Below are 144,179 nucleotides of genomic sequence, written 5' to 3' on the forward strand. Positions count from 1 at the left end.
AGCATCTCGCTTGTGAAGGACACCCAGTCTCACAGTGTTGTCACACCTGCTGGCTCAGCCGAGAGCTGACGCTGCCACCCACAGCCTGATAGGACTAACACATGGGAGACGAACGAGCCAGCTGTCTCAGGCTCTGCTCAGGCAGGGCCAGACCGGTGTTAGCTGAGTGGGTGACCTGGTCAAGGAGATTTCCTCTGCCCCTTGATCTTGGGTGTTGCTGTCTACTTGCCAAACTCCTCATCCAGTTGGGTACCAGCTGGGCTTGTAGTGCTGCCAAGGTACCACCTAACCCCAAAGTCTAGGTGAGAGCTCCGCAGGCGTGAGAAGCTTTCTAGAGCCATGAAGAAGGTGAAGGCCCCGCAGCCTTGGGCCCACATGGGCCAGTACTTTTTCATCTGCCAGGGACTGCTGAGCCAGCCAGAGGCTGCCAGCTGAGGCTGGCACACTAATATGTGTTGCAGGAGCATGTGTGGTGTCCAGGTGCAGTGCCCAGTACCCAGTGGTCACATTGAGGGTATGAGAATGTGCTGCCATTCCCTCAGCAGCTCTGTGAGACAAAGCAAGGCCTGTGGGTGCCCTCTGCACAGATGATGTCAAAGTCCTGATGCTGTCGGGATGATCTCCTAGGAAAATGCACCTAGCCTTTACAATGTTCGTCCAGACACAGAGCTGGGGGACTCACCCGCAGTGATGACTGTGATGGGGAGCTGCGCGTGTTGGCCCAGGTCGGCTGGCTCCCCAAGCGCAGGGAAAGGGGAGGTGCTTGAGCGCTTTGCTGTGGTTACGGAGGGGCTCGCCTCACATCCCCAGCTTCCCGCGGCAGCCCGCGCCCAGGGGTAAGGGCACACCCGGACCGGACCGGACCGGACCGGATCCCCCCGACCCGGAAAGGCGCTGCGCAGCCCCGGGGGCTCGGATTCCGCCTCAGGGGGGCAGCGCGGAGCCCCCGAGCCCCGCCGGCACTTCCCGGCTGCGGGGCGCGGCTCGGGGGACGGGCCGGGGCGGGGCCGGCAGGCGGACCGGGCACAGCGCGGCACGCCCACGCACTGCCGTTCCCACGCGCACGCCCTTCGAGCTGCCGGACCCCGCCGCCAGCGGAAAGGTACGAGACCGAGGGGGCTGCCGGGGGCGCTGGGTGTAGTGGGGCCGGGCCGCGCGTGGGCAGGGCCGGCCGGGGCACCTGCCACACCCCGGCCCCCGCGGAGCCCGGCGGCACTGGGGAGCGGAGCGGGGGTCGCCTTCCTCAGCCCCGCGCCGTGGGGTGCCGCAGACCCCCGCCCCACCCCGCCTTGTGCGGAGCCGCCGCGGGGGCACCGGCGGCCGGGGATGCGGTGCTGGCCGCGCCCTCCGCGGGCATGGTTCCCGCTCCCCAGCACCGCCCTGCCCTTGGGCCGCTCCCGCAGGTAACTGCGGTGGGGGGGCGGATTTTCTGTGCGGAGCGCGGCGGACCGAGAGCCGGCCCCCGGTCGGAGACCCCGGCCCCGGGGCGGAGGGGTCTGTGGCCGGGCGGGCTCTGCTACGAGGTGCAACAGGGCTTCTTGCCGGTTTGAGGCAGGTGGGAGTCAGCATCGTGCCGCCAGCCCCGGGAAGCTGCTCCGCTTCCTGCCGACCATGCACACCGCTGCAGGGGTGCCACGGTGTGGCATCTGTGCAACTTTGCTTACGATGTAATACCATAACCTCATCTGTGGCTCTGTGCGTGCCTGTGAGTGTCGAATTTGGCCCCTCTGTGCTGGAGCCGTGGGGATTTTGGGTGCTTGATATCAGTGCAGGTCACAGCTTGCGTGGAGCACGATGACAGCCGCATAAGCGACATCTGGGAGATGATCTCTGGCAGCGGGGTCTCCTGGTGCCAGTTCGCCTCCAGGGCGAGCCCTTGAAGGGCGTCTTAGGTTCAGGCAGCACAGCTTTGGAGCACGGCTTCTCCCCCGCGGGCCTGGGCTTGGAGCCGCAGCTCTGTCAGGGGCGAAGGCAGGCTGTTGTGAAGGGGTATGTAATGATGACAGCACTTCGCAAAACAAGTCCCTCCGTGGCCTGGGGAGGGCAGCTACGTGCAGTGTCTTGCCGAACATCCATTGTTCACCCTGCAGGGAGTGGTGCCCTCCTTGTCTTGCAGCGGAGCGTGGAAAAGCAGCCCTGCAGCATCCTGGCTGTTCCGAATAACCCTGTTCACTTACATCTCGTAAGAAGGCACCGTATTTGCTGCAGTCCCTGTAAAGAGAAGCCCGTCCAGGCAAATTAACCTCTTCTGGCCTCTTGGGTGCTCGAGGAAAGTGATTTCTGCAGAGAATTCGGAGAACACTTCGGGGGAGGTTGGGTGTCGGTTGTCTTTTCAGCTTCCCAACGCAGGCTCCCCGGTGGCTTAACAAAGGAGCAGCCTGTGTAGCCCTGTTGTTCCCTTTGTTCTCCCCCTGGCTGTCTGTTCTTTGGAGAGCTCAGATCAATTCTGGGTTGATCAGAGAGATAGGGAGGGACTGATTGAGACATGCAGGGAGTTCATGTTTTGGTGTGAGCATTTCAGGAAACGCTAGAGGAAGGCTTTGGGATGTGGAATAGGGTGGAGCTGGTTGCTTCTTAGAGACAAGGCAAAAGGGAGGTGTTTTCATCTGTGCTGGTGTTGTTTGGTGAATTAGCATTATTGCAGACATGCTATAGCTCCATCAATGAGAGGCATTTCAAATTCATTCAATCCATTATGCCATAGCAACAAATCAAACCCCGACATCTCCTAGAGCTGCTGTAGACCTGGGAAATGCGAGGCCCAGGCACTGGAGACATTTGGACAAAGAGCCAGACAGTTTTGCTGCCTGCACCCCAGCTCAGCCCCAACCTCCTCCTGACCTCTTCCTTGGAGGCAAAGCAGCTCTGCATGAGTGTGCTGGTTTTGCAAGAGGCAGAGGGAGACTGCTGCCCTCTGCACCATCTGCACCAGCCTGGCCAGCAGCGTTGCTCACTGTCCTATTGATTGGACTGGTTGCTGGCTGTGTCTGTGCAGCAGGTGGGTGTCCTGATAGCAGGTAAGGGTATTTCCAGATGTGGTGGATTTCTCACTCTCCTTTCCCCGCAGTGGGAAATTTCTCCCTGTCTCTTCACTATGTTGGTTTGTCCCCTCCGAGCAGATTTCTTGCTCAGAAAATGCCAGGAATGGATAGTATTTTGAATGTTTCTGTCTGCTGCATCTGTTAGTAGCTGGATAATGAGTGGATTTTGTGTTGTCTGACTGGCAGGTTTCTGTGAGTCTCCGTCTAGGTGGGTTGGCACTGGGCAGGGGGCTGGCCTCATGAACTGCTTTGTGGTGCCTCTGCAAGGGCAGTTCTCCCTTGCCTGTGGGCTGTCTGGACTGCCAGATGCCTGAGTGCTATGTGGATGGACCATGTTTTGGGGGTGTACACTTGAGTACAGAGCAGGTTCCTCTGCTGTGAGCTGCAGGTGTCCAGGCACACAGGTGCTTCAGTGTGACAGAGACTAAGGGAGAGAACTGATGACTTTGGCAAATCCCCAGAAGTGAAGGTGATATTTTGGAGTGAGAGACAGCTGCCTCAGGGGCAAGCTAAGATAGACTTTGCACATGACCTTGCAGGCTTCTCATATGTTGTGGTCAGTTCACTTCCTCTGATGTTTCTGTAATCCATGCCGCGCAGCAGCTGCACAGCACGAAGTCTTCATCCCACCCTGGTGGGCCCTGATTTCCACAGAAGGGGTTTTGATGGGGAAGCTGTTGGAGAGTGGGGTGGGTTGTGGCAGGTGTGATAGAGACTTTCTGAGAAAAAACAGGGTGGAGGGAAACTGTCCTACATCAGTTCCCCACCATCCACTCTTGGTTGTTCCAAGGGGACCTTGGCAGAGTCCTGATCCTTAATGGCCAGATGCGGTCCTCCACTCTCATAAATTGAACCTCTCCAAGAAAGTTTGCTTGAAGTGTTTGCTTCAACAAAAACAAACAAACAAAAAAAAAAACCCACAAACAAAAACCATTACCTTATCTGAGTATTCCCATCTGCCAGTTACAAACAGCAGCAGTCTTTTTTAGCAATAAAATGGTAGCCAGTATTAGAGTTGGCCAGTGGGCTGATGTCTGCGCAGCTGCTGAGGAACTTGCTGCTAAACCTGCTCAGACTCAAGGGGACCTGTGGACCCATCCTTGGTGAGGCTGGACATGGCTGCTCTTTGAAACAGCAAGGGCTGGCTGCCCCTTGATGCACAACCAGGTCACAGGCAGTCTGGTCTGTTGCTCCCATGGCAAGAGGGCATCAGAGGCAATAATGCAGGGAGGTGTTCCACATGTAGTCATTACCTGACTTCCCTTAAGTGCATGTTAAGCTGCTCTGGCTGCAGAGAGCTGATGAGGCAAACAGCCTGCAGCACATAGCAATTACACTGATGTACCTTCTGCCTCTCCAAAGGAGAAACAGGAAAGACCTTTAGATCATTTGGAGGCTGTATGGACTGAAGGGGATTGACACTCACAGGGTTCTACTGGCTTGCAAGAAGAAGCCAGACTGGCCTAGTATTTCCAGGGATTTCCCCTCTGCGGTATTACAGGCTTGCCAGCAATTCTCCATTTTGAAAATATACCCTGCAGGGCTCTATTAGGGTAATGCTGATGCTTATGATTTCCAAAGCACTTTGAAATTCACAAATAGGACTTTCTGACCCTCAGCCAAGAAAAACCCTTTGTAAAGCTTGTAGACATGCTGCTGCCCATGGTAGGACCAATGATAGTGTGCAGCTCCAAGTCCTGTTCTCTCTTCCCCTCTTGACCTGCTCCTTGCTATATTTCACACACTCACATTTTCCAGAGCAGTGCCCAAAGTTTGGCCTCTCTTCCTCTCTCTTCTAAGCATCCTTCTGGGCTCTGGTTTGTGCAAGGGTTTCTTTCCAGTCTGCTGAGTGGCTGTGCTCTTTATCTCTGTGCCAGGAAACACGGACATTCCTACCTGCAGAGAGGAGGTCTTCTGCACTGATGACTCTGCCCGCACTGCCTCTCTCCCTATGAGGGACAAAGTCACTGAGGAAAATAAGGAAGACAAAGCAGCAGAAATTCCCAGCATTTGTGATATTTTTATCACTGAGATTGAGACAAAGTCCATGGAAACTGATTAGATAGCTTCCAGGAAAGCAGGAGAGGCCAAACTCCATCTTGTTCTTCCTCCTGCAGCTCTGAGAGCTGTGCTTAAACAGGAGAGGAGGCAACGCCCGTGGGGAGAGCTCCTGCCAGGAAAAGGCGGCTGGGCAAGGCTCTCCAGGTCAGGGTACACAAGTAAAGCGAATATGAGCATTATGGCTCCAGCTTCTACATAGAGTAGAGCAGGGACAGTCAGAAGAAAGGTGCAGGCAGGAGCCAAGGCAAGTACTGGGCCTACTCCCAAGAGCAGAAATCAAGCAATCCTTGCTCTACAGGTACCATGATTTAAACTCTTGCAGCGTGCTGGTGTAGAGGGCTGAAATCCTCCTTGGGAGAGTCAGAAAGCTCTGGATCCTGTCCCAGGTTTTCTGGGAACCACAGGCAGAGTGCATGGGTACCACTTGGTAGATGAGTGCCTTTTTCTCAGACATTGCCCTCTCTGTGGGTTGGGGTATGGACTGATGCAGCAGGTGAACGAGAGCATGTGCAAGTGCAGGACTGGAAGCAGCGGATCTCTCCCAAAGCTGCTGTCCTACTCCAGCTTCGCTGGGGTCTCCTCTAGCCAGGGAGCATTTGCATGTAGCACATTTTGCTTTCTGCCAAAAGGACCCTTGAAGTGGTGCTGCCCCTGAATGCCACCCAGTGTCACTGTCACAATGGCAACCTGTGCTGAATCCAGCAATAGGCTTTTTACCACCCACTGTAGCACAGTAGCTCTTCACTCATCAGATATCTGTGGAGTTTTGCTTTCCAGGCTGTGGAAAGTTCATCTCTGCCAGTGCCGTTCAGCTCTCAGCCACCTTCCATGTGGTTACGAGTGAGTTTATTTAAACCAGTGTTTTAGAGTGCTTGCCCTGGGCAAGAACAGTCAAGTCTTGGAAAATACAAAACATATTGCCTTGGAAAAGTGTAGCTACCGTTTTGCCTGAACTGCTGTCACAGTTGCTGTGCTCCTCTCTAAGCAATCTCACGTTGATGTTATTGGGAACACTGGTAATGAGATGATGCCAGGAAGGACCAATCTTCCTTGTCATCCTCTGGTTTCTTCTGTTCTATCTGGCTCCTAAAAGCAGCCTGTGCTGGCAACAAAATTGCAGGGTAATAGGTACAGAGAACCCAGACAGCTCTTTAATTGCAATAGACAAATAGATTGTCTTGCTAACATCTACTTAAATGTAATTAGTTCACATTATTTTTCTCTGCCATTTTATCTAATTTAATTTGAATACCAAAATACACACACACAGGAACAAAAGCAAAATCAGAATAGCATTGCTTCAAGTTCCTGCTTTCATAATATTCAGCTTCTACATATAGAGGCTCTTTTCCTTACAGTCAGGGAGGATCACACTCTCTCTTCTGACCCCTCCTGCCTGTGGTCATAGCTGTGGCTCATGTTTCTCTTTGAATTTGAGATGTTCTTGATGTCAGTAACTGATGCCTGAAGATTAACTGAAAAGATTTATTTTGCTAATGATAGCCTGGCATCTGATAGCCTCCACAGAAATCAATAGGAGTTCAGTGTCTTGCAGTTTTAAAAATCATAGCACTCCTTTAAAGGCCTAATAGGGATCGAAGGGCTTGACTTTACAGCTCCTTGCACCTATTTGAGGCTCACGACCCTCACCATACATTAGAATCATAGAATCATAGACTGTCCTGAGTTGGAAAGGACCCACAATGATCATTGAGTCCAATTCCTGTCCTCGCACAGGACAACCCCAAATTCACACCATATCTCTGAGGACGTTGTCCAAATGCTTCTTGAATATCGCCAGGCTGGTGCAGTGATGCCTCCCTGGGGAGCCTGTTCCAGGGCTCCGCCACCCTCTGGTGGGGGGGAAGAACCTTTTCCTAATATCCAGCCTAACCCCCGCCCCGGCACACCTTCCTGCCATTCCCTCGGGTCCTGTCACTGGTCCCCAGAGAGGAGAGATCAGCGCCTGCCCCTCCTCCTCCCCTTGTGAGGAAGCTGCAGACCGCCATGAGGGCTGCCCTCAGCCTCCTCCAGGCTGAACAAGCCAAGTGACTTTAGCCACTCCTCGTATGGTTTCTCCTCTAAACCCTCACCAGCTTTGTGGCCCTCCTCTGGACACTCTCCAGTAGCTTTATATCCTTAATGTACTGTGGCACCCAAAACTGCACACAGCACTCGAGGTGAGGCTGCACCAGCCCTGTGCAGTAGCTATGGGTCTCATGCACCCTGCCAGGAAAACCAAGTCTTGGAGCAGAAAAACCCAACCCCTCACTAAGATTTTAAAAGTTCAAGTGAAAAGTTGACACTTTTGTCTTTCTTGGTGCCTGGGTTGTGTTTTGGTGAACTCTTGGTTCCTGTGGAGTTGAAAAGATCAAGAGCCTCTTGTATCCTTATAGTTAATGGATTCTTCAATCTGGTTGACAAACCAGAATGAGAACCAGTAGCTGGAAGCAGAAGTTATTATTTGGCAAAATAATAAGGCAGTTGTGTTTTTAGCAGCAAAGAGGAGGAATCATGGGAAGAGCTTCCCAGGATGATGTATTGCTAAAAATTTGAACAGGATGATTTTCCAAATAATGCTCTCAGCATGTTCTTCTCAGCTTTGCCTTCTGGGCCCGAAGGTGGTATTCTTGTTCCCCAACGTGACAGCTAGCTTTCTCTCCTGAGTTTTGTCTTGTGGTCACTGGATTGTTGACAGTTTGAAGGCAGGAGTCCTCTGAGCCACTTTGGACATTGACTGTAAGTGGAGATGGACTTCACTGACTCTGTTGGCTGGAGATCTGGAGAGGGAGGGGTAGGTGACTCATCCTCATGGAGGCAGGACACTGTGTAGGATGGGTTCCTGCCTCTGCAGGTGGTGTGTGTTGACTGACTGAGGTCACAGTTATAAGCCAGACAGAGGCTTAGCAGGATGGTTTTCTTGCTGTAGTACCTCCACCTTTGGAGATTTTCAGAACTCACATGGACAAGGCCCGGAGGAACCTGGCCTGACTTCGACGCTGACTGTACTTTGACCAGGAGTTTGGGCTGCTGACCCTCAGAGACCACTTCCAGCCTAAATTTGCCTGTGATTCTGTGATGATAGTGGAAGTGAAAACCTGGTTATTTTTATATATATATATATATATCTGTAACAAAGGAACGAAAGTTCCAAGATATTAAACCAGGGAGACACATAGCTAAAGTCTACCTGAAAAGTCTACCTTCGTTGCTATCTCCCATGCTTTTTCCCAACACTTAAGCCAAGTGTTGAACTTTGATGAGCGGTGAGTATCCCTAACTTTCTGCTGTGGCACACGTATCTGCCTTATTGGTCCATCCACTGGACAGAGGCAAGATATCAAAGGATGTTCTTGAGTATATTGTGGTCGTCCTTGAGCTTTCAAAACACATTTCAATAAAGCTTACCTTGCTGTTAGCTTGAGGAATCTTACTGTTTAGAGCTTGGTTTTAGTGGTCAGCCCTTTGTAGGGTGTTAGTGGAACAGGACTTCTTAAGCTTGATTAAGAGGAGATCTGTTTGATGTGTAAAGAGGGAACTGAAGTGGCAATTTCTCTACCTCTCTTTTGGTTTTGAGAAACCAGTAAAACCAGTCTTTATCTTGTGTATGAGTTTTTGTATTTCAGAAGAGTTTTCTCCTGTCCTACCTATTCTTCCTTCCCTGACAGTATGATTTGCAACATGAACTTTTCTGTAGCTTCATAACAGCTTTTGTCTTACATATTAAACCAGTATAGCAGTATTTATACTCTTGTTATGGGGGTTAGAAGATTAATGGCACAGACACCATATGTAGCAGTAGCAGGGTTTCACACACCTCTCGTTGTGGGGTTTGGCTGCTGCTGGTTCCATTGGCCACTGGCAATACAGGCAGATGATCACGTGGTGTCTTAGTGTGTAAGTCTGGAAATGCGCAAGTGTCTTGAGCTCCTGGAGAAAGGCAAGTCTTCCACAGGAAAAACAGATCTTTATTTTGAGCTCTTTCTAAAAACCTCTCCCTTTCTTTACTTCCATATCTGCCTGTGTCATTGTCTGCTGTCCTTCCTGTGCCTGGAGTTCCCTGGCATCACAGGGTGCCCCAGGTGTCACGCAGGGCAGCGGTAGTACTCTCCTGCAGCCCTTAAGCCTGCTCAGGGACCCCTCTATGGGCCTGTTCCCACCTGCTGTCATCTCTGGCTGAGCAAGAGGTGGGAGCACATGGCACTGACTCTCCTCTGGCTCTGAGCAGTCTGCAGGAGTTTTCTGGAGCATGAAGACTTCCCCTGGAACTGAAAAGCCCTAGATGCAGATGTAATTTCATGAATGCATATAAGATACCCAGAGGAAACTGCATATTCCGTCAGGTGCAGTGTGGCCCAGTGTGTCCTACCCAGTGCTTTTCTTCTCACTGTTCTTCACACAGACAGTCTTTGTTTTTACTGCTTAAGGCATGGAGATTTCATCCCAAACTGCCTGGCCTGCATTATGTCAGGAGTTCAAATGCTGCTTTAATTCACAGACTTAAAGGGCTGTGCTACCTTTATTTTTTTTTTCTTTCCTCCTTTCTGCTGGCACTGTGGAAAGATCAAATACTGTCTGGGTACATCTACAGTGCAGCTGTGTCTTGAATGCTTCATGCCATGCTAGGTTTCTGCAACTCATTGAGGATCTGGTAGTGTAGAGAAGAAGGCAGAGAGGGACAACCGTTTAGCTTGGAAAAGGTATGTCTGAAAAGGGATATGACATATGGCCTTTGACATATGGTAGGATGATGGGATGGAGAGTTCAGATAGGGAGTGACTGTTCCTCTGTCTTTCACTGCACAGGAACTACAGGGTACAGATAAACAGTGGAACTCATTGACACAGGATGTTGGGGATGTGGTTAAAGAAAAGCTATTAGATGAATCTGTGGGTGGAAAATTCATTAGGAATGGCTAAACAGACAGGTAAGCCTGTGGCTCAAAAAGTCCCTGAGGCACAGATTCCCAGAGCTGCCTCAAAGGCAGAGAAAAGATGATTTTGTTGGCATGGATATCAGCTATGCTGGAGAAATAGGCTGGCATGGAAAGTTGTGGTATTAGAGGGAGAGAGAGCGAGCCTGTAGCGGGGAGGTCAGCTGGGATGTGGAGGTTGTGCCAGTGGTGCTCCCCAGCTGGAAGGGCTGGAGACAGGGGTGGTGCAAAGGGGCAGAAATGGAAGATGATCAGAATTCGTACTGGAGGGGATATGCAAAAAGACTGGCAGGAATGAAATATGTAGGAAACAATCTACTATATGGAAGGAGAGACTGATCATCACTGATAGATGGGAGGTGCGAAAAGGGGGACTGGTCACAGAGGAGAGCAGTGACGCTGAACAGAATGATCAGAGATGGAGGAATACCCAAAACCAATATATGAGAACAATACTTGGAGGAGAGGAGGTAAAGAAAATAGTCTATCTGAAGATAGGCAAGGCTGAAGGTCAAGCAGAGAGGGATGTCTATGGAAAAGTGTCTGTGCAGTGACTGCCCTCACTTCTCTGTTAACTCTAGCCACATCTACAGTGCAAGAGAAGTAGACCTGTGAAGTGAAAGAGGTGGTACCAGGACTTTGTATCCACAGCCATTTTGGATATTTTAATTGACCCAGCTGGTCCCATTAGCAGATGGAGTGCACTGCGTGTTCTGATCCTGGAATAATATTAGTCTCACCTGGAGGAAAGCCTGCCTGCATGCTCCAAGATGGCTTTGCAATCCAAACTGGAGTGCAATAAATGGCAGCAATAAGGAGATTTGCTTCAAAGGCATGCTCCCAGTCTGAACCAAATACTACTTCTGCACTTACACTGATGGATTCCGTTCAGAGTGATGCCACTGGTTTCCCAGAGACTGTGCATTTGCCAAGCCTAGTGGGTGAATGAATGGGCACACAATCCCATTTCCCTGGCAGGGAAAGCATGGGTAGTCCTCCCACTTAGTCAGCATCAATCAAAGCCAGACTAAGAACCAAAAAGAGCAAAACTGAACGTGCTATCTCTGCTCTAAATGGTGAATTGATTTTAAAAGTTGTGATGTGGCAGAAGAAATCAATGGTTGTTCTAAAACATGCCTTTGCCACACTCTTGCTGGCTTGTCATGCATCAGATAAATGGGCCTGCTGTTAGAGCTCAAAGGTGTGTTAGGAGTTTTCTGGAGAACAGAGAGATGTCAATTCTGTTTTAATCGGCCAGCCAAAGAGAAAAGCCTCAGCTGGAATTACAAAGCAATTCCACTGGTGCTGCATGGGTGTGGGAGAGCTCCCCACACTCCTCTTTTCTGTGGGTCCCTAAAAAATTTTTACATGCAGATGATGCTGCAAGAGAGGTGGAAGAACTCTGCAGCTATGGGCTTCAGAGAAGCCTGATGCTGCCTGCCACCTTTCAAAGAACAAGGTCCCCCTGCCATTGCTTCCAGAAGGACAGGGACCGTTTCCCTTTGCTCCTGGCTCATGATGGGGAAACCCACAGCTGGTCCTTCTCTAGTCCATGGTAGTAGGTACCTGTGTCTTTTGCTGCCAAAATGATTTACTAACAGCAGGGTGCAACTCCTGGAAGGCCAGTTACAGAGCCAGGCTCTTCTTGGCAGTGACAGAGTGTAACAAGGAGAAAAGGATGCAAGCTGCAGCTGGGGGGAAGGAGGTCAGACTTTAGAGAAGGCTGCATCCCCAGGAGAGTGGTGCAGCCCTGGGACCAGGCAGGTGGAGGCCTTCATCCTTGGGGGTTTTGAAGGCTCCACATCTGCCCTGATTTAGAGCTATGGGCAGGTTCACTGTAAGGCTGGACTGGAGGCCACCAGAGGCAATGTCCCCTAGCCTGTGTCCTTGCATCTGTGCTTGTGCTTTTGTGCCCAGGCAGTCAGGGCATGGTTAGTGCCCCAGCTCTGTAGAAGTTTCCATTTTTGGCTGGTTGATCAGACCCTCAGTTTTTCCAGGTAGCTTTGGAGATGAGAACCTAAGGCCAGGCTAGGTCTCGCTGTCCAGAATCTCATCATGTCCTGAAAGCATTCTAACCTGTGGGCTGGTTAGTGCACAAATCTTCAGTTATGGGGGAATGCGGTTACATTACATCACATTAGATGTAACGGCTGTATCTTCAGACATTCAAGTGAAGTGTGAAGCCTCCAAACCTTCACAGAACTCAGGAGAAACATCTGCACTTGGTATATTTCCACTGTCTCGCCATCCTGCTGGCCCCTTCAGATTTCCTAATGTATCGTGTCCTGGAGGCAGCCACAACTCCTCAGCTAGGCAGAAGACGTTTGGGAAGAACTCTGGCTAGCCTGGTGGACCCCGCTTGGACTCCTGTGGGCAACTAGCCAAGGTCTTGGGATTCCCTGAAGGTGGCCAAATCCCCTAAACCAGTGATGCTCAACTTTGCTGCAAGGAAAGCCTTATGTATGGTAGCCTTTAGCTGAGATACCCCATCTGCCAGATGTCTGCAGGCATGCTTAGACCTCATGATAAAGACCAGTGGAACCAAGCATTCCTATCTGCCCAAACAACATGGCAGGCTACGGAGACCCAGCTCTATCTTTACAATGGAGAGCTGAACTTTGGTTTCTGAAACTCAGAATCCGGCTTGGCCTTAAATAGCAGGAAACTTCTTCCAGTGAAACAGGAGAGTGAAAGCATGGTGTTCTGGTTTCAGGAGAAACTGCTGAGCTTGCAGAGCGTCAGATGATGTGTTTTTCAAGGCTGCTTTTCTGACAAGAAATGTGGCAATGTCTCTTAAAGTTTGTGCATATCACCACTTCCCTTTTATAATGACTTTTTTCTGGGAGGGGAGGGGGTGGGAGGGCAGAGGAGGCTTCCAGTTTTTATTGTTCTTTGAACCATGATTGTTGTATTTGCTTTTCTTTCATAACATAGCAGTATCCTGCCAGCGTAGAAAACTCTGTAAGGTGGAATTTGCCCTCTTACTGAATTCAGAAGCACATTAGTACTCACAAGGAAGTTGATAAGCAATAATATTTTCTTCGCTGCTGGGTAACCAGTAGAACGAAAGAGGGTTTTGTCTCTGGAGAATGCAGGCAAGTCAGCTTTATCTTTCTGCTGGAATACACAGGCTATCTCAGAAACCTGGAGGTGAACCAGGGGAAAGAGGGGCTTGCTGTCCAAAGGGGCTGGGGTGGCCCCATCTCTGCTTCAGTCATACTGCCTCCTGCCCTTTCTGGGAGCTCTGATAAGTCTAATGAAACCGAACTGAGTTTCGGGGTCATTTTGGGTTTTCCCAGACTTTCACACTCCTCTAACCCACTACTGTATTTCTTAATGGCCATGTTGACTGAAGCTGTTTGTGTCCTCAACGCATCATCTTTTTTTCTGGCAGAGCTTGCAGAGTAGGGGCACCATGTGAAGCAGACATGGGACATATGGTGAAGGGGGAGGCTGAACTGCCAGAAAATGGTGTTATCGAGTGTGGGATCATCCCTTTTGGGACATACAGAAGACCAAAGACAAGTTTCTTCACACTTGTTAGAGGGTGGGCCTTGCTCTTCAACTTGATCTCTAGCTGACATTGGCTTAAAAATATTTATGAAGCAACTTTTCCTGTGGCCTGGGGTGTTTCACTGCCTGTGCCTGAGTAAGAGGTGTGAACCTGCAGGAATTGGAGCTCTAGGCACCACTGGCAGCAGAGTGGCAGTGATGGTGCCACAGGTGCCTCAGGTTCCCTCGCTCCAGGGTGAATCACTTTGGTTCTTCATGCGAAGAGCGGTGCTTCTCTGGGCACTGCAGTGAAGTCCAAGGTCTGGCAACAGACCCTCCATGGGCACTTCCCAGCCCCTGGGCTTCCTAGGCAACCTGGAGGCTCCCAGCCTGCTTTGTCTTTCATGAGGGGAAATCTCATGAGAGTTCACCCTTGTGAACTTCAGTAAAGATAAATGTCAACTTCTGCCCCTCATTTGCAGCAGCTCCCTGTAGGTCTATCTGGCAAGAAAGCAGCATTCCAGTGGAAGCCACGAGGGTCCTGGTGGGCAGCAAGTTTAGCCAGAGTCATCCAGGTAACTTTGCAAGCCCTGAAGGCCAACTGCAGCTTGAGATTCTCCACAAGGCTGTAGGCAGACAGGTTTCCCAAGGAGTCTGTGGGATCTCCATCCTTGTCAGTCTTCCAAACTCAGCTGGACAGTCTGAGCTGCCTATGTACTGAGCTTTGCTGTGCACTGAGGATAGGCCTCAGGACCTACAGCAGTGCTTCCTGGCCTCATTTTTTCCTGTGATTCTGTATGCTTTATTGTTGTAATTTCTTTTTGCTTCTCCTGCTTGTCCCAGCAGAGGGTCAAGTGCACATTCAGTGTCAGGCTTGGAAGAGACCCCAACAATAAAATAAAGAACAGGTGACAATTCAACCAGTACTTCATGACATGGCTTCACTTTACAATGTTCTGGGGGATGCTACCCAAAATACAGTCTTGAGCTCCTTGTCAGATGAGGTGATAGGAGAGTCTGAGCCTGTTGGGAGCTGCCTGAGGCTGTGGTCTCTGCCACTTTTTCTCTTTGCTTTTTTCTCTGCTCCTGGCCATTGCTGCTGGCTGTGTAGGGAAAACCCAGTTAAAAATAACCTGGCTGAGCTATTTTTGTGAGGCATATATGCTCCCTTATCCATCTCCCTGGTGTGCCAGTGTGACAGAAGAGCACAGCTATGGAGTAATACCAGGTGGTGGGGATGTGGCAGTACTGTGAGCAGGTGTCACCATCAGGGAGTTTTTTTGCTGGACCCTGTTGGGCATTGCTGTTGGCCTTGGGGAGTGCATTGTGGCTTCAACTTTGAATACAAATACAGTTGGAAAGCACAGCCAGGATGGGCACTGGATTTTTGCTGTCTCAACTGTGCCATGTGGAGAGTGGTCTTGTTTCACCCCTGGCAGTGCTAGCCTGCCCCTGGACGTATGTGCCTAAAGTTATTTTGAGGTTCACAACACTTGATGTATCTTCTAACATGAACAAAATTTGCAGATTGTGTGTTTTGCCAAGTTTGGAGCTTTGGTATATCCTTAGCCCTTGGTGAGCTGCTTTAGGGTCCCTCACTAGGCAGATGCTCTGAGGTGATGTGGTACCAGCTGGTGACAATGTTCATGGGGTGCAGGGCTGCAGTGGGATGCTGGAGTCTTGTTGTTCAGGACAGGCCATGTCTCTATGTAATAATTGCCTTCCCTGACCCAAGCAGATGGTTGGGGGATGAAAAAATACTGGAACTCCCTTCTGCTTGTGGTCCAAGCAGGTGATGCCTGCGTCAGTGGAGGGGCTACAATCTTGCCTCTCCTGGGGCTGTGTTGACGTGGTACCCTCTTTGTAAGCTTTGGCCTGCTGCTGGCATGGGGGAAGTCTGACATCTTTCTTCCGAGGGACATGTGTGAGAGCCCATGTCCTGCCCTGGCCAGCATGCACCAAAAACAAGGGGCAAGAGGGGCTGCTGTGCCTACTCCGAAAGGTTTGGGCCTCGCTGTTTTGTGGATGAGGAAATCCACTAATTTCCATCTTGAGTAATTCCTTCACCCCTTGCTTCATGTCCTCTGTATTTATGCAATGTTTATACTACAGGGAGAGGTGTTTTTTCACAACCAGCTTTCCAGGGCACTATATTTAAGTATCTTTACCAAGCTGGAGAACTGCAAGTATTTTGGAGTGCTACTGAGGGCTGGATTTTCTGATGAAAGATAACACATCTCTAGAATATGGTCTCCTTTGGGATTTTGCTCGCTGTTTTAATTTTGTCCCACACCACCTCTGCGGATACTAAGCCATCTGTACCAGCAACACATTCTCCCTCAGGTAGACAGTAGCCTGGATGTTGTGCTGCTGAAATGAGGTGACGGGAGCAGCTCCCACAGCTCCTAGCAGGCTGCCAAGGAGAAGGGACCTTCATGCTTCTGCAGAGGACTGATATTCAGACTGGTGCTAGCGATGGACGTGGACAAAGCGCCGCTTTCCATCAGCTGCTTTGCCTCTGAAGATACAGAGGTTTGAGTGTACAACTGGGGCTTGGTTTGGTGATGGCGCTTTGCCTCTACCCCCACACTGGGGACGGGTACTTTGATTAGGAGGCTGCTTTACAGCATAGGAGAGGGATCTGTGCTGGTGGGGCTACCCTGTCCCCTCGGGAAGGTGAGGGCACCTGGGCAGGCTGCAGGCTGTGAGCTGCTGCATTTGGGGGGTGGCACGTGTCAGTTTCCGAAAGTGGACTGAAACCTTAGTGTGAGCTCCCTTAATCTAACCCCTTAACGGTGAGTGTGGATCATTTAGGAACAAAAGACAAAGAAGAGGAATTGATAAAATCAAGGCCATCGCTGGATGGCTGATTTAAAAGCCTGGTTCCCAGCTGGCCGATTTGAAAGGCTTTCAGTTCTGGTAGCACATAGGGTTGTTTTCCCAAGGACATGCCTCTGAGCAGCTGTAAAAAGGTCCTGCTGCCTGATAGAAAGGCGTGCTGAAAGGTTTTTATTTGCTACTGTGGATTGATTGGAGTGCAGATGCTCTGGAAGACGTGCTGCATTATTCATGTGGTAGATACCTTTGCTAAAACCTAATGCAGAACCCGGAGGCTGTGAGAAGCGGTAAGAGTCCTTTGTGTTGTTTTGTTGATTCACTGGAAAGCCTGGACTGCTCTTAAGCTTTTTTTTTTTTTCCGGATACTGAGATTGATAAAGCAAATTGTGGCATGCGAGATACTTAGCTGATGGGGCTCCACCTCCTTTCTTGTTTACAAACTATTCCCAGCCTTTTTTTTTTCTTTTTTTTTAATGCATTATTAATATAAAACTGCTTGCTAGACTGGTCCTGTTTGTGAGACTTTACCAGTAATTCAGTTTTCTTGTGTCACCAACTTAAACTGCTTCCCTGACGGGGCTCAAGTGTCTGAGGTGCGGTATGCCTGCTGGCCGCGGCGGGAGGACCTCATGCAGCGGTCCGGTGCCGTACTCTGAGATACGGGGCCCTCGCACAACTGCAGCATGCATACTTGTGCCTGGACTGCCTGAAGCCCCAGAGATTGCCATCTGAGCTGCTGGCAGCCAGCAGTGTCTGCTTGTTGCAGGAACAGCTTTAAATTCTACTGCAAACCCCTCACATGGGAAATGCTTTTCCTGCTTTGCACCACATCTGGTGGGGAGAAGGCCTTGCTGGACTCAGCAAGGCAGACTTTTTCTCCCAGTTGTGGTCACTGTTGCACTAGTCTATGGGCCGAATGCATAAAAAAACAGCCTGGGAACATGTCTCCCTCCTGTAGCTCCCTTCACTGTCTTTTAGCAAATGGCTCTCTAGTGACATGGTCAGGGCTGTGGTCCGGTGGTCAGGTTGTCCACCTGGGGACTCTGAACTGACAGACCTCACCTCCAAGGCAACATCCTTGTAGGCAGCATTTTGCTTCTCAGTTCTACAGTTGTGGAAGAGGCAACTGCTTCTGCCCTCCATTAGGTAGAATCAAGCTGTGAACCAAGAGGTGAAAACAACTGTATCTGTACCATATATTACTCTAGTAACAATAAATCTGTAGCCTCTGAGCTTGTACCATTATTAGAGATTACATGTACAGGTGGTAATTTAGAGCTCTGGTTTGCTGCATAATCATGTTGTCTGGTCAACTTTGGATCCAAAGGAATTTATTACTGATAATTCCTCCTTGATAGTGTTATTACACAGCAGAAGTGGAATTTGGACAGCGAGGTGAGCCTGGGGGTGTGTGACCCATCTTGCAGATGTGCCTATGAGAGCATCCATGGCTTGGAGGGGAGCCCAGCTTAAGCTGTGGGGCTCACAAACCATTTGGTGTGTGTCAGGTTTGAGAGAAGCTGGACCAGAAACAAAACGGTCTGTGCTTATTTGGGGCACCTGACCCAGGAGGCTGATGTCTGGTGATGAAGTTCTGAGGGTTCCAATTTTGTCTTGAACCAGTAGCTCAACACAAACAGTGATAAAACATCTGTAGAAGGCAGGAAACTGTTTCATATATGTGTGTCTTACAAATTGTAGATAACGCTGACCTTCCTCTGCTTGCCTTCAGGGTTACCTTTTTGAAGAAATATTCGTCTTACATTTTGAAACTTTAAGGATGGAAGTGTGTGGGTGGATTTTTTTTTTTTTTTGAAAAAATGCAAATTCAAAAACGTAAACCTGAGAGCCTCGAATTAGTGAAAAATGTTGCCTGGTTGAGGGTTGAAGCCCAGCATGCCAGCCTGTAACATGACTGCGGCAAATCCACACACTGGGGTGAGTGAAATTCCTAGTGTACACCAGCAGGGCCATATGGCATAGCTATTGTGTGCATATGCCCATGCTCTGACTGCGCTGCAGGGTGCAGCGAAATGGCTGGCAAAGGGCAACAGTCAGACGTGCTGTACCTAAGAGGCGGATGACAGATTGCTTGCAAAAGCAATCAAATTGGCAGGAATGCATGTAATTTCTGAAGAAAGTGCTGTCTGGGAACTATCCCCCATGCCTTTACTGTGCAGGAGAAGACAATTTCTGTTTTGAAATTAAAGAGTTATGGCTGGAATGAAAGGAAGGAGAAAAGAAAATCAGATTGATGGTGTTATCTGTTCAGCTGTAAAGCATGAGCTATGATTGCTCTCTGGATTTCTAGACCTGTTGCTTTCCATGCACTGCAAAACACAGACCCCTTTACTTATCCTGTTACTACCACTGGGCTTTCCAGGCCTATATATGTGGGAATACTCTTTCAGTAGAAGCTAAAGCCTGTAATTATACTAATACAGTCACACCACTGTTGCTGGTCTATCTTGGCATGCAGAAACTAATCCAAAAGGGCTACTTCTCACAGGGGAAACGGTGAAGATGCTCTTCATCCCCATCTTGTCTGTAGATAAGCATGTCTGACTTTGTTGGTGTGCTAAGCAAAAACCAGTGCAGGCAGGGGTGTGAGACAGCCTGTCCTGCAGAGAGCCACCGGGATGCTCAGTGCTGTGGGCCTGACTTTCCACACTAAGAGCAGCAAGACTCTGTGCAGCCTGAGAAGGTGTGCTGTGACAGGAGGTGTCCTGGCTCACTGATTTTGAATTTGGACTCCTGGGTGTTCCTCCAGATCTCCAGTCACAGGTGAGACGGGAGGTCTTCTCCTGCTGCAGATAAGACTTTCCGTGTGTGACCTGCTGACGATACCTGCTGTTGTGCTGGACCTGGAGCTCAGTCTTGTGTATTGGAAAATCCTGTTTCCAAAGCCCCATGAGAACAAAAGCTTGGAGGTCCTAAAGAACTTGCACCTGTGGTAGGCTGTTATGAACAAGAAGCAGTCTTCTGTCCTGCATGCAGTCCAGTCCCTGTACCCCAGCAAGTACTGGGGTACCGGTTGCTTAGCCAGTGTGTTGCCACCTAGCAGGCTTGGCATGCCCTGTGATCACACCAGCAGCACAGTCCTGGCTGGCAGGGCTCACAGCTTCCAACCATATTGGTTTCTTGGAGGGACAAATGCAGACTTCCCAAACCTGGCTAAATTCCTCTGAAGTCATGAGTGGTAATTTGCGCTACAGCAGGACAGGTGAGGTTAGGCAGTGCTTATAGTGTGTGCGTGTAATCCGGAAAAGTCAGTTCAGTCGCCCAGAGTGCAAAATGCCAAACTACACAGAGAGCAGAGGTATTTTATTCATTTTTGTGGAAAGATTGGTGCTAGGTGGTCTTGGGAGTCCATCTTTTTTCCTATTCATCTCATTCACTCCTCTACATCCTAAGATCCTAAGGATCTTTTTCTCAAATTCTCCAGTAATGGACAGACCTTCATCTTCCTGTGAGACCATGTCAACAGACTCTGGTTTCATCTTGCAAAGGGTGGTGCCCAGTGGATGTGAAGAAGCAGGAGATGACATTTTTCTTGACTTTAGGCAAATGTTCAGTATTGTCCCACACAATTAAGATAAGGGACTATGCACTAGATACACCTGTCTATGGTAAGGTACATGTAAGTCTGGTGAAGGAACTATACAGGAGAACTTACATGACAGTTAATTATCAAAATGTAAGGATTTATTGAGAAGCGTTTTGCAGGGTTCTTCCTGCCATCTGATGCTGTTTGGTATTTTTGTTAGTAATTAAGACAAAGGAATAAATAATAAATAGGAAATGAGGAGGAGCAGAGAGCCTGCAGAAAGACAGGGCTTTGGTTTGAAATTGCCCTGATGAGCAGAAGAAATGGCATGAGAAAGTGATGATACAGTTAAGCAGTGAGAGCAGTGAGAGGTTCAAGTCTTCAGATGACTCAGTATCATCAGACCCAGTGCCGTTCTGCAGAAAAGTGTCCAGGGTCTGCAGTTCATTCCAGGCTAAGCACAACCCAGTGACACGCTGTAGCAAAAGAACGATAAATATGAACACGAGAGTATCTGGTAAATTATAAAGGAAGCATCTGTTTGCCTATGTTAGTAAGGTAAATGTACGCCCATTTTAGGTGCAACTGCTCTGGAAAAATACTGATCAGCCAAAGAGAGGGGAAGCGAGGAGGATAAATTCATCAGCTGTTGAGAAAACGTGGCTGACAAAGGAGAATGAGGTAAAAACCGGGGAAGACTGGAAAGCTATGTGTCAGCTGTGGAGGAAAGCCTGCTGCAGGAAGAAGGGAATAGTCTTTCCTGTGATCTGGCTAAACAGGATAAGAAGCAAGGGACATTGCACAAAAGGAGATTTAATTTTGGAAGCATGGTAAACCTTTGTAATCGTAAAGGCAGCTAAGTGCTGGGACAAGTCTCACAGGAAGATGAAGGTCTGTCCATTTCTGGAGAATTTGAGAAAAAGATCCTTAGGAAAGGATGTAGAGGAGTGAATGAGATGAATAGGAAAAAAGATGGACTCCCAAGACCACTGACAATCTGCCTGTGTTCCATGAATTTATCCTTCCTGGGAGATACATAGGCATATAAACAGGGTGGTGAGAGCCTATTTTGAACTTAAGCCTGTGGCCCTCAGAAAGTAGATATTTCCCTTTTTTTTAAAAAAAAACACTTATCCATTTGAGGACCTTCTTGCTAACCTTGTGCTGCGTTATCACTGTTGTGAAGAACCATGATAGTATGGAAACCAAGTACGCTTATGTTGCAGAGATTTTGGCTTTTGTTAGTGCAGTTTGGCTTGTGAGGCCTGGCAAGGGTTTACAAAAGCTGTGCTGACTCTCCATCTATCTCAGTTTTATCTGTGTATCTGCTAACTTTGTTCCACTTTTTACTTCTTTGATGCCATTTTCCTTTCACCAGCATCTCCTGAAAACCTTCTAACATTGCTTTCTTGCTTTCCTCATATGGTTGGATTTAAGTGAGAGAGTGCACACTGTAGTCCAACTATTTCTGTTGCTTTAAGTCAGCTGGTTGAGTTGCTGCTCATTTTCCTTCCCCTGAGTGTGGCCTGTCTTGAGTCCCTGGAAAACAGTGTTGTGTAACAGGAACTTCTCCCATTTCCTTCATGCTGAATGGACATGGAAAGTTCTGGTCTGCTTTCACTGTATCTGCTCAGGATGCTTTCCGTAGAGATCACTGTGCAGATTTCACAGTGTTATAGCATGGCTGAGGGTGGAGGCACCTCTGGACACCAACTGCCAGCTCAAAGCAGGTTCACCTACAGCAGGTTGCTCAGGGCATTGTCTGGCCAGGTTTTGAGTATCTTTAATGATGGAGACTCCACAGCCTCCACACCTCTGCCAGTGTCTGACCACCCTCACAGTAAAAACAGATTCTTCTTACGTTTAACTGCCTGATCAAGCTCAGGCTGAATGGTCTGTCTTTTCCCAGTTCCTCTGTCTTGCCCTTTTTGAAGATAAGAGTGACATTTGCTTTCTTCCAGTCCTTGGGGACATCCCCTGATTGTCATGACCTTTCAGAGGAAACCAGGAATGACCTTGGCAACAACATGGGCCAGCTTCCTCATCTCCTGTGGGTGCATCCCATCAGACCCCTGTGCATGTCCAGTCTGTTTAAATGTTCCCTGGCCTGATTCTCCACCACCAAGGGTAAGTCTCCCTTGCCTTGGACCTTCCACAGGTCTCGGGGGACCAGGATACCTGAAGGCTGATCTTAGCAGTGAAGACAGGTTAAGAAGGCATTCAGTGCCTCAGTTTTTCTGGTGTCCTTTCTCACCAAGTCCCCGTCCCCATTCCTCAGTAGGCCCTTATTTTTCCTAGTCATCCTTTTGCTGATGATGTATCAGTAAAGAGCTTTCTTGTTACCCTTTGCATCCCTTGCCAGGTTCAACTCTGTGTGGTTCTTAGCCATCCTAAGCCCAGCCCTGCATCTTTGGGCAGTGGCTCTACATTCTTCCCAGGACACTTGCCCCTGCTTCCATCTCCTGTATGTGTCCATTTTATGGTTGAGTTTTATAAGGATGTCCTGGTTCATCCATGCAGGTCTCATGCTGCCTTCACTTGTTTTCTTGCATTTTGGGATGGACCATTATGAATTTGGAGGAGGTGAACCTTGAAAATCCTCCTGTGGTTGTGCTTGAGAAAGAGTTTAGTAGCTTTTGTGCCATTAAGAAATTGTTCCTCATCCCCTTATTTGCACTTTTTAATATTAAATCTGGCTAAATTTATGAGCCCCTTTCTATTTTCTTCATTTGGCTGCAACTTCAACCTGTCGTGCTCCCAGTATAGTGCTCGTGAATATTTCCATGCGACTTGCAGGGACTTAACTATTTTAGCTGCTTCTTCCATTGCTCCTTTGCAACAAGCTTTGTCATTTGTGCTTGGAACTACTTCCTGAGCCAAAACAGAGTTGTAGTTAATATTTGCACTTTCTGCCTTCTGTGGACAAAAGAAATGGTTTAAATTTCCTTTAAGAAAGGAGTTGAAATGCTGGAGATCTGACGCCTTCATCTTCCTGGTGCACCAGCGAGCAGCCTCCTAGGTACCAGAGGACTGGAAGATGGCCCATTTCAGTACCACTGCCTGCTGTTGGCTGCTGGGGACAAGATAACCTGTTAAATATTCATCTCCATGATCAGGTCTTAGTAATATTTCCTCCATAGTGGCAGCAGTGTATATCATATAGCCTTACCCAAAACCTTTCACACCCCAAAACAAGGAATGCTTAAAATGAGAAAGGACAGCATGACCCTTTCAACACAAGGTTTGGATGGCTGTATGGGGGCTTGGCTTTAATTTACTGATGTACATTCTCTTGGGAAGAGCTTGTTATAAATGAGGTGTCACCAAGCAGGGGAGGACACGAGAGGTGAGCATTTGACTTTGTGATAGTGACCTTCAACATGGGGAAGCAAGAGCTGCTAATAGGGTGAGATGAGGATGGTCCCAAACCAATAGAGCAAAGGGGTGTCATGACAAAACCTCCACCTGCTCTTGCAACAGTCCGACAGTGCAGTAATTCCCTTGGTGTTTTGAGGAGTCTCCTCTAGTTTCTATGCAGGCTGCAAACCAGGAACTGCCTCTCCATCTGCCTGATGGTGCATAGGACTTGGTGTTTATGAATACGTTCATATCATTAGTGGCCCTGTCATGAAGAAACTAAAAAAGCCCAACCCAGCAGGCTTCCCCCAGGCTGCTGGCGAGTCCTGTCTGGGGGCAGGAGGTGGATGTCTCAGAAAGTACTCCCTGCTCTGCTGGTTCTCCAGGCCACGCATGGAGAGCCATGAGCAGAAGTCTCCGGTGGTAGGTCAATCTAAAGAGGGTGGTGCAGGGTACCAGGAGAATGAGCGGGTCTCCCTCCCAGGGGCTTGCAAGGCATAGCTGGAGAAGGCTGCAGCCATGCTGATGTGTTGCTGGGGGTGGCCTTCCTCTGAGCCAGATGATTGTTCACTAACATCAGTGGTAAAACTGTCCCTTGCTGCTGCTTCTGATGAAAGGGGAAGGAGGAGGTTAGGAACAGGGTGAGGTGTGAAGGTGTGAAGAGCTGACTGCTCTGATGAGGTCACCTGGGAATATTGTTGTGGGGTAGAATGAATAATGGCTGGACCAGACTGTGCTTCATCGGGCTGACTGCTCATGCCCAAGTTTGTTCTGTGTTAGCATGAGAGAATCTGTCCCATCTTTCAAAACCCTCCTGGGATGAATGTGTGCTACTTGCAGAAAACTGTAACTTACAACAGTACTTGATTTAGCAAGAGGGATGCATCTGCCCACTCTGCTATTTCTAACTAAGCCCTTTTCGTTGCCGTGAAAGCTGGTGGCTAACAAGTACACGTGGGATGAGAAATTGAAACCCAGCACTAGTTGCTTGTAGCTACAAATTGGCTTCTGCAGACTAGTACAACAAGCAGACACATTTCTCACTGCTTGCTTCTTCTGTGATCTCTGTGTTCCTATCAGGGTTGCAGCCAACCCTGCATAAAGCAAGAAGAAAGGGTGAGAAATGCATGTGGACTGCACACTGTTTTTTCAATGCTTGCCACTTTGAATACTCATGTTTAACCACAGGGGCAGGGTGTATTGGAGCACATGGCCGGCAGTACTGGGTTTGGGGAGAGAGATGTTTGCCCTGTGGGAGAAGCATTAGTAGCATCATTGAGAGTAAATATAATGATGTATTTTTCTTTGCCAAAACTGTCCCAGTCTAGCTGGGTGGACGTGGGACTTAGCTGGCTTGGTTGGTTAGTCAGCTGCTCAGAGTGGTTGTTTCCCAGTGAAATTAGCTTTTATGTGAGTCTTGCTAGTGTACCACATCCAGGTGACAGATGTCTTCTGTAGGATGTATAAGAAACATTGACCTTGCTGACCTGATGTATGTTCTGCACTGCTCCCCAGCTGTGCCCTGATGCTGGCTGGGTAAGAGCAACCTGCTCCACAGCTGTTCCTCTTCTGAGATTCAGCAAGAAGTAGCAAGAAGCGTGCTTCTCTCTGATCAGAAGAGGGCCCAACAATCTCTTTAAAGTGGAGACACTGAAACCAAGACCTTGTGCTTGTGTGAAGACAGCACAAGCCTGGTTTGGGAGCACGTAGCGGATGTCTTCCTGTGTCAACATAAATCTATTGTGGAGACAGCAGAGTCAGGATAGGGGGAGTACTTTTTATGGAGCTCTCTTGTACAGTCTGCTGTGTATGTATGTAATGAAATTTACAGTGCATGTAGCTGGCTTTCAGGCAGAAAATCAGCAGTGTTTCATGATATATTAATTACCTTATTTAAAATAATGTATTTAACTGCTTCCTTTCTGCAAGTCCTGGGCTGTTGGGCATGGCAATGTCTCTCCTATTTGCTGTGTGCATCTGGGTGTTCAGTGTAGGGCAATATTGAAGCTGACTTCATGTACATCTTTCAACACCTGACTCCAGGCATTATCAAATTGCAATTGGCAGAGACAAGATAGCTGAAAAGGTTTTTCAAGTCTCCCAGAGTGATTCTTCTTCTCTTTCATCAGCAAGTTACATTATTCATTTTTCGTTGGGGAGGAGTGAATTTTGAGAGCATCAGCTGTGTGGAAGAAAAGGACAGGGAAGGAAGGAGAGAGGATTTAGCTGGAGAGAAGAAGGATAAGATGGATGAAACTGAGTTGAAGATAGTAGGAGAGAAGGGGCCGGAGAAGATCATGGACCTGGGTGGATTTTGGGAAGGCCAGTGATTCTTGCTTTTTTACTTGGAGCTGAGTGCATGCAAAGATCTTAATTCATGGACTGCTGGTAGAGGACTGAGAAGAGAATTTGTATCTTCTCTGGAGCATTCTAGTGACAGTTTCAATCTGCTTATTTGCATGGAGTTGGAAGTTTGAATCTCTTGTGGCACTTTCCTTGGATACTTCCAAACAGTACTCTCAAGAGAATAGCATGACTGCCCTATGGGTTCTTTGGCCATAGAAACATCATGTGAAAATGATGAGGTTGAAAAGGAAAAGGCATTGCCTGTGCAATACCAGTTTAGCATTCCAAAAGAGAAAATGAAGTGGGAAATGAAAAGTTTTCATGGCATTTCAGATTGAAAAATTCACTGTAACTTTCAAAATCCCCCTTACAGCATTTGCATTCCTTCCTTTCTCTCCTTTTTATCTCTTTTTGACCCTGCATGCAAAAGAAGGAATGAGGGGAAATTTATTTTTTCTCTTGGTCCCTCTGCTTTTCAGATTATCACTAACTTTCAAGAGATTGGGAACTTAGAAAAGTCCTTCAGAACTGTAAATTCTCTTGATTCCCTTTCAATAAGGACGGGGGAGGAAGAGTGTCCAACTTGCCAGGCTGGATCACCTGAAGTGCTTTTCAGAGTGGCAGGTGAGGTACAGGCAGAGTTTAGAAAATTGCCCAAGAGCAATGGAAAACAGTACTTAAAAGTGTTTTGGAAGATTGTCATGTTATGTGCATCCCCAGGAGTGCACTGGGTTGAGGTCTCCAGAGGTACGGCTGGATTTCAGCCCATGTCTCCTGATGCCAGGGCAGATTTCACGCAGGAGTGCAACACCGGCCACATGGAGCATAGGCCTCAAGCAGAAGGGAGGCTTCTCCAAGGAACTAGGAAAGCGTGAAGCAAACATAACCATTATTAATTCATTGGCGTGCATTTGTACCCTGCTCAGAGGTGAGCCACCCAAGAAAACAGAAAATTGTTTGATGAGGGGCATGTACCATCCACATTATGAATGATGAACTGGAAGGCTCTCAGCCCAGGCATGGGGTGTTCTGAGGAGTGTGAGCATCTCTGTGTTTAGATGGGGAGAGGATGCAAGTCTGTCCTTTCAGGAGATGCTGTGCCAGATTCTGGTCTCCAGAAGAGCTCTGACTGTCCTTTGATGACTGTAATAGTCCTGAGATTTGGGGCAGAGAGACAGGCAGTCGGTTCTCTCCTTGCTTACCTGGAGGCAGGCAGGGCTAGAGAGCTTTTTGTTAGAGCTTACAGACTGTTATTTGGCCTAGAAATTCTGCACTGGCTGAATTGAGTGCTGCTTCTACAATCCATGCAGCTAAAGGCTGCTCTGCTTCCATACCAGCACTGTAATACAGTATTGTGTGAGACCCTTCATCTACTGTGATGCTCTACAGGCAGCAATCTTGTGTTTGCACAGGCTTAGTTTGGTTGAAACTTGTAAAAGAGGCTTTCAGTAAAGGTGATCTTATAGCCAGTGGACTAGGAAGCCCGTTTGTGTCACTAGAGTCAGCAGTGAACCTCCTCCCTCTACAGCCTTGAGTCAGTAAAATGCTAATATATGCTGGTGTGGGAATAGAAGGGGCCAAGGGCTTGTATCTTGATGGATGTATGTTGGGTGGGTGCATGCTGGGTGCTGCCAGGCCCACAGATGCGCTGTGCATAAGGGTGGAGAGAGGGGCTTAGTTCATGTCTGGAGCCCGGTCCCACAGGAGACGGGTGCTGGGATGGCCCAGGGAGAGCTCTGGGCATGGAGAGCCAGCTCTCTGCAAACAGGGAAGTGGTTTCCAGCCTGGTTAGCTTGAAAAACTTACTGTAGCCAGAGACCTTAGACACCTGCCCTGAAGGAGCTCCAGGTGGCCTAGCCAAGAGGAGAAGTTTCTTCTGCCCACTGGGCTTGCTCAACTCCTGAGTTTTCCAGATGCCATTTTGTGCCACTTTGCATGCTTTTGTGCCTTGGTTTCCTCCCTTTTATGTGATGTGTGATCTCTGCTTCTGAAGGTCCTACCCCTTTTGCTCACCATCACCTTCAGTTCTGCATCAGTTCTGCATGCCTTCAGGATGGGATGATCTATGTGTACTTTTTGCAGTCCCATAGAGTTGGTGAGGTTAATCTCGGGGAAATAGGGCCTGCTTGTTTTCACTAGGGCACTAGAGAAGGTTTCAGCTTAAATACTGCATCAAACAAATGAACTCAAATTAAACTTTTGGCTTTCATCTACCATTATACCACTCTTAACAGTGACCCTGAACAGTGATATGTTCGAAATAAGCTACTCTGACTTGTTAATGGCAGGAATGATGGCCATTGCTAAACAGCTTGGCTTTCAGCATGGCTCTGGGTACCATAATGAAACAGATTGTTCTGCAGTAGCTATATCTGATTTGGCTGTTTTGCCCTGGATGTTAAGAATTGCAGTTCTGACATTAAGTATTGCAGCTGAAGATTGCTTGAAATCGAGATACTGGGTGCCCTGCTGAGGGGCTTACTGCAGCCGGTATTACCATGTGTAGCCCTGCCACACTGTGGATTTAGCAGGCTTACTGCACATTAAGTACCAAAATTATGTGTTTTCTGTGTTCCAGCTCTGTGAGTCTGTCTCCTATCCAAACCAGGGTCAGCTGTAGCTCTGTTGTGCCTTCTAGGCTTTAATCGAATCTGCCTGAGAAATGCCAGTGATGGAGATGCATGCCTTTCCTTCTCCCACTCCTGTGACTGTTAGAAAGTTTCACTGCTGCCTAATTGGAGACAGTTAAAACACGTGTTTTTTGACTCTCTGTGTCCTGTAGACTTTGGAAGCATAAAATTTATACCCTCTTTGTAGCAACTTTTTCTGTGTTTGAAGCTTCCCTCTATCACCTCCCCCAAAGCTTTTAGGATTTCTTAGCAGGTCACACACCTTTGATAACTGGTCTGTACCACTCTCCACTGAATTCTTCTCTAACTCTCTGGCACCTTTCCTAAGAGCAGTGGCCAAAGCTGAAGTCTTTTTTCTGATGTTCATGTTGCTGATGATGGGAAACACAAGCTGAACTGAAATCCCAGTGCTGTCCTCTCTGCACACTTGCTCTGTCTTGTTTCTGTCCTGGAAATACAGGCAGCTCATGCCACCGTTAAGTATTTCAGCACAGAGCCAGTCAACCTCATTCCTTGCTTGTATTTTCAGAGCAGGGAACATGCCTGGAAGGAAAGAAAACATACAGAGAATATCCACATTGGTAAATGACAGGATTGCTCAGCCTTTCCCCTTGCATAAAGTCAGTGGCAAATTGTCACTGACACTAAGCCAGTTGCTGAATCAGGGTGGATGGCAGTGGAAACTCTTGGCTCCAGAAGAAGTAATGCATGCTTAGCCCTTGGCGTTCCTTTGGTGGATGGGGCCTGGTAGCTGATAGTTCTGCTCCATGCACCTGGGAATTAGAAAATTGAGTGCCATTCCTGGCAGCCAGCAGCAGGATGCCTGGACATCCTGGCTCCCATGTCTTTTGTGTCACGTCTCCCCTCCCACTGTGGGGATCGGCTGTTATATTTTGTGTATGTGATATGATAGGAGATGCTGGTTGGCAGATGGTGTGTGCTTTGGAGTTTGCTGGTTCCTGGGGACTGGGAAAGAGCAGAAGGGTGGCACGTACTGAAGAGCATGCAATACATGAGCTGGCATGTTATGTGGGAATTCCTGTCCCCAAACTTCTTGGTCATATTACAAATCCGTCTCCCATCTGACCTCGATGTAGCCTAAATTCCTCCCTGCTCCAACTGGGTACAGCACAGCCCATGATGTATGTCCAGCCGTTGCTGGAGATGTGCCATACGGGAAGGTGGCAAGGTCTGGTTCGTAACTACCCCTCTCCTGGAGTGACACCGTCACACCGCCTGGCTGTGGTTCCCTGGGTGAACTGAGGGGATCTTATCACTGCCAAAACCACTACAATTCCCTCTGCTTCCAGCTGTGTTGTGACTCCTGTCCATTTGTGCTCTGTTTGACCCATGTCAGATACTTTTAATGATCTGATTCTGCTGAAGTGCCCTTTTTTTTAAGTTCCTCCCCTTTCCCCCAGGTTAATTTTCTGCTCTTTGAGCAAGAGAAAAGAACTCATGGATGGGACTAAAGGTGCCAGAACACAAACAGTTCGGGAGTGTGTGCTGGAGAGGTCAGCTCATAACAGTATGTGCAGCCACAGCCAAGAGCTGGTGTTTCCAGTAGTTAAGGTGCCCATCAGTCTTCTATCAGGCCTTCCTCAGGGTTTAAGGAAAATAACTTCTTGGTCTGTATGCCTTCCAGCTCCTGACACTATTGATACTAAGGATATCAAAGATGGTAAAAGGCAGAATAAAGTGTCGCCAAAGTCTTGAGTTTCTAGACTGTTAGAGCTGGCTTGGCTGCTGTGACTGTCTCACAAAAATGCTGTGCACCAGAGGAGAAGGTGCTGTCATCTGGGTCTGGATTAGGCTACCGTATGTCTGGGTTTCCTCAAACATACTTCACTTTTTCCATGTGGTTATTGTGTCCAGGAGCAAGAGAAATTAATTCAGAACTCGCACATTTTATGCACGGTGCGGGCAAATCTGTAATCCCAGGGTAAGTGGGATGCAATGTGGCAAGTAGGAGCGTGCTGGCCTATGGTGAAGCACATGTTCAGTCAGTTGGACATGCACATTTGTTTTGTCTGACACTTCCTGGAGGGTAGTAAATGTGCCACAGCATAGCTCTCTGAAGACTGCTTCTGAATGCTGCAGACTTCCCTAGGCTTCACAGCCCTTTTAGGAGCTCACACCTTTGGCAAGGAGCTAGGACCTTTGTAGTCAGATTTCATGGATGAATCATGAAAAGCTCACTTCCCATAAACAGCCTTGTAAAACAGTCAGAGCTAAAGCCCAGCAAAGTTCCTTCAGTGCTTCTGCATCCTGGTGGACCTGGATTCTCCATCTTGACCTGTCTGTTCTTAGAGGTCACATAAGCATTTCCACATTCATGTCTGGTAAGCTGAGTAGGCTGTGCTTGAGGGTATCAAAGTACCCCAGTGTGTTTCTGGGCACCTTTTCAGGTGCCAGGAAGAGGAATCCCACCTTTTCTGAGCACTGGGCTGAGAATTTCTACTGCTTTGCTGTTTCATCTTATAATATCAGATCCTACTGCTGAGCCAAGGACAATATGACTGTCTTAAAAAAAGAGGAACAGAAGGTCTTGCAAGCAGCAAACTTACAGATCAATTTTTGATTGACTCCCCTCTGGTCTTCCTTGCATGAGCCATTGCTGACAGTGCTTGCTGCATTTGTGACTTAACCTGTGCATACACAGAAACAGTAGGGCTGTTTTTTTAGTGAAGCCTGTGTCCTGTGTTGCACACTGAAGACATGTCCAGAGATTTCTTTGTACCCTCAGGGCTCCATTATGCTGGGCCAGTTGTCCAAATCCCGAGTGCTTGCAAGAAGCTGGACCAGACAGAGCTTTCAGAGTTTCACAGAGAGTTTGGATTATAGCAAGTCTCCTGTTCTTAGCAGGTCAGAGAAGTTGTAGCCATGGCCTCACTTTCTCTGCCTCCTTCTGCTGTATTCTGCACCTTGGACAAACGATGAGGATCTTTTTATTTTGAGACCTGCTTGCATGAAGGTTCCTCTGCTCTGTAGTTGAGTCTCTTCACACAATCACATCAGTCTCTCAGGGTAGTCCATGTTGTGTCCTTCTTTCAGCTCAGACCCAAGCACCCAGAAATGCCTCTTGTAAAAGGCTTCAGGGAATCATTTAAAACCATCTGTATGCCCTTGCTATGTCTTGCAGTTGCATTATTCTGCTCAGAGAGGCAGAGGAGCTGCTTCCTCTGTTTATGCCAGCGGTGAGGAGCAAAGAAGCAAATGGATGCATTTTACTCTATTTCATATAGAGCACTGCATATTCTTTCCTGAGATGATAACACTCCCAGTGCTAGGGTTACACATCTCAAAGGGCAGAAGCTGTCTAGGAAACACTGTCCAGCCTGAAAAAGCTTGCGCTGATTGCCCACTGCAAGCTGGTAAGCAGACATCTGAGGAGTGCTTGCAGGGATGCCTGTATCCTACTCTGGGACCTCTTGGCAGCTTCAGAAAAAAAGTCTCTTTAATGTTCTTTGTTGGAAGAGTGACAACCACAAGGTCCCAGGACTTGATCTTTGAGAGCTGGGTGAGGGGAAAACAGTGCTGAACACATTCTTTGCATCAGCTGTATGGTTAGAAATTTATGGGCAGTAGTACAATCTGCAATGTCTCCCTACATCCCAGTTCCCCCTCCCCTTACAGAGGGGCTGGTAGTATTGGGAATTAGGTTGGGCTGATGGGGGGGGGAAGGCAGGAGGCTGATTCTTGGATTGGAAAGGCTACGCTGCCTTCCTCCTTTCTCCAGGATGCTGGCAGAGGACTGATGGTCCCTTCATTGGTCCCTTTCATCCTTTTGTCAGTTCAACATCAGTCTCTGTGCTGGGATAGTGGCAGAAAAACCCTAAGCAGCAAGTGAAGGGGGATCTTTTACCTCCTTGCCAGAGGAGAGGATCCAGACCTCAGCTCTAGCTGCCTCTCAAGATGGGGATATGCTGCCCATGAGTGTGCAGGGATGGTCTGCATGCCCTTACTGTGGTCACCCTGGCTCCTTGCTGCTCCACAAGCAGGTGGGGTGAGCTAGGAATCCCTGAGCTGTGGCTTCAGGCCTTACCCAGTGCTGCATGTCCAGGGTTTTCAGGACCTTGGGCTCTGCCCATGCTGTCTCACCCTCATATGGCTGTACAAGGAGAGACTCCCTGTACACTGGAGCCAGCCCTCCAGTGCAGGGAGAAAGCTAACCCCATTAGTCCTAAAACACATCCAGGGAAAGGATATTGTTAAGGGACTATGCAAAACATTTAATTTTGGAGCTCTGTAAAATGCATTTGTTTGGAGGTGATGGTGTAAGTTTTTGCAATGAAAAAACAGTCCTGTCTTGTTGACAAATGTATTTTCTCTCACTTTCTCCTCCTTATACCAGTTGCTATTTGCACAGTTTTGAAAATGGTTGTCCCTCCAAGCAGCAGTTTTCATAGAATGGGGAAGGAATATGTTGTCATCACACCCTGTCAGAGGAACAGATGGGAGAGCTGAGCCTGCAAGACAAATTTCAGGTTTATTGGGTTGAAAGTCCATGTCATATGAGTGTGCATCTTGGTGTGTTGCCAGTGGCATTCTTGGGGCAGTACAAGATACACATGGCTGAGATCCAGAGGCCCTAAAATCACAGAATCACAGAATAGTTGATGTTGGAAGGGATCCCTTGAGATAATATAGTCCAACCCTGCTGCTCAAAGCAGGGTCAACTAGAGCAGGTTGCCCAGGACCTTATGTGGTCACGTTTTAAGTATTCCAAGGATGGGGACTCCACAACCACTTTGGGCAACCTATGCCAGTGTTTGGCTACTCTTTCAGAAAAAAAGTGTTGCCTTGTGTTTAAATTGAAGTTTTTTCTTTTGTATTTCAGTTTGTGCCCATTGATTTTTGTCCTGCTGCTGGGCACCACTGAGGAGAGTCTGTCTTCTTTACTCTCCCTTGTAAGGTGTTTTTACATATTGGTAAGATCCTCCAGAGCCTGTTCTTATTCAGGTGAACAGTCCCAGCTCTCTTAACCTCTTTTCACATGAGAGATACTCCCAATCCCTTAATTGTCTTCATGCACCTTGGCTGGACCAGTATACCCATTTCTATGTTGTACTGGGGAGCCCAGAACTGGACCCAGCACTCCACGTTTGTCTCACCAGTGCCAAATGGAAGGGAAGGATCACCTCCCTCAACTTGCTGGCAAAACTCCTCCTAATACAGTCCAGGAAGCCATTGGCTTTCTTTGCTCCAAGGGCACATTGCTGGTGCCTCATGGTCAGCTTGTTGTCCACCTGGACCCACAGGCTGTTTCTGCAAAGCTGCTTTGCTGGCAGTTGACACCCAGCATATAATGGTGCATGGAGTTATTCCTCCATAGGTACACGACTTGGCTCTTCCCCTTGTTGAACTTCACAAGGTTACTGTATGCCTGTTTCTCCAGCCTGTTGAGGTCCCTCTGGTTGGCAGCACAACCTTCTGGTGTATCAGCCACTCCTCCCCGTTTTGTGTCTTCTGCAAACTTGCTGAGGGTACATTCCACCCTATCATCCAGATCATTAGTGAAAATCTTAGGCAGCAGTGACCCCAGTGTCCACTGCTGGGGTACACCACTGGAGTCCGGCTTCTATGTGGACTTCGTGCTGCTCATCACAAGCCTTTGAGACCAGGAGTTCAACCAGTTTACAGTCTACCTCAGAGCCAGCTTAGCTAGTCTGTAGTTCATCCATTTTGAGGCTGTTATAGGAGACAGTGTCAAAAGCCCTGTTAATCTAGAGATAAACTATGTCCAAATCTTCCTTGCCTTGGACTTCCCATAGGTCTCAGGGACCCTGGGTACCTTAAGGACCACCTTAGCAACCAAGGCTGGGGTTAAAAAGGCATTCAGTGCCTGCCTCAGCCTTTTCTGTGTCCTTTGTCATGAGAGCTCATGCCCCGTTCTTCAGCAGGCCCACGTTTTTCCTGATTGTCCTTTTACTGCTGTGGTACCTGTGGGAACCTTTCTTGTTGCCCTTCACATCCCATGTCATACTCAACTCTAGGTGGGCTTTAGCTCTCCTGAGCCCAGCCCTGCATATTTGGACAGTAGATGCCTTCTTTTGCCTGGTGTCCCTGTCTGCTCTTCTGCACTATGGGTAGCAGTAAAGGAGGGGATACCTGGAAGGAAACCAAATAATTTTGGCTGGCAAAACCTGAAAACAGAGAAGAGGGAATGAACTTTTAGAAATGGGGAAGGAGGAGCCTGCAGGGAACACTGAGCAGAAGCTCCTAGCTGAGCCCCAACACCCAAGGATGGGCCCTGAATGCCCAGGGCTCTGGCTGGGATCTGTGAGCAGAGGGGGGCAGATGTAGCCCTGTGACTGTCAGGATCTCCGCGTCCAGCTCCTTTTTCCTCTGGAAGTGGGAGCCTGTGTGACCAGGGGGTTGGTGAGGGGTACTGCAGCATGGTGGGGCCTTGAATAAGGAGAGGTAGGTGGAAAGTGCAGCCAGAGCCTCAGCAGCTTTGGAAGAACTGAGAAAAGTTACTTGTACACCAGGGTCTCCTGCTTGCCATGGGAAGATGGGGGAGATGGGGATCCTGTGGAGGTCCTTATGCCTCCTGCTCTAGGGAGGATTTTGCAGCTAGCTCGCTGTGGCCTGTGGAGTCAGCTCTGATGATGCTGCAGTCCCCTGCTGCCCCCTGCCCTCAGCAGTGAGAGAACCTGCCTCCTAATGTCGGGGTTGTAGGCAAGGGTGGGGCACAGAAAGAGTGAGATGAACATGGAAACTGTCAGTGCGGTACAGTTTGGGCAGGTTAGTTTGATGTGAAGTTAGCCGAAGTGGAGTGTGGGGGTCATCTGGGAGCTCAAAGACCTCTGTGGAGAAGGTGGGGACTGCTCTGCTGCAGGACTCCCCAGGATGGGAGGGGATTCAAGGTGGGCTTGCATCCAAGAGTGAATGGTGAGAAATGCTGCCTGTGGCCCAGGTGGCCATCTGTGCTCACTGCCAGGAAGCTGTTTCCATTCTGCGAGGAAGCTGTTTTGATTCGCTGACAACCTTGAAGGGATGGAGAGTAACACTGGGAAGACTAGTTGTCTCTGCCTGGTACAGGGGTGCAGCAGATAACTTTATGCTGGTTTTCTGAACCAGGCACTTGGGAGCTGCTCAAATACAGCCCTGTCGATAAATGTTTTTCTCAGCCCAGCTCTTTCCAGCTTCCCCATCTGGGATGCTGCTTGGCTCTCTGTGTGGCTCGCTGCAGCTGTGTTCAGAAGTGGCACCTGGCACTTCTGCATTGCAGATGTGTCATGGCACTTTGGGCCACATCACAGCTCCTTCTGGGAGCAGGAGATATATCAGAAGATGCCTCTCTGGCCAGCCCCTCTGCTCCACCTTCAGCCCTGGAGAGTGGACATGGCATGCAGTCATATATTCTGTCCTGGGAACAAATACAGCATTGTGTCTAGCAGAAGAAAGAGTGGAAGGTGGTCAAGATGGTTGAAGTACCAGGTGAGGAGTGAATAAACTAAACCCTTCCTTCCAGGACAGTAGAGGGAGGAAGAGGAGAAGTGTCTGGAAAACCTGTTGCTTTAAGAACAAAACTAGGAGGAGACTTGTAGCTGTAGACTGAGACCCATTCTGCCCTGCCATGCAAGCACAGGAGCTGCGAAAAGAGACTGGGCCAGGATTGCTAATGGAAAAGTGCTACCAGTGGCCTGTGACTGGTACCTACATTGTTGTGACAGCAGTGGAAGGGCAGATCTGGGCAAGCTGCATAAAGGCAGAGTACATTGGGGACCTACTTGGGGTATAAGTATCTCTGTAGTCCTTTTAGTACCTAATGTGTTCAGTATTGCACCTGCATTTATATATAGTACAGCATTTGGTGCATTGAGAGCTCTGATGGAGAACTTCTAGGAGTGATGACCTCTTTCGTCTGCACAGATCCTTTTGTAGGCACCGTAGCTTGCACCCTCTGATAGCTGAGATCTGCCAGAGCCCTGGCTGTGCTGTTCTCATTAACAGCCATCTGGAAGATCACCTCTTGCTGAAGAACCATATCTTGTCCACTGCGTGGCTTGTAGCAGACAGGCTGTACACACATGGGCTTATTTTATTTTGTGAAGATGTGAGCTTTTTCACTTGTAAATTATAAATTTTCAGTATGATTTGGTGGCACTGTGCCCTTGTTTTCCCCAGTTCAGCTTCCTGTCAGAGCAGGACTATTATGGACATTAGAACAATGAGGGTATGGCTTTGTCTAATCAAGTCATGAAAGGATTTCCAGCAACGGAGACATATCTCTACTCAAGCAACCTCTAGTGCAGAATACTCTCCACACTCCTTCCAAAGAAGTTTTTCCTAATGTCCATGTGACTGCTTTGTTTGGAATCAGCGTTTCCCATGGTACCAGACTCAGTTTGCTGATGCTGCACCTATTGAGGCTGTTTTTTGCCATATTTTATCCAAGAGCTTTTTCTTTTACTGCTGAGCTCTCTGCTGTGCTTGCAATCATGTCAAGAGGGACACTGTTCCGCTGGGACTGTTTTTGCTAATTTTATTATATTCCCAGTCATATCTTGCCTTGCTGTCTGAACTGTAGGTGCTTTGAACTCCATTCCAGTGGCAGTTGAACCTTAATGCTACAAATTAAAATAGGAGAGAGCTGTCTTTCCTAAGTACTGTCCAAACTTGGGTATTTAATTCCTTTTATTTCCTTTATTCCTTACTTGCTGTTAATATTTTACAGATCATCTGCATGTGCCAAGGCACAGGGTTTTTCCCCGCCCCGCTCCCCAGTGTGAGTGAACCTAATTACCAAAGCTATAATAAGCATGAAGTTGTTTGAGAACACTGCACCTGTGAGGCTGTTTGAGGAGCTAGCTAGTTGCATGTAACCTCAGCTTTCCTTCTGCCTGTGAACATCCATTCTTCCAAGATTAACATACCAGGATCACCGCTTTCTTTTTTCAAATAACTTGCATTTCTTTAGTTTTGTTTGGGATAAGTAGCCCTCACTGTATCAAAGATCCTTTCCACCTAATATTTTCTGCACAAGGAACTTAATCAGCTAAGAATATGGACAAATGCAGGGTTGACATAGGTAAAACATGCCAGGGTAAAAGTAAGCAACAAAAATGACTGTGAAAGCAACTGGTGATCTGCCAAGGCTGACTTTTTAGAGGCATGAAGGTGGGGTTGGCTCTGAGCTGTGCCAGTAGACTGGGAGGAGGCAGGGAATAGGACAAGACTTGTGCACTAGTACTCCTTATTCACAGTGCAAATCTTTCAGTGATGTCAGATGTGAGCTTGGTGGATCTTTGTGTTGGTGGGTGCTTGTAAAGCTGCAGATCGACTGCTCAGGGTCAAGCAATACAGATTCCTAGTTTGTAATAGTCATCCCAGGAGGATGCAATACCGTGCCAGCAACAAACACATTTTGGTTTAGAATTGCTTAGAGTCCTGCTTGTCAGGTGATGATACACTTGGCTTCCTGCCATTGAGTGCAAGCTTCCCTTCAAACACTTACCCACGTAAGTGAGTAGTCTAAGTCTTGCTGTAACTCAAAAGCTGCTTGGTTGGGCTCTGCTCTCAAACTGGAGTATTGATCCAGCATCACTGATAATACTGTCCACCAAATGTACATCAAACAGATTGATATGGAGCAAAACTAAGCCCTCTCCAGTCTTTGCCTATACTCCCAGCTGATTGTGTGGGACTCTCTTTCACCCATAACCTTCTTTCCTGATCTGCATTTCTTTTCCTTTGAGCAGTAGGATCTTCTCACCATCCCTGCCATGTGCCTTTTACTGTCTAGGTCTTGTAGAAAGAGCAGGAGTTAATAATCTGAATTGGCTTTTCTGCCCAACACTGGTAGTGTCCTATTTGAAATCAGTTGCATCAGTTCCATTAAGCTTCACTGCCCTCTGTGGGAACAGATTCTTGTGTTAAGCATGCTTTATATATCTCATTTAAACAACATGTAAAATGCTGTCTGTCAGAGGGCAGTTATAAACCAGACATGCAGAAAGCCATTGTCAGTGGGGAAAAAATTAACAGGTGGCCATAACTTTTCCTGTGATCTGGCAAACCTCTTTTTTTCCCTTCATGTGTGCAAAATTAGACTTGTTTTTGTCCTGAACCACCTGAGGGCAAAGCATGCATCCGGAGTGGCTTGTTCACTTGCCAAGCTTTCCTCACCCAAAATGTTGTGTCTTTCATGCTTCCTGAGCTGTGTGCTACTGGGATTCATCTCCTCTTAAATTTGCTGCCATGTGGCCCTGTCCCAGTGATAGGGACTGGTGGTGTATTCACAGCCCAGCTGGCTGATGAAGACAGCTGTCTTTTCTCCTCTGCATCTCTCTCACCATCAGAAACATCCAATGGGTACAGAGACAGGTCATGCCAAAGGGGTGAACATCAGCAGAGGAAAATGCAGCTGCCACTTGCTGGCTGAGGGTTGGTGCTAGGAGCCCAAATGGGGAGGGTGAGCCTGTGCTGGGGAGAGGAGGGTGGGGGTCTGCAAGCCTTGCTGGGACAGCCAGTCCTTATGTCATGGGGTGTTGTGTTTCTCCCCTTGCAGATGTCGTGGCACCCACAGTACCGCAGTTCCAAGTTCCGTCATGTGTATGGCAAAGCTGCCAGCAAGGAGAAGTGCTATGACTGCGTGCCTATCACCCGCAACGTCCACGACAACCACTTCTGTGCTGTGAATCCACACTTCATTGCAGTAGTGACCGAGTGTGCCGGCGGGGGGGCCTTCCTCGTCATTCCCATCCACCAGGTGAGCTCTGCTGAGGCAAGCTGGCTTTTGCGAATGCCTTAAGAGGCTGGAGGAGAGCTGGGCTTTCTAGGGAGCTAGATCACATAGAGGATATTCAGTTAATGTTGTTGCCCATATCACAGAATGATGGAAGGGTCCCCAGATGCCCTGGCAAGTGATTCTTGGGATATGTGTACTTATATATCTTACATTGCTGCTTGCAAATTTTTAACACCTTCCTTCATAACTCATTTGCCTTTCTTGTATAATCAGCAGGAACTGTGCTATTCAGGTATTTGTCTCCTAGGAGAAATTGCAAATAAAAAAGCAGTTAGTAGATACAGAGGGCAAAACCGAAAGGTGCTTTAGTGGCATGGCTTCAGCTGTTACCAAAGGAGAATATGGTAGGTTTTGCTCTACCTTCCCTTCTGTGAAAGTGGAGATATGGTTATCAGGCAATGAACCTCTTAAGCTTTAAGCACTGATGCTGGTAAACCTTCCCTTTCAGAAACAAATCCCATGTTTATGGGTTTTGGTAACTTAGGGATCTGATGAGAGGGAGAAGCTGTCTGTCTGATGTTTATTGCTTCAGAAAAATTAGGCATGCACTAATGTGGATTAACTTCAATATGAGATTATGAGCTCTCTGGAATCAGGGAAGAACAGATGAAAGGCAAAAGTTCAGCCTTTAATTAAAAGTTAATTGATGGTGTTACTGCAATGCCACTTTTTCAATATATATTTGCTAAGGATGAAAGTGAACTAGCTGTGCTTGAAGAACCTAGCCCAGTTTCCAGCCCTTCTAGACTTTTGTTTATTTAGCTCCTTTACAGCTGGTGCTGTTCAGAGACGGTCCTTCTAAAATTAATCACTACCCTGTTTTTCTTGACTGAGTCACTTCTGCCCCCTCGACCATGATCTGTTGAGGCTGAAGAACTTGTCTTTATCACAGAGCTGCATCTATAAGCAGGCAGCTGTTGACTATGGGACATAGGGTGGGACCCAGCTCTCAAAGTGTTGGCAAAACGAGCTGAAGGTGCTTGCACTGCTTACTATTAATTGTTCTGTCTTCCCACCTCCTCTCAGCTTGGCTACTCTTTAGTTGTAATTCTTCCATTCTTAACACCTGCTTAGGTACTCCACCTGTATCTGAAATACTGCTTGCAGAAGTCAAAGGCATTGTAGAAATAGAAGATATAGAAAAGGATAATTAAAGCAATTTCAATAAAAATGTGAAGTTGCTTTCATTCGAGGAAAGACTTCAGTTAGGCCTCAATCAGTCTGGGAAAAAAGACAAATGAGTGAGATATGTAAAACTGTGAAGAGTGTGGGGAAGAAGCGTAAGAAGCAATTCTTCTTGATTTGTGTGGCGAAGGGGATCCTGGAGACCAGGGAGCGGACCGTTAGCAGCAGATGTAAACGCTTCTGCAGTTGAGATGTGGAGCTCGCTGCTCCAAATGCTGGTGAGCCCAGAAGAATTAAGTGGTTTAAAACAGGATGGACTTATGGAGAGGAGTTGGTTTTTGGACTGTATTTGTTCAGATGTGGGTCCCGTAGTTCAAGAAGTCCCTGAGGGTTGACCTCTGGTGTTAGACTGGGGAAAGGGTATGTACGTGCTGGACTTCGTACAGCTGTTCTCTGAATATCTGTTCCTGATCCATGCTGGGGGTGAAGAGCGGTCTCAGCCACTTGCAGAAAGGGGTTCCCTGAGTCTGAGGGCTGTGATACCAGTTACTTTTTTTCACTATATACTTCCAAACCAATGCCACTTGGTGAAAAGTGGCAGCTTTCAACTTGTCCTCCTGGTGGTGGTATTTGTGGCTGCCACCTCCTGTTGTGGTGACCCATGGTAGACAGCATACTGTGCCTCCTTGCTTGTTTGTTGTGCTCCACTTCTGCTGTGTCGTGGACATCAACCTCTGTCATCTCTCCTTGAATAAATACCACTTCTTGCCTCCTGCACCATTCTTCCTCTCTGAGAGCCTGGGGGTGAGGTAAGGTTGGCAGCAGCCAGGGTTATGTAGGGAAAGAGCGTTTTGCCATAGATACCCTCCTTTCAGCAGGCCTTTGCATTCAGCCTGAAGAAGAATTAGTTGAATATTTGCCACCACTTGGAGAATAGTCTTCTCTAGCAGGATGTGTCCTCATGAAGAGGTGCTACAGAAGCCAGCTGGGTGGAACAACAGCACATCCACCAGGCTGTGGCCACAGGGGCTGCCTGGATTCCCAGAACAGCCTTTGTAAATCTTGCAAGTCCGAGGAGAATGAGCTCAGTGACTGTAACTGGGAGATGAGCTGCCTTCCCACAGTGCGGCCAGGGTGTAGATTGGTGTCTGACACAGATGTGTTGGGGAAGTCCATGCACCACATGCCAAGGAAAGATCTTAACTCAGAGGGCAATTTTGCGGCCTTCCTTTGAAAGACAAAAGCCTGCCTTTTTCCTTCTCTGATGACCAAACTTGTTTAAGACTATTTTCCCAAAAGCAGGATTGTTCACCCTGTGTGCAAAACACCAGATTACACACAGAGCAGAGTTATTTTATTAATTTCATATTTGCCCAAAGATGGGTGCTAGGTGGTAACTCCACAAAGCTAGCACACTGCTAGCTATAAGGTATTTATCTTGTGTTATGATTAGCAAAAACCTGCCTAAATTAATATTCATTGGTTAATAATTATCATCTCATCTGCTGTTGGTTAGCTATATTTTAATTAGCGTCGCTAGCTTTGTAAATTAGGGTGCATGCTTCTTACAGGAGCGGGGAGGCAATGCTTCTCAATCCTGAATTGAGTCGGTGGTTGCGATGTCCCCTTGCTGACTTTACCTTTTCCCTAGCTATCACATTTTTGACTGACTTCATACTTTATCACCCAGCTTTTGGCATCTTCTGAGGTGGGATGTTCCCTTTTATCAGTGTCTCAGTTCTTCAAGGATATAGTAATAAAAAAAATGCTTCCTTATTTCTCAATTCCCTCCTCTGACTGCCGGATTCTGTTTTGCAAAGCTCACATGGTCCATTGCTATTACTTACTGGAAAATTTAATTTTCTGTGGGATATCAAGACTGTATCTGTCTCTTCTTTTGCAGCATAAAGCAAAGGGATAGCAAAATGAGAAAAAGTCCTGAGAGACAGGGAGATATTTGTGTCCAAGGCATTGCAGTCTCCAGTCTTTCAATGCCAGCACCAGGTGTGAAAGGGAGGACATCTCTGTAGTTGTGTAGACCTCCTGGACACAAATCCTGCTCCCTTCTCTCTGAGGGCAAGAACTATGAAATTAAACCTGTGATGACCCCATCAGGCCATACCTAACTGACGCAATATGCGAGAGCTCTGGTGTCCTGTGATGATGACAAGGTGTGTTAGTGCCCTTTGGAGAAGACCTGAGAAGTAGTGCTGACCCATCTCATGGTAATGTACCCTGTACAAATCTGCTGGGGGAGTTTTAACAGCTGTTCCACTAGAAGTAGTTTTCATCAAGAAACTCCAAGTTTGCCTACTTTTCAGAAATGCTGGGAGTTTAGAAAGTGAGTGGTTGAAAAATTACTCAATTTCAAGCTCTGGAAGTAACTGTGGAAGGCAAGTGCCTCTGCATGAATGACAACACATCTAGTTACTGAAATAGTTTTTGGTCTGTGGAGTGAAATTTCTCCCACACATGAAGAGCTTTACTTCCACATGCAGATGTGTGTCTGAGACCAACAGACCTACTTGCCATATATGTTTGCTTGCAGCCTGGGGGTTCATGTGTTGTGGGTCCTGCTCTGTCCCAGGGCTGCAGCATTGCATTGGGGCAGGTGGGACTGGTGGTCGGGAGGGCAAGGGCTCCTTTTCCAGCCCCAGCTGAGCCTGCTGGGGATATGAGGATAGGAAAGCCTTGCAGGATGGGTGAGGCAGAGCAGGCTCAGGGCAGCCTGGGAGTCTCCATAATGGAGCGGGGAGCAGATAGGCAGCCAGCTCTGGGAGGGGCGGGTTCCCATAGGGATCAAGGGATCCCTGTGGAGCTGGCTGCCCAGCCCATTGAGTTGCCAGCTTGAAACCAAGCCCTGAAGCCTGCAAAAGGACACTGTGGGCAGGGGAACGCTGCTTATTAAAGGACTTTTATCTCTCTTCTGCCTTCCCAAGTCACTTTGTATTGTTGATGTTACAGAAGAGAACTGTTTTAGACTGTATTCCAAAAAAGCAGTGTCTTTTACATTTCAAAGTCCTGTGGGTGTTCAGTTTAAAGCAGGTTAGTCCCAGTCATGTGACCAACTTTCCAGTGAAGCCAGAATAGTTACACATCGTGTCTTGTTCTGCATTTGAAACTGTACAAATTTTCAAGGCTGGGAAAATGACATCCCAGCCACATCCAGGTTAGGGCCAGCACTGATTCCCCTCTGCTGTGCACTCTTAAGGCCCACCTCTGGGGAGGTGCAGGGAGTACACCAACAGAAGTGTCCGCTTTCCAGGAGAGCGTGCATTTGAATTAATTTTGATTTACGATTCTTCCAGGTGGGATAAAAGCAAGCAGGTAAGCATAAGCAGCTTGCCACCATGTCTCTCTCCTTAGGTGACTAACCTTTGCTCTTGGACAGATGTCTGGGTTGCAAGGTGGTTCCTGGAGCTTGCCATGCTTTTCCTGCTCCTGACAGGGAGAAGCAAGTGCTGCTCCAATGTTAATAAATTCCCCAGCACCCTTCCTAGCACATAATAAATAAACCGACTTGACTTTGTAGCAGAGTCTGTGCCTGCAATATGGGTTTATCCTGGTGCAACACAGCCCCCGTGTGGCACAAGGCCCTCAATACCCCTTAGTGCACTTTATGCAGGATTTTTACCGGTGAAGATGATGCCCAAACATGGCATTTTTTTCGCGAGTCTGGACTGCTGATTGAATCTGGTGAATGACTGGATTTGAACACCATCAGAGAAAAACAGATAACTTGTTGAAAGAAAAACTGCATTTGTAATTTGTGTCACAAGTGTTTTTTTGCTTGAAAACTAAAATAAAATCTAGCTGATGAGGTTAAAAATAAAAGCTAAAACTTTTTTTTTCCTGCTTATATGAAATATCTTCTGAAAGAGATTGTATTTTTTTTCCCCCAAGATTTTTTAAAAAATGTGGAAGATTCAACTCATTCATACATGTTCCCTCTCTAAGTTTTATTCTGGTGTCTGAAACACATACTGTCTTCTAACTTCAGCAGTCCCAGTTGCTGCATGTGTACAGATTTCTTGATGGCAATGTGAACTTAGGAGGCCCTGAGCACTCCTTTTTCAGTGGTATCATCAATCAAGACTTGCCTTGCAGGGACAGCAAAACTCCTTTCTCAACAGATAGACTGTGCCAGGACATTTAACAGGCTGCCCAGGGAGGCTGTGGAGTCTCCTTCCCTGGAGACATTCAAAACCCACCTGGATGCGTTCCTGTGCCCCCTGCTCTGGGTGTGCCTGCTCAAGCAGGGGGGTTGGATGAGATGATCTCTAGAGGTCCCTTCCAACCCCTACCATTCTGTGATTCTGTGATTTGGAGCATAACAAGCGGAACAAGGTCTCTTGCTGGATTGGGCTTGGATCGTCCTTGAAAATGTCCTTTAATTCCATGGCTCACCTTAGGTTTGATTGTATTTGTTTTTTTCAGACAGGCAAGCTGGACCCACATTACCCCAAAATATGTGGCCACAAAGGGAGTGTTCTGGACATCAAATGGAACCCATTCAATGACTTTGTAATAGCTTCATGTTCAGAAGATACCACAGTAAGTTTATCAGCTTGTACTCTGTGTTATTACCTGGTTAATGTGGGTTTTGGGGAAAAGAAATTAAAAAAGAAACCAAAAGGCCCATGGATGAGATGTGAAAGCATATATATATATATACTTATAAAACAGGTAAGAGTAAGATTCCTGTCTTTCTTTTGAGGTCACACCTGTGTGGTCCCTTCCAGATGATGTATCAAAATCAGTGTGAAGAGAAAGATCTGTTTTGTGGGGTCTTACATCTTTTTGCCTGTGTTTGCATGAGAAAAACAGAATAAGAATTTAAAATGGAATGACTATTCAAGTTTAATCACTATGAAACTCTTCCTTTTCTTTAGAATAAAAGCTTCCACACACATAATCTGGAACAGCTATTTCTGATTAATTCCCTGCAGAGCAGGTTTGAGCTTGTTACTGCACTCAGTTACTCTGTAAAGACATGCTGGATCAGTTATGGGGTAGCTGAGGAATCTGTGTCATACTATTCTGCAAAAAGCATAAAAGAAATGAACATTTTCCTACTGAAACCACAGAAAGACTCCAGAGATACAAAGGTTCATGCTATTTCAAACCTATAACAAGATATTGAATATATCACATCACATCTAAGTTTTAAGCAATAAGTGGTTTGGCTGAAGTTAGTATAATTAAGATGTAGTCATATATTTTACTTCAGTGAAGGTGCAGACTAGTTATTAGGAATTGAAAGATTCAGTTCATGTTTGTAAGGGACAGTTTAGCCCGTATTTACCCACTGAAAGGGTGCTTTCTATGTCCTGTCAAAGGTGTGATGTTGGCCTCTGTGATAGCTGGGATATTTGACTAACTACTGTGCTTTATTGCAGAGATCCCACATGTTTTCTCCCACTGGGTATATTTGCCCTCCGCTACACAGCATCAGGGAGGTTTTCCGTGTCATTTCTGCCAGCCCTGCCTTGGTGCACATCCTCTGCCATTTCAGCTCTGTCAAAAATCACTCTTGAATTGGGAATCTATGCTTTCCGAATTGTCCTTCCTGTTTAGTGACTTGCCTTTGCTTCTTTGAATATTCATGTCTTTTTTGAAGGCTTCTTTCAATTTCTGGCTGCCCATGAGGGTTTTGTTTTATCTTCCAACCTGTATGCCAGGTTTTCATGCTGTCTTATAAAGGACTTGTGGCAGAAAGACACCACCATGACCTCTTTTTTCAGCCTCAGATGAGGAATGAGCACAAACTTTGAAGCTTCCTGCTGTGGTTACAGAATCACAGAACCATTCACGTTGAAAGGGAGCTTGGGTAGTCTCTACCTCCACTGCAGGTCTGTGGAGCTGAGTCTTGAAAACCTCCAAGGATGGAGTTTTCACCACCTCTCTGGAGAACCTGTTCCTGTTCTTCACTGCTGCCATGGGGAAGTTGTTTTCCTTGTGTGCAGTCAGAACCTCCCTAGTGTAGTGACGTGTGGCACTATTTTGTCAGTAATCTTGCAAGTACTGAAGGCTTCTATCAGTTCACTCTGAAGCTGTATCTTCTCCAGAATGATCAAGGCTATCTCCATCAGCTTCTCCTCACAGGGCAAGTGCTGCAGCCTCCTGAGCATCCTAGTGGCCTCCATTGGATGCACTTAAGTTTATCAGCATCTTTCTTGAACTGGGAGGTACAAAACTGGTTGCAGTATTCCAGCTGTTGTTTAAAGATTGCTAATTAAAGGGGAAAACCACTTCCCTTGATCTAGTGGCTATCTCCCTGTTGTTCCAGACTAGGATGTTGCTTTTTTTCACCCCTGCCAGGGCATGCTGCTGGGTCATATTTATTCTAATTGTCTACCAGGACGCTGGGGTCTATGCAGAAGGGCTGCTCTCTGTCAGCGTTCTTTTCCAATTTTCTATGGAAACTTGGCACTGGATCATTCTTCAGGCTACAGAATGGAAACACTGAGCTCGTCACTGGTCTCAGCACCAAAAGTTGTTCTAAGAAGTCATGCTGTTTGTGACTGTACTTTTTTTTTTTTTTTTTTTTGGTATTACCTCCCATCATCATCTTGGCACCAGGAAATGGGAGGATCTTAGGGGGCCCCTGCATGGTGACACAGTGTAGGGACACTTCTACCCTTGCTGCTAAGTAGTGAGTACAGCAGGCTGTGTTTCTTAGTGGGACCGTCTTTCCTGGTATCTGGTAGCTACACCTGTGGAGGTCTCTTAGTCCAAGCCCTGCTCAAGGCAGGCCAGATGAATCAGGTTGCTCCAAGCCTTCTCCAGATGAGTTGGGAAGATCTTGAAGGCTACAGATCCCATGGCCTCACTGGGCCCTTCTTCCAGGGGTTGAGTGCCATTCTAAGGAAAATAGGGCTCCTCTGATCTCCAGAGAGTGCCCATATTGCTATTTGTGTCCATTGCCTTCGGTGCTCTCCTTGTCAAAGAGTCTAGCTCAGTCTTCTATGTGCCTTCCTGCAATGTCGTTGAAGAGCAGCCAGAAGAGTTTACCTTTGCCTTCTCACTCCCAGACTGAACAAGTTATTTTCTTTCCAGCTGTGCTCAGATTTTATGTGCTTCCATCCCCTTCTCATCTCAGTGGCGGCTGTTGGACTCACTCTGTGTGGTCAACATCTTACTTGTCCTGGCCTGAGCTGGAGAGCTCAGATTGAACATACTGTTGGGACATCTCCACAGCAACACTTTCTCTGTTCTGAGAGAAGTATGAGGAAGTTTTTGGGGTCCCAGAGTTGTCCACCATTCCCACTGGGCTGGACATAACAGGCAAAGACTTCCTTGCAGCCTGTTTTAAAGGCCTGGAGCTCTCTGCCATTTCTGAGCATTAGCATAAGCTAATATTCTGGCATGTGTGCCGGGATGCATCTGACTGCTCTTACTGTGCTGGGTCTCCCTGGAACTTTTGAGGAAGGCCACAAGCTTATGTGAAGATGGTGGAAATTTCCCATCACCCACATTCCTCAGAGGTTTTTTGACCATTAACCAGACTTTATGGAGCTTGCCTTGGTGGTACTACAGCTATCTTTTGTGGCATGTAGCTGAATCATGTAGAATGGTACTTTTGGGGACTGGAGTGGATGGATAGTCAATGTGAACACCCAGTGCCCTTTCCAGTTCCCACTGCTGCTTCAGGCAGGCTTAGGACTGAGGCTAATACAAGTGGCCAGGAGCTGAGAGTTTGAACAGCATGGGGAGAGGGTTTATCCTCTTACCCCTTTTGTTCCTTTTGGCAAATCATCAGTCCTGTATGCATTCAGCTTGCTGAAGATCTTCCCTGTGGTTAGAGGGGCAACTCTGTACCTTTTGCTTTGTTTTGTCAGGTTTTCTTTCAAGGTGCAGCAGGGTATGTGGCTTGTGGATTGTTCCTGTTTGGCCTGTCAGGTCTGGCTCCAAGACCTGCTTCTTCTGCACACTAAGCACTGTCAACTGGGCATCACCAGCAGAGATAAAAATAGTAATCTTTAGGTAAAGATGCAGTGATAAAGAAGTCATCATCCCACTCTACTCAGCGCTTGTCAGGCCACACCTGGAGTGCTGTGTACAGTTCTGGTCCCCGCTATGCAAAAAAGGGGTCCAGAGAAGGGCCACCAAGATGATCAAAGGACTGGGAAGGCTGCCATATAAGGATAGGCTGGGAGAACAGGGTTTGTTCAGCCTTGAGAAAAGGAGGCTCAGAGGGGACCTCCTCACCATGTACCAGTACTTAAGGGGTAGCTACAAAGAAGATGGAGGCTCCCTTTTTACACGGAGTCCCATGAAGAGGACAAGGGGGAATGGACACAAGTTGCTCTTGGGGAGATTCCAATTGGACACGAGAGGGAAATTTTTCACAGTGAGGACAGTCACCATTGGAATAATCTCCCCAGGGAAGTGGTTGACTTGGCCACGTTGGCCACCTTCAAGAGTCGTCTGGACAGGGTGCTGGGCCCTCTTGTTTAGACTCTGCTCTTCCTAGAAAGGTTGGACTAGATGATCCCTGAGGTCCCTTCCAACCTGGGATTCTGTGAATTTCTGCCATTTAATGCATCCTGAGATTCTAGCCGGGGCCTTTTCCCTGCTTTTACCACCAACGATTTCATAGCATGGGGAGTGAATGGTTCATTCTAGGCAGTTGTTCTTAGTGTGAACACAACCTATTTTTCCCTTTCCTACTCTCTCAGCCCCATTCCTTTAGTCATAGCTGTTGAAGCTGTAAAGCGTGATGCTTTCTCTTACCACTGTAGAAGTTCATCTGGAGGCTACTGGACCCTATGGTCCTTAGGTTTCTGATGGGCTTGATTCCTTAGTGGGATAAACACTGTTGAGAAGGGTGCTCATGATCTCTCCCAGCAGGTCCCAGAATTTGTGCCTCTCCTTTGGTTTAGAAAGGTGTGATCCTCATCAGCCAAAAACTGGGAGAGTTGGGCAGGTGTAGATAATTTCCACAAACACTCTGCTTCAAAGAGCATTTCCCTTTTGCTTCAGGTTAAGTCCTAGAAAAATCACGACAACCACAATAATTTTAATTGAGCCAAAGCATTAATTATCTGTTAACATCCTAAATACTTGTGCTTCTAGGGTTAGTGTGAGAAAGACTCTTTCATTTTATCTGCACAGGTTCAGCCTCTTTTGCAGGTTTCCTCTGTTGTCTTATTCCACCCCAGAAGGGCAGAGGATTTTTGTCTTCAAGCAGCATCCTTCTAGAAGAACCCAGGGCTGCAGGTAGACCTCTTATGAGACTGCATGCTCCCAGGGTTGAGTGACTTCAGCGTGGTGCTGCCCAGTCTCTCTGCTCAGGGCATCTGCTGTGTGGCCACCTGGATGGGCTTCGTGTACTTTGGCAAGTGGCTGTGACATTTGCAAAGCATTCAGCACTGGTGCAGTTTTCTAGGGGACAAACAGTCCTACAGCTGTCATCTGATCAGGGGAGTTCTCGGCTCTTTTCCCAGGTAGCATTGAGAGGATGGCTGCTTGGATCAATCACTGCTGTAATATCTTCTGGGACTCTGCTGAAATTTATTGCATATTTGTTTAGGAAGTTTGTTAGGAGGCAAGGTCTGCAAGATATGTGCTTTACTTCTTCCCCTTGGGAATAATTTTCTGAAATTGTGCTGACAGCTTAAGGGTTGAAATCCAAGTTACAACAAACTGGTAAAACTGCTGGGTAAAGAGTGAGGGCAAAGAGGAGTCTTCAAGCCCACAGAAAAGTAAAGGTACTGATTTAAAGGACTGGCATTCAATAAAGCCAGAAACATTCCTATTCACTACCAAGGGAATAATAATACCAAGGGAATAACACTTACTGGTAAGTTTCAAATTAGCTTCTTACTCAGGAATCTCATAAAGACCCATCCTGTGCCATTCAGGTTAAAATCTGGGACATCCCCAAGCACTTGCTAACAAGAAACATTACCAATCCGAAGAAGGAACTTCTTGGGCATGTTCGAAGAGTGGGCCTCATTGAATGGCATCCGACTGCTTATAACATCCTCTTCAGCTCTGGCTATGACTACAAGGTGGGTCTGTTGTCTGAGGAGCTCTCCTCCTGGGACACCCTAATTGGCAGGGTGTTTTGAAATTTGTTTTAATTTTAAGCTGTAAGATAATACTAAAGAGTTCAGAAGCCTTCTTCAGGGGGAAATTCCATGGTGACCCCAAAGGCAAAAGGACATTCCTACAAGTTCAAAAGGGCTTGCTAATTTTCCAGCCTTCTGATGAACTTCGGTCTACCCTGCCCTCCTCCTTTACTGGATTGGATACAATATGCAATGCCATGCACTTTTGCTTGGCTTCATCTTGTGCTAGTGCAAATATCTGCACTGATGCTGACCATTTTTATGTATAAAATGTGATTGCAAAGGAAATCAGAATATCGGACATTCTGGGCAGACACTGTGTCCCTGATATATTGCTATAAGTACCAGGAATTATTTTAAATGCTGGAGAACAACCACTTATGATGGTAAGATCTGTACATGTAGAGAAGAGAGGAAGAAGTGAATAGGGTACACAAAGTCCCCAGTTGGTCAGGCAGCAAAGGGCTGCTGTTTGTCTTTTGCTCCAGATAATGGTCTGGAACCTTGACACCAAGGAGGCTGTCATCTCGAACCCAGTGAAGATCTTCGATGCTCACAAAGATGTGGTCCTCTCCATGTCATTCAACACAGATGGTAGTCTTCTTGCCACAGCCTGCAGGGACAGAAAGATACGTCTGATAGACCCTCGTTCAGGAGCAGTCCTACAGGTAGGTTGGCTTCAGAGGTTTGTGGTCCAGCTGATCTCACCCCTTGGAGTGTTTCCCCTTCTGTGTAGATTCATCATCATTAAAGAAGATGCAGTTGTGCCTCATGTTGTCCAAGGTACTGGGTGGTGCTATTGCCTTCCACTTTTCATGGAACGCTTGCTGTCATTGTTGAAAACAGGGTTCCTGTATCTTGCTACCGTGCTCCTTGCTTGCTGAAACCCTTTTTGAAGTGCACAGTTTTAATACTGGAGTACTGTGTACAGTTCTGGTCCCCGCTATACAAAAAGGATGTGGACAGGCTGCAAGGGGTCCAGAGAAGGGCCACCAAGATGATCAGAGGACTGGGAAGGCTGCCATATAAGGATAGGCTGGGAGAGCTGGGTTTGTTCAGCCTTGAGAAAAGGAGGCTCAGAGGCGACCTCCTCACCATGTACCAGTACTTAGGGGGTAGCTACAAAGAAGATGGTGGCTCCCTTTTTACACGGAGTCCCATGGAGAGGACAAGGGAGAATGGACACAAGTTGCTCTTGGGGAGATTCCAATTGGACACGAGAGGGAAATTTTTCACAGTGAGGACAGTCACCATTGGAATAATCTCCCCAGGGAAGTGGTTGACTTGGCCACGTTGGCCACCTTCAAGAGTCGTCTGGACAGGGTGCTGGGCCCTCTTGTCTAGACTCTGCTCTTCCTAGAAAGGCTGGAGTAGATGATCCCTGAGGTCCCTTCCCACCTGGGATTCTGTGCTTGTGTAATAGGTTCCTCTTGCAGTTCTCTGTGGGGCACCTTGGGGAGGGCTTGTAGATATCGGGTGGACAGGTGGATGCAAATGTACATCTATCCCACTTCCAGGGTTGTTCTTGTTGCCTGTCAGATGGTAAGGTGAAACTGACTGTGTTTTGTAGGTATTTGCACAGATATGTGTACTCAGAAAGTCCTGCCTACAACAATAGGGATTACCCTCTTGCAAGTCAATAGTTAGATTGATTGGACTTTTGGGAATGTTCCTGAAATGTTTAGGCCACCTTTCTTGGATCCCCATGAAAACCTGCTCACTGTAGTTCAGCCAGGCTGAGCAGATCTTTCAGAAGTGACTGAATCAGAAGTCTCATGTAACATGAAATGTAGCTATGCATCAGGTGCTGTGTCTTACTCACGCAGCGTCCTTTCTTTTCCTATAGGAAGCCAGCTACAAGTCTCACAAAGTGAATAAAGTCTTGTTCCTTGGAAACATGAAAAAGCTGTTCTCTACTGGAACGTCTCGGTGGAATAATAGGCAAATTGCATTATGGGATCAAGTGAGTTGGACCAGCAATCTTAACAATACCATCCTCAGCTTTCTCTCTTTTGCTATCCCTGTAACTTTTCCACCTGCCAAATATCTGAGAATTGGTTTATATCAGCAATTCAGAAGTGATCTGTCAAATTCTTAATGGGTGATAGGTCTTACTGCTACCACACAGTTAAATGAATATGAGTTTCTGAAGAAGCTTTCAAAGCTTTTAGCATAGAAAGCCACCAGAACAAAGAGAATGCTGTGCCCACTATGGCAAGAAATCATTGAAAGGGCCCGTGGGTGGTCACTGTAGCTCTGACTTAAAAGCAGCCCTACTGGTCTTACTGGCAAGTTGTTACTGCTGCTGGAAAGAGAAATGAGCTCTAGGCAGAGCCTACTCAGATGAAGCCCTCAATGGAGAAAAAGATGTGGGGTGTGTTTGATTTCTGATGATTCCTGACAGTAGAGTATTCAGGTAGCACTTATTGGTCACTTCCAAGACATGATGTATTATGACAGCTGCTAGCCTTATGGAATCATGCTTTCTTCTACTCCTCTCATATGCACTGAGGTGCTTTTCCTTTGTCAGCATCTCACTTTGTCCCTCCATGTCAACCACCTTGTGGCACAATCTTTTGCCTCTTTGTTGTGCTGTCCCCTTTGTACACCAACTATGATTTGCCATTTAGCAATGTTTGGACATGGCTTCTTTGCATATGTGAGAGGGAATGTACTGTGCTGTGGTCTGAAGGCTTGCCACAAAGCTGAGCAGTGCTCTGACACACCATGGGTCTCAGATGGGTTTCACTGCCTTCAGAGCTGCTGGAGGAGCTGGCCACACTTAGTTTGAGAACACAGTGGGAAGGCCTGAGGGGCCAGGTGTGTGCAGCCTCTTAGGGACAGGCATTGGCACAGGACCTGCCCAGGAGGCATCTTTTTGAGGTCCACATCCACGCATATCATTATCACATCTAAAAAGAAGCTATGGCTTTCTGGAGCCTGTAGCAGGGCAGTTCTGCAGGACAAAGTATGTGTTAACCCTGTGCTAAATACATATCGATGTGACAGTAGCCACAATGGCAGCCATGGGGTGCCATACTCTGCCCCATTACTCCTCCCAACATTGATCCCTTCAGCAGTGCAGGCATAGCTTTGTATAAGACATGCCAGCCTTATGTACAGAGTGGTGTGCTATGTCATCCTGCGTGGCTTACCTGCAAAAGGCCAATGGGAGTTTTTTCCCTTGCAATGGACACTTTCCCACCTGCTTGGCTGATATAGACTATTCTTGTGGTGGGTGGTGCAGTATTGAGGAGGTATTTCCTTCATTAGAGGTAGTGAGGGAGCATGAGTAATTCAGTGTGTGATGCGTACATGACCCACAGGCTCCTCCATCTCCCTCAACCTGGTGGGCCACGTAGAGGCAGGCAGTGTCTTTTATCGTATCTACCCCCGAAATGTCATCAAAGTCCCTGAGATATTCTGGTGGTAGGAACTGATGTCCTGAAGTGCTGCACTCAGACAAGAGCCAGGGACAGAGCACCCACTTCCCACCCATAGAGCTTTGAAGAAGTCCTCTCCTCAGGGCAGCTGGCCATTGCCTAGGATCATTACAGAGCTGTGCTCAAATGCTGCTGCCTTTTGGGGTTCAGGTAAGGTGTCCCTGACATGTGGTGACTGACAGGTGATCACATCAGTCTGTTTTTCCTGTGTCTTGCCCAGGATGACCTTTCTGTGCCTTTATTGGAGGAGGATCTTGATGGCTCCTCGGGACTCCTGTTTCCCTTCTATGACTCAGACACACACATGCTTTATGTGGTGGGAAAGGTAAGTGCTTTCCATGTCATCAAATGCTGTCCTGTCTGATTCTTCTCCTGGTCTGTGTTGCGTCATGCTGAAGTCAAAGATGCTCCTGAAGCATGTTAACCTGAGCATATAGGCTGATGGGATGGGGCCTGAGGGTGCTGCAACATCAGGCTGTGTTTGCCACTGAAGATGTACCATGATTACTGTGGTGAGGTACACTGTAGAGCCCTAACTTCCCCACATAGGGGTAAACAGTTGGTTCATTCCTGACCCTGCATGGCTTCTGGGGCCAGGCATTCTTCTCAGATCCTCATGCTGAACAGCAGATCTTGGCTCATGTTCATTTTCTTTGCCTTTAGGGTGATGGGAATATACGGTACTATGAGATAAGCCCTGAGAAACCATACCTGAACTACCTGATGGAATATCGTTCTCATTTACCACAGAAGGGAATTGGTGAGTGGCAGTGTATTTCTACTGTTATAAGAGCATGGTGGCTTCTTTGTTTTAGAGGCTGTTGGGAGTCCAGGACAATCCAAAATATCACTTAGAAAATCGAGTGGGTCAGATTCCAGTCTCCACCTAGATTTACAGGTGCACAACAGTCAGCTTGGCCCAGCTCACCTGTATATCACAGTTGGTATTACAGGGTCACAGCCTGGAGGGATTCCTTCTGACCAGGGGGGCATGGGCTAGGCAGCTTTACCAGTCACTGCTGTGTCCCCTCTCACATATCTGGTATAGGTGGAAGGAAGGATGGTCTGGATTTAAAGGTGGAAGATGCTCCTTGCCCATTGTGAAACTGCTCCAAGATTTTTGGCAATGAACTCTGTTGACTTTGTTTCCACTCTGGGATTTCTCTGGTAATGGGTGCTCCACATTTTAACGCCTTCAGTCTTATTGCTTGCCTACCTTCTCCTGTACTGGCATTTCACATTTATAGATAGACCTGCTGTGATTAGGTCACCTCTTCTCCACTGGAGACCCTTGCTTATGAACCCATTGGCATACTACCCACTGTTTAACTCGTTCATCTACAAGATTTGGCTTTCCGCCCTCAGACCCTATTGGTTGCCCTTTTTTGAACCTTCTCCAGTCTACCCTGTAAGCCATATTCCTCTATATACTGACGTGGTTTTAGGACCCCTCCATACTACCTGGGGACACTCCCATTCTTCCAGGACATTGGTACAGATATTCTGCAGCACTGGGTTTTGTGCCTGCAGGTCTTCAAAAAACTGTTATTGGAAAGGAATAAATTATTAAAAAATTAGGTGGAAGATCTCTCTGTTATTCAGCTTTTATAGTCTTTCCATTGTATAGCATCCTGATTTTATGTTGACATAGTCTTTTTAAAAATCATTCCAAGAAAAGGGAGTGTATTTAAAAGGCCTGAGTGGATCAAGTCTAGTTCCCTAACCTGATCTGTTCTGCTGATCAAACATACTGCTAAGGTTATTGCACAAAAGCTTCTCTTCCAGTACTGCCAAAACAAAATACAGCGTAGAAGAGTGGAGTTTAGATTTCCATTTAGATGAATGCATAATGTAGGGAGCAACAGTTCTTCACAAAGAATCTACTGTTTAATGAAGTCATTTGGTATTAGTAGAAAACAAAGTTTCTGTAGGACACCGTGAAGCAAGATGAGGCAATCTCTTTTGACAAGGTAATTGACATTGTTGTAGGCTTTGGACTGTACAAGCTCATGAGAGAGAAATCCACTGAGGTTACCAGGTACTTAAAGACCTTGTGTGGCTTAGCCAGTCCCTGAAAAACAAATGGTGCTGTCTGGCAGATGGGACAGTGTTGCAGGGAGGATACTGGGCTGGAAGGGATTTCAGCCTGACCCATATAGCTATTCTGGAGTTGTTTAGGTGTCCTGAAATCCCTTCGTGATGATCCTGACAGTCAAATCCTGTGGTGTAACCTGCCAGTTATGCTCAGTCCTGGTCACTGTATTTGCACCTCATGAGAATGAATAAGGAACAAGACGCTTAGAGCAAAAGCACAGACCCTGTGTGTAACTCTGTGGTCTGACAGAAAAAAAATTTTTCAGTCTCATTATTTGTGCCACTGAGCCGGTTTTGGGTGCAGATTTCAAACCATGCTGCTGTGGAGCTGAAGCTGTGACTCCTTTTGTTGTTTCATGACCCTTTTTCTATGGTGGATGACATTAACTTTCCTAGGGAGATTTATACCCCATTTGTTTCATGCTGTCCCACCAGGAATGATGCCAAAGAGAGGCCTTGAAGTGTCAGCTTGTGAGATTTTCCGTTTCTACAAACTGATCCCAACTAAAAATCTGATTGAGCCTGTCTCCATGATTGTGCCTCGACGGGTAAGTTAACCTTAGGTCATGTTCTTGTCTGGGACAGTTATCAGTGAAAAAGAGGGCAGTGCCTATTCTCTGTGATTCTCGGGGACAGAAGAGTAGGTAGAACAAGTGATTTTTCACTCTACTGGTCTGAGGGACAAAACTAGTCAGTTTGTGGGGCAGCCCTGCCAACAAACGCTGGCTGGGGAACTGAGGGGCTATGTGTCTGTGTAATGGCTGACTTTCTAAGACTTGCTCACTGATCTGCTCTGCTTGGGTGCAACTGTCAGGTCAACTAGCTGGCTGTAAACTTCCTCAGTTGGTGGCATCTATTTGACATACTGCCAAAAGAGAGAGAGGGGTTGGGGATGATGTTGGGTGACATGAAAATCTCCTTACTGTGGGAAGAAGAATTGCTCTGGGAAAAAGGGGACAGTGGGTTCCCAGGTTTCTACCCAGTGGGTACAAGCGTGATACAGACAGTTGTTCTGCAGCATGTAAGGCATGACCCTTTGCACTGAGAGTGATGTAGAAGTAAGTCTTAGGGCTGGTATGGCTAGAGATTGACCCAGGTCTTGAACCTGTAGCTAGCCAAGGTAGCTCCCATGTCACCTTGTGAGCAAAGGTACATCATAAATGTCAGCACTGTGCCCTGTACTTCCAGGAACACTGGAAGGTATGAGTGCCTGAATTCAGAGAGGCAGCAGAGCTAATGCTCATTGCAACTACCAGTCAGGTATCTCCATCATTATTTCCTTGGCCAGTTTCTGTCAGGAGATGATTGGCTGATGACGTGAGACTTGGGTCCATCCTTCATATCCACTTCTTCATCGTCAGGAACCCTGAGCTGATGAGAGTTAGGTTAGCCAGTGTTGCCAAGCTTGCCCAGTCTGTTGTCTGGATGTGTAAAGGCCTTACTGTCAGGAACTAAGCCAAAACCTCAGTGACATAGTGACTCTGGACTTTTGTTTGCTTGCAGTCGGAGTCATACCAGGAAGACATCTACCCCTTGACCACAGGAGCCCAGCCAGCACTGACAGCACAAGAGTGGCTGAATGGAATTAACAAAGGTCAGTACATGGAGAGCTCCCAGCCCTTCAGCTTGCCAGGGCTTGGGTAGGCTGCCACTGGCTCTCTGGCCTCTTAACTGCCAGAGAAAGAGGAAGGGAGGAAAAGAAGAGACATAATAAATATGGCTGTAAGCTAAAATAATTTGGTCACTAAAATATTCACTGCTGTGAACTCTGGAAGCCTCTCCAGTCAAGTGTCTCCATGTTTATCCCTCCAGGTTGTTTGAGTGAATTGCTTACAACTGATTTCTGAGCATGGTTTGTGAGTGCTAACCCATCACCTGCATCTCTCCCTAGGGCCTCTCTTGGTATCCTTGAGACCAGGATCTGGAGCTGTGAATTCCTTACCACAGTTTCTTGAGCCAGAGCCACTCCTGACAACTACTGACATGAGCCAGCACCAGGGTTGGGGAGGAGGGATGCCACTGGAGAACATGCAGAAGCCAAGTGAGATCGAAGATAGTTGGAAACAGCTGAAAGCGGAGGAGAAATTGCCAAAAAATGAGCAAATGTGCCTCTCCAATGGCTTTGATGTATTTGAGTATCCACTGCCAAAAACTGAAAATGAGGTGTGAATGTCTGGGGTGTAGGGTTGGAGCTGTGGGGGGAAGCCCAGAGTCAGCTGGCAAAAGGATGCTGTTCACAAGGTGATGGAATCCAGGGATCGTTTATTTTGCAGACCTGGGCCAGTGTGAGGTCTTTGTTCTTGGGGGGGTCAGACGCTCTACATGCCCCGGCTGTTGTATGGGAAGCAGAAGTGTGCCCCAGCAGCATCCCGGCTGAGGGAGTCTGGAAAGGAGGGAGCAAGCCCCTTCTTGGCTCTGCAAGATTATAGCATTTGCATCTTGGTGGGGCAGGAATTTCCACAGCAGAGTTTGTGGTGTGAAAAAGGATATTCTTTTCCATGTTTCTAAGCTGGCACCCCAAGGTTACAGAAGCAGCCCTTGTAGAGCTGCACAGTGAAAGACCAGGCTAGTCCCAGCTGGAGAGGACAGAGCATAATCAACAGGAAGAAGAGAATTAAAAAGACTTGCCCAAGGCCAGAGCAGGAGATGTGGCAGACCTTAGACTCCAAATACTCTGTGTCTAGGCTTTCTTTGAGTGATCAGTGGTATGAAGGTTATTTTTTCTGATCTTTTCCACTGAATTAAGCAAGTAGCATTAGTAAATGGTGCTGAGAAACACTTGCACTCATAGCCCAGACTAGTGGACATAACACTGCTGATGTTCAATGTGTTGGTAGAAGGCCTCCTCATTCGATGCTGTTTCTCTCAGAAGTGATGTGACAGGACTGGTGGCATTTGACATGCTGAGCCTGTGTTTTCTTAGTGTAAAGGAAGTAAAATGTGACTTTTCTTACAGCTTTTGCAGATGTTTTACCGGCAACAGGAAGAAATCCGTAGACTACGTGAGCTGGTAAACCAGAGAGATGTCCAAATTAAACAGCTGAAGCTGGAGCTCAGAAACCTCTGCATGGACACAGGCCGTTAACTGAGGGTGTTGGCCTGCAGCTCTTTCCACCCCTGGCAACTGGAGGAGACTCTAGTTCCTGCAGATAATTCCACCTATGGTGTTTGCTGGGGGAAAAACTGATGCTTCAGGCAGCATGGACTTCCTTGGCTTGTGGTGGTTGCATTTTTCCGTAGTCATTACCTGACAGTTTTTTCTGGACTTGCTGTGCTTTTTCAGGTTCCCCTTGCTTGCCCACTCACTCATGTGACAAGCTCATGCATTAATTCTAGTGAAAGACTTTGGAAAATCTTGGTTTTCTGGTCGTGGAGAAGCCACCTGTTAAGATCTAGGAACAACCTGTTTTGCTGCCTATCCACATGACATGAGGATGGGAGGCTGAAGGCAGCTGCCAGTTTCTTTTCCCACGCTAGACTGAGCAGTGCGGCTCCTGTGGCTGTTGTCCTCCTGCCCTAGGAGACCACTCTGCAGCTGAACTTCAGAGGCACCTCTAGCTCCAAAGTGATCCTCATGCACCTTTCTCACCTCACAGCTCAGCCCTGCAGCTGGGTGGCTAGGCAAAGCCATGGCTGCCCTGCCCTGGTGCTGGGGATAGTCCTGCTCCGATCAGGGGGCTACACTGTGGGTGCCAAGGGCCAGCGCTTTCGTGATGGGTAAAGGAGAGTTAGTGTGTGAGGTCCTACTTTAAAGTGGCAGTGGTGTGTGCTGGTTCTCACCAGTGAAGCTCAGGTGCAGCAGAGGTCTCTGGGTCCTTTGAGTCAGTGGCCTTCTTTCCCTCTTTCTGCCAAAGACCAGCCACAGACAACTGGGTGCCGTGGTCCTGTGGTGTTCATTAGACAAGTGAGGACAACATTTAAACCTGCACAGTGTTGGCAGTGGGGGGTTTGCCAAGAGGGATTAAGAGGACAAAGGGCGAGTTGGACCCCCAACCCACTGCAGACCTTTCAGCAATGCTGCTAGAAGTGTGTCAACTGCAGGGGAGGTTCATAGAACCACGGCCAGTAATGAACAGCCCTTCCTGGTTGCTGGAGTATTGCTTGTCCTTGTGTGTGCAGCTGCTGCTTCTTTAGCTCCCAGGTGCCAGTACCTTGTCCCATGCCTGCAACTACCTACAGCTGCAGGCTCCCTCTTCCAGGCTGTGTTGCTCAGTCCCCAGCACGCTGCAGGGCTGCACTGTCTCCCCAAGCCCTGCAGCCACACTTGTCTGAGCCCTTTGCACCAGCTCTCTAGATCACCGCCTTCCTCAGCCCTTTGCTTAGGGCAAGAAGAGCTGCAGGATTGGTTTCAGGGCTGGCAGCTGTGACCAGTTTTATGCAGTCTGCTCGTGATGTGAAGAGCTGGGCAAGGGAGTGCACAGACCTACTTGCCTTGTTGGTGCCTGGGGGTCTCCTCTCATTTGTTCCCGCAATGTGGGCAAGAGAGGACACTGTCAGTTGCCCCAGGGACTCAGCACACAGCACAGGAGGGGGAATGCTCGTTCTTGTCCCAAATGCAGGGCTTATGGATGTGTCGTAAACCCAAGCAGAGCTAGCAACTGCTTGCTGTTTAACTGTGCACCTCTGTTGTGACACATGTAGGAATTAATATTATGCCCTGCTAGTTCCCTGAAACCTATGATTTCCCAAAGTCTTTAAATAAATAAACCTCCATAGTCAGAAATTCCCACAAACAGGACTCCTTAGCAAGGGGACTAAAGGCTGTGCAATGTCTATTCACATGAGATGCCGCTCTGGTTATCCTTGAAAACAATAGCCAGCAGGGAGTTCATGGGCACTAAATATTCTTGTATGAGAATCACACAAAGACTTTGACATCCCTTGTGCTGTGCTGCAAAGACTGCCCACCTTTCAAAGATATTTCATTCATTTCTAAATAGCAACAACAGATGTGGGTGCTAAAAAGCTAAAAATATTGTTTCTTTCTGCAGCATTAACAAAGATGGGGTAGTTGTCAATGTTCTTCAGGAAGAGTCCTTTAGCATCAGTCACTTATTTAACACTACTCATTTTGTACAAAATAATATGTTAATAACAAAGTTGTTGAGCAAAATTCAGCTCATTTCAGACCCTCTAGAATGGACATTCCAGTGCCCTGGGAACACTGCAATATGCAGTTACATGCGAAAGCATCTCACCCCAGATAAAGAGCTTTAATCCAAACACATGAGTCTTACACCAGAAGTGGTCAGGCTTTCTCACCAAAGAGAAGAGTTATGTAAGAAATTGAGAAGCTCACACTTTTTCAGCCATTTCAAACAGGCCTGACAGCTTCAAACTTCAAAGCCATTTTCACAGAGTGTGGCCCCAAGGAATGACACTCTGGTTTTGAAGCTATCATTATCGGAAGAGAAGGTACTTGACATAGCCTCAGCAGTCCAGGGGATACAATGTTTTCCTTGTCACCACATGTCGTTTATTTGCTGGATTTTTTTTCTTTTGCTTATTTTTCGTAGAGAATAAATTATTTAAATTATTTCCAAGTTAAAGTAATTTTTTTCAGGGGATTTTAAAATCCTCTTGAGGACTGTTTCTTTGTTATCCTATGACTGGCTAGCATAGAAAATGGTCAGCCACCATGGCTCTTATCCTAGGGTTGTGTTGATTTCAGCATTTCTGGGAAAGAAGTTGCTTTCATTTAGGCTTTGCTGGCAACATTTGATAAGATGAGACTATTTAATCAAAACTTCTTTTTTAGACAGTATGCTTGTAAAAGCATAGGCTATGAAATGTATTTCAATTTGGACCTTAAATGCAACCATAAATCTTTCACACAGAGGAAAAAAGTGGAAGAAATGGAGTTAAGTGTTAATGAACTGTGCCTAAGTAGACTTAAGTGATCATTTGAACACTTTCTAAAACTCTTAGCAGCTTTGTAAAAAACTGTAAAACATGGGGATAAAAACCAAATTTGTGCAATGAAAAACAAATGTAACTGAATAATAAATATATTTAGAGTTTTACTTTTTGATACATTCAAAGTTGTTGGTTTCTTATTATTGTATTGTTGAAGCAACTAAAAATTAAGCTGAATCAAGGTCAGGAGGGAATATCACCTGCTGACTCTTTTGCTTTCATGAAGTTTTGGGCTTACGTTAGGCAGGTTGTACACAGTCTACCCTTGATACTACAAAGGCGTGGCCATTTCAAACCGTTGTGCGTTATACTGCTGTGTATGCTGTCTTGAGTAAACTCAGCCTCCCAGAGACGCATGCTGCGTGGTGAGGTGTTTTCTGACCATCCTACCTTGCAGTCCTGGTGCTTCTCTTGTCCAATACACTCTGACTAGTTTCTTTTAGATATTCCACGAGGAGGGTTTAATGTGTTATTCCCAAATTACTTATATTTGATGTTAGACAGGATTGTGATTTAGCAGAGTGAAGATGCAACCACAATACAAGCACAATATAGCAGTTGCAACATCCAGCTGGATCACAATACAAACAAAATTCCCATTAGTGGTCACTGTATGCTCACCATCAGGATGCTGGATACCACCAGTCACCAGGAAGAAATGTGTCAGTTGAAGCCAGCTCAAGCCCATAGCTGTCTTCGAAGTTTGTCGTGTTGGCTGCTCAGTTTTTATGCTTTATGTTGGGCTGAACCACATGCTGGTCTGGCTGACTCAGGAAGACATTCACACCTTTTCATTAACTCAGGCCACCTACACAACCAGTTGATCACACAACTGATATGGTAATTAATCTAAGAAGCCACCCTCCCGTCCCTTTTCCATTGAGATAAGCTCAGCTTTCTTTACAACAGCTGGTCTTTGACACATCATGAATGCATTGCCTGTGCCCCTCTGCCCTGAGCTTCCTTCCACTGTATGGGTTTGTTGATCAGTCACAGTTTTGGGCATGGAAATGTTCACAGCTGCATTCAGGATGTGTTTCTTAAAACATATTTTAGGCCAGTGTTAGGGAGAAAAAAAAAAGGTGGAAATCGCTGGAGAAAGTCTATGCTGGGAACTTTATGCACGAGCCGTTGCAGTCAGGGCACTGTGGCATCCTGACCTCCCGACCTCCCTGTCTCGTAAGTGACGGTGTGCTGGGTAGGGTGTCTGGGCAGGCACTGCCCTGGAATGGGTCGTGGGTCACTATGTCCCTCTGCTGGCACTGACTCAGGCTCACTGCTCAGAGAAAAGCCTAGCAAAAGGTAGCAGTGGGCAGGTTGGTGTGGGAGGCAGAGGGATAGCCTCCAGCACCTTTGCTGTCCTGGAGTTATGGCTGCTGAACCACAAAGAGAAAGCAAAATGCAGCCGTGCAGTGTTACTTGCCTGCTGGCTTTGGAGCCACAACCCATCACATCTTCACCCTCTACTCCAGGCCAGCTGCCATCTGCAAAATAAACTCTGCTCAAACCTATGCAATAGTTGTAATTTCATTTCCAACCCTGGGGGTCTGTACTGTCGGTGTGCCCAATGAATTGCAAGCAGAGGCAAGCATGGAGCTGATGCCCTGCATTCACCCTGTAGGGAGAAGCAGCAGATCACTCTTGTTGGCCCCGGGCTGGCCAGCATCCTTACCTGGCAGCAGGATAGCTGAAGGGGGGCTCTGGAGCAAAGCCCCAGTGCCAGGAATTGCCTCTTGGGCATGCTGCAGCACTGTTTTGGAGCAGGATCTCAGAGCCTATGCTGGGGTCACTCCAGTCTGTCCACAACTTTCTTGTACTGGGTGGCCCAGAACCGTACTCGGCATTCCTCCACAGCACTGAAGGGAGAGGAAGGATGACTTCCCTTGACCTGCTGGCAATGCTCTTTTAAATACAGCCCAGGATACTCTTGGCTATTTTTGCAGTGAGCCAGCATTGCTGGCTCAGCTCAGCTTGTTGTCCAGCAGGGCCCTATGGAACTTCTCAGCAAAGCTGCTTGCCACCTGTACAGTCCTCAGCACACACCGGTGTATGGGGGCTACTCCCCACGAGATGCATGACTCTGCAGTTGCTCTTGCTGAGCTTCATCAAATTCCTCCTTGCCCAGTTCTCCATTTCTCCTGTTGGGGTTCCCCTGAAGGGTGGCACAACTGTCTGCTGCACCTGCCACTCCTCGGTACTCTGCAAACTTGCTTGAGGTTGCACTCTGTCCAATCCTTCAGGTCAGGAAGGGAGAGGTTCAACAGCTTTAGATTTGTTTTGTAAACAGTTTTCAATTTCCCCTTCAGAGATCCAAGCTGACTGCTCCTGAGTACCTTCTGCTTCTTCATGCCTTTGGAAATGCTCTCCAGGAGAATTTTCTCTACCATCTTCCAAAGGACTGCATGAAACTGACTGGCCTGTACTTCTTGCATCTTCCTCTTTGCCTGTTTTGAAGACAGGACTGAGAGCCTGCCATCTGCAACCTTTCCCAGTCGCTGCTACCTTTCAAAGGTCATTGAGGGTGGCCTTGCAATGCCATCAGCCTTCTCCTTAAGCATGCTGGGGTGCAATCCTTCTGGTCCCCCCCTCTTGTGTACATCCAGGGTGTTGAAGCACTCCCTAACCTGGTCCTCCCTCTTCTGGTTCTCCCTAGTCTGGTATACAGCAGATATCCACCACAACAGTACATTTTTTCTTTGCCAGCTTTCACTCTATGTAGATCTATGTGAAACTGTTCAGATTCTCATCACGACTACTGTGCTCATGGAAATCAAGAGCCTGCTATGATCAGCAGCTGTTCAAACAGTGGTTCACCTGCAATCTGTTGAGTCCTCATCAGGCACGATGGAGAGAGCTAACGTTTGGGTATTCATGCCCTTAAGCAGTGCCCCCGGAACCTGCTAGTCACACTTGGTGCTTCTAAGGTCGCCTCTGGCAGTATCTTTGGTACATACATGAAAAGGCAGTGCTGCACAGTAGAGGGCCAGGTGAGCCTCGGTAGCCTTTGCACAGCATCCTTAAAGAGAGCCCCAGGCAAGCAGCAAACATCCCTAGATGATAAATCTGGTTGAGAGATATGGGGCTTTGGACCTCTGTAGTAGACAGTAGTCTCCTCTATCACTTGTCACATCCTTCTACTGGTCACGAGTGGCTTATGTGCACCCAAGACACCCCTTTTTGCTGGCCCTGACAAGGCTGGGACGAAGGCCACAAGGCTAGAGCTACCATGCTTAAAACCTGCTGCCCCTCTGAGCTGCTGACAGTTGCTGCTTCTGTCAGCAAAGAAAGCTTTCATAAATAAGCTCTTTGGCTAGAAGTAGAGGAGAAAAGTTTCTGAATTTCATTTTTCAGTGTGGCAACATGGCTAATAACACTATACCCAGTTCTTTCAAGCCCCTATTTGCAACAAAATGATGCACTATAACCTGTTTAAGTGAATTCTTAAAATTAGTGTATGCATAAGTCAAGATTGTTTCCTCTTCTGATTTTCTCTCCTCTTGTTTTTGCATGTTTTTTCTTCAGCAGAAATTTGCACATCCAATAGCAAATACCCCATAGGATATACAGAGGAAGGGGCTTAATAGCACAGGGAGTTATCCATGTTTTGCATCTTTCCTGACATTCAGCCATCGGATATGGAAGGCATGGGTAAGGGGCATTAGAGGTGGCTCAAGTTAGTATGATTTTTATTTCCTTTAAAAGGAGAGAGCTTGGGCCTTCATCTGCTTTAAATGTTGTCTGTTACGTTCTTCCCTCTGGATTATAGTGGGTGACTGGCTACAGAGCTATTCTGCTTTGTGTTTAATTTGACACATTATGCTTTCACCATCTTGACCAACTTGGATGTATTTGGTCAGATCTTGCAAGGTCTATGGGAAAATATCAGCAATACCTTAGTCCAGCTTCAGGCCTATGTCTTTTACATGCCAAAGTCAAATCTTTGCACTGATTCATAACTCAGCAGGACTTGGTACACAAATGGACATGTCAGCAAACTTGAGTAAGGAACAGAAAATACAGGTGTGTAAACCTGAGAGCTACTCTGTAGGGTAAAATCACCTAAATGTGAAGGTAATGTGTTTTGAATCCAACATTACTTCCTGCTGATAGCCTGTGCAGAACCCATCAGCTTCTCTGATTTAATGCATCCTGGAAAGCCTAAGTTCTGTGTTTCTTCTTGTGACACAAAATGTTTAGGTACATTTTAGCAGCAAATCTAGCGTGTGTGCAAAGGCTGAAGAGTTCGACTCAACCTGATTATTACAGGAAGATTTTTTTGCCAGGGTCTGGGACCATGGATTCTTCTCTTCAATTTTCACAAAGATATTAATGCAGATCTTTTTCATGTGAGTTTATCTGAGCATTTAATAAAAATAATGTTTAATACACCCATTGTGATTTGGGAGGCAGATTCTTTGGGAAGATTTGAGTGAAACTATGTTCAAGCACTACTTTTGTGAACACGGACACTGAGCAAAGATGCATTGTCCCAGCTGAAGAAGTAGTGGCGTTTATGGAGAGCTGCAAAATAAGGAACTGATTTTACTTTCCACTGCTGCTGAAACTACTTGAAAACAGATCCAAGGGAGGGACTGTGAATGTACTGGTGTTCCTAAGGCTTGGACACATTCTGCTCTGAGGTGTGTCACACAGCTTTCTATGGCCATAAATTTTGACTGCTCACAGGGCCACAATTGCTTTTGGTAGTGGTGAGGTTAAAAGTGCAGTCCATCTTCAGCTAAATGTAGAACTCTCTTCAGGAAGTGAAGTACCCTGAAAAAGTGAGAGGCAGATGAGAATGTCTGCCTTTCATCTGAGAAGAGTGGTGAAGGGAGATTTAGTTGTTTATAGGGCCACGGAAGTGAATCATAGCAGCTCATATCCAGGCACTGCCAGTGCTTTTGGCCCTGGCCCTTGTGGGCAAAGGAATGTTGTAATTCTTTGGGAAGCTTTGTAAGTCTCTGGAAATGAGGAAGACAGGCTCAAAAAAAAAAAAAGCAAAGCTTCTATGAAAATCAGATGCAGTCAGTGCAGTCAGTGGAAGTGCCGGTAATACAGGATGAAGAAAAGCTGAGTTTCAGTTCCATTGCTTACTGGAAAGTAGCAAAATCATTGTCTCTAGCCTAGTTCATCTTACAGTGATGGAACAGGCATCTGTGACTGTTTCATAAAAAGAATGTACATAGAAACACCTGGCTCAATCATCTGCTTCTCTCCCCATTGGAAGCCAACTGGGACAGACATTTGGGCTATTTATTTTATTTCAAGACCAGAAAGGAGCAGCTCAATATCCCACCTATTGACCCCTGGTCCTTCAGCTAGCTAAAGGTGACCATGTTGCTACAGATGATGTTCCTCTCACAGGACCATTGTAACCCCAGGCTTCTTTGTATGCAAGGAGTTGAGCTTTTTATCACATATCCCAACAGCAAGCACTGGGCTACTAATTTTGGGAGTATGTATTGCCTGGGGCAGTGTCTTTTAGACCTCAGAGCAGAAGAGGTTGGCTGCTGTCCAGTGCCTTGGTAAATATCACTCTGCTTTTTTGCAGCCAGTTATTAAACCAATCAAGGCCAGGAGAAATGGAAGACAAGTGTATCTGTCTTTTCTGCCTAGAAAGATGTACTGGAGTCTACCCAGGCCCTGGGCAAGTTTTCGAATACACTGTGAATATTTGGAGTTAACAGTGTCTTGAATAAAACTTTCTTCTAGTTAACAAAGACCCTGATCTGCTGGATTACAGGATCTAGAGTTGGTCTTGGATTTACAGCTTTCACTGCCCCAGGTCTGTTGAACCTCCACAGAGTCTCACTCTTTCCTTTCAATTGGGCATTTTTATTTCAAAGATAGGGTGCTTTCCTAATGGGCTGTTTTGAGCAACCTCTGTGTAGGGGTGTTTTGGCCAAGTGTAATGCTTGCTGTTGTCCAAATACAGGCTCTTTCCTACAGTAAACTCTGTAGCAGCAGATCCTCACAATCCATGGGGACGTGGGTGGAAAGTGAAGGGATGCGACCATGACATCACAGCCTGGGTGTGCCATGGGTCCTGGGCAAAGTCCAGCGATGGCCTCCCTGCCTGTGCCTGCCCTGAGGTACTTCACTGGGTGAACTGGGTGGGTGAACTGGGAGGAGAATTGGGCTCTCCACACTGTGAAGACTGAAGAGGCCTGGCACAGAGTGGGCAAGAGGTGGTGACTGGAGCTGCCAAAGAGGCTCACTGAGCTGTGACACACCTCCCACCCTCACCACATCTAGAGGATCGAGGGCATTTTCCTGGGTGGTGCACTGTCTGTGTACATGCTGCAAACCAGAGGGACCAGTCTGGAGCAGGTAGAAGTTGCAGCCTCTCTAGGCTGTGGGCAAGCAAGGGTCTTGGGCAGGAAGAGCATGGGCAGGGCTGTGAGGGGAGGAGAAGTTGTGGAAGTGCACAGGGTTACTGTCCAGACAGAGTGGGATGTTGCTTTGGATGCAGGAGCCTCCAAAAAGCACCCGGGCAGCATGGAGGAGCACTAGAAAGCCTGGGGAATGTCAGCAGAGGAGCAGTGTTGATTGGCCCTCCCTTTCTCCTTTGCAGGCTTGCTGGTGATACAGCAGAGGGACCCAGAGCCCCTGACTGAAGTGAGCTCATCAGGTCATCTTCCTGGCACAGGAGGTGGGTGTAATGGCCTGCAGGGTGAAGGGCTGTGTGGCTGCTGTCAGGGCCATGGCTACCAGGGACAAAGTCCACTTGGTGCCTTTCTGGTGCACATAGACCCATGTCTCCAGTCCATTCCCTGTGCATCCCAGCTGCAATCAGAAGTGGGTTGGTGACTTTTGCAATGGGACAGCTGAAGTCAGAATGGGGTGATGCCATTGCCACTTCAGTCCCTGCCAGTGTGCAACTCCTTGAAGCCTCGGGCAGGATGGCACATGGCCAGTGGCCCAGCCTTGCTGCAGGCAGTGCAGGCAGGGCTCTGCCCCAACAAGCAGAGGCAGGACTCATGCACTCTTGTGCAGTGCCTGGCATCTCCGCTGCTGCATGGCCCAGCCACCAGATGATGAAACTTGTCATGCAGCACAGGAAGAAGATGGCTCTTCAGGACATGTGAGTGGTACTGCTGCGTGCATGGGGCACAGGGGCTGCTGCTGGGCTCCTGCAGCACCCCATGGTTCTCTCTTGTCTCCCCCAGCCTGGACACTTTCTCTTGAATCTTCCAAAGGGAAGGAGTGCTGGTCAGCATCCTTGGGGGCGAGAAGTGGTGACTGGAGCCACCAGAGAGGCTCCCTGAGCTGTGACACACACCTCATTTGTGCCACAGCTGAAGGATTGAGGGCATTTTGCCAGGGGGTGTACTGTCTATGTACCTGGTGCAAACCACAGGGACCAGGTCAGAGCAGGTAGGAGGTCCTGCCTCCCTTTGCCATGGGCAAGCAGGGGCTTTGGGGTGGGGATAGGGCAAAGAGAAAGGGAAGGAGCAGGGGTAAGAGAAGGAGGGGAAGGAAGAGGAGAATGAGATAGGAGAAGGAAAAGGGGTATGCACACACGGGCTACTTGTCCAGGTAGAGGTGATGCTGCTTTCACCACAGCAGCCCTTTTCTGCCCTCAACATCACTAGGGCAGCGTGGCAGTCAATGGCGGGTTCCTCAGATGTTTCAAGTCTTCTCTACTGTATACTTTATTATTCTAGGCTCCTTATTGCAGACAAAAGTTTGGAACTTGGGAGAAAGCAAAAATTAATTTCAGATGCTTTTGCTCCTTTGCAAATTTATTTCCTAATGCTTTGCTCAAGGTGGAGATGAGGATGGTTGTCTTTAAGGGGCCATTTTGCTTTGTGACGTTGGGCCCTTGAGATTTTTCTGCCTTACATCCTTTGTTTAGTGTTTCCTCTTTCAGCGGGTGGTTATTTCTAATCTAGTCTGTAGCTGGTCTTTGGCTATATAATCCATGCTCAGGTCCAAAAGCACAAGACCTGGAATTAAACACTTGCTTAAAAAAACTCCTCCTTCCAGATCAGTGATTTGTACAGGTTTTTTTTAAAAAACTGAGAGTTTGGGAGTCAATGCAGTCCAGAGAGTTCATGTTTCACTATTGAAATGGTGTCAGATCCTTACTTACAGCTGTTGTAGCTATCAGTGCCTTTGGCTGAAATCGAATGCAAAAACCCACAATCCAATACTTCATTGATTCCTTCAAATCTCTTTCTTTATGTGCTTGATTTCTTCGTGTATAGTCCTTAAGGCTTTTCTTGTTACTGTAAGGTTGTTTAATTAGGAAAAAATCCCAAACCCTCAGTAAACATTAACAGGAATCCCATTCTGTGGTGGTTTCTCTGCAATGAGTGCAACGTTACCTCATTCCAGAAGAGGGGACTGTTGTTCCGTGTATGGCAAGTCCAAGCAAATAGTTTAGAAAATGTTCTAACATCTACAGTAAAGATGAAGATGGGCTTATTTAATGATAATAAAAATGAGGTGTGAAAAATGAGCTATTTAGAGATTTTAACAAAACAACAAAAGATCAGAGCATTCAATTTCCATCTATTTTTGCTTTTAGAGTATTGGCGATTTATATAAAAATATGTAGGTTAAATAGAACTTTTTATCATAGAACAGGAACACCTGAGGTCCTACTTGTTTTCTGGCATGTGAAATAAATTGTGTTAATTAGGTTACTTTGCTAACATACCTGGATTTAATTTGCTTTTCTATTCAATGCCTAAGCCTTTCTGGGGAACAATAAATGTCTTATTAAAAAAGGAACCCTTTTGTTTGCAGCTTTCTGCTATGAGGTTTTGCAGGAAATCAGAAAGGAGGAGTGTATTCCTTCCCACAAGGATTCCTTTAAGTGAACACTCTGGTACTTAGAACTTGGGTGTTATAAATACCTTAGTTGCTTTAAGAAAGCTTATTGGGAATGTTTTTTTTTTTTTAAATTATTGTATTATTCAGTTCCTGTAAATATATACTGAAAGAATTTAACAGCCAGTGCTCTTATAGCTAACTTTTTCTTTGGAGAAGGGCCTCCTTTCTTACATCTGCTCAGTGACGATAGTGTTTCCAACTATAGCTATGCTGGTTTTAGTCTATATGCTCAACATTAAATGAGGTATTTGTATCCTGACATATTTTGCACGTTCCTGTCATCATGCATAAAATCATGTACGTAAGTGCCAAGTACCACGTGAAGGCACAACAGAAAGCCATGAAACTACTATCAGCTTGTTTGGAGCCTGGGACTGGGTCTATGCTCTGGAATTGAGAATAGGTATGAATGATATTTTAACTGCTGTCAAGATGATATGTGGACAATATGTGCTAGGTATGGTCTCCCTGGTACTAGTGTGTACAAGAAAGGAAGTCTGCTGAACTGTTAACAATGATGCTAGCTAGTACCTGTGATTAGATTTGAATACAGAACTGAGGACTACTGTAAACTTCTAATTAATAGTTTGTCAGTTAAGCCACACCATTATTCTCATTGCTGCAAGGTAATGTATTCAGACCAATAAAACAGCCTTGTGGCTTTGTCTGTAGTCCTGCTGATTTGTTGCCTGATGTTGTCAGCTATTTTGTATGGCTTTCTCTGCTTTCTCACATAGCTGTCAACAGTTCATCTTGCTGACAAAAAACAAAACAGATGATACATTTTTAAGTGTGGCTATCTGGGAGGTGACACCATACAATGACTTCTGGTTACCACCAACCGGCTAAATGCATTTCTTGGGTAACTCCAGGTAAAACCAGTGGGACAGATTTTCAGATGCTGTATGTAAACACTGCAATTAGCGGTAGAGCTATACTGGTTTTTACAGTCTGTGGCTGGGAGGAAACAAGCTTGGTCACTTGTAATTGTTCCCAGTAATAAATATGTTTTGCATGTTTTTTATCTTTTGTTCATCCTCCTTTCATCAATCCTTGTATCTTCCTACTAATTTTTAAATTTTCCCTGGGAACAGTGACACAGTGGCAAGACAGCTATGGTAGTTTACTTTATGAAAGTCAAAATTCCCACTCTTGAATCTTAATGATTGACAATGATATTCTAAATAGAAAGAACACAGCTCTGTTTGTAGGTAAGATGGCCAGACATATCACTGAAAGTTTAGAGTATCTCATCTTTTGTCAACAAGCTAAGCAGATAAGACTCCAGATGATACCTTGAGGCTATATTATACTCTTTCTCCACATATTACTTGTATTTGCATTTACAGCTGTAATTTGTGATGATGTGAAATGCTTCATAAGTTATCTGTAGAAAAGACTTTTGCTATAAAAGCAAACAAATGTATTTCAGATTTATACAATCCAAGCAAATGTGATCTGGAACTCACTGGGGAGAGTAAGTATGGTTGATTTTAATGTCTCTTCCTTATTAGCTTTTTTGGTTCCAGTTATCTATAGAGCAGAGCTGAAAAGGAGTAAAGGGGTCATCAATCCACACTTCTGCCTGAGGCAGGATGAATTGCACCCCCGCCATACCTAGGAGGTGTTTGTCTAGCCTATTAAAAACCTCCAGTGATGGAGATGTGCGTCCTCCTCAGGCAATCTGTGCCAATGCTTTTCCATCTTTATTTTCAGCAGGATTTACACTAACGCCTTACCTGGCATTTCCTTTCTGTAACTTAAGGGTGTTACTTTTTGTACTATTTTGTGGAACTGTAGACCACACAATTCTTTTTTATTCTGCAATAGCTCTTTGCCTTGTTGAAGACCAGTGAATCCCTCATACATAGGTGAAACTACCCTAAATTCACTCTCTTCTGTCTCACTGGATTAATCTCATTGATCCTCTGGGTCCTTTTAAATTGGTCTATTCAAATCTTGTGATGCAACACTGGAATCAGACTCCCAGAGAAAAAAAAGGTGCATGCATATGTTATCTTGGCTGTAGACCTGTTTCTGAATGCCTGTATGATGCTTGCTTTCCTACAGGAGTGCAGGAAATCATGCTGAATATATTCACTGTAATCCTGACCTCCTTTCCTGTAGAGATGCTATGTACTTTCCTCCTCATATTTTTTCAGATGACGATTTCTGCCTTTACGTAGTATTTCACATGATTTCACATGTATTTCATGCTGTTAAAATGATTTTCTAAACACCTTGAAATAAAACTATGCCTGAGGAGGAAGGAATGGGAGGTTAGACTTCATCAGTGTGCCATCAGGAATTAGCAGGTGAAAATTTTTTTCCTGAAGGTTACAGTGCTATGTTGAATTACAATAGCTGGGAATCCAGCTGTCTTTATTAGTGGAAATCAATGAAGAGTTGTCCAGTCATTCTTACTCAACCATACTCAACAACATAATTTGTGGACTTGGGTAGTGCCTATCTGGTTCAGGCTTTAATTTCATTTGCTTCTTTTATACTTGCTTATAAAGGGACTAGATATCTTGATATCTTGTTCCCTGGTAGAGGGTATGAGAATGATGTCTCTGAGTACAGGGTACATAGAATGTACATTCCTCATAATGAGGCCTCTTTCTTGAATTTTCAGGATAGGCATAAAGTCTTACATTTTCCTGTTGTACTGAACTACACATATTGCATATAAGAAAGAAGATTAAGTATAAACCACAAATATGCAAAAATGTAGGAGAAAAATCAGAAAGTGCTGACAGAAAGTGAAGGTAGGAACGAGCAAAATGGAAGTAAGTCTTCCTTTTCAGTTCTAAAATACTGATCCAGAGGACACTGTCATAAGAAGGCTGTGGTGAATTCTTTGTCCTGTGATGCCCTCAGATTATGACAAGGTGCTTATTGGATAATATTTTAGCTGATATAGGTCACTAGGTGTATCATGAAAGTACCTGGGTGAGCTTTTCTGGACCGGGTCATGTAGGAGATCAGCTCAGACAATTTAACGGTCCATTCAGCCTTAAAATCATTGAACAAGCAAAAGATCACTGAGAATACAGACTGTTAACAAGGGCAAGTAAAGTGGAAGGGAGGCTAAAAAGGAACATAGAAGACAGGCAAATTCAGTACTAGTAGGCAGCATGGCTTCTAAAGAGGAGAAAACAAATAACAAAGTAAAGGCTCAACTCCATCTGCTGGTGTCAGAGAAAAGATTGCTGCAGATTTAAAAATGCCACGGGCTGGGTTCTTAAATTGTCTGTAACTCATCTGTGACCATAAGTATATACACCAACGTGTATGCACACACACACACATACCTACTTAAGTAATTGGAGTGAGTTTCTTTTGTTTTAAATAATTTTGAGGGGTTATCTGGCAGATCTTGAAAATAGGGTTGTCTGCAGCCATGAGAAAAAGACATTACGATGTGTAACACAGTACTAAGCGTTGTGATAATGGTTGGCTAGTTCTGTGCAGTTGTGGCTGTCTTAAAGATTAAATTAAGAAGCAGCTTTTTACCAGTGTGTCATCTTCATATTTCAGAGAAAAGCTAGATCTTAGGTTTGGGGACACAGAAAGAAACAGATGTGTATCCCATCAGAAAGAGGACCTATACACTTTCATGGTAAGGGTGTGAGAGTCATTTCACTTGTGCACTGCTTGTTAATGTGCACAACCATCCTTTCTATTGGCATAGGACGGAATATTTTAACTGAGCTGTCAGATGAAAGCAGAAATATCTCTTCCAAAAATGAGAAAACCAGACAGCTTTGATAGAGCTTGATTTTACTTCTGACCTTTGAATTGGGGATGTGGAGGAATGGAAGAGAAGGGAATGATTTTGGTGGCAATACTTCTCTATTAAACATGCTCAGTGTTCTGGGTCAAAAAGAGCATCCATCAATATTGCAAGATCACGCAGTGGAGCAGCTGTGGTGGCCCAGCATATGCAGGTTACAAACCATTGCCACATATTAGCCATCTGGGGATAATTGGAAATGCCGGTCATTATCTGCCTGGGGCAGCAATTTGTAGGAGCTACGGTGCATTATGACGGATTAGCTCTGCAGCTGAAGGTGTCACAACCCATTTCTCTACATCTTCTTTGGAATAACATTGCAAAGCAGAGGCTTTTATTGTTGCAGTTTTTGTGGCAGGAATCTAATTTGTGATGATCCTGTAGGACAAAAGGAAGGAAATGCTTAAATAGCCACTATGCCTGTGAACTAAGCATGCACTTCAGTTCAGCACTTGGCTGCCACCACGCTTACCTGCTTCAGAGTGTTCCTTATTCAGGAATTGCTTACATATTTCCATGCAGTCAGGAGCTGAGCTATTAACACCAGACTGAGACTTGTTTGCCAGGATGCTTCTTTAAGGGTTGGCAACCTGCCCTCTCACTTCCACCTGCCCACCTCTAAGCTCTTGCTGATCTTTTCAACTGCTGTCAGTCTTATGCTACCCGGATAGGTCCTGACAGCCCATCTCCTTGCAGCTGCTGTCTCAGGGGAGGCAGGGCCACTGAGTTTGTGGTACCACTCTGTGAGACACTGGCTTGCACTCTCTTGTAAGGAATATTAGTCCTCCATTACCTTTACCCTTCATGAGATCCTTTCTGAGGAATCTCTTTGTGCCTCTGATGGCTGCAGGACTGTGATGAAGTGTTGTTATGTTGGTTTTTCTTTTTCTCTTCTTACCTCTGTGTTCTCTTACCTTCTTCTCTTTCTCCCTCAATCCAGTGGGTTGTAATGGGTAGGAGCAGTTCTACCGTGATACAATTCAAGACTTTGTCGCCTTTCTCTTAACACCACACAGAGAAATACAGATGCTTGGTTGGGTGACTATCTGTACAAATATATGCATATGTATATATGTATGTATACTCTCATGCATATGCACATGCACACACACTAACATGCACTACTGTTGACGCGTATGTAAGCACTTTGGTGGTAGACTGCTTTCAGTGTGGTGCTGAGCATGTTTACATTGTTTCTGAAGCAGGCAGCAACAGGAAGTTCTGTACTTCTTTCTTCTAAAAAAGCCTGGAAGGTGTCCATTTGTATTTACTTTTTTAAAGCAGAATGGCATCTGGCTGTGTGTATCCCAACTACCCTTTACTCCTCACCACCGTGTTGACTTCTGTACAGTCCAGTTTCCCTAAAGCATCAAGAGAAATATAATAGCATATTTATTGGGTTGACTAGTCAGACTACTGCTGACTGTTGGCTGTACTTTCAATCTCCCAGCTCAGCAAATGATTACAGCAGATCATTTGATTAAATATCTTTCAAGTTGGCAATCTAAAGCATCAAACAAGGGGTTGCTACACTTTCACCCTTTCTTTGGGTCAGGTGAGTGAGATTTTTGTACAGAAATGGAGTTAATTGGTGAAGGAAAGGTGGATGCGCTCCTGGTCTCAGACAATCCTTCAAAGTCCTGCATCTTCTGGCAGGTTTTGTCCTTGTCCCAACAGAGAAAAGATATCTACTTTCTGGGATCAGATCCCTCTTTAACTCCTTTCACTGGTACTTGAACCCAGCAGTTAGTAGTTACTACCTTCCACTAGAGCAAATAACTTATTGGCTGCGTTATTTTGTAGCACCTATACTCTCTCAAGTTGACATTAGGATCAGCAACTGCATGTCTTCAGCCCTTACTGATTGCCTCTGCAGTGATGGATACCTAGTCCTATGCAAAAATACCAGGATGAGCAACAGGACAAGAGTTATTTTGATGGGGACAAGGCTAATGTAGGTACAGGGGCCCTGCTGCCTAGAGGATTCTTTAAGAGTCCAGATGACATTCTTTCCCCCATAACACACAGAAAACACTCTTAAACTGCAAAGTCCGTGTGACAAGAAGATAGATCTTATGTGGACTTATTCTTCAAAATGTGAAGCAGAATCTACACTTGCAATGATATTTATGTATCCCTGTTCACTTATAACCTTGTAGTACTATTTCACAGGCCCTTTGAGAGGCTGACAGTCAGAAGAGAATTGTAAAGTGCAGTATGGATACCAGCCAAAGACACATCTATTTGTGGCTCCTGAATGCTTCACAAATAATTGGAGTTGTGAGGTTGGGATGGGTGGTTAACCAGGATGTATAAGATATCCCAAGCATATTATGCAGGGGCTGGGAGGTGAATGTGCTTGTGCTGCAAAGGGATTAGTCACAGAGCAGGTACAAGCAGACAGGATATAGGACATGTCATGAAAAGAGGCAGATTGAGCTTCAACCTGCCTTTGTGGACACTACCATGTGGAAATGTGTTATTTGTCTAAGTCAGTGGCAAGTAGCCACAGACAGATGAAGTTAGCACAGTGCTAGAGAAAAACAATCCTTCTGTGGCTTTTTCTTCTTGCTAGAAGAGTTTGTGCCTGGAGCAGGATTGTTTTACAATCTTCTGGTACTCTCTCTACCAGAGTTTCGGACACAGGTACTGAAGAATGGCATGATTAAAAGAATTATGTCAGGTAGAAATAAACTTCAGTGAAACTGCATGTGCCATGCAGCGAAGGGAGTTTCAGCTCCCCTGGCTTTAGGTAGTGACCAAGAAACTCATGCCCTTTGGTGAGAAATGGGAGGAAAACACATTGTTTTGTGTTATACATAGATTTGTCGTTAATTTTCTGTCTGATATACTTAACAGTTAGCCACTCTGCCACTGAAGGCTGTAAAATCTCAGACATGATAAATCAGTCTCAGCCTTAGTCTGTCAGAGTCTCACAACTGGAGCAGTTTCCTTCCCCTACCTCAAAGGAAGGTATTGAGGACAAAGATGCTGTTGGTGCTCAGATGGCATAGTAAGGCAGCATAGGTACTGCAGATTTGCAAAAACCCATGAAAAGACATATGCAGCACTAACTGGCTTTTGTTATTTCCTTAGAGCACCTTCTGGGTCATTCATTCCTATAGCATCATTTCAGCTGCATGGCAGGTTGTGCTGGTTTTGGTTGGGATAGAGTTAATTTTCTTCATAGTAGCTGGTAAGAGGCTGTGTTTTGTATTTGTGCTGAAAATGGTGTTGATTATACAGGGATGTTTTAGTTACTGCTGAGCAGCGCTTATACAGAGTCAAGTTCTGCTCCTCACCCCACCCCCCCAGTGAGTGGGCTGTGGGTGCGCAAGGAGTTGGCAGCGGACACAGCTGGGACAGCTGACCCCAACTGACCCAAGGGATATCCCACACCATATGACTTCATGCTCAACATGTAAAGCTGGGGGAAGAAGGAAGTGGGGGGAGCATTTGGAGTGATGGTGCTTGCCTTCCCAAGTCACCGTTATGCGTGATGGAGCCCTGCTTTCCTGGAGATGCTGAACACCTGCCTGCCCATGGGAAGGAGTGAATGCATTCCTTGTTTTGCTTTGCTTGTGTGTGCGGCTTTTGCTTTACCTCTTAAGCTGTCTATAACTCAATCCATGAGTTTTCATACTTTTACCCTTCTGATTCTCACCCCCATCCCGCCGGGGGGAGCGAACAAGTGGCTGTGTGGGGCTTAGTTGCCAGCTGGGATTAAACGACAACACAGATATTCATCATTAGTGCTTCTTTGTTTGCTTTTTTCTTAGCATTTTGAAAAGGCCTAATTTATTGTCCTAGGGATGCCTCTGGAGAGGTCCTGGCAGTTCATGCTAGAGCTGCTTAAAGTGTCCTGACCCTCAGCTGTCAGCAACAGCTGCTGAGGTAGGAGAATAGGCAGTGCTTGCCCAGGGTCAAGGACAGGTAGATTACAGTAAATGGAAACCAAATGACAATGATCCCAGCCTGAGCAAAGCAGGCCAACTAAGTTTCTGGTTTTTTGAGCAGTATTTGGTCATAGGTCTTTTTCATATCCTTCCAAAGATCAAAAAAAGGTTGATCCCTTTTCATTTCTCCATGAAGGATGGCTTCATACGTTTTCCTGCTTCCTGCTACATGGTTTGATTCTCCTCGGGCCAAGACATGAGTGCAGTCTGAAATAGGTCAGGAAGACGTGGCTTATGCATGTGCCTAAGCAGTGTTGAGTTAGGTAACAGTCACCCTCTAGTCTGCTTTCCAGATTCAGAAAAATTTTCCAAGAAGGTACCCAGAACTGTGAGTCAGAGGAGCAGCAGATTTATGGATCTCCCTTCACAAAACAAATGTGAGCAGTAATGAAGGCTGGCAACTGCTATTTTTATCATTGCATTATCTTCAGAATTGGAAAATCAAGCCTTCTGTTGAGCAGTTTCCTCTTTTTCTGTCTCCCATTTAACCATGGCAAAGACAAAATACATCACTTAACATTTTGTACTTGCTGATTAAAGGCTGCATTTGAAAGCAGCTGTGGGAGATCATTACAGTGGAGTAAAGGGACCTGAGATCTGCCATTGAGCTTCTAGGATTATGCAATAAAATATTATTCTGTAAGTTTTTTTTCTGAAGCTAGCTATTTATAAACAGAAGTAACAAATATGTGCTTACTGTGCTTACCTGAACAAATATCTTGCAACAAAGATTCAGGGACCAACTTACACAGAAATTAATTTTATAAGATTTTTATTGCAAAAAAAATTCTATTCACATTAACTTGAATCTCTTCAATATTTCAGCCATGCTGATGAGTTTATCAGTGCAACAGTATGTCACTTGATAACATCATAACACTGTATAAACATATACATATACCTCCCAAAGTAGTATGTAAGTGTGCAAGGGCACAGACCATTTTCTTCACTGCAAAGAGTATAAAAATGGTCATAGTGAACTGGACCAAAGGCAGTGTTCTGTCTTCAGTAGTAATCTAAACCAGATGTGTAGGGGAAATAGGACCAGGTCAAACATACATGAAACTTCCCCCAGTCTTCAGTTATTTTCAGCTTGGGATCTCCCTTGTTTTGAACTGGGATCGGTTTGCTATTCCAGCTTACTACATATTCCATAAGCAGATGTAGGAGATCAGTGGGTGATAAACTGGTGGAAAATTGTTAGGCCTATCCTACTGTGAAGGCAATACTTCAACAAATCACAGAACAAGATACCACATTGGTGAGGGAGTTTAGAAAACCTGGCTATATATATAATTTCATGATTAAAATGTTTTGTAATGAAATATGTGATTACTGGGTAAAACAGTTAAAATTTAGTTCACAATGGCTAAAATGGCTGAGCATGTGATCTTTACACATCTTTTTATGTAGCTGGATGACTGCTACAAATGCTTATGTCTACTTTCTTATCTATGAGCCACTCCCTGTATTTCTAATCATAAAGTGTTTACCCAAAGAACCCCTCCAGTAAGTTCAAATAAACAAAGCAACTGGTAAAGTAGTAGCTGCCCAGGAGCACCTTGGGAGAGGGGTGTTATAAATGCTGACAATAGATGGGCTCAATATATCGTTTGAGAAAGTTGAAGCTAGTGGCCTCATTCATCATAGTGACAGCAATACTGACAGCTCTCTGCAGTGCTTCATCTGTGAAATGATGGATCAGCAATGACGACTGGCTGGCAGGAGACGCTTGAAACATCCAGAGCTTTCAAAGTCTGCCTTCTCTGTCATGCTTTATTTGTGCTGCATAACGGACAAGCACAGGCAGTGTGTTGAATCATAGGCTTGAGACTTGAGATCCTGACCAGGGATAATTTGCCTAAATCTGCACAGTTCTTTCCTTTTCAGATGCATGCAATAGCAAAGTCTGTGGCAGAGGTGGGGAAGGTGAGACCTCTTCAGGGCCCGGCCACTCAGAGCTGTCCAAAGTAAATGCACATATAGGCATGAAGAGGAGTTATCTAGGACAGAGGGAAGGGCCAGACTTCTTTGTGATTTGCTTTTGGAATAGAATTGTCCTTGCTGATGACCAGAAATTATTTTAAAGCTATACATCAGCCTATGAGCTGTATGCACAGAGGCAAATTAATGATGACATAAATCTAATGGCTTGTGTAGCTCAAAGAGCAAGTGAAGTTATAGTGCCATGACAACAGCAGATATATTCAGAGAGCATGTGAAATAGACTTTAAAATTTGGCAAAGATAGGTTGAGTAAAAATAATATGTGCAGAACATGACTGAAATGCTCCCTGACAGCACCATGAGATTTGGCTTTTTCTTCTTTATTGCTGTGAAGCTGATAGGAGACTTGTTAAGGCAGAGCAGCAGCAGCATCTAAAGCTGTGTTTTAGTTAAGGGTCAGTGTCAGTGCTTTCATTATAAAACTTGTTCCTCCAGAGAATATAGGACTGCAATAAAAACATTCACTCTTGCCTGAAAGGTGTCGCATGACAGTTTGGTCCAGGAGCACAGAGCAATGAAACAGCCCAACTGAAAGTCTGCTGAAGTCAAGGGCAAGGCTTTGGTTTGCTTTCTTATCAGGGCCTGTGTAAGCTGTGTGGCTGTGAGATGAATTAACAATGCTGATTTTCCAGTGTCAGCAGAGCATGAACTGTGAAAGGGCATGTTTCCCTACAGTGACTATTGATTGAGCACACTAGCTTTATAAGATGCCCATTAAGTGAGCACATTGCCAACAAATGACACAGATCTTAGTCCGTTAATAATTTCAGCTTCTGCTTCCCTCAAAGGATGTACCTATGGCATGGGCAGGGGCCAGTCAGCCCAGCTGTACATCCAGGGCATGGATCAGACCATTGCTTGGATCCACCACTTCTAACACTGGGGAAGGGGTTGAGATACCCAAATTAGGACTTAAATCTCTGTGTACTTGCTCTAAAGTCAGCTCAAAGAGAAAGAAAGTTTCAAAGGTGGGCTGCGATATGGAAGTACATGGCTCCAAATTTACCATCTCAGTTCAGCAGCTGAAGTGAGGTAGGGTCACAGAGGAGTTGCTAGTAAAGCTGTAAACAACAGTTGACCTGCTGATGTCTCTCCCATGGCCAGGTCCACCATGGTTTCTTACAAGGGATTCCAGCTAGGATAGGTCCAGATACCCTGTGAAGGAAGTTTTCTTCAGTCTTTTGAGGCTTGAGTGTCATGTGTGTTCGACAGGTAGTTGGTAGAAGAAGTATTCACAGCTTCATGAGTGTGAAAGGTCCCCTGACTAAAGGGAAGATCATTATGGTGTGAGGCAAGGACAGATGGGGATTCTTCAGTCAATCAAGACTTCCTTATGAAGTACAGTTAGGGCCAGAAAAGCAGTAGTTTTCAACCTCCTTCAGTTTGTAGGCCCTTAAAATACATGGTGATTTGAGATGCAGACAACTGTATACTGAATTCAAGCCAATAGACAGCAGCTTGCTTCTCTTAATTACCTTTTTTGGATGCACTAGGTATAGTCTGTGGGCCTTAAAGGGTGTGCAGATCACAGACTGCAAGTCAGCTCTGTAAGATGGGTATTCTAAAAGGAATTAATTATTCTTGTGTGTGTAATACCTGATTTACTTTAAAGCCTAATCAGGGTGAAGTAAATGTCAGCATTAAAACTGGAGATGAGCCAGCAATGTGGGCTCGCAGCCCAGAAAGCCAACTGTATCCCAGGTTGTCTTAAAAGAAACATGACTAGCAGGTCGAGGGAGGTGATTCTGCCCCTCTGTTCCAATTGGGTGAGACCCTACCTGGAGTGCTGCGTCCAGCTCTGGAGCCCTTAGCGCAAGGACAGGGAGCTGCTGGAGTGGGTCCAGAGGAGGCCACATAAGTGATCTGGGGGCTGGAGCACTTCTCCTACAAGGACAGGCTGAGAGAGTTGGGGTTGTTCAGCCTGCAGAAGAGAAGGCTCTGGGGAGACCTTGATGCAACCTTCTAGTACTTAAAGGGGGCTTATAAGAAAAATGGGGACAGACTTTTTAGTAAGGCCTGTAGCAATAGGGCAAGGGGAAACGTTTTAAACTAAAAGAGCGTTGATATAGATTAGATATAAGGAAGACATTTTTTACCAATAGAGGTGGTAAAACACTGAAAGAGGTTGCCCAGAGAGGTGGTAGATGCTCCATCCCTGGAAACATTCAAGGTCAGGTTGGACGGGGCTCTGAGCAACTTGACCTAGTTGAAGGTGTCTCTGCTTATTGCAGGGAGGTTGGACTAGATGAGCTTTAAAGGTCCCTTCTAACCCAAACCATTCTATGAGTCTATGATTAACTCTCTCCCAAATAACTGAAGTATGAAGAGTTACCTGGTTGTGAAGATCTGCATCATCGTAGAGCTGGCACCGTTTTGCTGTTTTACAAGCGCGAGAATTTGGTACAGGTGGTCCTGGGCAGGTGGCATGTACCCCGTCCTGGTGCTTGTGCAGAAGAGCTGTTCCATGACCTCTTGTGTGGTCCGTGCTGCTGAGCTGGGGACATCAGCCAGAAGTTTGGCACTGGTGAAGAACTCCTCTCTTCACTGTTTGATTTTGATTCATTACTTCATCTGAAGGAATTCCAACTAACAGGGCTTTGGAAATGACTACAGCATCTGGCTTTATCCTCTAAAACTCCATGAGCTGACCTGACCTGGAGTTCAAACTGTGATCTTCTCATCAGAGGAGGCTACTTGCTCCCAAGGGTGAGGCATGTTTGTAATGTGTTACCATGTAAAGCTTCTTTATGCCTTGACCTGTGGGAAGGTTAGTTCTGTTAGTCATTTAATCCTTTTTCTGGATCTAATGACATTTGTTTCTATGACAACCAGTTTGGCAGCAAGGGTATATTTTCATTAATTTGTATTGCTCAGTGTGTTTTTTTCAATCTGACTTCTGGGACTTAAAGGGGAAAAAGTTCAGTGTGAAGCATTATAATTTAGTATAGTCAAGTTTCCTACTTGAAATGGGAAAATAGTTCCATGAAATTAACAATTTTATCTGTAATCCCATTTTCAACACTTGCGTCCTGGTATTTTCAGAGCTACTGAGAATCTGGATATTCTAAAGCAACCGATGCATTTTGTGGCATTGGATTTGTGTATTTTTGCTACATGTTTGTTGATATTTTGGATCTTGCATTTTTATTTCAGAGGATATACCTTTACAGAGACACCCTAAGTATAAGGTTTGCTTACTGCTTCATCATGCTAAAAGGAGTGGGAAAGAACAATTGACACATGAACCCAGTTTACCTGCTCATTTGTCCAAACTGGTCATCTAAAGCCAACTCAGTGAAGCCCTCTGACATTTTCTAAAATGTGCTTGCTTACCTTTTAGTATGTTCAGGATTCCTCCAATATACATAACTGTCAGGAGGTAGACAGAGTGCCTGACTGAGAAATCTAAAGGCCATGCTTTAACTTCTAGATACATTGCTACCATTGTTCTGTCTTGGCATTATGCAGACTTTCTTGCTGGGATCACAGTCCTGTTGTCAATACAGTAGGAAACTCAACAGAAATATAATAAGAAACTGACTGAAAAGAGGGATCTGACCGAGGGCTGTGGAGCTGAACACCTCCCACCGAGAACCAAATATCCTGGAGCTGAAATCTGTCTTTTCCATCTCTAAATGAAATCACTGAACTAAATAAGAGGCCAAAACATACCGTACCTTAGAAGTACTTGTCTAGTCAATTCCTAAAAAATAATGCATTTTTACATATGGTTCAAATCAAATAAGTCTAATCATTATTTTAAAAAATAACTTTTTTTTTTTCTTTAAACTAAGGGTATATTCTCAATAGTGTATGCAGGTTTACAATACAATTAATAGGGATTTGGGCAACATAATTTACTGTAGAATTACTTGTAACTGTGGCCATATAGCCATTCACTACTCTTTTCTAGTATGTCCTTATGACACAAAAGGCAGCACAGCATACACCAAGAACACATTTATCATTGGCAGAGCTACTTACATCTGACCTTCTGGTCATCACGCATTAAGTTGTACAAGCTGTAAAAGTGACAGCAGTATATAATAAGGCCTAAAGCTGTATCTTGAAAATGTTAAAATTTCAGGAATAAAAAATTTGGAAAGTTGAAAAAACCCAGAAGCATCGCTGCTTGTGGAGGCTAAATCCATTATTCATAAGTGTGCTTTTATTTTTAATCAGAGACCCACTAACCACTCCCAGTTTTCTTGGAGTCACTAGAACATGGAAATATTCAACACCTCTGGAAATAGTGCCTTTTACAGCTCATAAACTTCCTCATAGCAAAACTTTTAGGCACTGGTTTTAACACTCCAGTACATGGAGGCAGGCTCTTTACCAGAAGCCTTAAAAGAAAATCCCTTGTAGAGACACACTTTGATATCAGAAGACCCCCTTGTGGGACAGGGGTGGGCTCAGCTCTGTGGCGGCAGCATGGTGGAGATAGAACATGGGAGATGGGCAACCAGCACTGCAGGACTGGAGATAGGGAAAGCAGCTTGCAGATCATCTTCCACGCTCCATATTAGCCCTGTGTAGGGCTGGGTGGTCAGTACGAGTCACAATGCTGTGCTGGGTAGCCACAAATTCCCAGTTCCTTGTGAAACTGTGATCACTGGGGATTAATGCAGGGGCTGAAGCCCCTGAAGACATTTTGGTGAATCCATATCTTCTCCAGTAAATGCCGATGCTGGGACACTTCTAAGAGTTCCTATGGAGAATCCTGTTGTGCTAACTGGACTGGTGAGAGAGACGTGTCAACACTTGTTCATGCCACACCTTTGAGGAAACCTGAAATGACCTCTGCACTGTAATAACTGGTGCACATAAGGATATGGCTTTTGAAAAGATGGAACTCATGAGAAACGTTTTAGCTTATATGTCTGTGCATTTGCTATTACAGCATTTGCAAAATGCACATACACAAAAAGTTACATTTGTTCCTACCTATATATCTATATTTTGCATATTATAATACACACGCAGTAATAGAGTCAGGTTTATGACCAAATGATATTTCACTGATGAACACTGTTTCATGTTAAGGCAAGCAAGGAAAAAAGACCTGGAGATACCGCCTCTTAATGGCATTGCAGTAAGAGTGCAAACATGAAATCAGGAAATGTATCTATGTCCCTCATCTATGTCACGCAGACCTATCTGACATGAAAAATTCGGACAGAGTTCTCCATCTGGGATTTTCCAAGCTTGGCCCATGTCCCAGTCAAAGACGGGCATACTTGAATTGGAAAACCTTAGCATCTGATTTTAAAATATTGCATTTTAACATATTTCTGTGTTTATAACAGGACTCTGTACTTTTTCCAGAAGGGGACCAAAATCTCCTTTCAAAACTGTGTATGCTACAAGATAGAATTGTTATCCAGGGGTCAGTCCTACTTCATGCTTTTATTTACTTTTGGGATTATTTTCAACTACTGTAGGCTTAAGCCTTTGGAATGTGAAAATTATAATTAAAAGAGCAGATTTTTATCAGGAATGGTGGACAATGAATTATAAATCCCAAAAGGTCTGTCCAAGACAACAGCTTCCAAGCATGACTAGTCAAAAAGTGAATCAAGTTTCCTTTCCATGAAATATGTCAAACCACAGACTGGGACTCTGGAGGGCTGGCTAAGGTTTTGAGAGGTAGGGTCATATGGTTTCAGTCCACTGATGCTTGAAGAGGAGGAAGACACCTCTGTAATGGCAGCAATCAGGCAAAGTGCTGCACTGCCCTCTGTCAGAGTGTATTCTTTATGCATACACCTCCATTTCTGCCTCTTGGAGTGGCTCATCTTGACACAAAGGCTTACCATATGGACTTACCTCGGCTCACAACAGCAACTGCAAGGACCATTGTTTTGTTTACAGCCTTCCCTAAAACAGCTGCTATACTTTCAACTGCTTTAAATTAGAGGCCTCTGCAGCTGCACATTTCAGGGATGCAGAAAGCTTGTTGTGTTCTCAGTATTTCTTTTGATGTTAGGCAACTCAGGATAAGATAAAATTGTGAACGCTCCTTGGGTTATAACTTGAATTTACAATCTGGACAGCTCTGTTCAGGCACAGCACCAAAAAGCTCTCAGTACATTTAAACAACGATAGGACGAAGTGATATTGCCTCCTAAGGGACAACAGGCAACAACTTGGCCTTTCAGAAATGTTACATTGATGTGCTTTCCTAGGAACATCAAGTCTAAGTATGGCAATCTCCTAGTAAAGTATCTCCAGGGATCTCAGCTGAAAGAAAGCTATGATATGATAAAAGTGCTGGATGGAATGAAAATAAGGAAAAGGAATGGAAATGGGAAAGCTGATTTGGATTAAATAAACCTTAAATCTGCAGAAAGGATTTTTCTATAGGAAAAGCAATTCTTTGTTCATTAAATAACAGTTTGAAGGGACATTTCTATAGTAATTGTTGCATGACATAAGTGCATGATGGACTCTCAGAGTAATCTAAAACTTGTCATTGTCAGATAATACCAATGAATTTGTCATTCTTTATTTTTATAGCAGCTATTTCTGTTCCATCTTCAGCAAATGAATATAAAAATCCAGTCTTGTAAGTCAGGATGCTGCGTCAACCGTGAAAGGCTAAACAAGGAAAGTGTGGGCTCAAAAAGGCAGACAGTTTCCATGAAAAAGGCAAAGAAGACTGAGGTGGTCAGTGCTGTCTTTGCCTCAGTCTTTGCTGATGTGCTCTCCAGAGACAGGATTCAAGAAGGAGGAGAACAACCAGCAACTGCATGAAGGTTGAATCAGGGGTTACTTGCACAAACTCAACCCATGCAAGGCCATGGGACTCCACAGGCTGCACCCAGGGTTGCTGAAAGACTTGACCAATGTCCACGGAAGGTCACCCTCAAGAATTTTTAAAAGGCTATGGAGACTGGGGGAAGATTCCCAGCAACTGGAGAATGGCAAATATCACACCTGTCTTCAAAAAGGAGAGGAAAGATGGTCTGGGAAACTTCAGGCCCATCAGGCTCACTTTGCTCCCTGAAACAATCATGGCATGTGTCCTGTTGGAGCACTGGGTACATGAGGGAGAAGAAGGTTATTGGGACAGTCAGCATCGTCAACTGGGGTGAATCATGGCTGAACCAGCTGGTTACCTTGTGTGATAAAACGATCAGATTTGTGGACAAGTGGGGAACAGGGAATATAATTTACATCAGCTTTGGTAAGGTTTCCAGCAGTATCCCGCAGTATCTCACAGTGTCTTTGAGTCCACGCTGGATGTCAGAGTCTGGGTGGGTACCACCAGTAAATACCTGGTTGGGTGGTGGAGCTCACAGGTGGTGGTCACTGGGCCATATTTGTCTGGTGGCTGGTGCCTCATGGGGTGCCATGGGATTTGCTCTGGGGCCTGTACAGGTTACTGTCCGTAGCGGCGGGCTGCAGAGGTCATGAAAGGCACTCTCATGTTTGCAGGTAATGCCAAGGCTGTGGGGCTGGGGTTGATTCACCTGGGAGCAGAGAGAGCTTCAGGGCACCTAGGAGCATGTTGGTGCCTATGGGGAGGAGATCAATGAGATGGGTACATGGATAAGCTTTTTATTACTGTGCCTGACTTCATGTAAGAAACGGCTTTTGCTTTGCAAGGGTGATAGCCAAGCCCTGGAGGAACTGCCCCCAGGCTCTGGGGTCTCCATCCTTGGAGGCTGCAAGCAGACACCTGAGCTCCTGCTCTGTGCAGGTGGTGAACTAGGGGCCTCCTGGGGCCCCTACCTCCTGCTGCTGCTATGGGAGGTGACTCTATGATTCTGTGAAGCAGAGAACAATAAACCATTGTTTTTTAAAGTGCAGTTGAAGGTTTCACATAAGCACAGCTCTGATTAAGCAGTAGATGGAATTTTCACAGTCTTTGCTTTACTAAAACATTTTATCATTTTAGGCAATAAATGGGATGAATCAAATCCATGATCAAAACGCTGTGACTTTGCAGTGGTGAAGACAAGGGCAGCCTGCTCTCATATGCTTACAGCTTACTGCGGTCTGCATGTCAGGTGCTGTGGTCTTTGCTTAGGCTCATTTACACCTCTGCAAAGCCATTGTAAAAGTGTTACCGTCCTGATTGCTTAGTGCTTTGAATCTACTTTGTGTGAGTGGAAATCATGTCTTAAAAATTGGAGTTCCACTTTGTTCTCTAGCAAATGTGAAGTTTTAGCAATTTCCAGAAAAAAACAGCCCATTGACAACTTTTTTTTGCTTAAGACTGAAAGAAGAATGGATGAATAAACTTTGAAATGTCTTTCTGAAACTAGCCCCTCCTTTCAGATTTTGCCAAAGGTGCCATGACATTTACACTGATTTCTGAGTCATTTCTATGGTAATATTTTCTCACTCTTTTTAGTTTTGGTTTTGAACTATCAGTCTTGCAACATGTTATTATTCAACCTTATCTAGACAAAGACTTGTCTGTGGTGTAAGGTCTATACATTTTGGTATTCCCAGGAGATTTTACTGTGGTAGCTATCATACTAAGGAGCAAGCAGAGGCCAGCAGACTGATTTTCTATGGCAATAGAAAGTAATCGGATACTGATAGGCCTAACTGAAGGCTCATGCTTCACCCAGCAGGCTTCGGAACACTGCATTGTTATTTCATTTTTTGGCTTAGAATAATGTGATAAATGACCTCTTGTCTTGCTTTGTAGTCTTTCTTTGCTCCATATATTTGTTGCCATCATGCTCCCATGAATATTTCATCATTATTTCTACAAAACATCGCCCAGCAGGTTACATGCGCATTAGTGTTCGAGAGAGCGGAATCTGTCAGTACTAAGCTTTTGAAGAGGTTTTCCATTTATTCATAGCGGAGGGGTGGGAAGGGTCAGAAGAAGCTCACTGACTTAATGAAGAGATGGAGGAGGAGGTAGTGGAAGAAAATGGAGACAACCGATCATTCTGCAAGCTGTTGTAGGCAACATAATGCGTTCATGCACACCATTTCTTTTTCTTGGTTACTGTAATTGTGGCACTGTGTTATGTCTTTATAAAACACTTGGAGAAGACACTACAGATTAATTGACTTCATTGCCCATGACCAAAAGGAAAAAGACTATAGAAAGATATCAGCAGCAGGCATTGTGCATACAGCTCCTTCAAACCAGCTGGAAGCAGTGTGCACTCTGTGGCACAGCAGTTCTTCTGGAGAGAATGAAATATTACCACAATAACAATCTTGATGAGAATCTGGGTTGTGTCAGTCTAGGAGAGGTCATCTGCACATACTTTTTACATTGTAGTGACTGACTGCAGAGTTTGGCCCTGAACTATTCCTAAGTACACCATTCCCCAGCGTGCATACTCCCTAGGTGGTTTAGAGGCTGAATATTGAAGTACATTACTGAGAAAAAATGTTTTGTGAGCTCAGTCCTATGCTTTGCAAAACATTAATTTTCTCTGTATGTCATGGTGGCTATGGATATTCATATATTCTGTAGTTATAAACTGGCTGGCTCATGGAGAAACAATTCTGATATAATGTGGGAAAAAGGGTAGGAAATTTGATAAGGGGTAGGAAAAAGGAAGAATTTAAGCTTTATCTGGACAGAAGAGTTGACAGGTAACTGCAGGTCAGGGTAGTTCTTTCAAACAGTTGTTGGCTTGAAACGGGCGTGTTGGTTTTGGTATTGCAAGGGTCAAAGAAATGTTCCTCAACAGCAGGAGCTCCAGTTCTGCTTAAGTGCAGGGGGGGTTTTGTTTACTTGGGATGAGTCCTAATTCTTCCTAGGCCTGCTGTCAACATCCCATTGCTTATTCCTAACCCACCAGGTGGATTCTCCTCACATATTTCTACTGGACTAGAGCCAGCCCTAGTGCCTGGACCTCAGCCTGCCAGTGCCTCTGTCAAATATATGGAGTATGCACCTTCTCAACTTTCAGAGTATCTGCAGGAAGACATCTATTTACTTTAATGTAAAAAGGTACACACAACCTTTCAGCCCCATGTGTATAATAAAAAAGTCAACACATACATAGAGTTCTGGTTACAGAACAATGGTCTCCTGCAGCCAAGTAGGGTAAAGACAATGCAAAATTATTAGGCCAGCTAAAGCAGAAGTTGAGTTCATAGGGAAGCTATTGCCACTTTTAGAAATGCTTCATCTTCTTAATGCTGTGGCAGCTCACTTCCTGCAAATATCAGTCACAGCCTAATATCTGGCACCTGTTGTTTTAGATGGTTTAGTTGGGCTTTAGCAGCTTTGTAAGGCAAAGCTTTCTAATACAATTTGTGACCTGCCTGTAGCCGAAAGACAAAGGTTCTTCCTCCCAGGTTTGCTCTACACATTGACAAGAAATGTTTGTCCTTACTTCACACTGTGGTGCAGCTGACCCCAGCAGAGGTGAGAAGGCTGTCAGCTCTGTACCTGTATGCAGCTTTTTATCTTCCTGTGGCATCTTGCAAGTCAAGACCAGATATATAGGGAAGAATACACCTCAGCAAAGCACAGTGGAGGGGTGGTCATCACCCCTGAAAAAACTAATTTTCTCCTTGCACTGTCCTATCTGTGGGGCAACATGGTGCTGGGCCCATCACCATCAGACGGTCCAGGCTTAGCAAAAGAGAAACTGAGCTTTTGCTTTGCCAGAAGTAAAGATTACAGATGTACTAAAATAACTATAAGGAGGGAGGAATGAGTGACAGCTGCACAGATGGAAGATACTGAATAGCCCTTCTAAAAAATCAGTATAAAAAGGGTGGGATAAATTCTCCACTTGTGCAAAATGGTATAACATCATTTGAAGTTAACAGGCTTTCATCAAATGCCTGCTGTTATGAAATAGTTGACTCTGTTTCACAAAATACCTAACTTCTGCTGTATCCTTCATAATTAATGAGTTATTCCTCACAGTGAGTCCACAATAACAGAATAAAGCCTCTTTCCCAGTTTTCATATAGCACTGTCTTATACCAATGATAGTAGCCAGGCACGCTCCTGATGCACTTACTACACTCGCCAGTTGTATCTAGTTTTGAGGCATTGTCAGTGTTATGCCCTTCAGCTGTGATGAACAGAGTGTTTTACTAATGCTGTAGAACCCCACTGTTTATATTCCTGTCTTCCCATCTTATGTCCAGCACCTTATTTGCTGCCGCTTGGAAATACGAGCAGAAAATTATTATAATAATTTATCTGACTTCTCTCTTTATCTCTTGTGCTTTCCATCTAAGAAACATTAATTCGCTTGCAGCATATCAGCAGGAAGTGTATTCTGAAGCTTCACAGAAATGCAGCAAAGCACCTGGGATCTATAACCTCTGCCAAGGAAAGAGATGAAATTTGTTGCCACATCCCTAACAGACCCATTTGTGGATTAGAAGCAGATAATAAGAAAAGAGCAGATCTCTATATACATTCTTCAAGATCAAACCTAGGACCAGGGAGTAATTTATGGTTTATTGCAGAAGAGAGGAAACCAGTGACTGCAACTAGGAAACCAAAGCCTTGGGTTAAGTCAGTACCTCCCCCTAAGATGTATAAGTGTGTATTCTAGACAGTCTTTTACACAGTGTTCATAACTGGTAATGTTAAATGGAGCATCACAGAGCGTATCTGTATCACCGCTTCATCCCTTTAGTTAGAACACTTTACAAAAGCTAAAAAATTGCTGACTTGTATGTTGTCCAATTAGTCTGGTGGATTATTATTATTTCTATATTTCACATTCCTGGGAACAATGTAATGGCAGTCTGTTTCTGACCAGTGGCAGATCTAGGCTTGAAATCAGGCTGATTTTTAACAACATGCACAAGATTAATGTTCAAATAGGCAGCTCAGTGTAAATACTTTTTATTTTCATGGTTTTATATTAGTTATTCTGAAATTCACGGAATCACAGAATCCTAGGTTGGAAGGGACCTCAGGGATCATCTAGTCCAACCTTTCTGGGAAGAACAGAGTCTAGACAAGAGGGCCCAGCACCCTGTCCAGACGACTCTTGAAGGTGGCCAACGTGGCCAAGTCAACCACTTCCCTGGGGAGATTATTCCAATGGTGACTGTCCTCGCTGTGAAAAATTTCCCTCTCGTGTCGAATCGGAATCTCCCCAAGAGCAACTTGTGTCCATTCCCCCTTGTCCTCTCCATGGGACTCTGTGTAAAAGGGGAGTCTCCATCTTCTTTGTAGCTACCCCTTAAGGACTGGTACATGGTGATGAGATCCCCTCTGAGCCTCCTTTTCTCAAGGCTGAACAAACCCTGTTCTCCCAGCCTATCCTCATATGGCAGCCTTCCCAGTCCTCTGATCATCTTGGTGGCCCTTCTCTGGACCCCTTTTTTGTACAGCGGGGACCAGAGCTGTACACAGCACTCCAGGTGTGGCCTGACAAGCGCTGAGTAGAGTGGGTGGTGAAGTTGTAGCACTTTGTCTCACTAGCAATTCAGGAGTCTGAAGAAGGTATAAAAGACCTAATGAGACTACTCCTTACCTGCACCTCCTGGGACAGCATGGCTTAAAGTGCTGTGGAAACCCTCTTTATCCCATGTTTTTGGAGACCAGCTAATCTAGGGATGCTGCAATATGTTAAGAAGTGGGGTTGTGGTAGTCTCCTTGCTCTCCGATCTCCCAGCTGGTTTATGGGAAGCAGGGAATATGTTGTGGACATTTTCATGGGGAACCTAAGAAGGAGCTAAGAGGCTGAAGCTGTGTAGCTGAAAGAGGAGACAGATAAGACTTCATGGAAATAACACAGAAAAAGGTGCAAACATTCTCACTGTTCGTGTTTCTCTTTTTTCCCCTAAGGGGAATCTGGACGTATGGGATGTTCCATGGAACAGGACACAATATATTTAAAGTTAGCAGGAAGGTACAGTTTCTTTTTGAATGATAACTAATAAATTAAAGCTTGTGACTTAATAGATACAGAGTTCTCAGAAAGGTTAGACTTTTTTTAGTTGTTACATGGACAGATTTTTGGCAGTTGCCCTCTAGAAATTCCTGAAGTGTAGGAAGTGAGTTAAGTTTAACCAAATGGGGTTAAAAAACTATCCCTTAGTGGCAAATTATTTTATCACAGTGTATATTAGAAGTTTGTTTATTAGCATTCATCTGAAGTTCACAGTATTGAGCAGGATGTTGGTCTAAACATGCCTGAGGTCAGAGCCAGGATAACAACTTCTATAAAATTGTCCTTTTGATAAGTTTGCTTGTCCTGAGACTGCAAGATGAGCATTTTCTCTTTTTAACTGTTCTAGTTTTTAATTTCTGGATAAAAGAATCACTTTACAAACCCAATTGTACAGCAAAATGAAATGCATTTTTCTTGTAACTGTTCTTTCCACGCTCTTATGAAGGAAGAGGACCGAGCAATTCTGCAGCAGAGCAATACCACTGAAAATACAGTTCTCAGAGAGAAGCATTGCGTTTCTTAAGTCATCATAAAAATACATCACCAGTAACATGGTGCCAACAATGCCTTCATGTTTGATATTTTGTAAGGCTAATGTCAGTGCTGTTTCTACAGTGCTATTATCTACATTTATTAAGAAAAAAAAGGCAGACACAAAGGTTACAGATATTATAGCACAAAGATTCAAAAGGAAAGCATAATAGAGGCATGTTGAGACTAACAAGACTTTTCTTGTTCCTCAGACTCCCAGCAGAATTAAACATCCCAGATGGCAGATGTTGGTTTGAGCATTGGCTGTAAATTAGCTACTATTCAAGCAGCATCTGCAGAGCATCCTGCACCTTTGAACTAAAATGTGTTTTAGAGTTTTAAGCTCTTTTTTTGCTCCGCTTTCCACCTACCCTTTTGTTTGGGGACCTGTCTTTGATAAATATGCTCTCTTGAGCTTTCTGAAATGACAGGAGGGAGAGTGTTTTACAATCTAGAGGAGATGATTATGGTTGGGGCCTTTTATGGCCACTTTGTCTAGCTTTGGGATGGCCTTGTTCCCCCTAAACTTATTTTCTAATCTCCTCCGTAGTCAGTCCTGTCTGTCTCCTAGCCAGCCCCATGTATGTATCCCAACCCATGACACATTAAATTGTGCTCACAGTTTTGTTAATGGATTCATTTATAGAAAAACAAACAAAGAGACACAAGCCCCAAAGCCCAATAATAATAGAGGGCCCAGGCTGCTGTGTGTGAAAAAGCAGATGAGCACAGTAGAAAGGAAAGGAGAGATTTTATGCAGCTTGATTGATCTCTCTTCTCTGAATTGTAATATTATTGAATGTCTTTCATGACAGAAGTGTTTTGTAGAACACTAACATGTTCAGACAATACTTCAAAATGGCTTCTCTGCATGTCTTTCTGTACCATTTTTCTATTTATATTTTGGGGAGATAATTACGCTGGCACTAAACTGAGCAGTTGGAGAGGGATTGGAAGAATGAGGTCAGTGGAAGAGGTGAGCTTGTTTATATGACTGTAAATCTTGAGGAAAGGCTACTAAAATGGAGGCATGAAAAAAGAAATCATATATGCAAGAAATCCATATCAACACATTCAGCAAAGTGCTGGATCCTTGTGGATTTCAGCTGATTTTCTTCCATCTGTGAAACCTGTCCCTGATCCACCTCTGTAGGAATCCATGAAATGCTTTGGGAAATGCTTGGGGCATTTACTGTTCTCCTTTCACACAGCCCAATAGTACGTGTTCACTAATAATTTCTGCCTTTTGGCAAAACCCACTCAAGACAATGGAAAGACACCTGTCCAGTTTGTAAGGGACTGTTGATCAAGCTTTCACTTCATAAATGACTGATTTCATCCTAGGGCTGTTCAAAGGCACTTTCTGTGTGCAGCATACATGCTGTTTATTTCTTCTGAATTGTTTTGTGTTTTAGATGGGGAAGTGGAACGGATAAAGAGGAAGGAAATGAAAAGGAGGAAAATCAGAATTCCTGCCAGGTGATGCAGGATGGGTGCTTTTCCAGAGCAGTAGGTTACCTGAAAAGATTGCTGTCCCTGTGGTCCTGAAAATAACAAAATGATGCATGATCCAGAAAGTAAAATTGTTACAGCTCCATAGCTGCAACTTTCACAATTTTGGTTTCGCACTGAGTCCTGGGGACTTGGCAGCAAGCCCAGCAACAGATGCCTTGCACTACATTGACATATAGTGTGGCAAGATCCAGGACAGAAGTATAATTTTACAGCAGGCATGCAAAATAATGTTTTGTGCACTCATTTTCTGCAATCCAGAGGACTACATTTTGGCAGCAGGAATAGGGCTGCTTTGACACCTATGAGCAAAAATGACTTTAGATGAAGGTCAGGGCTGGGTTGTAGCATTCTGTGTCCAAGACCCATAGAGAGGATCCTGGATGGAGTGACTGTTGATAAGCTGTCCTAGCAGGCAACATGATTTCTGCAAACAACTACTCCCTGCTTTTTTTCTTACTTGGATTGTAAATTTCCTTCTGATGATTTTTAGGGACAAAGTCTCCACAGGCATGCCTACTGGTATTTCTTATTGGTGGATACTACATTAATATCTGAAAGCCCTGTGAGGCCTTAACAGAACATTCGTGTGTACAGTTATCATGGCTACTGTACAGTGGGAACCCAGTGTGGTCACTGTGGTAGTAAGCGCTCCATTTACAAACTTATGCAGAGCCTGCATAATCACATGGGCAGTTCTCTCCTGAATTGCAGAGTTTTGCTCCTACTGGTACTTCATTTGCACAGATTGAAGGTGGCACAAGTTTGCCTTGCCATGCTGCCGGTGCACCAGGAAGGCAAGGCAGAATTCTTGTTCCTTTGCATTAGAAACCTTGTCTCCTGGCAAAGAAAACAGGGTAGCTTGGCCATGGCCACAAACCTGCATAAATATGCTGCCTCTAGAAAACACAGTTTTGCCCTCGGATTTTTGTTCCTTCTCGCTTCCCTCATGCCAGTGAAAGCAATTGTATGGTTGCTTGGTGGGCATCCCAAGTGAAGTAAAATGGACTGAATGCCTTCTTACTTTTGCCTTTTAGTTTTATATCAGACTTCCTTCACTCTGTGGTGCAAAAATATTTGTTCTATCATAAAGATGTGGAGGCCTGAAATGATACCAAGCCAAGCAGTCAGGGAAAGGGCAGATTCAAGGCTGTCTATGCCAGTGATAAATGGCAATGCCCACTTAAAATGATGGTGAAATTCTGGCTGAGGTTCATTCTTCAGTGCTGCCACAAGTTGCGTTACTGGTGACTGATAGCTTCTGTTACATAGGGATATATACTTCCCCCTTTTCCTGTAAGTTTTTAGTCTAAGTTTGAGATTCTGAGGGTAGAGACTGTCTCCTGTTAGGTATTTGTACACCATCCTGCAAAACACAATCCCAATCTAGGCTGGACTTTTGCAGATTTGTATAATGCAGAGAATAACAGCTAATAAAAAAAATAGAGGAAGGGAAGTAGAGGAGGAGAGCTGTGTTATCACAGAGCAAAGCTGTCTGCACTGCAGTAGTGCTGGGGGAGGTCAGTGGAAAGATCATTTGTGAAGGCACATTTTTGATTTAGGGACCTGTGCTTTTCTCACTACCCAGTCAGGAAGGAGACCTATGTCATATGCCCCTTGTGTCCAAATAAAATATCAAGAAGTCTTCCTAAGGAGTACCCAAAGAGAAGTGACATGACAAAACACACCACACACTCGGGGTGCATGCAAGAGCACAGCTGCTGATTCACTAACAGCTTACACATGTATTGCACAAACAGACCATAATTAACTGGCTGTCTGTTTCCAGTATAGGGCAGCAGTTCCCCAAAGGTCATGTGCACCATATACAAGATTCAGACTGCCTGCTTCTGTAGGCACAAGGTCACCACGTTCTTTAGCATAGTCTGTAAGCAAGCTTCTCTCTGCCCTGAACTGTTTTCTTTTCCAATGTGGAAACACATCTAAAATCACACCAGGTCTCATAAGGTCATGAAATCTGTTGTTTATAAATGTATACACTCATGAACTAATAAAAACAACAAGAAGCATCAGACTTTATTTATTTATTTTTAATGTGACAATTCAGACCACAAATAGGAGAAAGCAAGACTTACCTGTACTGCTATTGGTGCATAAGTAATAATGTTAATGACATAATACTTGAGAATAATTGAGACCTAAAGGGAAAGAATGACATAAAGAGATGTGGTAGGCAAAGAGACAGTAAAAAAAAAATCTTAAGATTGACAAGCAATAACATTTAATTATTTTTAAGGGAAAAGTGAGAAATGACTTTAATACCATTTTAAAAGAACAAAAAAAGCAAGCTGGTTTACACAGATCAATCTCTTCTGGCAGGAATTTTACCTGCTAAAAGCTGGGGATTTGAACTGGTGATTGTTGGGGCTTCCAGCAAAAGCCTTATTTTGAAAAAGCTAAATTAATGTTCCTTCTCGGTTGTTAATTTGATTTTACTGCTAGTGAGCTGGCAAAATGTACATGTTGCTCTGCTGTGGTGCTCTGCAAAACAGCTGCACATCTGCCAGACAGAATTGTAAAAGCTGCTAATATATAATGGATGCTGAACTGGAGGTAGGTAGGTCTCCCTGTACTTGCAAGTCAAGTCTTGCATGAGCTCTGTTCCTCATGTGCTCAAGATGGGTATATTAATTCACTTGTAGCTTCCACTTCTTATGAGGTTGTCAGGTGGAGCACTGGTATGGGTCAGAAATCTGGGACAGATGTGTAGGTGCGGAGTCCTGCCTTGGCACAGTCTGTACTAACCTGCCTGTGCGTGCTGCTGTAAGAGGTATTCATTTATAAGCTGATTGATAAGGGGTGGGACGGAGTGGCATGGTCACCAAGTGTGTGATTGTGGGGCCCAGAAATGTATCCCCACTACATTTCCAGTGAGTGAAGCACTAAAAAACACCAACCAAAACAGCAGAGGAGTGTGCAGCTGAACATAGGAACCAACTTTCCTCCATAGTCCCTGCCACAGGCCGTGAAAGCATCTCCTCTTATGCAGGAGCCAACAGTCATGTGGTGGATTTGCTGCAGACCTTGAACTATTGCCTATTCCTGCCTGCCCAGGGTGCTGTAAAGGCAAATGCAACAAAGCTTGTTGGTTCCTGAAGTGGCTGGTTTCCACCAGGTTGAATGAGATGAAACCACTGTTGGTAAATATAGAAGAGGGCAAACAGCTGGGTAGCGCTGCTTAAGCCCTGCCTCCTGGCAGAGCGGAATAGTTTGACTTGCCTCCAGGCTCAGATAGCAGAGAGCAGAGGCAAGTGCATGCTTCTGACTTGAGGGTTGTTTGCTTTGGGCTGTCACAAATGGTTTGAAGGGAGGTGTAGCAAGGTGGGTGTTGATCTTTTCTCTCAAGTAGCAAGCAACAGGACAAGAGCAAATGGCCTCAAGTTTTGCCAGGGGAGATTTAGATTGGATATTAGGAAAAATTTCTTCACTGAAAGAGCTGTCAAGCATTGTAACAGGCTGCCCAGGGAAGTGGTTGAGTCACTGTCCTTGGAAATATTTAAAAGGCATGTATATGTGGTGCTTCAGGACACGGTTTAGTGGCAGACTTGGCAGTGCTAGGTTAACAGTCTCACCTGAGGTCTTTTACAACCTAAATGATTCTATGATTCTATGAAATATATTTTGACATGATACTGACATGAAGGCAGTATGCCTTCAGTAGGCCAGTGAGACAGAAATGCTTTTACTTATGTCAGCTCTAAACTGAAATTAATACAGAATAAATGCAATGGTTTGGTCATTACCATGCTTATCTCCAAATATTAACTCCACTTAACTCACATCTGCCCCTATGCCATGCTGGCAGGTAAGCCTCATGCTGTGTATGGCAGGCCTCAGCAGGGTACATGGAGGAGAAACCAGCTAGATCTGTTTCAGTCTCCTTTTTCCTATGCTGTCCTGTGAGCTGGTGACATTGACAGAAAAAAAGAAGCATTCTCAGAGCAGGAAGAGAGATGTAAAAGGAAAAAAAATGCCTCCGGAAATGCATGTGGCTCAACAGGCACAGGTCCCTTCCTGTTCCATTGCTGATGCATTTAATGGAGACCGATATCAATAGAACTACAGGGAGTTGCTCCAGAGGGGAGAGGCTGGCAAGGTGGGAGAAGACACTTGGGGGATGTGTAAGTCTTACAGTGACTTCCACATGGTAAAAGCTTGTCAAGACAATGCTGGAGAGTCCAGCAAACCTGAAGCCAGAGTCTCTGTAGCCTGAGCTGAGGAAGAAAACCCTGCAGATGGAGTTGGGTTTGAGTTTTGCACAGGCTGGTTGGAAGGGACTATGTGACAGGAATGTAACATGAGGGGTTGTTGGGGTGTTCCTGTGGTGCCAAATGCTAACCCAAAGCTGTCCAAGGGAAGCTGGCTTCAGCAGGCTGTCTTCTCACACAGGCGCATACAGCATAAAGACATGTGAGCCTGGAATGACATTTTACCTCCTGCTGTGTAGGGCTAAAAGACACGGCCCCTAATAATAGGCTACATGATGCCACAAAACTTCTTAACAAAAGGAATTATGTCTCAAGAAGTCAAAATCCTGCTCTCTTAATCTCAGAAACAGGTAATTTTTTCTCAGCAAGTAGCAGTAAGGAGCAAACACCTGCTCTGAGCTGGCCGTTGAGTTGCGGTGTGCAGCCAGGGCTGCCTCCCTCCCTGACCTTCATACAATGCCTGCTCCTGGAAGGGGGTCAGAAGCATATGGCCCCAGTTATTTCCCAGTGAGGGCTGGATTGTAGATGCAGGCAGTGAGTGCATGCAGGGACTGATGGAGAAGTTGTTGGAAGGGGCTGTAGCCTAAATCACAGCCTGTGCCTGCGAAGGAAAGCCTAGCAGGGGGTAGTGCCAGCCATGGCTGGTCTCTTTTGCGTAGGTAAATAAATTCTTTGCAAAGCACTATGGAGACCAAGGGAGAGGGGAAGCCCCCCACTATTCAAGGGGCTGAGGATAAGGAAGCTCAGGCCACACAGGAGTTTCAGAAGACCCAAAAGTCCAGGCAACAACATACAGCAGAGCAGAGCATGCTCCCCTTTTGTTTTCACTTCTGCATTTCTACCTGTCCTGTAAGACCGTGTGAGTCCTCAAGGAGATTTGAGGCTCTGTTGACCTAAAGGCCTTTCAGCAGGAAAGAGGTGGTAGGGAATAGGTGAAGGGCATATTTAGCTGACGTGGATGGAGATGGACTTCAGTTCTGTAAAATGACTGGAAATCAGGAAGGATAGGTTATCACACAAACATATTTTGTTTGCTTTTTTTTTTCTGTAGCAGTTAGAAGACAGTTTAGAACACTGTACAACTATCCCCAGAAATCCCCCATCCCCTTTTTTTTTTAAATCTACTTTTTCTTTTGATCTAGAATTCTCTTGAAGCTCTCCTAAAGAGGTAGCCTCTTCTAGTCTAGCTGTTGGCTTTCTTAACTTCTTGCATTACTGCTACATACCCTGAGGCCACTTGTGATGGTTGCTTTTTGATTTCAAGTGATAGCTGCAGTGCAGAGAGAGCAAGTTGGTAAGCCGTGCTCTCCTAGTGTCATTCTGCAAACACGACCAGAGTAATCCAGTGCAGACAAAACCAGACTATAACTAAGCAAGGACTACCATCTTAGAAAGCTTCAATGGCGTACAGAGATGACGTTTCAGTTGCAGAAACCAAGGACTCCTTGTCCATCACTATATATTTCTGAGTACGGCATTTCTATGCACAAAGCTGCTAAGTATAGCCTGTTCCAGCCTTTCCTCCACAGCATAAATGACAAGGGCAACAGCAGAGGCTCACTTTTATGAAGAAGTTAGTGACATTGAGAAAGATTATTACCTCAGGTTACATGGATGTTCGCAGAGGCATTTTGGTTGCAACTGGAGTGAAAAACAGAATCAAGAGGTATGTTTCCCAGTTGGGTTTATGCTATTTACAGTATTCCACCATGGTCAGTATAAAAATACTCCTGGGAAATACCTCGGAGTAGAAATAATGTTCCTGATTGACAGACGACATTGTTTAATTATGCACAGTGATACATACAGAATAGTTTTAGCCTGTGCACTGGAACAAGTGTGCACACTCTGAATTAATCTCAGTGCAAGATTTAATAAGACCCTCCTTTGCAGTATTCATCCTCAGAATCAGTTTAGTTGTATCTGTATGCCAATTAATCTCAAAATCATTTTGAGTGGGAGGGAGGCACTTCTAAAGCTGGATGTTGCAGGGGATTTTCTGCTGAGATTGTTGCCAGGCAGTAAGAAGAAGCAAGTATGAGTCTCAGCACTGCATGTGCCCCTCCATGAGCAAGAAAAGGTTACCACAAGAGAATTTAGACCAAGTATTTTTGCACTCAGATTTTTTCCTGAAGAGGAGGGTAGATTAAAGGAGCAGGGATGTCTTCCTGAAATTTAGGAGGTGAGTGCAGGGAAAGCTTGGGAAAAACCAGCCTCAGGACCTACTCTTTTTCTCAGCTTCTGTGGGACTGCACTGCCACAGGGATGGAGGAAAGACAATACCATTCTTCTCTGTACATAACGAACAGTCTCTCCATTGCTGTGAAGCCGTTTGCTCCAGCTTTCCTGCTCTGTATTTTTAAACCCAATTGCAGAAGAATCCCAGGCATGCAGGTCTCTGACTCTCACTTGCAGAGGAACTACCACAACAAAATTCAGTGCAAGATCTTTTGGAAGAGGAATGTGCTATTCATTTACAAAGTTTTTAAGCAAGTTGATGTTACACTTTTACTCTCCAACACTCACAAACTCATAAACTTCAAAATGTATGAGTTCATGTGGTCTGGATACAGAGGGCAAGGAGCACTGGCTGTCAAGTCCTCTTCAGATTTTTGTGGTTGTTCTTGACAGGAGACATCAAGCTAATTTTTGGACATTCCTTTTATAACCCTTACAAACCTCAGTTGTTATGAAGCAATCCTTTGCCTTGGCTTTGTGCTTACTTCACCTTTCATAAATCTCACATCACATTGCTGTTCATTGACTGTTTTTCCTTACACAAAATGTGTTTAGGATGTCTGTCCTTGCTGGTCTAACAGGAAAAGCCAAGTATCTGTGGTATGCTGCAGCCTTCTAGCCATCCTGCTGGTGTGTGGATTGTAGAGTTTGTGGGGTCATCAGGAGCACTGGCCTGGTGGTTTTGACAAAACCAGCCCTTCCCTCAGTTTTGCTGCTAGGATTGGTGTCCCAGGAGCTGTGTTTTTTCTAGTATTCACATATAGATTGCCACCCATTCTTCACTTACGCTTTCTTTAATATTTTTGCCATGGGTCTCTACAAGCTTATGTTCTGTATAACTGAGTGATTCTGTTGTGCTCTGGGAGATTTTAGTGGTGAGTACAGCTTTCAAGCCTAATTCTTAGTGGTCCCTGAGAGAAAGAACCTAGGAAAAGCATCATTTGAGACCTTTCATAAACCTTGCTGGAGATGACTGGGCCAAAACATTTATTGACTTCCTTGCTTGCTAATTTCTTTCCAGAACCTGTAACAAGTGCTTCCCTAAGAAGTAAATAAGGGCTGGGGAGTGCTGCTAATCACAGGGCGGGATGGGTAACAATGAGTATAACCAAATGCAAGGTAAAGAAAAAATTATGAGAAAAGTGCCCTGTATTATTGGAGATGGTATATAGTTAAAGTTCTCTCCCTAACTGACTTGAGTAGCAGTTAAACTATTTTTAGCTGCACAATTTGTTGAACAGAAGGAAACAGGGAAGAAAAATTCAATGATGACCTTGTTCTGCATCATGTTTTTGAAGGTAAAACATCATACAATTCTTTAAGTATCTTTTAAGACAGTTCTAAGAGATCTCTAAAATAATGGACTTTTCAAAAGTATGAATAGGACAGATATTACTGGTAAGTACAATTATACCCTCACAGGCTGCAACTAGGTCAGACTCTTTACAAGATCAGTATTGACTTTCTTGTTCTTTTTCCTGTGCTGCTAAAAACTCATCAGTATTGCAGCATTTAACCCATCCTTCCACTCTGCTGGCTGTCAGCAAGCTGTCTGGGAAGCATGACTGGAGAAGTGAAGGGATGAGAATGAGGCAAAAGCCTTGCGGTGGTTTGCTTACATTTATCTGGCCTTCCATCTGTTACAGCCTTACCTGATGCAGCTACTGTGCATGTAGTTGGCTGTTTTAAAAATCAGCTATCTAATGTGAACCAAAGTCTTTCTACTTGGCTGCAGAAGAAACAGATCAAGGTTTCTTGGATATCCGCTTCCAACACGTCTCTTCACAAAACTGTAATGAGAAAGACTTTACAAAAGACTCTTGACTGATAAGGGGTTATTCTCATCCTTCAGTGTTGAACAACAGGTATTCCTGAGGTTAAGACTGCAGACTGTAGTCTGGGCTGAATTCTTGGCAATATGAGTGAAATCTCATGTGGCCTTCAGCAAATCTGGCCTCAGTCATGATGTCTGAGTTCCTCTGCCAATGATCATCAAGGATTATCAAGGATATTAAAGTTTTGTCTAGACCCATCTTCAGTGCTGATATCTGTGCATCCTGTTGTTAAGGCTTTCTGGTAGGTTGGTGGCAGTGTTGAACTAAGGCCATAAGAGAGGTTTGTAAAGAGAAGTGTTGTAATTTGTTAGACTGACTCATGTAGCTGGAAAACACATGTAAGCTTACAGATGAACTAGCCCTTACTGAGTGCTGAGGCAGTCATGGGAAACTTGGAGCTAGAGACTGGGAAAACTAATTTCAGGTTTAACGATATGAGTTACACCAGTTGAGGGCAGTTACACCCCGGAAAAAGGGAACTATTAATTGTGGAAGAGAAAGATTATCAGCTCCTAGAGGATGGAAAGGAAGGGAAAGTAAATATCTAAAGAGTGGGAGCATACCCTACCTTCAGCTAACTCATCTGCTTGATAATCTTGGGATGACATTTCACTTTCCTTAGTTTTTCCATCCATAAAATAAAGATAGTAAGGGGTTGGCCAAGTACTGCAAAGAAAAGAAGCTATAGAAGAACAATGTTTTTCTTCAATAATTTGATTATTGAAGCTAGTGATTCAGATCTGTAAATCTGGGAATGGTGTGTAATGGCCTCCTGAAACACTGAGAACTCAATCATTTTTATTGGAAAAACCCCACACCTTAGTACCGGGTTGCCAAGAAGTGCTTCTACCCTTCTGATATATTTTTAAATGGTTGGGGTTTACATACTTATGTTGCCAGCTGAATTTGTGAGAGGCTGAGTTCACACTCTTAAAACTTTTTGTTTAACTTGAAGGGGCGATGATTTAAAAACTGTCAATCTTTAATAATAATTAAACCAGACCAAAACTCATGTTCACATGGCTAAACTCTCTTTTTCTTGTCCCTTTACTGTATTTTGGAATTGCTTCTACCTTGAATGATGTCCAGACTTTGCCTGGTAGGAGTTAGTTGTCACCAGAAAAAAATGTGCCTGATAACATCTTGATGACTGAGCACTGTGGCTGTACTTGTGCTGGTCCTCAAGCCTATCCTCTGTCCCTCTTTAGGTTACTGGTACAGTTGTAGCCAAAGACACCAGGTTCCTATAAATTTAATGGATGTAGATTAGTCTGGTAAATGAAAAGACACCATTGATCCCCTTGTGGAAATAAAAAAAACTCAGTGACATTTGAACTCAACTCCTACCATAGGCCTGAGCAGGTACATTGGAAATATGTGTGAGACAATTGCCCAAGCCACAGGGGGCCTAATTCCTCAGTTATGGCTTCTCTGTGCTGGAGGTACTCTGCTGCCTAATGAAGCGAGGCAGAGCACACTTCATTCAGAGCATTTCCTCAGTATATTTCAGTTAAAACTCAGCCAGCTAGAACAATTAAATTTGCTGGAAATCAGTCCCTGGATTACTCACAGGGCAATTTATTGTATTATTGCATGCATTCAGATGATTTGCAGAATCGACTTGCTGGTGCACAGTGGGTAGTACTTTCTGTCCTGAGTGGGTTTGCAGAGGATGGTGTGAAGGTGCTGAAAGTCAAAGGTGCGGCTTGTGTGGGTGCCTCATCTCTCACCTTTCCGCTGTTTATGCTGTTCCTTTTCAGGCAGCCTGGCTGGGTGTGCCAGGTAGCATTTTAACCTGCCAGCTCTGCTTAGCCATGGGAAGTCCTGTGAGTTCCCAGGCACCAGGATAGGGCCTTGTCCATGCCAAGGTCCAGGTCTCCTGTCTCACTGGTAATTCCTGATCACAGCTCTGGATATGAGTTCTGAAGATCATCCCAGACTTTTCTCCTGTTGCTTCAAATTGCATCATCAAAGCTCAGAGAGAGCATTTCAGCCCATGTTCAGTCTTGCATATAATGCAAGCAATTGCTTAATCCTTATGACACAAACAGGATTATTCCAGAGCAATTAAGATTTGGAGAGAACAAACCCAGTTTTCTGCAGCAACATGGCAATTCCTCAGTGTCCTCACACACATTTTGTATTGTACACTGTTGTGCTGCTATTTAAGCAGACAAGAACTGGGAGGGCAGTATAATTACATTGACTGAAAACTAAATTAGAGGAAATGGGGACAACTCCAGTGTGATGAATCATCTCCAGACCTAGATAAGCAAATAAGAGCTACTGCAGTATGTAACAATTTTAATATGAAAAAAAAAAAAATCACTGTATTTTATACTAGGTAGCTGGATAATGTGTATCTGCTGCTCAGGATGACCTCCAGACTGTGTTTACATAAAAGAGATTCTATTAAAAGCTATGATGGTCATGAAGATATTCTCAGATGTCTAACATAAAACACCATTTAATAAAGATAAGCATACAAAGCAGGCCTACTTTGAAAGAAAAGTTACTTTATCTGTAAGAATTAAGACCAAAGATTAATCATCCTTGCATTACTTGGAAGAGAGTTTATGTTACTTGTTTGGAGGAACAACCTGAACAGAATCTGCTAATCCTGATGATACTCAGAATAACTCCCCAGATTGTAACAGAGTGGCTGAAAGGGAGAAAGATACATTTGCATTATCATATCAAACCCTTATATCATGTGATGACTCCCTGCTTCTTCAAATGATGGGGTATACAAGCACTTTTCCTGAGAGGTGAAATGTACACCACCCACAAATTACTTAAAAGGCTCTATGAAAACCATATAAATCTTGAAAGAGTGGGAGGCAATTATTTTGCTTATAGGAAGAACAATGGCAGTCGTGTAACCTTGCCAGAGCGGTACTACCTCAGAGAAGGTAATACCTGACCATAGACTTCCATATAATGGGAACACTTTAAAATAAAATGTCATGCACTTTAGAAGACAAGTAAGTAATAGGAGATTCAGTGGCTGTCTGATAGTTAAACCTTACAGGTTTTGGCAGAATTTCAAAATAATGTTTATCTGAAGTTAGGGTGTTCATTGAAGTGGGAGCTGCTAGGTTTCTAAGCAATTTAGAAACATGAGCTGCTTTAGGAGACTAATGTGGGTGTAAATGTCTAACTAAGTGTATTATGTGAAATGTGAATATTCAGGTGTGACAAGACGGAAGAAGGGGAGGAAACAAAAATAATGCAACCTCACCTTTGATTTTTGGCTTTAGACTCCTTCATGTTAGAAAATTCAGTCCTCCAAGGGAGCGTCAAGAGACTGCATCTGGCTGATTACATTTCATACCTCTTTTCTGGCTAACAAGACCTGCAGTGGTGTGTCCTCCGGGGATTTCTCTCTATTATGATGTGACAGATTAGACTACATACTGTGAAACATAGGCTAGAATTTCTTCTACACTGAAAGCTGCATTGACATGTTTTGAACCCGAGTTGTAATTAAGTTTTAACTTGGTTTGATATTTACATTGTAATGGAGGCCACTACATAAGCCAAGCTGGAAAAGTAGTAAATACCTGAGCTCATTAATGGAGTTGCAGGGTTAATGATATGAAATATTTCAGAAAACATAATCTGTTAGTGCAGCCAAAGCGAACAGGAATAGATGCATTTCTAGAATACCTGAAAGATAAAGAATCCATACAGGGAAGGCTGCTGATGTTTCAAATAACATGCACACAAAATGTTGAAAGTAGACGGGAGTTTAACTCTTTTCTAAGGAGGACAGGCCTTAGGGTGTTGTGCATATCACAGTGCCTGCTGCAACAGGATTTAGGCAGACTGATGCTTGGGTTGTGACCCTGGTCCAGTGTACTGAGTCTCTTCTTACTTTTGGTGTATCAGATATCAGACTTACAGGCATGTGGGTAGCATGTTGGATGAATGCAGGAAGGCACCTAGGAGAAAAACAGATAGAGATATGAGTCATTAGAGTTTCTGGTTTCTCATTTTATTTTTCCTTAACTTCAAATAGAATTGGCTGTTAAAAAAAAAAAGTTTCATTTTAAGATTGGATCTTTTTTCCCTAGGTAGGTATGTAGAGATTGAACTACAGCTTTGTTACTGGATATAGCTGTCTGGGACCATATAGAGTAATTGAAGGTGTTTCACTTACTGTTTTTAAGGCACATTTTACTTATGGGAACTTTCTTAAGACAAGTCCTCTAACACTTGCTCCCATTTTGTCACATTTCTGCTGATCAAGTCCTTTGTCTGACTTTGTTCCTTTTAAAAGGATTAATTTAATTCTGATAATCACCTCTTCGTTTTAAGCTGTATTGCATTTTTCCTTCCCATTTTCTTTCTGGACATGGCAAAGCTGTAATTAATTTATTCCTCCAGGTGTCTTTGCAGATAACCTGCCAGAGATCATGTCAAAAGGCTCCAGAAACTTTTACAATTAGCAGTTGTAGCTGTTTAGCAACTGGCTATCATTAGTAGCCTCTGTGTTCAGCTTACTTAACTAGTTACAACCAATTACCAGTAGGGTGCTCTTCTCTTCTGTGCAATTTGTCCTTGAGTGAAACACCTTTTCCCTCACCATTTAAAAGTCTAATGTCAATTGCTGTGCTTGATTGATTAATACCTGCCTGGTAGGAGATCCATAGCAGACACTTGATCCTGTTGCGACAGGACTTTCTAGCAAGGTTTTTTCTAATGGTGGGTAGCCCAGGATGAACATAACTCACTTCACCGGCATATCAGAGGGTGAGGCTTGGTATGATGTACAGAGGCATTGGTGGGAGACTCACCTTTTTCCCCTTGAACTGTGTAGATTTATAATAAAGCTGAGAGCTTTATCCTCCCATACAATTAAAATAAAAATGACTTTAAACCAGATCATTAAAATGCAGTTGTGTTGCAACAGGAGCCCCATGTTTTCCTAGGCAGATTGGAAAAAAATCAGACTTATCAGATCTGGGCAGGGGGTATAGAGAGAGGAGAGGGATGCCTCTGGGGAGTGGTCCTCCATGCCCCAGAGAGCTTGTGAGACAGAGGAGGAAAGAGAAGGCTTCAGGGAGAACTTATTGAGGCCTTCCAATACTTAAAGGGGGATTATAAGAAAGATGGGGACAGACTTTTTAGTAGGGCCTGTAGAGACAGGGCAAGGGGTAATGGTTTTAAACTAAAAGATGGTAGATTCAGACTAGATATAAGGAAGGAATTTTTTACCATGAGTGTGGTAAAACACTAAAAGAGGTTGCCCTATCCCTAAAAACATTCAGGGTCAGGATGTCCCTTCTCACTGCAGGGGGGTTGGACTAGATGAACTTTAAAGGTCCTTTCCAAAACAAACCATTCTATGAGTCTATGATTCTATGATCTTTCCCTCTAATATCTTAATCAGAAATTTCTCTGCTCGCTTGAGAAGACTGGTGTGACCACAGAAACAACTTCCTAACAATGGCTATGGGACCTTCCAGATTTTTTCTTGTAGGGAGCCTGAAATTGAAGTTGAAATTGCATTACGAGGATGATATGCTTGCCTGAAGGACGCCTAGTTCCTATCAGCTCATTTTTACTGAACAGCCTTCCTCTGTCCCGTGAAATGCAGATTTCTTCACAAAGCTGCAATTTTAGTGCTTTAGGTTTAACCATGTATTTAGTGTGTGGACCTAGAAAAGCAATTTCTAGTGCTAGAAATTTGTTGTGTAGTTATTTGGTGAGACTGCGGTCTAGAGGCCTTTTTCCATGGAACACTGAACAATAATACATACCAAATATAAATTACTGAATGCAGGTAAATTTTAATGAACAGCAACTCTGTGCTGAACATATGTTGAAATGAATACATAATTTAAAAAGATTTGTTTATGAAGGTTCACCTGAGATTTGAACAGTAGCAATCTAAAATGAACATTGCTGTTCTTGATTCGTGCCAGTTTGTCAAGATTTCTGTGTACAGAGTGGGAACAGCAGGGGAACCTTGCTTTTACAATAAAATACCCGTTGCATGAACTTGCACCAGAATTTGTCAATCTTTAAAGCAAAGTGAAGCTTTGAAGAGAAGAGTGGAATTAAATAATTGCAAATAATTGCAATAGTCTTTTTATGTGTTGTGCCTATAGGAAGATTTGATAACACTGATGGATATGCATTTCTTACTGCATGAGGCTCGGTACTTCACTAGAACCAAAGAAACTTTGATGCTTTGCATGGGGTAGCTTTCCAAAGACCAGCTTGTTTATATGTATGTAGCCTCATAACTTGATTCTTTGTGTTTCCCAGCATTATTTACATGGTATCTGCCTTGCTTCAACTATTCATAGTAAAAGTGTTTTTTACTTCGTTCTGTGGATGAAGTCACATAATGTGTGTAAACTGCCCATGAAGCAAATTATGATGTTTACTTATTGAGCCAAGAAGCCAAATAATGCATATGTATAAATCTTCCCAGAGATTGAAGTCATGGCTGTTAAATTAACTTTTTTCACTCATTTATTTAGATATAAAACAGAAGTAGTTTTCTGAAAGCATTCATTATGTCTATTCTAGGCTCACTTTGGAACACTTTTCAGTACTGAATATAAGCTGGAATCAGCACTTTCCATGCTCACACTGGAAGTGCGGTAACAACAGCAATTACTCCATGTTGTATACGATTTAAGCTTGTAGGTTTCTGGATTTATTCTCTAGCAGGATAGCTGGCTCTACATGTAATGACACTTTCCTGTATTTTCCCAAGCGGTATTTTGCAGACACATTTACTGATAACTCTAAATCTGTCCTTTATGAATTAATGAAGATGTTGTTTGTGTTTCCATCTCCCTCAAGGAAGAATATAAATGACGTATATTATGCTTAAAGCTTTATTGTTGAGTTGACTTGAAAATCTCAGTTTTAGAATATGAATATTGCCGGCACTGTTTGTGTCAAAAGTGTATCTATAATCCTTTTCCTATTAAATGCACACTGCATGTTTAAAAGAACTGACTGGAAATCTCTGTAGATAATAGAAAAGAGTAAAATATTAGAGAGAATGTGTATCATATTCTCTATAAAAATATATGTATTTAAATTTCAGGTTATCTAGCTAAGCTCACAGAAAATCAGGAAATCTGAAAACCTTTGTTGAGTGTATAGCTGAACCTTTCACTTCATATTATGATGTAAAGCCAAACACTTCCATGATGTCTTGGTTACCTGCAAGAATATATGCTAGTGGCACACATTGTAGTTTAAATAGAAAGTGTGAGGCAGCACAGAAGCTGAGAACACAAATATTTTTAACCACAAATAGTTACATGGTCCTTCATACTTTTGCTTTTGCCTTTTTAGCCCAGAATATGGACTTCTGGGTTTGTAACTTCTGTGCATCTTCCAGCCATGTAATGCTCAGTTAAAATAAAATGAATAACGTTTTTTTGAAGGAGGATGAGGCAATGCCATTTTTAGTCCAGGGTTATACAAAATGTTCTGTCACTAGATGAAGTACAATAACGTAAAAAGCCCAGTAGCCTTGATACTGGGACTGAATCAACCATTTATGGATTTGTAAATATGCTGTCAATCAGTACCAAGTGATCAGTATATAGACTTCTGCAATTACACTCTCTTTTTCATCAGAAATACTCAAACACTTAACCTGTGGGTGGGTGTACTGTGGGTTTTAAAGAGGGAGAAAATGAGACAGCGAGTGACTGGAGACTTTTCCAGGTAACCTGTGATTACTCAGGTTGCCATTCAACAGTCTTGAGGATATGAGCATCAGAAGGTCCTGCTCAGTTTACAGTAGCTGTCAACCTTCTCAGAAGTTCAAATACTGCTAAGGTTTGCAAGTTAAAAGGCATTTTTAACAATCTGGGTAAGGAATGACCACCTAGATGCATTAGCAATTTACTAGCAAGACCCAGTTTTCCTGTCTCTCAGGCTCTCACTGTTTATGAAGACATGGTCCAAAAAAAGGGTATGTGATTATCTGTTCACCTGTGAATCCTAGGTTGTCCCATAGATAATTTTTATTTTTTGATGCAGAAATTTAATTGTGTTTCTCCTTTTAACTGTTCCTGAAAGAAATCACTTGTATTTAAAGGCCTGAATATCTCTATGACAGGTAACGTCTTAGTCTGACCCAAATTCACTCTTTTTGGAGATGCTTTGCTGGAACAAGATGAACAAATGTCAAGTCTCATTTTTTGTTTTTATGGGAATAGACAAGAGTGGATATATTTCCACCAATAAGATGTGGAGGGCGATGTGAAATGTTAACATGCAAATTAGGTTGAGATGATATTTCTGTCAGGGGAAATAAAAGCTCTTCCATGAAATTCCCTCATCATTCCTTTCATTTTCTGCATATAAGCTGTATGTAAAGCTGTCAGGCTGATAATTAGGCAAATTATAGCGACCGTCTCATAAGAAAACTAATGCAATTTCCAGAGAGAATTTCAGATGAAGATGCTTACAAGGAAGGCAGAAGTCTGAGCTCGTTTTCCTTTATTGAGACTGATTCATAAATACCCAGGTTTTTCCCTGTCTACGCTTGACAGCGGCAAAAGGATTATTTAGAGAAGGACTTTGTTGCAATGAATAGGTCTTGGAAAAATACTTGGCTTCCAGAAAGTAGCGTATTTTAATGCATTTTCATTTCTTTGAAAATATTCCTGCTAGCTCTGGTAAAATTGTGCAAGCTGTCTGCATATTGCATGATTTTCATGCAAAGTCATGAACCGGTGAAGGTTTATTCCAAAATCAGCATAGACTTGTGAAGCTTTCAGCAATCTTTCCCAGCAGGGAGTTTGTGGGGAAAGCCAATTATAAACTAGGTTTCATAATTTGCTGCAAAAATCTCTGTGCAGAGTCCTACAGAGAAATAGAATTGCTCACGTTTCAGGATGGGGGACAATATTACAAAAGTGTGATCATCAGCCTCTGTTCTTTTAAAAAAAAAAAATTCAGTAAACAGAGAAGAGAATGCTCAGAAAATGAAAATATAATAACTGAAGTAGATAGGAGCCACCTCTCAAAATAATCAGGGGAAAAGTTTTGGGGTCCTGCATGACACCTGTGTAAAAAGATTAGCATTTTTCAAAATCAGTGTATGCTGGGCAACTCTAATTTGGAAGGAGTTCATTGAAAGATGGAGAAAATGAATCCTGTTAGCACATCAGCCAGTTGCCTATTCCTAGTTGAGGTCTCCAGGGATTGATTTACAACCCATATTTAATATTTTTTCACCAGCGATATGGAAGAAAATATTATTAAAGCATGCATAGTGATTACTGGGCACTGGGTGGAGGTTTAACCTCACTGAACAGACCATGAGAAACTACTGGACATGACATGAGAGGTTGCTGGATATGTTGGATAACACACCAAGAAGCTGAAAAAAGTTATAGACAACACCGTGAGAGGTGCCTGGATTTCACAAGTGGATAATGGGGAGAAACTGTTGAGCTTTAGAGATATTTGAAAGGGTGCTTTGGGGACCTTTTGGGAAGCAGAGCCTTGGAAAGGCAGCAGCATCAGTAATACTGTGTTAGACTGAGTTGACCTTGGCAATAGTATCAGAAATACAAAATTCAGGTGTGAATTTAGTGAAACTGGGACTGATGAGGAAAAATACTGTGCAGAGTGGGGGGATCAGCTGTGTATTAATTTCACATGAGCTGTGTATTAATTTTACACACGTGCACATGCCTGTGTGCATGCACATGTGCTCCTATGGGGAATCCATGCTCAGCCTTGCTCCATCTGGGGCTGGAGAGGGGGAACAACAGCCACCTGCCTTGCTGTGAGGGGAGCACCCTGGCTCTGGGAGCTGACCTGCTTCAGCTCTACTGGTCTGAGATGGAAACCCTCCCTGGATCCTGAAGATCATTGGGGCTGCTTTCTGTTAACAATTATTAAATCATGTCTGGCAAAATTTGTAGCTCACAATGAGGTCACATTTTAAGCCAGCTGGGAGCATTACGGTGTGACTCCAAGGCATATCAAGGATGTCTGACAGTAGGCATTGCTGTCTGTGTATGTATGGTCTAAATTTACTCTTTTAGCAGACATGGGGTCCAGCATCTGGGATCTAGCTCACCAGAAACACCAGGTCAGTGCCCAGAGATACTAGTGTTTCCTGTAGGAATGAAAACTAGCCAATGCTGAAGTCCTGAGGAGGGACATCCCTCGTACTGTATTCATGGGAAGATGATTAATTTAAGTATATAAACTATTTCATTCCCCTCACATGCTTCTTACCCCTTAAGAAATGATCTCCATATCCTAATTTTACTTCTGCAAGTATGGCTGATTCTTTTCAGTCTGTTATCTCTGTATGTCTGATAACTGCCCCTTTCTTCCACAACCTCCTCTTTGTTGAGTGGAGCTTGAAAATGCAAACATCATCTGTTTCCAAAAACCAGTCCCTGTGATGAGGCTGGGAACATCTTTGGTGTTAAATGGCAGATTGCCATTCATGCTTATTATATTGCAGTGAAATGTCTTGAGGGCGATTATGGAAACTAGGAAAACATTTCCGCATAAAACTGCTTGGAGCCATTGCTGGAGGCATAGCACATTCTCCTGAATCTATTAATGAAATCGAACACACGAAATAATCTGGCAAGGAGAAGCACAGCCAGTTTATGGGGGAAATGATTCATGTTGTTCTTAAACTTTAATTAAGCGTCAAATGAAATATCTAGGAGCATGATGGATTCTCCATTTCCTCATTGCCTGAAGGGGTTAATCTCAGACCTGTCTGCAATCTGTACTGCAGTTCAAATGAAAGCTGTGGACTTGTGGCAGGGATCAGTCCATGAAACAGTGTTATCCAGAGGGTGACACTGGGTAGAGAAATGTTTCTCTCTTCTTTCACCTGGTGTAAATTCATGCATTTCACTGAACTGGAGTAATTTTATTTTGATAATTTGCATTTTGAGGGTTCGTCCAGTTACCTCCATCATTAATGAATGTGCTTACATTTCTGATTGCTCAGTCAATAAAGTAAAAACATATAAAATAATGCAGCCATGACTTTACATAGCATTTTCATTCTTAAATCATTCAGTTTGGTGGTGCTTGGATATAATGAAATAGAATTTAATATCCACCCACAGCAGGGAGAAACTTAATATTTTTATATCTATGCAGCTGCAAGGATATGACACCCCCTCTCTCCCCCCTCCCCCCTTTAATTCTGTTATCTTAACAGCCAAATAGGAAAGCCCTCTAGGAATAGTAATCCTATAAGCTTATGGTAGTAAAGTGCTACTTTTCATATAACAGCTATACTATCCTCTCTTGACAGTAGTTTCATTCAGTTGCTGAAGAATTTTGCTGCTCTACCACATATTTTCTAAGAACCACACCTAATTTCCAGGAGATCTGGATCAACAGTAATCTGTTGGCATTACTATAACACTTTAGCCACTTAACATGTAAGTGGGTGAAGTAGGTGTGCTGACAACAGATCACAGGTCTCCCTTTACACAGACTAAGGGAATAGAGAAGTTACCATTGACACCAGTGAGAGAAGATTCTAAGAGCATGGTTATAAGAACTTTTTTGAGACCATTGCTATAAGTGATGTGACATAATTTTGGAAACTTGTGGTAAACTGCAAAAGGCATCTTTAAGGTTTTGGTGCTGCAAAAATGGGGTCCTTTCTTTAAGAGATGAAGAAGAGGTAAGGACACAAATCAGTTTCTTCTCTTGTCCCTTGCATTCACCTGTCTCCTTAGGTTCATAGAGGTGTCTATGTAACAGTATTTTTTTTTTTAATTTTATGATTAAAGCTTTATAGATGATTTTCTCCAGATGCAGGAGGTTTTCACCACAGCATGCTCACCTGGGAGAAGGGAGATGCTTTTAAGATTACACAAGCCAGCTATTGCTGTCTCTCACTGCTTTGCTTGGTTTCTTTTCAGCTCAGAGGCGAAGCCTCCACTCAATGGCCCTTCAGCCTGGACATCACATTGGTATCTGCAAGATGGTGGAACCGTGTGGGGTGAAAGGCAGGTGGGGAAAAGGTGACGGTGCCAGGTGACTATGGGGTAGAGGTACGTGGCATAAAGAATAATTCTTGTAGCTCCTGGCTAATGTGCCTGTATACACAATGGTAACTGGAGATACATCCCTGCCTCTCCAGCAGCTGATGGACTTATCTCCCGTCTCTCCCTGTTTGAACCTGTCTTGAAAATCTCTGACCCAACAGGGAGCTTCCTCTAGCTGCAGATGCTGCTGTCCTCCAAGCTCCATTCTGTTGATGACAATCTTCCTCCTCTGTGGTAAACAACTTTAGAAAATAATAATAATCAGTCAGACCTCATTAATGAAAGGGAAGAAGATTCTGAGGACAACTAATCATCAACACTGTGCTTACTGGTGAATTCCCAGCTGCTAGGCTGTGCTCAGGTTTTCACCCAACACTAAACCAACCAAATTCAACATCCACAGCTGCATCTGAGTAATTTGTTTCATATGTAGAAACACTGTGTCAGGTAGGGAAGGAAAGAAAAAAAATTATCTTTTCCTCTGCCAGTGGATTTGGGAGGAACAAGAGAAGAGACCTTACCTGAGAACTCTTTTGCTGTTTTAAATAATTAAACTCCTTCTTTTTCCATAAAGGTCTACCTCCTCACCTTTCATGTGTGCCTGGGATGGAAAATCCCCCTGTGCTCTGCAGCGGGTAATTACCGACCTGTGCTCAGCAAAAGTTCTGATGAGTGGCAATCAGATGGGAACAAGAAATGATTACAAATGACAGTGTAGGCTAAATGTAGTAGCAATGTGAAGTCTTTAGAAATCCAAAGCAATAAAGGTGATAGCTCAGTAAACACGTGAGAATTAATTAGTGATCATTACGTCTGTTTTACTTGCCTGCGCTGGTCTTCTAGACCTAAATATTTTGTTTCATTTTAAATATTTCATTTACTTGTACGACTTGACAAAATTTTCTTTTTCTGATGTGCTTCCTTATCATATCATTGCAGAGAACTGCCTTCACTCTCCCCTGTCCTCTTTCCCTCCTGCTTGCTTTTGCATAATTTTAGACATACTTGTTATTTCTACTTAAAGCAGTTCTTCAATGTATTCAGACCATGTCTGACTCCATGAAGAGTTTCCTTTACCTCTGCAATTTCAGAGAGCCTGAACTTGTAGAAGAATATCATATATATATATATATATATATATTTATGTAAAAATTAAGATGCGAAACTGTAGGGAGAAAGCTCTTTGAACTGTCATGCTAATGTAATTTTATTTTTAAAGCACATTTGGAGACCTGGTGCACATCATTTTAATGCATTAGCTTTGCATTTGTTCATCTGGCCTTGGAAGCAGAGGTGTGGGCGGAAGTTGGCGTACGTCTGGTGTCACAGTCACAGCAGTTTTGTTCTGAAATCTACAGATCTACAAGTGTAGTCTCACAATTGGTAGCCCTTGTTCTCATGGGGGATTTCAACTTACTGGACGCCTGCTGGAAATGCAACACAGCAGAGAGGAAACAGTCTAAGAGTATGTGGGAGATAACTTCCTGATACAGCTGGTCAGTGAGCCTACAAGGGGAGGTGCCTCACTTGACCTCCTGTTTACAGAGAAGGACTGGTGGGAGATGTGGTGGACAGAGGCCACCCTGGGCTTAGTGACCATGATATGATTGAGTTCTCAATTCTTGGTGAAGTAAGAAAGGGGTCAGCAGAACCACTACCATGGACTGCCTGTTCAGGGCACTGGGTGGGAGGGTCCCTTGGGAGGCAGTACTGAAGGGCAAAAGGGACCAGGAAGGCTGGGCTTTCTTCATGAAAGAAGTCTTGCAGTCACAGTAGCTGGCTGTCCCACTGTGACAGATGAACTGTCGGGCAAGACAACCAGCCTGGCTGAGCAAGGAGCTTTTGCTGGCACTCAGGAGAAAAAGGAGAGTCTACCATTTTTGGAAGAAGGGGCAGGAAACTCAAAAAGAGTACAGGGATCTCGTTAGGTCACGCAGAGAGAAAATTAGACAGGCAAAAGCTCAGTTAGAACTCAACCTGGCCACTGATGTAAGGGATAACAAAAAAATGTTTTTACAAATACATTAACAACAAAAAGACAGCCAAAGAGAATGTCCATCCTCAATTGAAGGTGGAGGGGAACATCACCACTGAGGATGAGGAAAAGCTGAAGTACTTACTGTCTCTTTGCCTCAGCCTTTAATAGTCAAAACAGTTATGCCCAGAGTATTCAGCCCCTTCGCTGGAAGGTGGGGTCAGATTGCAGGAGAACACCCTGCATAATCCATGAGGAAGCAGTTTACGACCCGCTGAGCCAACTGGACACTCACACGTCTATGGGGCTGGATGGAATCCATCCGAGAGTACTGAGGGAGCTGATGGAGGAGCTTGCCCAGCCACTCGCCATCATTTATCAGCAGTCCTGGTTAACAGATTACTGGAGGCTTGCTGATGTGACGCCCACCTACAAGAAGGGCTGTGTGCTGGTTTTGGCTGAGAAAGAGTTAATTCTCTTCACTGTAGTGCCTGCAGTAGTCGGGGACCTTTCCAGCTTCCCACGCTCTGCCACGTGGGCAGGAGGCCGGGAGGGGTGGGGCCACAGCCAAGGCAGCTGACCCCGACTGGCCAATGGGGTGTTCCTCCCATGCCATGTGATGCCGTGACCAGCGCATTAACTGGGGAAGTTGGTGCATGGACTCGTGGGATTGGGTTGGTGAGTGGCGGTGTCATGTGTGGTTTGTTTTGGGAGTTCATTCCCCCTCCTCCCCCCACCCCGGGTTTCACGCTTCTCTCATTGTTTTCGTTTCCATTGCATCATTGTTGCTGTTGTTGTTCTTGTTTTAATTTTTTTAAACAGTTCTTATCTCAATCCCTTCTGATTCTGTCCCCCATCTACCAGTGGGGGAGTGAGCGAGCGGCTGTGTGGGGCTGAGTTGCCGGCTGGGGTTAAACCACTACAGTCTCTTTTGGCACCCAACATGGGGCTCAGAGGGTTTGAGACACTAACAGCTGCTGGTCACAGCACCATGCTCTCGTTTTTGCAGTTTGTGTTAAAGATTGGTGTTGGTTTGTATAGTTTGCTGTGTTCTGCCATGATTAGTGATGTGTTGCCTAAGAGATTTGTTAAGCAAACACTGGTTTTCAACTTCATCTGGTATTTGGGGTTTGTGCTGGAACTGTTACTGTACTTTGGATACCACCTTGTTGAGGCAATTAGCAATTATACCTCCTCCTCTGAAAGATTTTATATGGAGGAAGTACAGAATGGTATCTTTGCAACTTTCTTCTATGATCTCTCCACCTTTATTGCAACGACCGTTTTGTATCTTGAACATCCTTGGGTAGTTAAGATATACTTATTGTTAGTTTTTGGGCATGTTGTTTTGGTTAGGGTTAGAGAGAAATTTAAGAATATCATCCAGAGATCTGCCCCAAGGCTTGATAGTTATGAGTGGCAGGACATGTGGGATAACATGGGCAAATACCTAGGACACTGAGCACACCCAGTGTTTTGGAGCTTTACCCCTGAAAAAGTGCAGAATCCTGAAAAACTAGTAGAATATTTGGAGAAAGTATGTTGTTACCCTGGGACCTTCAGAGAGACACAGATCACTGCAATGTGCTGGGGCCTGGCCCATGTGTACCAAGCCCTGCTCAACAGTATTCAGTGCTCCCAAGGGGGAGAGAAGGTCTCTGGATTGAAAAAAGCAAAGTGACAGGCACTGCGGCCACTCAAACCCTCACGACAAGTACTGGAGCTGGCTCAGAGAATCAACCCATGCCAGTATCAGTCTCCACCATACACAAGAAGAAATCTTGGAAGTGGAAGTCAGTTCATTTAGAAAGGGATGATGAAGAAGGAGGACCATCAGAAGGAGAAGAGGAGGAAGTCACAAATGAAATGGAGACCACCTGATCCCTGTCCTTGAGTGAGTTGTGAGATATGCAAAAAGATTTCAGCCATTGTTCAGGTGAGCACATTGTGACCTGGCTGCTCCAATGCTGGGATAACGGGGCCAGTAGCCTGGAACTAGATGGGAAGGAAGCCAAACAACTGGGATCCCTTTCTGGGGAAGGGGGCATTGGCAAAGCAATTGGAAAAGGGAAACAAGCCCCCAGCCTCTGGAGGCGACACCAGACTCCTGTCCAGAGTGAAGGAAAGGTACCCCTTCAAAGAAGATGTTACATATTGCCTAGGAAAATGGACAACCATGGAGAAAGGCATCCAGTATCTAAGGGAATTAGCTGTGTTTGAGGTGTTTTATGGTGACCTGGATGATCAACAGCCATCCAAAAATCCAGATGAAGCCCAGTGCACACGACCCATGTGGTGGAAGTTTGTATGGAGCGCACCATCCTCGTATGCAAACTCATTGGCAGTGATGTCCTGGAGAGATGACGAGGCACCAACACTGCCAGAGGTGATTGACAGACTGTGGGATTATGAAGCAAATCTCTCTTCCTCCCTTGTCTCGGCTGTGAGGAAACTGTCCCAGAAGCTTCAGCAGCTCAAAGAGGATATGTTCTACTCCCCACCAGTACGGACCAGTATCTCAGCCATTAGGAGTAAGGGTCCTTTTGCTCAAGAGAGACGATACACACCATGGGGCACCCTATAGTTCTACCTGTGTAACCACGGAGAGGATATGAGGAAGTGGGATGGCAAACCAGCCACCTACCTCAACCCTAGAGGCATGGGTATGTGAGCTGCAAGGAAAAACAGTTACTCACGGGGGTTCTTCCAGGAAAGCTGCTGCTCTAGTTTCCAGTGAGCAGGTCCCCAGACAGAGTAGAAGTGCTGATTTTATTTCTGATCCTAATAGAGACACTTGTGATTCGTATTTACAGGAAGTGAGTCGCGACTGCCATGATCAGGACTAGAGGGGCCCTGCCTCCAGCCGGGTGGAGGAAAGGGATAACCGGGCTTACTGGACTGTGTGGATCCGATGGCCTGGCATGTCCGACCCACAGGAGTATAAAACCTTACTGGACACCGGCCCACAGTGCACCTTAATGCCATCAACTATATAGGGGCAGAACCCATCAGCATTGCTGGAGTGACAGGGGGATCCCAAGAGCTAACTGTATTGGAGGCCGAAGTGAGCCTAACTGGAAATGAGAGGCAAAAGCACCCCATTGTGCCTGGCCCAGAGGCTCCGTGCATCCTTGGGATAGACTACCTCAGGAGAGGGTATTTCAAGGACCCAAAAGGGTACAGGTGGGCTTTTGGTGTAGCTGCCTTGGAGATGGAGGAAATTAAACAGCTGTCTACCTTGCCTGGCCTCTCAAAGGATCCTTCTGTGGTGGGGTTGCTGAGGGTCAAGGAGCAACAGGTGCCGATCGCCACCACAACAGTGCACTGGTGGCAATATTGCACCAACCGAGACTCCCCGATTCCCACCCATGAGCTCATTCATCGATTGGAGAGTGAAGGAGTCATCAGTAAGACCCGCTCACCCTTTAACAGTCCCATATGGCCAGTCCGGAAGTCTAATGGAGAGTGGAGGCTAACAGTAGACTATCGTAGCCTGAATAAAGTCCTGCCGCAACTGAGTGCTGCTGTGCCAGATGTGCTAGAACTTCAATACAAACTGGAGTCAAAGGCAGCCAAGTGGTATGCCTCAACTGATATGGCTAATGTATTCTCCTCAGTCCCTCTGGCAGCAGAGTGCAGGCCACAGTTTGCTTTCACTTGGAGGGGCATCCAGTACACCTGAAATTGACTGCCTCAGGGGTGGAAACACAGCACCAACATTTGCCATGGACTGATCCATAATACACTGGAACAAGGTGGAGCTCCCGAACACCTGCAATACATTGCTGACATCATCGTGTGGGGCAACACAGTAGAAGAAGCTTTTGAGAAAGGAAAGAAAAGGGTCCAAATCCTTCTGAAGGCTGTTTTTGCCATAAAACAAAGTAAGGTCAAGGGACCCACAGGAATCAAATGGCAAGATGGACGTCGTCAGATCCCAATGGATGTGATCAACAGCAGCCATGTCTCCACCAACTAGCAAAAAAGAAACACAAGCATTTTTAGGTGTTGTGGGTTTTGGGAGAATGCATATTCCAAATTAGTGTCTGATCGTAAGCCCTCTCTATCAAGTGACCTGGAAGAAGAATGATTTCAAATGGGGGCCTGAGCAATGACAAGCCTTTGGACAGATTAAACAGGAGATAGTTCATGCAGTAGCCCTTGGGCCAGTCTGGGCAGGACAAGATGTAAAGAGTGTGCTCTACATCGCAGCCAGGGAGAATGGCCCTACCTGGAGCCTCTGGCAGAAAGCGCATGGGGAGACCCGGGGTTGACCCCTAGGGTTTTGGAGCTGGGGATACAGAGGGTCCAAAGCCCGCTATACTCCAACTGAAGAAGAGATATTGGCAGCATATGAAGGGGTCCGAGCTGGTCCAGAAGTGGTTGGTACTGAAGCACAGCTGCTCCTGGCACCCCGACTGCCAGTGCTGGGCTGGATGTTCAAAGGAAACATCCCCTCTACACACCATGCAACTGATGCTACGTGGAGTAAATGGGATGCACTGATCACCCAGCGGGCTCGAGTAGGAAACCCCAGTCACTCAGGAATCTTGGAAGTGATTATGGACTGGCCAGAAGGCAAAGATTTTGTATTATCATCAGAGGAGGAGGTGACACGTGCTGAAGAAGCCCCACTGTATAACAAACTGCCAGAAGATGAGAAGCAATACGCCCTGTTCACTGACGGGTCCTGTCGCCTTGTGGGAGAGCATCAGAGATGGAAGGCTGCTGTATGGAGTCCTACACGACAAGTAGCAGAAACTGCTGAAGGAGAAGGTGAATTGAGCCAGTTTGCAGAGGTAAAGGCCACCCAGCTGGCCTTAGACATCGCTGAACGGGAAAAGTGGCCAGTGCTCTATCTCTATACTGACTAATGGATGGTGGCAAATGCCCTGTGGGGCTGGTTACAGCAGTGGATGCAAAGCAACTGGCAGCGCAGAGGCAAACCCATCTGGGCTGGCACATTGTGGCAAGATATTGCTGCCCGGGTAGAGAACCTGGTTGTAAAGGTACGGCATGTGGATGCTCACGTCCCCAAGAGTCGGGCCACTGAAGAACATCGAAACAACCAGCAGGTAGATCAGGCTGCCAAGATTGAAGTGGCTGAGGTGGATCTGGACTGGCAGCATAAGGGTGAACTATTTCTAGCTCGGTGGGCCCATGACACCTCAGGCCATCAAGGGAGAGATGCAACATACAGATGGGCTCATGATTGAGGGGTGGACTTGACCATAGAAGTTATTGCACAGGTTATCCACGAAGATGAAACTTGTGTTGCAAAGTGGGTAAAGCCTCTGTGGTATGGGCAATGATGGCTGAAATATAAATATGGGGAGGCCTGGCAAATTGGCTGTATCACACTCCCACAAACCCGCCAAGGCAAGTGCCGTGTGCTTACAATGGTAGAAACAATGACTAGCTGGCTGGAAACATATCCCATGCCCCACGCCACTGCCTGGACCACTATCCTGGGCCTGGAAAAACAAGTCCTGTGGCGACATGGCACCCCAGAGAGAACTGGGTCAGACAACAGGACTCATTTCTGAAACAACCTCATATACACATAGGCCAAAGATCACAGCATTGCGTGGGTGTATCACATCCCCTATCACGCACCAGCCTCTGGGAAAATTGAACGGTACAATGGAAACCACGCTAAGAGCAATGGGGGGGTGGAACAGTCAAGCACTGGGATACACATTTAGCAAAAGCCACCTGGTTAATGAACACGAGGAGATCTGCCAACCGAGCTGGCCCTGCCCAGTCAGAAATCCTAGATACTGTGGAAGGGGACAGAGTCCCTGTAGTGCACGTAAAAAATATGCTGGGCAAAACAGTCTGGGTTCTTCCTGCCTCTGGCAAAGGCAAACCCATTCGTGGGATTTCTTTTGCTCGAGGACCTGGGTGCACTTGGTGGGTGATGCGGGAGGATGGAGAAGTCCAATGTGTGCCTCAAGGGGATTTGATTTTGGGTGAAAACAGCCAATGAACTGAATGGCATAATGCAAATTGCTATATAATATTGTGTGACATCTCTTCTGTGGTTGCTATATGCCATGTCAATGACATCATAGTACAAACCTCCCAATCCATGGAGATGAACTTTGGTGAAACAAGCAAAGTGCAGCAGTGATGGAACGATGACTGACTTGGTATGCAGAAATCCAACACTGCACACACCACCTCTCCCACCCTGAAAGACTGATACGACAGATGGAGCCCAGAGTCACGGACTGGGTGAACTCAGTGGACATTTTTATGGACATTTTACAGGGAAGGTCCATAGACCGAGGGAATGATGTCTGTGTATGATGTCAAAGGATGGGAAGGGGAGGGGTGGTGGTTGGTCAGGTTATATTGGATGGTCTGGGACCTGGGCATGGTGTAAATGGTATGGAGTAAGGGGTGGAGAATGTGCTGGTTTTGGCTGAGAAAGTGTTAATTCTCTTCACTGTAGTGCCTGCAGTAGTCGGGGACCTTTCCAGCTTCCCATGCTCTGCCATGTGGGCAGGAGGCTGGGAGGGGCGGGGCCACAGCCAAGGCAGCTGACCCCGACTGGCCAATGGGGTGTTCCTCCCATGCCATGTGATGCCATGACCAGCGCATTAACTGGGGCAGTTGGTGTGTGTGGGGGGCAGTTGCAGCTTGGGGGCTGGCGGTGTTGGGTTGGCAGACGGTAAGTGGCTGCGTCATGTGTGGTTTTGGCTGTTAATTCCCCCTTCCTCCTCACCCCGGGTTTCGTGCCCCTCTCATTGTTTTTCTTTCCATTGCATTATTGTTGTTATTGTTTTAATTATTAAACTGTTCTTAACCCATGAGCTTTACCCTTCTGATTCTGTCCCCCATTCTGCCGGTTGGGGAGTGAGCAAGCGACTGTGTGGGGCTGAGTTGTCGGCTAGACCACAACAGTCTGGAAGGAGGATCTGGTTAACTGCAGACCAGTCAGCCTGACCTTGGTTCTGGGAAAGATTATGGAGCAGTTCATCTTGAGTGAGCTCACCAGGCAAGTGCAGGACAACCAGGGGATCAGGCCCAGCCAGCATGGCTTCATGAAAGGCAGGTCCTGCCTGACCAACCTGATGTCCTTCTATGACCAAGTGACCTGCCTAGTGGATGAGGGAAAGGCTGTGGATGTTGTCTACCTGGATTTTAGCAAAGCCTTTGACACTGTCTCCCACAGCATCCTCCTGAAGAAGCTGGCAGCTCATGGCTTAGCCAAGTGTACTCTTCACTGGGTAAAAAACTGGCTGGATGATTGAGCCCAGAGAGTTGTGGTGAATGGAGCTAAATACAGTTGGTGACCAGTAGCAAGTGGTGTTCCCCAGGGCTCAGTTTTGGGGCCAGTCTTGTTTAATATCTTTTTCAATGATCTGGATGAGGGGATTGAGCGCACCCTCAGTAAGTTTGCATGTGACAACAAATTAGGTGGGAGTGTTGATCTGCTTGAGGTTAGGAAGTCTCTGCAGAGCAATCTGGACAGGCTGGATTGATGGGCTGAGGTCAATTGTATAAGGTTCAGCAAGGCCCAGTGCCAGGTCACAACAACCCCATGCAACACTACAGGCTTGGGGAGGAGTGGCTGGAGAGCTGCCTGGAGGAAAAGGATCTGGGGGTGCTGGCTGACAGCCGGCTGAACATGAGCCAGCAGTGTGCTCAGGCGGCCAAGAAGGCCAGCAGCATCCTGGCTTGTATCAGGAATAGTGTGGCCAGCAGGAGCAGGGAGGTGATCGTGCCCCTGTGCTCGGCACTGGTGAGGCTGCACCTCGAGTACTGTGTTCAGTTTTGGGCCCCTCACTACAAGAAGGACATCGAGGTGCTGGAGCGTGTCCAGAGAAGGGCAATGAAGCTGGTGAAGGGTCTAGAGAGCCGGTCTTATGAGGAGCAGCTGAGGGTTCTGGGGTTGTTTAGTCTGGAACGAGGAGGCTGAGGGGAGACCTTATCGCTCTCTACAACTACCTGAAAGGAAGTTGTAGTGAGGTGGGTGTTGGTCTCTTCTCCCAAGTAACTAGTGATACGATAAGAGGAAATGGCCTTAAGTTGCACCAGGGGAGGTTTAGGTTGGATATTAGAAAAAATTTCTTTACTCAGTGGTCAGGCATTGGAAGAGGCTGCCCAGAGTTTAGTCCCCATCCCTGGGGGTGTTCAAAAATGCATAGGTGTGGCACTTTGGTACGTGGTTTAGGAGGCATGCAAGTGCTGCGTTGACTGTTGGACTTGATGATCCTAGAGGTCTTCTCCAACCTTAATGTTTCTATGATTCTGTGACTCTACAAGCCAGATCTAGAGCTGGCTTCAGGACTAGAAGCTCATATCAGAAGGGTGATATTGCTTCCAGCTCCCATTGCCAGCTGCCTGATTCAAAACTGCTGCCGGGTTAAGCTGAAATTGTGTTTAAATGTGTGTGCAAACGTGTAGTGGGTGTAAATCACGGTAGCCTTTAGCTGACAGTATCTACCACATGATCAGTAAAAACGATGGGAAAGGAGTTAAACACAGATTAAAGAGTATTATCGTGATGCCCTTTGAGCATATTTCCAGCTACAAAAAGGACATGTCTGCACTTCCTCTCTGTGCATGTCAAGGTTCGATTATATTGCCAGTCATTGTAATTCCTCTTGTTCCTTCTGGACAATGAGAGAGCTGGGATTGTTTAGTCTGGGAAAGTCTTAGGGTGGATCTTATTAATGTATGTAAATACCTGAAGGTAAGCTGCAAAGAGGAGCCAATGCCTTTCCAGTTGTGTCTAGTGACAGAACCAGAGGCAATGGGCTCAAACTGAAACATGGGAGGTTCCCTCTGAACATCAGGAAATACTCTTCTACTGTCAGGGTGACTGAGCACTGGCACAGGTTGCCCAGAGAGATTGTAGAGTGTCTTTGGAGATATTTTGAATATCCATCTTTTGAAACTGTCTGGACATGGTCCTGGGTAACGTGTTATAGGTGGTCCTGCTTGAGCAGGGGGTTGGACCAGATGAACTCCAGAGGCCCCTTCCAACCACAGCCATTCTGTCATTGTGTGATTCTGTGATGCAGTTATCACATGTCACTTGTATAGAAACTTCATTAACATTTTTATTCAGCTAGTTGTTCTGGAGAGCTACAATACTGCTTTTAACAATTATTCATAAATCTAGATCTAATTCTGTTATCTGTTTCAGTTTGAAACTATTCATATCTCAGTGGCTTTCCATTGATTTAAAAGAATTTTTATTCTGTGTCTCTAGTAATTCCTGATCCTCCATGTAGCCTGAAAAAACAGCCCAGTTTCTGCAACAATGCAGTAGAAAACTAAAAGTCAATAGCACTAACATTGGCCCAAAAGGTGTAGTTTGAAAACTGTTAAAACATTTTGGTTTTTTCACATATGAGGGACAAACTTAGCTTGCAGTTTTAAGAGTAAATCTTTCTGTCAGCCTTGTTATATAGTAAGTTGTTTTATTTTGCCATATAAATTTTAGAGTGTTATATTAGTAAATATAATTTGGCCTTTCTTTTTCTTAGGTATTACATTTTTGGGGAAAATGGATCAACAGAGAGACTTCATTGCAGACATTCCCAATTCCAGGGTACTATGTATTTTCCCACATTGAGCTAATCTAGGTGAGTTCACAGCTGGAATCACTAGCATTGAGGTTTGTGAGGGAATCAGCAAGGCAAGGAGCTGAGGGACTTAAAACCTACCCTGGAGAAAGACACAAAAACGGGGTAGACCAGAAGAACCAAAAATGCAACAGATGATTAAAAAATTCCTTCTCACTAGGCAGAGACTGTCCATGTAGCTAGCAAGTCAGAAAAGAAATGGTGCTGGACCAATAGTTTTGTTGTTTGTTACTGAGTGCAGTGATTTCGCACGGTGCTTTTACACACAAAGGACTGTATTTGGTGCTTTAACCCCATGCAACAGCACAACATATCCATTTGTTCCTGTCTATAGTGGAATAACCATGCTACAGACTTCTTAATGCTCTGTCTTGACTGCCATCAGCCTTACCTGCTCCACAGGGAAATGTCTGAAGTTACATAGAGCATAATAATGAGAAGAACAGCTCACAAGACCTCTTTCTTGCCCACTGCCTTCAGGCAGTAGGATTTCTGTGTCCAGAAAACTTGAGGGCGAGCACCCCACTGCAGCCTTCAGTTAAGAGAGTTGTCTGGTATTTTGGGGGTTAAACAGCCTTATTAGGAAGAGGGCTTCACTCTCTGAAAAGAGGTATGGGTTCTGGACTGCAGCTGCTGTTCCTGCTCCCTGAGCCCTGCTGATAGTTAGCATTGTCCGGATTTAGAAAGAAGAAGGAAAATAGTTCTTTAGTACAGATGCTTGTCAGGGAATTAAATAAATTAAGTGAATTAAGCAAGCACAGACTGAGGAGTGTATTTGGAGACCCTTTTTTAATGGAGGGATACCTTTTTTGAATCACACCATAATTCACACTCTGGCTCTGACTGCAGTGTAATTGAGTAGCACCCATGACAATAACTGCTCTTTGAGCCAGAGGAGGTGGGACAGAGTGCAAGCTGTCGTGCATTTCCCCAGCTGTTTTAACTGGATGGGTTTAGAGATGCTTTTGGCTCTTGCACCAAAGGAGGGTGGGAGGAAGGATGGAGTCTCCCAAGGCCTCTGCTCTTCCCTCCCTCATCTCTTTTTGTTCTTCATAAGGAGTGGATGGCTATATGATTTAGGAGAGGAACTGAGCAGACAGCCAGCTCTTGCTCCCATAAATAATACACTGATTAGTGTGTTAGTGTGTTAGTGTATTAGTGATAGCTTCAGCTGATAACCCCGAAATGTGACTAGCGTGTGGAACAGGGCAGGAAGGAGGGTGTTTGGTGTCTTGCAGTGCTCTGCAACAAAAGGCTTACACTTCTTTGTGACCCTGGCTAGAGATTTCTGGCTTTGGCTTCAGCAGAAATGGGATGTCACTGCAGAATGAAGAACTGCAATGAAAATATGATCATATTTCCTTGACAGCTCCATAACCTACTTTTCAAAGCAGCTGCTTCAAGGCACTAGGACTATCACTGATGCAGTTAAATTGAAATCCACAGGTAGGATCTGGTCTCTCTCCCTCTTTCTTTCCTGCCTCTCTCTATCTCTCCTTCTTCTTTCTCCCTCCCTCCCTTGCTCCCTCCCCCCCTTCATCCCTTTCCTTCTCTTTTTCTCTTTATCCCCCTCCCTCCCTCCCCAACCCCTGCCCCCTGCCTTGGTCTTTGTCTCTCCTTTCTTTTCCCTTTCCTCTTAGGTGAATAATCCTGTTGGCTGGTAAGAAGCCTCATGAAGGGCTAATTCAAGGATAAAGCAACAGAGTTCATATTTATCCAGTGCTTGTTCACAAGAGATGCTCCTTCATTTCATTTGAAATCATAAAACATAGTTAGCTTATACACCATAAATAATGTTAGCTTTCAAAAATCTGGGAGAGAATGGCAGTGTGTCTTTGCTGATGGCAATTTAAAACCTCTTGTGTGAGCTGATCAAATTAAATAAAGCTTCTTTGCCGCCAAGGTTCAAAATCTACTGATGTGCCAACATTCATTCTTCAGCTCTGTGTTTAGTTTTCCAGCCAGACAAGGTCAGCCGTGTCTGATTGATCCAGCTTCTGTCTTGTAGGAAGACCAGACGGTTGTTTCTGTATGGAAGAGGGTGTTTTCCCGTTTTCCTCCCAGAGCAGAGCAGCTGATCTGGTCTCACTCCACCAGATGGCAAGCTTTAACCAAGGAAAAAAAATGACACAATCGTGCAACTATCTATTTTCCTTAGGGGAGAGGGAGAAGCAAGCTTGGCTCATTGGTTATTTTTGTTGGTTCTTTTCCTTCTTTCTGTTTTAAAGAAATGTTTTTATTATAACAGGCTCACATCCATCTTCTGGCATGATTTGTAGTGTTTAGAAAAATAAATCAATAAAACAACATTTGCTGTCAGCTATTGAGTAACTGACAGGTGTCACAAAAGGAAGTAAAAAACATGGGTTAGGATATAAAATCCATCCCCAAATCTCACTGAACAAAGGCAGACTCACTGCTCCTAAATAAATAAGTATGGTGTTTGCAGTCAAAAATGAGAAGATGTTTCCAAGCTGTCCATGCTGCATAACAGACTCTGAGTTCTGGTTTTCCAAAAACCACATCAATCCCTGCCTTTGACTCTCAGGAAAGGGCCACTGTGCCATGCGTTTCTGCCATCATAACCTTCCTGCAATGCCTGGATGATGTACAGAGCAGAGGACAACTGTGTTTGCTCTGTCCAATCTACATTATCTCTTCAGTACAGGGCACTCTGGAGGGTTTCAGAAATCCTGGGAATTGAGTTAAAGTCTGCTTGTCCTAATGCAGCAGACTTTAACTGCTGCATTAAAGTTGAAGATGCTCATTTTCACTCACATTTCATTTTACAGACTGGTTGTCCGAGGTTCACAGGTGAAGCAGTTTTGGCACCAGGAGGTGTCTTGGCTTGCAAAAGTAACACCACCATGGAGCCTCGCAGCTGTGTGTGAGGAGCAAGTCCCCCAAGCCCAAGCTCAGTGATCTGTCACTGGGGATCTGGAGGTATCTGCACTGTGTCCAGCAACGGGAGAAAAATGCTGTGGGAAGACTGCAGCCATAAGATTAGAAAGCCTTACATGTGAAAGCCCAGACGTCAGTTCCTTCATTTCTGTTTTTTTTTTTTTGTGTGTGTTTTTTTTCTTAGCATTTTCCTCCTCCTGAGACCACTTGTCCATTCCCTTTTGGTAAATGGGCCCCAGGTGAGTTGCACGGTGGGAGCCTTGGCAGCCCTGGGGGTTGTGCTCATTCCTGCAAAGCAGAAGACTGGTACCCAGTTGTTCAAGGGCAGGACAGAAATGATTGGCTAACACCACATAAGACTTCAGGGTAGGGTGGAAATCAAACCTATGTCATCTCACTTGCTGAACTAATGACTGGAGAAGACAATTCCCATTTTGTTCTGTAGACTGTATTCAAGTAAACTGCTATTCTTCCATTATAAACATCTTTACGGGTTTGAAAATAGTTTTACCTGTATCTTTACTCCTCTTTCTTAGCTCTTTCTAAATAATAAACTTCTAAAACTAAATCAATGCCATAGACATTTGTAAAATTATGCCAGATAAGCCTGAGGGAAATCTGTGCAACAAACACAATTATATGGCAGATTGTAAGTAGTCAAAATTTGTGAGCACCAGTTCTGAGACTGAAAAATAAATGCATTCATTTTAGCTATTTTTATCTTTCCTGGTTCATGTTTTTATTTTTTTTTCAGCATCAAGGGGGTTTGGAAACCTTTGTTTTTCCAAAACTAGGAGCTCAATCTACTGGTATCATATGACTCCTAGGACCGAGGCTTTACAAAAGGCTCAGGAGTGATAACACTAAGAAGTCTGAAGAGCTGCAGCATTGCAGACTGCAGTGAAATGGAGCAATACAGTAATACAGGTGGCAGGCTGTGGGTGTCTGCTTCTGTAGTCATGCCTTGAGGACTTACCTCATGCTTCATTTCTCTCAGGGGGAGGATTATAGGCTTTGGAGTTTTGTACTGTGCTTGGAGTTTGTTTATGTGTTTGGCTTTCCCCCTCCTTCCTTTTGGGTAAAGCACTGCAAAATCCTGCAGTGTCTCTGCCAGAGCTCCAGGCGTGCCTGGTGAAGTGGTGAGCACCCTCTGTGACTCCAGCATCCCCATCTCACATGCTTCTTCTCTCTGAAAATATGAAATATCCCTCCAAAGCCATGCAGGTCTGACTGGCAGCATGACTCGTCTCACCTTGCTTGCTGCAATTCACCTTTCTATCCACGTAGTCTTCTGAATTAAGGGAGCTTTTGAAAACATCCCCCCCAAAGTGACAGCAGCTGCTGCCAGTGAAGCCAGGCGGGGAACGCTTGGTGCCCCCTAAGGCAATGTGTCCTCTGAGGGACACAGGATCCCGGTGCCCTACCCAGGCTGTTAGCACTGGAGCAGTACTGTGCCAGCTTGGCATGCTTATCAGTGTAAGTACAGCAATGTTAATTTTACCCTCAGCCTCACTTCTCTGCGGCTACTGAGAAATGCCACGGAGGAGGTATAAAGAGTCGTGGGAAGATTTTTTTCTTTCTGCTCTTTCTGTGTGCTTTGCCTCTGTGAATTTTGCTTTCATTTTCCTGATTGTTAGTTTAGTGATCACTTGGTTTTGTGACAGAACACAAAGGATCAGACTGATCTGCTGATTTTGACACAAGGCCACTAAAACTAGGCCAGGATTGCACAAGTAGAGAAGCATTTTTCCTTCATTTCGTTGTGTCCAGTAATTTTTGTACTGTAATATAGTGGAAGCCCATAAAAACCTTGGATATATTAATGTCTTTTAACCCATTTTACTTAGCCTTAATTTTACTATTGATCTCATATATGAAACTCTGCCAAGTCTGAATTTCTCCTTTTGGTTTATAATTCAATTGTTTATGCACAAAACAAAATGAAATCTGATCCCTTTTTCATATTCATGATGGCTCTGCACTACTGACAAAACTAAACCATAATAAATCGAACCAAATCAAACTTTTTTTGCTGTAAGAAAGTTCTGCAATAAAATTCCAACTAAAGGGAAAGGATTTCACATCCACATAATAACTTTTCAAGGGTAGGAATTGATTTTAAAGTCATGCATCTCAGTAAAAAATGCTTTCTGTTCCTCTCTGAACATTGCTTTACTCAATGGCATTTTTGCAGTCTGTAGGGTTTGTTTAAGCACTAATCTATCAAACACAGAAAGAGCTCAGATCACTGATCTAAGTCATTGGTGGAGAGGAGACAACCCTTCTACCTTAAATAAATCTGAGCTTGCATTGAAAGAACTGTTTGCATCAGAAGTGCCAGGCTGGCAGGAGGTTGAAGCTAGATGTGTTGTTTGGTTTCAGATGTATGGAAACCATCGGGCATACAAAGATATATCCAAAGATGAATCTGCATCAAGCAGTGCTACAAATAGAGGTGTGATTGAGTTTTTGAGGAGACTGTTAGGTGTACTTATCTTCTCTGAACTTTTCTCTGGGCTTCAGCTTGCAGCCATGACAGAGGCAGGATCCTGAATTAGATGAACCTTCAGTCTAAAATGTATGCCTGTTCTCATGTTATGTATTTGCAAAGTTTTCTATGCTGATATCTATTGACAATATTTTAAAGTCTCTTATTAAACTTACTAAGATAAAAAAACTTTTCCTACTGATGCAAACTTCTAGTGAATTCCCCTGAAATAAATGTCGTGTTCTGCTGTTAGTGCCTCTCTCTGCCATGGCTAAAATAAATCAGAATCCCCATCTCAATGCCTGAAGAGACAGGAACATTTAATTTATAGCAATTTCCTCCTCTTTTCATGGTTTCTACTAAACAGAACATGCTGGGTCTCAACCTGCATTTGCGTTTATGCTAAATTACAAGCAGAACAATCAATACAAGTCCCAGCTCCTACTGCCCACAGCTGAACAGCAGCAAAAGAAAGCAAACTGCCAAGGAAATCTCTCCCACCCAGCCAGCTTGTTAGTACACAGCAGTGTTTAGCCATCTATTTATTTATCACAGTGATCTTGGAGTGCCTACCAAGTGTTGCGGAGAAGAAAAGAGGAGCTGATCCTCAGACAGCTTGTGAGTCTGCCTTGTAAGGCAGCCCCGGATGGCCACTTCCTGGGGCAAGACAGGCAGACAGTGTGTCTGGGCAGCATCTCCTCCTTGAGTGCCTGAAAAGGTGCATACAGCACTGCTCTTCACCCAGGAGTGCTCCTGAGGTGGGGCCTCGACTGGGTGGTCATTGCGGACACTCAGCCCCTAAAGCTGACTGATGTCTTCATGTGGGACTTTGGTTTCACCCTCTTTCCTCTTCACAGTTCCTTTCAGACTGTTTTCTCCCCCGAGTTCCCTTAAATCCCAGCTCATCCCCTTTCGTCTCTGTGGCCTTCTTCTCATCCATTTCCCTTCCTACTTGTTTTCCTCTCTCTTTAATATTGTTTAATGTCTGCACCTTTACGTGTTTCATATCATCACCTGCCTGGGACGAAGGCAGCCTCACAGTGGGTGCCGATGTGCTCTGGTCAGTGCCTAGAGCTCTTAGATGTGGTGCATTGCAACGCCGTGCGTGCAGTGGTCTGTGGGAGGGTCAGGTGTGCTTGAGGGAACCATTCTCAGGGGTTTGCAGTGCTGTGAACAAACTCATATGACATCATCATGGCTGTGCTAGGGAAGTCTTTCTAGTAGAGCCCAGTCTCCCTGGGTTAGGCTCACTGCTGGGGTACTGTGCAGATAAAAGCAATATAAAGCAACATCAGTTGTTAACTGCCCTTGCACTCAGGCCCTTGTTCGGTGCCTCGTAGTATGTCCTTTCTAGCCATTGGTTTTTAATTTGAAAGGAGAACCTGACCCTTCTTGCTGCTGGTTTCATCTTAGCATCTGAAATGCTAACTAGTCCTTTACACTGCAAAGTGTTTTAAAGCCTGACAGAAACTTCCTTGGAAAAACTATGTGTTTACTTGTGCCCCTTGGCTTTCTGCTTTGGAAGCCTCTTTGAAGTGAGAGCTGCCCAGCCACATTTGATATTGCTTTCTATCTTCACGAGACCTCAGGCAAAAACAGCATGTTGAGGAAATGCTATCTAGCTGATCAGCATTGCTCTGCGCAGAAGTACTGGCCCCCTTGCACGTGTCTAGCTGATCTGCAGACGTGCATTAGCATAGCCTGGAAATACCGAGCTTCCTGAGCACATGCAGGTCCCCTACCTGGGACATGCTCAACACGCCACTCACTTGAGTTTCAATGCATGCTGTTGCCTGGGGAGTACCCCACTGCCATTTCCCTGGATTTCCAAGTGCTGGAGTGACAATTGCAGTCACCCTGAGTGCATGTATCCCCTGTGATCTCTGCTCCACTGGCCAAATGGGTGGACCGTAAGTGATTCGCTTGAGGAGATACCTTGATGCTGGAAGGCTGCTGAGCCTGTGAGCACTGTGGTGACTATACCCAGCTCCTGAGATCACCCCCTCAGCCTTGCAGCCATCTGCCAAAGGGCTGCCTGTGTGGGTGAGGGCACCACCGCGTCTCCGTGCAGCCGTGCAAGCGAGGAAGTGTTTGCCTCTTTTGCCTCCAGACCCATGCTGAGCTTAAACCAAGCAGAAGAGCATCTCTCTAATCCTGTAGTCATCAGCTGTATCCTGCAGAGCCACGCCAGCTGCCTGAATTGACAGGATTAATGTGACTCCAGGGGTCTCCCTGCAGCTAATCAGGAGATGCTGGTCCTAATGAATGAAGCACAGTGGAGAGAACCAGGTATGCTAAAGGCAGCGAGTGTCCCCTTTATTGTAGTTACAGTGTTAGTGATTAAAACATAACTCAGTGGGTTGCAGACAGCTCTCAAGCTAATTCTTCGACAGGAAACACCAGCCCGTGAAGTGTCGGCTTCAAATATTATGGAAATCACTGCTCAGGACTTTCATATTTCATCAAGAATCATGCTGTTATTAATGCAGGTGTTGTGGGCTGTGGGTCCAGCCCTTACCTGATCCCCATGCAGCTTCAGCTCGGAGCCTGTTCCAGGGCTCAGAAACAAGAGGTTCAACAGAAAAGAAACGAACTAATCGTTTCACCTCCATAAACTAATGCTTATAATCCTGGCTGTGATTCCGTGTTATGTCTTCTCTGGTACAGAGGACTTTATTCCCTACTGTGATGAAATAAAATGAACCAAACCATTGACAAAACAATTCAAAGTGCTCTGTGCCTTCGGGCAGAAGGATCAGCTCTACAGCCTACTTTGCCTGTTAGCTCCTCTAAATGCTGAGAAACAGGTGCAGAAAAATCATATTCTGGCTAATATTATTTTGTTACATTCAAGTGCTGTGATTGTTTTATCAGTAACACAAGATAGTGTGCAATATGGCTTTCTGTCCTGGCAAGTCCCCCACCTTAGAAGAGTAAATAAAAATCTCTGTGTACCTGTAAGCTAATGGCTAGCATGCAAATGAACTCTTTTATGAATATGCATGAAATAGCATATAAAAGACACAAAAATTAGCAGCTGTGAAGACTGGGCCCTCGGTCCCTTGTCAGTCACACTGTTAGATCAGAGAAGCTGTTGGTTAAGTTGATGCTAATCACACTAAGGGTGCAGCACAGCTTCCACGGAGGCATCAGTTTGGAGTTCTCCTCTGCTCTAATGATGCAAAAAATTTGTTGGTACGTTTAGATGCATTGTTAGTTTTTCTTCCTATCTGCTTGGGAGACAAAACCAACAGTCTTTTGCAACACACCTTGACATAGTGTATAGCCAACCTGCCAGGGTCCTTGGTCAGGGCTAAAACAATAACGACTACATGGTTGCTAAGTTTGCCACTGCATGCTCCTCTGCTGGAAAATCAGCCTGATCGGAAGGAAGGGAAAATAAATTGGGGTGATGTTCTAACTTCTTTTCTTTACCAGCTTGACTATAAACAGTTGACTTCACAGCTAAACCTTTCTTCCTGTGATATTTTGCAGCAATTTGCTGCGCTGTTTGGCTTTCCTGCTGCCCAGAAATGTAGGAGCCCCTGTAGGAACTGGGGCAGCAGTGGTCTGTGAAAAAGAAATCCAGCTGCCTGGAAGCTGCTGAAGTGTACATGGTGACAAGCAACAGTCACAGGATATGTAAGACTAGTAAGACTTCTTTCTTTTGCATGGAAAGCCCCCTTTTTCTTTTTTGAATTGTAGCTCCTTACAGAGTTGTCTCAGCAGCTAATCTCCCATTTGTCTTACCCCCCAAATCCTGGAAGTCCATGAGTGAATAAAAAGTTCAGATTTCCATTTTACCTTTGAAAAAGGGAAAAAAATGTGATGGCCAACAATGTATTTTCAGCAGAGAAGGAAATGTTATTATACATACTGTACTTGGCAGACCTACTTTTCTTCCGTGTTGTATTTCTAGGGTTTCTTTTCCCCATTATCTTTGTTATGCTAATTAAGCCCTAACTTCTACTTTCTTTCCCTCTCTCCTATTTAATTAACATGGTGGATGTTGTCTTTTGTCTCATGGTTACAATGAACAAGGCTCCTGTGAAAACTGACATTTTTTAAAAACCTTTTTAATTGAAATGGCGTGAATTCAAAGATTGTCAGCCAGTTCCAGTCATTTTGTCACATGAAAGTTGCTTTGGAGACTCTTCCCCCAGCACACATTTGAAAAAAAAAGAACTAGCTTTTTGCTTAGGCAGCAACTGCTATGTAAAGTAAAATAAAAAAAACAAGAGACACTAAAAAATAATGAAATATTTTCTAAATTTTGTCAGTTGCACTTAAGATGTAGCGCTTAAGCCTGGAGTCACTCTAATTTCAAGTAAATGTTCTTCCTCTAAGGTGGGGAATAAGCCTCACATAGACCTCATCTTTAAAGACTGATGCTGGAGTCCTGTCCATGATGTGTTTCTATATGATGTTTCCATATCTTCTTTTGACCATGTGGTGAAATCCTCCTCCTCAGCATGTGGGGTCTGGACTTTTTGCTGCTTCATGCCAAAGGAGTTTCCTAATTACTGGGATGAGGAGACACTGGGGTCAGCAGCCCCTCTGCTCCCACCTAAGCTGGGTCACACATCCACATGGGAAGCAAAATACAGATTTGGGAGGACAGCAGGGAAATGACAACCTGAGACTAATGCAGAGATGGGCGGCTCAGCCAGGGGGAGGTAGACACTGATCACTTGCCCTGCTACTTTACTTTGCAGTTATGGCTCTTGTTTCCTGACCCAGCTGCTTTTCACTGAAACTAAACAATCTATTTCCATGGTTTCACCTGTTTGTCTGAATCTGGTGTTACGTCCTCAAATACACCTACTGCTTGTCTGGTATTTTCGCTTTGTTCCCAGAGATTTCTATGTGTGCATGTATTGTACATTGCATTGTTCGGGTCCTGTAGGGCATGACGTACATGCAGAGCGTGGCTGTCACTCCACAGAGTGCGTTAACACTTATTATTTAAATCTTCTAGCAAACAAAGGTAAATCTGAACAAACTGCAATAGGATGTTCAGCAACAGCATGCAGTAGGTGCTTTGATTTTTTCTCTAGCACTCACAAACAGCCCAAAAACTCATTTAGGCATCTTCCTCTGTTTCTGTACCTGTCATGGAGTGCTTGCTGCAGTACCAAACACAAAAGACGAAATGCTGCAGTGTGTTTCTCTCAACTTATGCTGCTAGAGCAGATGGGATCAGGCATGAGAGAGGTCCAGGGTGAACCTCCTCAAACTGAGTTACAGGCCATAGCTGCAGTGTTTGATTGATGCTAAAGCATCTGTTTTCAGGTAACGAAGTACAGCATTTGTTAAAAGCACCAAAAACTGCCCCAGTCTGCACCCTTTCCGCTTTCCAGAATCCAGGCTCCAGGCACGTAGCTGCTCCAGGCAGACTACTCAGGGTTCAAGGGATCTGCTTTGCAAGGAATTGCAAGGGATCTGATCCTCACACCTTGGGCAATCACTTACCCAAACACAAAATTGAATGTGAAACCCTCTCACTATAACTGAGCAACATTTATAAACCTCCCGGGTCCTGGTGCCAATACCTATGTAACAGAATAATAAGAGAGAGTAATGTTAGATCACGGCCTTAGTCCATACTTCATTATCACAGTCACTCCCATTATTGTAGCATCATGAATATCTATAGTGATTTTTATCACAGAAAAAGCCATGGTGTTTTTCCACTGCAGGGCCCCTTTGTAGTTAGTCTAAGATCTGATCCAGAGTAGTTTTTACAGCAGACACACATATGACTCAATTTGATTCACTAACAGTCATACCAATTATAAAGTAGAAGGCATTTAATTACAGCGCCTGCAGCTTGTGAGGCCTGATTCAAAGCCCACCAAAGTCAAAGGATGCTTTAAAGCTGAATGAAAGGAGTTTGAAGGACAGCAAGGAGTCCTAAGTAAGCTGTGACTAGTAAATGTACACAAATCTTCCAACACAGGAAAAATTCTCTGTAAAACAGTGTTAGAGTTTGGAACTTCTAGTCAGTTCTGTTTTATGGGCTTCTTCCTTGACACTGTTTTTCTATTACAACATTTGTTTTTTGATCTGATATGTTAGTACTTTTAATATATTCAAAAGTGTGAGTGGGCACCAATATTCTGCAGTGGGTATTGGTAAATTTCTTGTGCTTCTGAATTAAAACAAGTTGCTTTTAGCAACTGAAAATTTAATTTCCTGCATATTTTAATTGAGTTATGTTGTCTCAGCAATGGAAAACAACATGTTGTTACCTTCTGCCCTATTGTAAATTCTGTTATGTTTTATGCTTTATCCAGGTTTATATTTATCATATTTCAATAATAAAATATAACCATACAGCAGATTAAAATGTCATAAGACTGTTATGCTTTGCTCTTTTGAACACACGGCCAGGATGTGGGTTAGTGCGTATCAGTGTAGCCCCAGTGAAATCAGTGGAGGAAGAGCATTTTTACAGAAACATTTTATAGAATATCTGAGAACTGTTGAGATGTGATAAGGCTGGACATGGTTCTTGGTTGAACCCCTGCTTTCTAAATGCCCCTAGCATTTAAACGAGAGGAAAGTGGATGCAGGATTTCTGCAAGGAGCTGCTGTTCAGACTGGGTAGCGTGTTTGTTTCCCCTCAACTGCTGTTTAGGAGACTGGGCAAATGTAAGGGGACATTAAGTAGACTAGTTTTGACAACAAAGCACTATGATTCTAGTCAATTTTCCAAATCTTTCTCTTGGCTTATCGGTGAACAGGATAATAATCCAAAAATGCCACCTTATGGGTGTGGGAAGCCTTACTTTTGACCTTTGCAGATGGACTGGTGACCTGTAACTAGGAGAAGTAGGTGTGTGCGGAGTTGGGCAGTGTAACAGCGGAAAGACTGTTTTTACTCCAGAGATTTGTTGTGGCTACCCAGAATGCTACAGTCACTCTCTGTTAGATCAGTTTTTGTAAAAATGGGACTGATCAGCATTCCCTTTGCCCCCTGAAGGATCCATGGGAGGAAAAGTCTTCATGGTTTTCCACGTTAGAGTTCTTCTGTTTTCTCCCCAGGGAGATATATAGCTTGGCTCTCTAGGCAAGAGGTCTCTGGTGAGCCTCTGAATACTGTGAGCTCCTTTTCTGTGGTAATGTCAGTGCTCCTGACATTTATTGAATCATGCACTGTGTTAAGTTATGGCTGATCAGATGGATGTACAGAATTCATGAAATAATCCAAGTTTCTTTTAAAAAAGGTGCTAATTCTTAATGCAACAACAGTAAGGAACCAAGAATACGCTACCTTTAACATCACCCTCGAGGGTATGAAGCACCTCCTTTAATGACAACTTAACTGAAATGATTTTGTGGTTTTTACCTGCGTGTTATTAATATCAGACAAGTTCCTACCTATTATTTATGAGGCCTGAATTCTAATAATGTCTTATTAAACAAGCTTTCACTTGGCCTCACACAATTAAAGCTTATACTTTTGTTTGTGCAAGACACTTTTGCACACTGTTGCTAAAAGCCTGAAAGACTTTTGTATCTACTACCTGTTTACACCATGAGCTGCCTGTGCTCTCTGACCAGGGAAGGGGAACTCTGAAAATGTGGTGACAACATCTAGAGATCCTCACTGTATCTTTAGCTAGTGTATTCTTCCGGGAGTCAAGGAAGCTGTTGGTGAAGCTAACTTTGCTAAATTTCAATTCAAAGAGCTTGCCATGTTTGTACAGGTTATCTGCATTCTCCAAGTGTTCTCGAATTAGTTCTGCTATCTTTCACACCTAAAGCCCTAGTGGTTGCACTATGTTTGAGCCCTGTAACATACATTGTGGCAGAGATACTATGAATCACTGCCTATTATGGAAGAACTGCAGTTTGTTATTTTTTATAGAAACGTAAAGTAAAACTAAGTTTATGTTTGCTTGGCACACTATCTTTTATATAGTCTGTTTCATAGTTATTTGGACATTTTGTATATGGTTGTCACTGTGGTCCAGGTCCTTGAAGTGTCAAGGTATGTACCTAGCACAAGCGAGGTAACAGTGCCAGCAACTTCCGCTTCAAACCACTAACTTAGAGTAATTTTTTTCAATGCTGCCAAGGCTGAAACAAACTTCAATAAGTTACAGCGAGTCTGGTATCAATGATGCTCTGTGTTTCAGAGATGTGCATTTCCTGTATCTCTTTTTTGGAGGTGGGAGAACAGAGAAGTTGTGCCCTGCTTGATTTCAGCAAAAGAGCGTCTAATCGAGGACTGGACCTCATGCCATTTTGATAGGTGTCACTGCAGCTGAGACAATCTGACTGTGGAGGTATCAGGGCTGTGAAATTAGATTCCACCTATTGATTGAGATTGTTCTGAATGCCACCAGCAACATTAGGATAAATGACTTCTCTAACACTGTGAAGAAAGTGGAGTAGCATTGCTTTGAAATATTTAAGAGCTATTGATGTTTTCCAATGTTTGTATCATTGACTCACAGGACAGATTGTCAGGAAGGAAGAACCATTTAAAAAGAGACATTAACCTCAATGTAATGAACAGCTAACTCAGAACAGCAGAAATCTTAGACTATAGCTTCCCACCTATTATCTGCTACAAGAGAGATATGAAATGATAAAAACATAGGGCAATATTGCAGTACAGCTTTACTGAGACATTGAAGTGTTCCTCTTCATACAGAATTTGAATGAAATGATAAGGTTTAATGTAGCTTCAGCTGTACTTAACCAAGCCTCTGACACTGCTTTATAAACCATTCTCAGATTACCTTCTCTGGGAGCTGTTCATGTCTGGTGAGCAGTTTTGACAGAAATTAATTTGTGCTGGGGTTTGTAATAAAAATAAGAAATTTTTCTATCTCAGTTTTATGCCAAGTTGCTTTTTAAACATACAAGCGTTGCACTGTGTCCTGATACGTGAGCTGTAAGATCTAGGCCATGCTGGAATGTTTCAAGGGAGAAATGGAGTAGTATAAATAACAAAATGGGATAATTGCAATCCAGTGAAATAAGTTCCCTGTAAAAGGAGAGCTGCATTCAGTCAGGCAAAGCAGACAATGACATCTTCATACAAAACCCGTATACAAATCCTGTATAAATCATACAAATAAAAATTCATACAAATCCTATATAAATCAGTAATAGAAAGCTGAATATCTGTATCCTGTTTCCTGAACCAGACTGCTGCAGTGCAGCAACAATGAAAAAGCATGTCCTTGGTGCAGCAAGCATTTACTGGCATCTGTCCTTGTGCAAGGCAAGTCCCGTGATTTTTATTTCCTGCCAGGTCTTTTCACTTTCTTGAAATGTTAGGATGAACGCATAGGAATGGAGTGATAGGAAAAGCTGTGTTATTCACACTTGCCTCTCAGCAGATCTAGGTTTTCAGTAATCAACAGGAACTTTTAAAACATACTTTCTGGTGTTGTCTGTTCATACAAGAAATGGCAGACAGGCTTAGTCACTGAAAGTGAAAACAGTGTGAGGAAGCATGCGCATGCAGACAAGTCAGGCTTAAAACGTTGTGTGGTTGGTGCATAGGGACTAGTACCTCTGGAGATGAAATTCAGATGTCTGTAGAGGGAGGGGAAAGAGGCTGTCATGAATGGTGTAATGGTTTAGCCCCAGCTGGCAACTCAGCCCCACACAGATGCTCGCTCTGTCCCCCACCCCAATGGGATGGAGGAGAGAATCAGAAGGGCAAAAGTAAGAAGACTCATGGGCTGAGATAAGAACAGTTTAATAATTAAAATAAAACAGAAATAGTAATAATAATAGCAACAATAATAATATAATGAAAAGGAAAATAATGAGAGAGGGGGAGAGGAGAAACAAAGCACAGCACTACACCAGCTCCAGTGAAGAAAATTAGCTGTGTCCCAGCTAAAACCATGAAAATGGCCACTTATGGACCCCAAAGTCACCAGAAGCAGGAGCTATGAGAGTGATGAACTAAGCTGGGGCTTATTTCTCCCATTCATGTTAAAGCACCCTCACGCCAGTTCTGCTTGTCACCACATATGGTAGGAAAATGAGTCTTCTGGTGACAGCAAGGATGAGAAAGAAAAAGGTATTGCTGCCTGAGAGCCTTATGTGAGGGCTCAGGAAATGCCTTTTTCACAATACTAGAAAACAAAATCTTTTTCAGTAAAAATAGTTAACAAAAAAGAAAAGCTCTGTAGTAGTTTGCATGTATCATAAGAAATCATATGCATCAGTCTGGTATCACTGCACCATGTCTGGGTGGCACAACCTTATATTCAGTGAGTTTAGGGGTTCTTTCTCTGCCCCTTCTCTGCTCCCTGCTGCAGAGCACCTCCACACCTTGTTTAGTCATACTGCTCATCTTGGCACCAGGCAGAGGAGACCAGATGCTGCTGCTGCTGCCCTAAGCGAGCAAAGCAGTGGCTGGTTCATCAACACAGTGGCATTTCCCTTGTGAATTTCCAGGCTTAGGTTCTTCTGCAATCTTTGCAAGGTATTGTTTGCTAATGCGTTGAACTGTGGAATGAAAAAAAGCAGTCCTTTCATCCATGCAGCCTGCTGCCTGCTGGGTACTTTTGGGAAGCTGCCTCTTTTTATGGGGGGTGTGAGGGTCTAGCTCTGTCCTCTCTGTCATTGGAGCAGAAAGAGGATTTCTTTCACATGCTTGGCTATTACACAGACTGTTCATAAATGCTGTGCTGAGTCAGATGTTCTGGGTTAGGCAGCATGGGAAACTGTTGTCAGTCAGGCACAGCTCTCTCCTGCCTCCTCTGAACCTGAAGAGTTGCAAGGATGACATCCCTTATTTCATTCCTGCTGGCCTGAAGCTGAAGGGTTAAACTGGTCTAAATGCAGACTGAGACCCACAACCTAAAGACAACTTCACATGTTCTGGGTGAACTTGTATAAATACGAGCCATTTGCTAAGGGAAAGCACTCACAGGTTTCAGCCTATGGACTCCCCTTCAGATAGACTGGAATGGGAATTTGCATGAGTAGAAACAGCTGGATCAAGCTCTCTGTAAGTAATTATCACACAGGAGAGACAGTTGTTCTTGCACTTTATCAAGCCTCTTGGTAAGATTATGTACTCCAGATAATTAATCATTACATTTCCCTATACGCATAATTACATCCACTTTCTTGCTTTCCCACCTCCACACATATAAACAATTCATATGCATGTATTTACAGAGTAATTACAGAGTGTGTATGTTGTGATTAAAGGCAATATAAATTGTGTTACCCTAATTACAAGAAAAAAACCAAAAAATCAAATACCCCAAACAAATGAAAGCACAAGCAGGAAACCTCAAAACTTCTTTAACTGGATCCAAACTCTTTCTTTTTGGAATATCAAAAAGAAAAAAAGAAACTCAAATAATCTATGTTATGTGCCTGGCACGAAAACTGAGAGTGCCAGCCAGTCCAGCAGGTCCCTTGGTTGTAAATTATTTAATATATGGGACATAAATCTGAAAGCAATATTATTTGAGACAAGATGAAAGAAATGCTGCTTCTCAAAGTTAGAGCACATTCTGCACCGTTTGGGCTCAGTTCTCTCCCACCAGATAAGAGAAGCTCCTGTAGACGTAGCTTTAGCGGAAATTAGCTGCATCCCACATGAGGTGAATGAGGGCATGTACCCCTTTGAAACTCCTTGTGGGCTTTGTTTACATGAGGTGATCTGGTGTGGCTCTTGCACAAGCAACAGCACTCTTTGCTCCTTCTTAAGCCTCACATCACC

The 144,179-nt window shown here is 44.9% G+C and overlaps 1 protein-coding gene across 1 annotated transcript; it reads left to right on the forward strand.

The window, feature by feature from the left end:
- Positions 1-981: 981 nt before the first annotated feature.
- On the forward strand, positions 982-61,774 carry CORO2A (coronin 2A). Its single transcript, XM_064438451.1, has 12 exons — positions 982-1,102; positions 38,762-38,962; positions 44,564-44,680; positions 49,993-50,142; positions 50,691-50,870; positions 52,049-52,165; positions 53,866-53,970; positions 54,309-54,405; positions 56,175-56,287; positions 57,243-57,333; positions 57,631-57,902; positions 58,696-61,774. Exons 2-12 carry the CDS (start codon positions 38,762-38,764, stop codon positions 58,822-58,824), a joined length of 1,572 nt encoding a protein of 523 aa, XP_064294521.1. The 5' UTR covers positions 982-1,102; the 3' UTR covers positions 58,825-61,774.
- Positions 61,775-144,179: the final 82,405 nt, after the last annotated feature.

Source organism: Phalacrocorax carbo, chromosome Z (assembly GCF_963921805.1).
Source record: "Phalacrocorax carbo chromosome Z, bPhaCar2.1, whole genome shotgun sequence".
Classification (NCBI taxonomy): Eukaryota; Metazoa; Chordata; class Aves; order Suliformes; family Phalacrocoracidae; genus Phalacrocorax; species Phalacrocorax carbo.

Coding starts and splice junctions, on each gene's coding strand:
- CORO2A (XM_064438451.1), top strand. CDS start 38,762: ATGTCGTGGCACCCACAGTACCGCAGTTCCAAGTTCCGTCATGTGTAT. Junction 50,871..52,048: donor GTTCAGGAGCAGTCCTACAG/GTAGGTTGGCTT, acceptor CTTTTCCTATAG/GAAGCCAGCTACAAGTCTCA. Junction 56,288..57,242: donor CCATGATTGTGCCTCGACGG/GTAAGTTAACCT, acceptor GTTTGCTTGCAG/TCGGAGTCATACCAGGAAGA.